Here is a 142,952-nt window from a genome sequence, read left to right on the forward strand (position 1 = left end):
GCTCATCTGAAAATATCAGTTTCCCTGTTGTTGAAGCGTCGCCCTCATCTCCCTACTCTGGCCCATTAGCAATGGCATTTTACTATAAACACTTGGGTTTATCAAGGAGCTTTCTATTCAGCGCAAGTGTTGCGTGATATTCTTTTATTGGACGAGAAGAGAGAAGGATCCTGTTTCAAACTAGCATGCAAGCCTCCACCACCCACAACCTCCCCATGTCGCCCTGCGCAGGCTTCACATTGTGTACGAATGCTTCTGATCAAAACAGCTGTTTTGTCTTCGGTTGCAGCCTTCTGCTGCAGAGGGATGGCTCTGCGTACGGCCACGTGCATGTGTTTGTGTGTGTGTGTCTGTGTGTGTGTGTGTGATTACCTTGTATCCTTGGTGGTGGTGGGAAGAATTTCTCCTCCCCGACTTGTTCTCTTAAGTGATGACAGGAGCCGTATCTCCCCCACATCCTAATTCTCCGCAGCACGGCACTATGTGAGACGTTCAAGCCACAACCGGCACAGTGAGCTGATAATCTTTTGCTTGATGGGCTCTTATCTGTGTATTCACATTTCGCTCTGCTTCATTATTCAGTCTGACGCTGCCATCTTTGGAGTCATGGCAGTGTCAGCGATGAACAAACAGCCGGGAATCATCAGTCACATCTACGCAAGTAGAAAATGATATGGTAAGCCTCGCTGGGGGAAAAGGAGGAGAGAGGGTTTACATGCAGCGCCTTTTAATATGTGAAGAATCACATTTTTGGATTTTTCGTGTCTTTCTAGCGCTGGAACGACTCAATATTCTAGCTGGATTAATGATGCGTGTGCAGCAACAGGCCGCGCAGCCTTGAAATACTGTGTAACATCAAGAATGTGCTCAAAATCTGGGTAATAAAAACCTTATTGCATTCATAGCACCTTCCTAAAGCAAACATGATGCTGAGAAATTTACACATAGTAGCAAACCAAATTGACAAAAATTAAATTACAGTGATTCGAAAGAAGAAATTGACTTAACCAGATGAAGATCTTCCGGCATCTTTAATTCATGAGCAAGTTCTTGGTCCTCTCTGGTCACGGGTCAAGACTCGGGAACAGAAGTTAAGAGATCGCAAATGTAATTGCAAAAGCACTAAACAAACAAGGTTTGTGAATGTTTTCTCTTACTGATGCCAGAGTAAAGCACATTGCAGTAGTTGAGTCTAGAGGTGATGAATGCACGAATGACCTCCGCCGAGTCTGAAAAGCAAAGGGGTCGAAACTTGGAGATTAGCCTAAGCCGAAGGAAGCGAGAGTGCGCAACCTTTGAAAAGCGAGATTCACAAAGAACGCGAAGACATCGGGGAACTGTTTCTAAAACTGGAAGGAGTGATGATTTCCATTTAGAAGTGGTTAAGACGGAGAAAACATTTGCCCGTCCATTATTTAATGTTCGTCCAGGAATAGAAGCAAAAGACATGCCCAGTGCGAAAGCAAAGGGTGCAACTGACTAGGATGTAATGCAATGAGTTCATGTTCATGCTGCAGAAGCGCTCTGTTTTCATAGTGGATAGCTTTTTGTGTAGTTGCTGACTGACAGCAGTGAATGACAGTCGCCTCGTCTACTTCTCTCTCCATCTCCTGAACTCTTTCGGAGCTTCTGTTTACAGAATAAACAGACGAGCAGCTCTACTGTGTGTGTGTGAGACTAAGAAGTTACACTAAGACCCTCACTGGATGTTCGCGAAGGCAACAGCCCACACCCTTTGGTTCTGCAACTCTGGGCTTGAACTTGTCCAATGCAAACCGATGCGTGATGTCACAACTGTATGTGCAGTCTGTGGTTTTAAGGGTACAACTCAACAAGCTACCAAAAACTCTCAGGTGTCATTTATGGTAAAATCGTTTTATTTTTTTTCCCCTTGTACCAGAATTCAGTATAGAATATTTCAGTGGATGTATACTGGAATAGATTGTGCACATTCTTAAATGGTGCTTAAATAAATCATAGAGTGGTTGAACAGGTCCTAGATTGGCTCCGAGATTTCATGTCAGACTGCAAAAATCCAATTAGCACATGCTTGTGTTCAGTTTTCTGAATTCATGTCGAGGAGTAAATCTAAACAGCTTACATCGGTCGTATAGGCTAACCACGTGTTATTTTCTTGGCCAAATATATGCAACAAAATGCTGCTCTACTCCCACACTACTCACTTTCTCCTTTACTCTCCGGTCTCTCCTCTTGGCTTCGCTCCTCCCTTCAAATCAAAGCTGGAGAGAGCGCAGCAGCCAAAGGGATTACAACAACAGCTCCTTCATCCAGCAGCACCCCCAAGGAGCGTGAGATCACGACCCGCATGTGTCTGCGTGTATCCCAGTGAGTTGGCCGAAGAGCCTGCGATCGCACCCCATCCATTCAGCTGCTGGCGAAGATGGGAAAAAAAAGTGGCTGTTGTGGCATAATCCTGGATCACTCTGTAATTCATGCCGAGTGGCCCAGTCATGATTCAGCTTAATGTATATAGAGAGAGAAGCAACAAAAGAGCCATAAATATGTAGAGAAGGAGACTTAGGGAGAATCGTAGAGGACTCGAGTCCTTCGGGCGCTCACATTCCTAAGTACCTTTGGTGTGTGTGTGTGAAACCATCCTTCCACAGGTGCTTGCTGTAAGGGGCTTTGACCGCAGGCTTGAGTTTCCAAAACACAGACTTACAGCAATACACAGGGGAGTATGTGCATGTGTTCTTGCGGGACCTTGATCAGCTTGTAAGGGTCTTTAGCACCAGAAAAGATGTGTGTGCATGTTTGTGTGTGTGCACTTCCCTTATGGGGGGATCAAACTGGGAGATGTTCTTGAATGTTTTTCATCCAAGTAGCTTCTTCAGTTCTAAACTGGTGGGGATTTGGGGGTTACATGGGAACCACTCTCAGTGCAATGCATCAGAAACTAGCGTCTCCTGAATTCTGCAAGTTTCCCTCATGTCCTCTCAGAGTTTCTTGAAGATGTTTCGTACCACTCATCCAAATAGTTTCTTCAGTTCTTATAGGAACGGTGTGCCATAAGTCATGCAAGCTTCTGATGGCTAACACCCAACTCCTCATCTGTCCTACATGGACGAGTGGCGGAACTTCTCCAAGACACTCTCCAGTTGCCTTTCTTTAACGTTTTCGGACACTAATGACCAGACGACTGAGAACCTCCAGGTCAAGGTCTTGGTTAGAACTAAGCAGGTTGTGATTACAGTGAATTACAGAGAATGTGTTCGCATGATTATACTCCATGTGCGTTACAGCCCAAATAAAGACAGACAAGACGTTCTCGGAACAGCAACAAAAGTCAGTGTTCCAGGTTTGTTTAGGGCCAGCACTCATGCACACACATGCATAATACACACACCCACAGGGTAAACACCTCCAAAGACTGAGAGATAACAGACAGAGTGACAGGTGTAACATTATCGGCTCTTCTACGTTTGTGTATCTTTTTAAAACGCTTAATTGTTAGAGTAATTTGTTTTGTTTAGAGTGCGTTGCTGCTGTAATAAGATCTTGTTATAGTCATGCCAGGCAATATTATCACCGTAACTACTTCCTCCAGGGTTGGAGTGGCAAATGTTTGATGCTTTGTCTTTCCAAGTCAGGTTCTACAACTTTTTTTGTTCTTGCTTCTCGGCACAACAAATGTTAGGATGCTGGGGTGTTTCAATTATTTCTCTGCAGTAACCACCTTTTGTGCTGAAAGGAGATTCACACGCTCTTGGCATTCTTTTACCAGCTTCATGAGGTCACCTCGTGGAGGTTTTTCCTCTTGAAGGAGTTCACACATACAGTGTGCTGAACATTTGTTCTTCCGTCTTCCTTCGTTCGTTCGCTCGCTCTGGGATCGAATAAATCCCAAACCATCTCAGTTGGGTTTAAGTCAGACGGTTGTGGATGTCTGGATGAGGTTTCCATCACTGTGCTTCAAAGGGAATCTCACGTCTCGTCTCTTTTCCCGTTAAAAAACAGGTGATGGTCCATCTAAACACAAGTCACAGGTTGGTGCTTAACGTTGTGATAGGTACGCTTGTTGAGGGCCGTGAATTTGGAATAAGTTCCACCGTCACCACCACAGTCCCTCCTTGGTGCTTCAGGGAGGAAATCAATGGCAGTTAGAATCAGAAACTTAAAATGTGGACGAATCAGACAGATAACCACTGGTCTAATATCCACACCGCATTTCTTGGTCCAAGCATTAATCGGTCGTTTCTTGAATTTGAAGGATGATTCACGGTCTCCTTCAAACAGATGATTACTACGTCTACATGAACTATCTGAACCCGTGGGGAAGCATTTAGGGCTCCAACAGATGTACTGTTAATGCCAGGTTTCTGAATCGAACTGCAATGAATTGGACCTGTTCTGCAAAGAAAACTCTTAGTACTGCTTTGCTTTGTTGGTCCTCAGAAAAGGCTGTTTCATGGCAGCGTTTAGTGGCTTTTACACGTACATTTAAAGAAACGTCGAACTTTCTCGACTCACTGATTCCTAATCTTTGTGTCACAAGATGGTTGAGATTTGTCTAATGTTGTGCGATTCTGTCATCGAGGCAAACGGTGAATACGATGAGGAATCGAAAACATTTAGCATAAATGTGGAATCCTGAAGAAAATGTATGGTCTGCTGAGAGAGTGTATTTGGTGGCTGTCTTCCAATAAAATGTAGCAGCCAACTCTCATAACATCAGTGTTCTGGACGAGGCACACTTGAATGGAAAGCAGACAGGTTAATCTTTTATATGATCTGCGCTGGGACACATTTCTGTCTGGGTGAAGGAGAAGACAGAACTTTTTTTTACAATCAAGGTCTTTTACTCATTTAACATTTTTAACACGGACACACATCGGGTTCACCAGCGAGGAAGAGGCGAGGAGCCTCCAACGCAGAGCGGGACATTTTATCAGAGAGGACATGCAGCAGAGAAAGCAAATATAACAAACTACCGACTGCGACTTAATATCGCATTATAAAAGCTCTCACAGCCCCTCTCTTTCCTTATCTCCAGTGAAGTGCACACTCCCTCTCCCTTACACAAACAGAGCGAGAAAGAAAGGGGCAAAATGAGCAGACTAAATAGTTGACTCCTTTTAGGCTGCTCAAGATCTGAAGCAGACAGAGCCACGGAGGGCAGAGCGGAAACAAAACATGACACAGGCATGTCACATCCCCTCATTGCGTTGTACTTCACTGTCGAGAGGGTTTCTGCTCGCGTAAAGCCTACGACTCAGTCTCTCACAAGTGTCTTTACCAGAAACACGCTGCTCTTCTTTTTCTGGCTGAGCAAAAAGAGCAGCAGAAGCTACGGCAGACCACACATACTGTACACATGCATGCAGACGTAGTGGGGGAGAGAGTTAGAGAGAGAGAGAGCGACAGAGACAGTTCATTAACACTCCCTGTTTGAACAGGTGTCTGCCTGACATGCATGGGTGTGAGTGTGTGTATGTAGAGGCTGGGGCGGGGGAGCTGTCACTCCTCACCATGACCTGTAAAAACTTTCTACTTCACTAAAACTCATGAATCCACATTCTGTTTTTTTTCCCTTCTTTTTTTATATCAAGGGTTTTTGGTGCATGTGTCGGAACATGTTTCCTATTTGTCTTCTTTTTATTTTGGGGGAAAAAAATAAAGTCATTGTCCATGCAGGAGAAAGAAAAAAAATAATGGGATCAGTTAATTGGCTCGCAGCCTCTCACATCACACACGGTTGATTTAGATTTACAGACTTCGGTGCCGGACACTTAAAGATAAGTCTTCAGTCTTTGCTGCAAACGTCACATCAGTAAACCCATTTTGTAAGTATTTTGTGGTCTACAGGTGATTGCATACGGATATGATAGAAACGCATTAGTATGCAACATACAGCATCACATTTTAAGTTAAAAAGACGTTAGTTTGTAATTCTACACCTATCACTGTGTCTAGTCCTGCTATGGCTTGTTCAGATTCTCTGTAGAGAAGATACTGCAGATAATATACTGTATAGAATCTATAATATTAACATCATTTTTAGCCTAGTGTAGCCAGCCGTGAGTCTCATCAGAAAACATGCAATTTTCCGGTGCTAAAGTTTTATGTGCAGGGGAAGTCGGGCTGCCTTCCAAGCTAATATATTTCAAACAGTGTGTAAATTGATTTTGTGATATAGCTGCATCATTTCACGCACTAATATTGGTTTTAAAGGTGCAGTCCGCCTTTTGGTTCTGCCCCATCTCCCTGCTCTCCTTTATGGGTAGTCAAAGTTGACTTTACCATGCATCATTTACCGAATACCTTCCCTCTACTAGGTGTTTGTATGCAGGCTGTGTGTCCACAAGTTCAAGTTGCGTTTTCACATCACGAGGGGCAAAGTTGAAATCCGCACCTGTGCGCGAGACTAAACAACTGTACCTGCCTCAAACTGAAAAATAAATACCTGAAAGCAAGCGCAAGCTCCCAGCGCGTCTCTGGCGGTACAGATGTGGCTCCGGGCATCCCCTCCCGTTTTTCATCCGCTCCATTCTTTCATTTCTATTGTGCTGGAAAACAAAAGACTTTAAATCACCACTACACACCCAGGTTGAGCGTCTTTTGATCCGCGAATATGCAGCGTCATCTCCGAGTAGCTGGCAAAACATTCTCAGAAACAGCTGAAGACAAAGTGGGGCTTACGTGTTTTATGAGCGGCGAGCAGGGCCACCGCCGCTGAAGTCTTTATTCAACGAGTGCAATTCAGTGTCAGAAACAATCAGACATCAATCAATAAGAACGACAGCTTCCATTTAAGTACTCACTGTGGGTACAGACATACAGATTGGGGGGAGATATATATATATATATATATATATATATAACCCCTTGATAGTTTAAGTCATCCTTTGGGCACAGTGTTTTGAATCTTTGCTGTTGAGCACAAATATTGAAACTCAGTAGTTCACTGGAAGCTACAGCTGATGCACAGAAATGGACATTGTCTGCTCTGTCAAACAGGTAAATGAAGTATAGGGGAGAAAAAAAAAAACAATGGACTGAAAAATAAATTAAACATACACCCGATACCTCAAACCTACTTAAAATTGGTAGATTTCTGTCCAATTAAATCCTCTTGAACTTTGACCTGACATTCAATTAAGATAAAAAAAAAAATGGTTAGTCGCATCTGACGGCAAAACCAATAGGCAACCCTGATCCAGAGCCGAGTTAAGTTATTTACTTCTCCTCTCAACAACTTCCAGTTCGGCCGGGTGTGATAAATTCAATGTGCTGACATTCCCTTCATTTTCTTTGGGTACAAAATGGCTGAATTATTTTGTGTGGATAAAAAATAACTGATACATTCTGGATAAAGGACTTATCAAAGTCTTCTCTCCGTCTTGAGGGGTCTGGATCAGTTACGAGTCGTCTTTGTCTGCAGACTCAAAGCTCAGGTCGTTGAACAGCAAAGTTTATGGAACGAGAGTTAACAAAGTAACACTACCGCCCTCTGCTGACTACCCTAACTTGTGACTTGTTCACATTTCTCCTCAGACATGATGATTACTCGAACAGCTTAAAAGTCTCAGGTGAACTAGGTATATAATACTGTGTAGATGATTTCTCCTAAGAGAGGCGAGTACTCTAGGAATAGTGGTACAGAAATATAATTGCTCGAACTGCCTTTGAAGATGTCTTTCTTATCAGCTATGCCTGACAGAGATGGGACGACTGAGGTGGATTTTTAGTCAGATACTATGTGCGCATTAACATCTCCACGCAGAGAATATTAGAGGAGATTAAATCGAGGCAGCTTCTACATCTCAGCCTCCATGTGCTGCGCTCTCCTCTTGTCGTGCTGGTGTTTGGTGAGTCCGTACTTAAAGAACTCGTAGACCGACCAGCTGATGGCTGTTGAGGGCATCTGGTAGATGACCCTCGCTTGGACTCCCTTGAAGAAGCCCTGCAGGCCGCCCAGCCTGTAAACCGTCCGGAAGGCGTGGGCCAGGCCTGAGATATGTCTGTGGGCTCCTTGGCCTTTGGCGAGGCCTTGGCTCGGGGCCGGGGAGCCGAGGGTCAGGGACTCCTGGGTGTTGAGCAGGGTCTTGCAGACGTCCAGAGGCGTCGTGGCGGCGGCCGCGATCGCTCCGGCCAGCGCCCCGGACAACATGTGGGACGAGGGATTGTACTGTCTGTGGGGGTTGAGCAGCTCCTGGAGGTACTCGTAGGTCATGAAGTGGAGGGCCTGGAAGGGCACGTTCATGGTGAGCTGGGTGGTGTAGCTGCGGTAGAACGCAGCCGGGCCCTCTTTCTGCCAAGTGGCGCGTACACAGTCCAACACGCCACGGTAGGGCGAATTATACATCTGCATGCGCTGCTTCACAACTGGAGGCGTTTCAGAAAGAAGAGGTCCAAATATGTCCAGGGTCGGTGTACGAAGGCGAAGGACATGGAAAAAAAAAAAAACAACAACATAAATTATCAAGCTAATACCTGCAAAACAAATGTCATCTAAAGGATATGAAGTCTTAATAAACACGCAGAAACATTTTAATAGCTCAGGCAGCTGCGCCGCATCCAACAGCTGCAGACGAGAACTCAGGCCAGTGTCCTTCTACTGACATGTTTGGGCAGGTGGGCCAGAGACAGCTGTGAAAGACAGTGCGTGAGACTGCAGAGTCGAGGCCAAAATGTGAAGAGGGTTGGCTCAGGCGCGACACCTGTACGATTCTCCACGGAAACCTAAAACGTTTGTTTTGAAGGAGAAAATCTCGTTTCATCTTAATTACGCGACGCTGTACCATAAAACGTCGGCCTCACCTTCGGATGGGTTCATGGCTGCGTCGTGAAGCAGCGTGGCCACGCACCCAGCTGCCCCTGCAACAAACACACTCACAAATTACAACACATTGGGAGAATTGCGGAGAACAAGGAGAAAGGCAGAGGCCGCGGAGGAGAAAGCTGCAGCAGAGCCCGTTTCGTCGTGTCTCAGCCTCGAATGTTAAGTATTAAAGGCCGAAAACGTCGCGCTCAAAACAATAACAGCAGATTTATTGCATATTCTGCACAGGTGGAAACCAAAACATCCAAACCTGAGCAAAGAGAGACATCTAGTGGGCGAGCAGGTTTACTGCTCCTTTGAAAAGATTTTAACCCGAACCCATTTAAAAGTAAAACTGCGGAAAGAGCGGATGAGATGGGAGAAATAGGACTTACCCCGCCTCCCACTAAACTGGAAAAGAGGGAAAAGAGAGAGCAGGAGAACAGGGAATGAGGAAAAGGTTGATATTCAGAACGAGGCTTCCAAAATGAACTGAGCTTGAATCTCAGAGGAGTTTGCTGAAGTCGATCATATAAAACTAACCTTCACTAAAAGCTAGTGAGAGGTTGACTTCTGTCACTTCTTTGCAGTATACAACTGTAAAAGTCAAGTCACTGGACTTGAAAACCTGCCATTTTTTTTGTTTGTTTTTTTTGGACTGGTCATATAATCATATAATACACATTAGGCTTGGAGTTGGACCAGTCCTACATATCAACCTATCTTACAGTATGCATGATCTGTACATTCACAGTATGACTTATGTATGTTTTATGGTACCATTAGCCAAATGACTGTTAGCCCCTGGATGAATGACATCACTTAGAGTCTTTTTGAGTTTCTCATAGCTGGCAAAATAGAGGGCGTGGGCGGGCCCCGCCCCAATAGCCGTGGCGTTCAGGCCTCTCATTGGTCGCCACACTCCCTCCGTGGCTACGATTCGGCGCAGGGCATCCATCACGTTCCTGTAACGGGCTGCGGGGTCGGGCTGGAGGCTCTGCATCCGTGTCTGGAGACCAAAAACAAACGACAGAAAGTAGAAACGTTCAACTTCAGCCACGTGTGCCAAAGATAGTAGAAGGCAAAACAGTAGAAAGTTGTGTTGTTACAGCAAAGAATAGCACGGTAAAAAGATTCTTGAACAAAATATACTGTGAACAAGGGGTCTAATGGGGGAAACGAGACGTTCGACATTGTGTGTGGCGTATGTTGGTGTACATACATAATTGAATAGAAGGAAGTATGGCGTTACAAGCTCCAAGGTCACAAGGGGACATAAGCAGACTTCCTCTAAGCCTCTTGTCCCACTGACCCTGAAGTACACCTTTTTGTCTTCCTCCTAAAGACTGATTTACGAAACTTTGTTTGTGTCCGTTTTCCTGGCTCTCCGTCTGCATAGTGGCGGATCTGCCAGATTCAAGCGAAGCAGAAGCCACAGTCACAGGGGACATGCGTGCAGCGCTCCGACAGGCCAACAGCCCCGGGAGGGTACGCTTAGTTAAAATGCTAATTGATTGGATTGAACCAGAAAGGGAACAACCAGAGCAGAGTCAGACAGACAAGACACACATTAACTCTTGTCCAGTCTTTTCTGTTGAAGGGGCAAAGACAAAGCACGAACATGAGCGACAGTAGCCAACATTTGTGGCTGCTCAGCATATTTTTCGTCATCAACACCAAAGCCCTCCGTAGCGCCGTCGTACCGCCGTGCACGGTGAGGTAAACGAAAGATTAGAAACACGCCAGATCAATGTTTCAGTCACGCGCTACTTGACATTTAGAGTGGGAGTCCCCGCCATGGACTGGGCGTCCCGCCTACAAGGAACACCACGTCATAACCCCTCAAATACCGAACTTCCAGACGAATGGACAACCTCACCCCCCACCCCACCCCCCACTGTGAGTCAATGCACTGCAGTAGGAGAGCACAAACATGGCCTCATGACACTCTTTATTACAGCTGTGGAATGCAGGGCCCAGAGAGCTAGATAACGGCAGTATCAGCCCTGCACACTCTCTACCCTCCTCATTCATTCGCAGTTGTACGATACATGAATATTCGCAGAGGCCTTGGCTTTTGGGGAGGTTTTCATGTATATAGCCTGTGTTTGAATATATTGAAAATATATATATAGGTGCACAGTGCAGACACAAACAGAGTACAACAGACTACAAATGGAGCACGCGTCTTCAAATCCAGTTAATTACTGGGATTTAAGATAAACGAATGAATGACAGCCTATTCTAAACTGTAATTACATAACAATCTTTTAAGTGAGAAGATTATCTCAGCGGAGGAAAAAGCCTTTCTTTGGTATAGGGGAGTTGCTCAAAATGGAGAGGCGGCTACTGTACGCACACAATCAGTTCGCTGCTAGTTTATTTTAGCCGTAACTCTAGGTTTCCTTCATCACAAGTCAGGCGGAGCAGAATTAATTTTGTTGTTTGCATTAACTACGCAGTCGCTTTGCGAGCCGGGAGGCTCTGTAAACACCGGCCTCGTCCTCGTTCAGGGCTGTGACGGAGCTTCACTGCAGGTGGAGGAGACATCGATGAAGCACGGGCGTATGAGCGGCTCGTCAACCTGACATGGACAGCTGACTATAGGGACTTCTTTGTCACCGTAATACAAAAACAATCGATCGAAAGGGCAGGGCCGCAGGCCTGGAGGGGGGGCAATGGGCCCGAGCCTCCTTACGTATGTTGACAGTAAACTCAAAATGGAGCTTGCTCATACATAACAGAGCACATGATAAGAGCTCGCCCGGTGAGGCAACATGTGATCGAAAAAGACCTTTGCAAACAATCATCCCTTGGTGTGTGTGTGTGTGTGTGGGGGGGAGGCAGTAGGCCTCAGAGCAAGACATGCTCCATCCAAAAATAATAAAATAAAAAAAGGAACTGGACTTATTGCATTTGGAGAAGATGTTTCACCACGCGTCATCAAACTAGCTTCGTCGGGTTTAGGGGACTGGTGGGGAGTTTGAGGTTTAAATAGGGAACTCAGTGAGTCTATGCAACTAATTTCCGTTAATGGCTAGATATACTTACCCATCGTTGGGGGGTGGGGGGACTGTAAGCAAGTTTCTGATGGGTTTTTACCCACAGACTTCCCTACTTGAACCTCAAACTTCCCACCATTTCCTTATTATTGAAGAAGTTCCTCGGATGAGTTGAGAAATGTCTTCTCTAAACTCAACAAGTCCAGTTGCTTTATTTATTTTAATGCTTTCCTGATATACCATCATCTGGATGACTGAGAACCTTCACAGACAAACAGATGGTCCACTTTAGCCCCAATCTGAGGGGCCAAACTGCCCCCAAACTGCGGTGTAATTCATTCTAGTGTGTCTTGCAATAATAGTAGCAGGAAGGGCGTTAAGTTGGGTGAGTCAACATTAACCCAGACGTGTTTTTGTAAGCAGAGTGTGCGGCTTTGGTTTCCCCGTAGCTGTTGATGTAGTTTGAATAACTAAGTGGTTTGCGTCGTGAGTTTGACACCACTTTGCCCGACTTGTAAACAGTTACATAACAATACACCAAGCTCGGTGTGACAGTGCGGTGTTAGCCGCGCACTGAGCCGGCCAATATTTCACTAGGTGCTTAAATGCTGCTAATGCAGCTAATGTTATTCAAAGTGACTCTCTAGCAGCATGCTAACGTGTTAGCTCACAGGGATGTGGAGCCATAACTGACCTTGTCCTCACAGCCGAGCTAAGCTAACATGCATGCTCGCTACAAGAATAATAATAATAATTATACGAGGAACACACAACATGGACTTCGTTGTGAGGGCGTTCAACATTAGTTTAAAGCGGAGGCTCAGGTGGTGACCTGGCGGGCCATGCTACCTTAACACAGTCGATGGGGAACATGAGGCAGTGCTCCATGATCCCGGCCACGGCTCCAGCCAACATGTGGGTGCTAGTGGAGGCTCCCTGTGGCAAACCCTCATAGTCTGGTTCACAGTCCTCTGTCTGTGCATCCTGTGCACTGCGGCTAAACTCGACAGTCTGCAGCTCCGCTTCGCCTCCGATCCGGGGTGTCAGGCTTCCCACGATGCTTTCTGAAACACCCCAGAATCTGCCCCCCAGCCATCTAACTTCTGCCCCGGCAGAGGCTCCAGCAACCCCGGGATCGTTGCCTGCAGTCTCCGCTGTCATCCGACGCCTCCTCACGAATCCATCTGCTTCCATGAGAAACGATGTGATTAATGCAGGTCTGTCCGTCTTGCGTCTCGCGGGAGATTTCAGCCTTCAAAACTTTTACATTCCCTTGGGGTGGTTTCACGTCTTCTACCTTGCTACACCCTACCGTCCCCGCCTCTCTACCCTTCCCAGCAAGACAGGCCGAGGCGGACAAATGCACACCGAGCCCCGCCACCACCAGGCCGCGATGCGGAAGTGGTCTCTGATTGGTTGCAATAGCCAAGTCCTACTCGCCCTATTGGTTAATAAGCATGTCACTCTTGATTAGGTTTTGGTGAAGACTTCAAATTTGGCACTGGACAGATTGTGTTGGCACCTTCTGTGAAAGCTTTCTATAGAATCGCTTTGGAGTTGTTTTTAGATTTCTGTGCAGCAAACAACATGCTTTCTGCTCAGGCTTTACTGGAATTTTCACTTATCAGAGCTTTATTTCTCGTGTCATTTGTGGTGTTTACTGTCCATGTAATCCAAACTGACACCAGTGTGTCCTCACACGAGATTATAAATTTACTGTGTTTACGACGATGTGATTATTTAGATTATGTGAGAGGACACATAGGACAGTTTGATATGTACTATTTCATTCTGCTCTCAGTGTGTATGTAATCAACTATGGTCAAAATCGTGCTATAAATACAAAAAACTGAATAACAACAACTGTGTTGCAAATTTATGAAAACTTCCACCTGTAACTCAGTTCAGTGATTTTCACACAGATAATAACTGGAGAGTAGTTGTGTATGAAATGCTTTATTTAGAGTATATTTCCACAATATATATATGTATTTATTTCAGGCTTTTATGGCCTATTTACTCTGTATTCATGCTTCATTGCATCTTAACCCAAATTATAACATTGGCAACAAAAAAACATCATTATGTAAAGGTATTAATCAGACAAAAGAGCTTTAGTAATTGTTTATAGACAATTTTCCAATAGTTTTTTTAAAAGAAGAAACATATACTTTTACATATATTCTTTTCAGATCTAAAATGTGTAATTCATGATGTAACAACATTTGTAAGTGATTAGTTTATTTATCTTCATGAATGACTTAATAAATCATTTAAACATAGTGCTTTTTCTTGTCACTCATGGCTCCAAGTATATTATACCTCAAGCAATTTTACATCAACCATGTTATTACAATTTGAATCAGTTGTCCTTTTTTTGTCACATGATAAAACTGATGCAAAGCTAACTTGTTTTGTTTTTGTTTGTTTTTTCACCATCCAAATGCGACCATATCTTGACCTGGCAAAGGCTGACTTCATTGTTTTTAAGGAAATAACCTAATAAGACACTGAAATGTTCATTCTACTCCCTAACCTAACCTAACACCTTTTATGGACTGCTGTGAGATGGTATGAGATGAATAAATTCATGATTTTTTCATTATGAATGCTGAGAGGCCTCACATCTTTTTCAGTGAACCTGTCTGTCTGGAGGCATAAAGGATCACATTTTTTCCAGAAAATGGGGTAATTGTGTTTTGGTGCGGAGCTGTTATAACGTAATTGAATTTTCCCCTTTATTGCCTGGGAGAGCCTCGAAGGGCTGTAGTGTTGAATTTCTGCCGACAAAGGGGAATGAAGTGTTAATTTCTGCTTACAAGAACAAAATCTCCTGCCTAGATCTTCTGATCTTGTTATGGTTGATTGGCTGTTGTCCGCAGACGTTCCTTAAAGGAAAACCAAGCAGACAGTGTATCAGGATCATTTCTCTTCCCTGAAACTAATGCTACTCTAATACACCAGGGGAGAGGCATGTTAGGTCTAGCGGGAAACTCTAGATCACCATAACACCACATTTAATTCCCTCTAACAAGAGAGTGCACAGTCTATACAAACCTCAGGAATTGTTTTACACTGTCTAAGCAAAACATAGTCCAAAATCCACATTATATAGACAAGATGAGACGCTAACTTGCTTATGTTCTGCTGTGTTTGGTTGTTTTTGCGTCAATTAACACCATCCCTTCCATAAATCCCTGCAGACAATTTCCTTCTCTGGCTCTGTCTATTCCCTGGGCAGCTGCTTATAGGCCCACGGTAAAATCTATGGCCTCTTATCTCATTAACACGTGGTAAATGAACCACTAGGCCAACATGACATCTTCAACAGCAGCACTAGGAAACAATTCTGTGTTAAGAGCTCATCTTTAAACTCTTAAGATGGGCCCTTACCGTGAGATGGCCGGAGCTCAGCTCCAAACCAGCAAAGAAAAGATGCCTTAAAAGGCATTTCTGTTAGTAAACGTTCCTTCCGTGTCACTCACACTTTTAAAAAGAAGCATTGTGGAGCAAATACTGTTATTCACATGCACATTTAGTAATTTGCAGATTCCAATAAGCGGTTAATCAATAAGATATAAATTCGTCGTTGCTCTTAAGCTGTTGAAAATATTTAGTCAAAAACAATATGCCAATATGATGTAGAATAAACGAGCTTTCACTAACTACTGATAAGTAAGTGATCCTAGTGGACATGGTATACACAGGGAATATTATGGAGCAACTGCGCCACCTAATGGATAGCATCAGAATGACAGCATGATTACTTAAACTTTTTCCTTATTCCTTTTATTTGGTGTTATCGTTAGCTGTAAGTAACTAATCTTATCAAGTCCGCTGCATTTGTCGTTTTTATTCAGGGGACGTAACCCACAGGTCACTAGTATTATGACAGGGACATCATAGTCGCAACAAAGTATAACTCTACAGACGTGACTACAAAACTTGACTATCGTGCAAATAATCAAGTCGATCTGTGCGTAATGGATACGTAATTTTGCCGCGGCTGCAGTAATGGATCGACACATTAAAACTTTCACATCAATTTGCAAATATGTAACTGCTTCGAATGAAAATCAAAAGTCCCTCGAATACCGTTGTATCGGTTTCCCGCCCCTAAACTCAAAGTAGTTTACTAAAAAGGTGGAGCACAGTCACAGGAAACGGATCTACTGGAGGCAGCTCTATAGGGAGAAAAAGGGGGGCGGGGAATAAAAAAAAAAAAATTAAAATCATGGCTGCGGCGGTGTGGACTGATCGAGGGCGACGGGCTGCAACGCTTGTGGGGACTGTGACTGGATCCAGGTCGAGTCACACATACTTAAAATCCCACTATGACGCGCTGGTCATCGGTGGAGGTGAGAACCGTGCACGGTCTTTAAAAAGCGCAGAAAGTCTTTAAAAAAAAGTGCAGGCCGTACCTCATCTTGCAAAAGTAATCTAATGCTGCAGCTCAGTTATTAGTAGAAATTAAAAAATACATCCCTCTTATTAAAGTAGAACGGGCGCTGTGATTGGTTGTGCTTGTGCAACTACTGTTTAATCATAAATGTTGGAGTCGTTGAACTTTCTGTAAAAATTAACAGAGCGGATTGCATTAGGTGCCAAAAGAGGAATCAGGATTTCATGCAAAGATCTTTGTAATGTCTATCAGTTCTATGAGAAATAAATATTGTACTGACGTGGTTTCTACTTTATTCCAGGACACAATGGACTGGTGGCAGTGAGTGCATGCATGTTTCCCAATACGTTATTGCACAGTATGTTGCAATACATCATGTGCATGTTATAGCAAAAGGGTAAAGGTGATGCCTCTGTGCGTTTAGGCAGCCTATCTTCAGAAGGGAGGACTGAAGACAGCAGTGTTGGAGCGGAGGCACGTGCTGGGAGGGGCAGCTGTTTCAGAGGAGATCTTCCCTGGTAGGAAGGCCTCTGAATGCAAATAAATATCAAATAAATATTATGCAATGTAACTGTAATGTGCAGAACGCAAAAACACATGATTTATTTCTATCTAGCAGAATTATCAAAAAAATAAATAAATCAGATTTTATCTAAATCCTTTAATTGAGAAGTATTTTTATATTTATATACATTTTAGGCGAATTTTAGGTTTATAAGGGACTACACTATCAAACTCTATCAATCTGTGGTTTGGGGAAAAGTCTGTTTCTTTAATTGTAATTTTATATCTTTGAGAGAAATAACTCTCTTTTACACAGGTTTCCGCTTCTCCAGGTGCTCCTATTTGCTCAGTTTGTTGCGACCCCACATATACACTGAACTGGAGCTAAAGGTACACACAGACGTGATAGAGACAAACAAGTTCTGGCCAACCTGAATAGACAGGGATTGCAACTCTTTGTTTTACTTGTGTACTTTCAATCTTTGTTTCCCTCAGAAACACGGGCTGAAGGTGTATGGCAGAAACCCCCACGCTTACACTCCCATGCTGGAGGAAGGGGTGGGAGGTGCCCCACCAAGGTCTCTCACCCTGGGCTCAGATCTCTCCATGAACCTGAAAGAGATCGGCAAGTTCTCACAGAAGGATGCTAAGGTAATTATGTTGACTTTTACTTCTCCTTGTGTTTTTTCTTCATGCATAATGCTCACTGACGTCTTGGCCCTTTCTTTGACATGTGCCCTTAGGCTTATCCAGAATTTGTTGCGCACCTTGAAAAGCTATCGGGAGCTATCACCCCTCTCCTGGACGCTGTACCTGCTGATATTCCAGGTGTCACCACTGGATCACTAAGGCAGAGGCTGGCTGCAGCTAAAACACTGATGCCTATCGTCAAATGTGGTGCGTTAATGTATGCATGCCCTAAAAAAAATTACTTTTTATCACGGTTTTAAATGTCAGAGTTGAGTGACTCGGGATGTTTTCAATTTATAGGTCTAAAACTGGGCAAAAACATTCCAGACTTTTATGAGATTATAACGGCGCCAATAATGAAGGTTTGTGGTGGCGAGCACAAAGTTTTGGCATTGCTTTCCGTTTTTATGGGTGCATCACCTCTACTTTCGTGTCATAGATTCTCACTCAGTGGTTCGAGTCGGAGCCTCTGAGAGCAACGCTGGCGACTGACGGCGTGATAGGAGCCATGACCAGTCCTAGTAATCCCGGTAGCGGGTGAGACACATTTTGCTGCTCCCTGCGGTGTGCAAACACTCACAATTACGGGTGTGACTCAGCAAAATCAAACTCTGACCTCACAAAAGAACTGATTTCATTGTCTTGCCTCGAAGGTATGTACTCTTGCACCATGTGATGGGAGAGCTGGAGGAGGAGAAGGGAGCTTGGGGCTATGTGGAGGGAGGCATGGGAGGCGTGTCTCAGGCTATCGCTAATGCCGCTCGATCTTACGGTGTAGACATTTTCACTGAGAAGGTACTAAATATGGTTAATGATATAAATTCGATGAGGTTTTCTTTGTGGGTATTAATGCACGTACGTAAAAACATGACGTATCCTTGGCAGGATGTAGGACAAATCCTTGTTGGTTCAGATGGTGTTACCAAGGGAGTGGCGCTGAAGGATGGAACAGAGATCCACAGTAAAGTAGTTTTATCCAATGCCACTCCGTATGTTACCTTCAAGAACCTCACCCCGCAGGTAATAAAAACAAAAGTAAACACCAGCTGTAATCACAGCAACAGGCAATGTTTATTCTGGCGTCTGTTTTCATTGTAGGATGCCCTTTCTCCAGAGTTCATTAAAGCTGTAGATCAGATAGATTACACCTCTCCTGTCACCAAGATCAACGGTAAGTACTTTATGTTTTTGTAATTGCGAATCTACTGCAAAAGTCCTGCCTGCCTCCTACAATAGAAAACATTACCATTAAAACTGCCTTGGAGTTGCAGTAAGCCTCAAAAGAAACAAAGTCTGAAAAAAAAAAAAAAAAAACTTAAGTCATACTTAAAGGATTGGGTCTTGTGTGTATATGTAACCACTAGTTGCACACTTGTAATGGGAGTGGGTATCAGGCACCAGAGTTCTGTATATATTATTAAAGTGTAAGATTTGATTACTCCCTAAGCTTTTTAAACAGAAAGCACGCGAGTGAAAGTTTGGGGTATTATAAAACTGTGCAAAGAGTGTTTGGAGTTCCCTTCAGTTGCCTCTGTGGTGCCCTTTATAAATCCTGCTTTTTAATGACAGCATTATGAAATAAAGCTTCGTCACACAGCAAGTCTGTCCTAGTAACTGATCCTTTATGGTGCATTTCTTCTTTGACTCATCTTCCTTGTAAATTTTAATTTAACAGTCAGTTAAACAGTTTTAATTACACCGTATTCCATGCACTGCGAGTTGCCTTAATTGTATTTCAAATATTTATAGAGCTTAGCACACAAATTGCTGCACCACAAACAGAAATTTAAAGAAAAGTGCAAGAGCAAACATCGTGTGTGACCTGTTGTTACAGTGGCAGTAGACAAGCTACCGAACTTCCTAGCGTCTCCCACGCCGGATGACAAACCCGGACCCCACCATCAGTGCTCAATTCATCTGAACTGTGAAAGTGTAGACGTTCTGGAGGCGGCGTACAAAGAGGCCGCAAATGGGCGCCCTTCGGGAAGGTAAATACCGTATGTCTTCACACTTCACCGTAAATGAACACTTCAACACATAAAACTTGCTCTACGCAAGAAAGAACGATTTACATCCAGGAACTAGGTCATCTTGGAGCTTAGCTAAGCGTGCATGAGGTAAACATTTGTTAGGGGCGCATAAGTTCAGTTTATCTATTCTCAGATTTTCCTTTACTTTGAACATAAGAGCTTGTCATACAGTATGTACTTTACGTGATGTGGAAACATAAGCCATAACTTGGAGATTAAAGGTGCATTCGACATCTTAAAACCGTCTTAGATCTATTCTATTAATAAATAAATCTTTTTTTTTTCTCCTCTGTCTTCCTGTCCTAGATACATATGACACTTACCCTTGAATCAATGGGCTCTGGCTTGCTGGATGCTTTTTCGTGAAGTGTATTTATATCAGAAAGTCAAGTTGTTTGCATTTAGACGGCTGACTGAAAGCAACCTCTTAACCAGAAATAGTCACAAACCAGTAAATATGTTCTTTAACTCTCAAATGTATCTTTAAAAAAAAAAAAAAAAAAAAAAACTTTGCCCACCATCTCGTCTCTCATTGCCTTCTTGTTTTCCTGTAGGCCTATGATAGAGATGACCATTCCTTCCGTGTTGGATCCTACTCTGGCTCCCCCTGGCTCCCATGTCGTGTCGCTGTTCACTCAGTTCACCCCCTACCACATAGAAGGAAGAGAGTGGACTGACCAGGACAAGGAGGCCTTTGCGGACACTGGTTAGAAATGCCAAATAATCCTCTTATCGCTCCAAGCCTGCCAAAAGGGTGCATTGCTCCCAGATTTAGTTCTAACATACTGTGCTTAAAGATAAGTTTAAAAAGATACTTATAAACATGCAAGTGTTAAATGTTACAAATTAAGATTTTTTTATATAGAAAAATGTATGATTAACCTGTTTCATGTTTCTGCCCGTGTAGTGTTTGACTGGGTGGAGCAGTATGCCCCGGGGTTTAAGAAGTCAGTGGTGGGCAGGGACGTCCTGACTCCACCCGACCTGGAGAGGATCTTTGGGCTTACCGGAGGGGTATGTATGACACTGACGACACGAGCAGCAATTTGAATGTTGACACAGCTTATTTGCTTGACACAATCAGCTTCTCAGTGGATGAGGAAGTAATTTGCATCCTCTGCAGCTCTCCGTCATTCCCTGTCAGCCTGTTGTGTAACCAGTTAATGGTTACAGACAGTTTTACCACAAACCATGTGCGACAATCAAAGTTCATATCAAGTAATAACTGCGTAGTTATAAATCATTCACTAAACACACGAAAAGCTACTTTTCCTAAGAAAGTACAATTGGCAAACGAGAACGAAAAAACAACTTTGTGGTCTTGTTTCGACAGAATATCTTCCACGGATCAATGTCACTGGACCAACTCTTCATAGCACGACCTTTACCCTCCTTCTCCGACTACCGGTCACCAGTTAAAGGACTCTATCTGTGTGGCAGTGGATGTCATCCAGGTGCTTGTTTTTGTTTGAATTTTTCTGTTTTCTGTTCATAGTGTAGTAATGGGGCCAGTGATTTGAACCTTGGAGCTTTGAATCAAACCTTATCTTCCCCGCTGATGATAAAGAAATGAGGATGATGTCAGGGGATGAGCAAACTGTGTGTGATTTCCCTACACAGAGTGCCGGTGACTAATACTTTTTCCATGTCTCATGATTTCTAGGCGGGGGTGTGATGGGTTCGCCTGGCTGGAATGCAGCTCTCACTGTCATGGCTGACCTGAAACGTCACTAAGGCATCTCACAGCACCGGTGTGGTGTCCTCTGATCAGTGTTTAATCTCCCTTTCATGTGAATGTGATTGTTTTGAGACATAAATTTGAGCACTCTGTTTGTTTAGCTTGTATCGTATTATGGTGCACAGGCTGGTTGTGACGATACGGACCAAATGGTTGATGCAATAATATAAATGACTTGGGATTTAAGAGACGAGGAAGAAGCTCGATGAAACACGATGCTTGTAGTTCGTCCATGTGTTAACCTCCCCAGCAGAAAAACACACAGTACTGGAGTGACATGTCTCATGAAGTAATCTAAATGAGTCAGCAGAAATTACTACTAGTAACACCTTTACGTTGAATGCAAATGTATTTTTAGACTAACTGTGATTTCTCAATGAAATGAAAACTTTTTTAATGATATAAATGATGGACACTCCAACATTGTACGAGCTACTTTGAATAAATTTAAATGAGTTCAGACAAATGTGATTTATTTCCCTCTTCCTCCATATAGCTTTTGTCGGTGTCTTTTACTGTAAGTTGTGCTTATTCGGCAGGCTCACATTTGAATTTTAACATAGTCTGTTCAAGCCAAATACTACGACTGCTGTGACGTGATAAAGGCCTATTTATCTTTAGGACACTGGTCAGTGTTTCCTTGTGAACATGACGCCTAAAAAACTGAATTAACGCCCGATAACAGTTTAATTTAATGTAGCTTATCTTCTGGTACATACTTTGACATTTAAGATTTACTTTATCTTCAATTGTATATATTACAGTGATAATTACACATACTGGACATTACTGTATAGGTGTTATTGCACATTGGAAATCAAACAGATTTTCAGCTATTTAGATTCTTAAAAATGGCTTGATACGTCATTGTTGACCTTGCATATTGTGTAATTCCACGCCAGGAAAAACTGAAAAAAACAACAACAAATGCATTCAAATATATCAGTTCTGCACATGTGACAGTGGTTCAGTTTATGCCAAAAGTGGCTAAGAAAGGCAATAATTAAATTGCATGATCATCATGGGGATGCTGTTTAACTGTATTGAATTGGCCAAAGTGTTGCTCTGTTTCTTTTTGCCCTCTGACTAAAATGGGGTCATCAAAACGGGGTCATCAAAATAAGCAATAATAAAAAATGTGCCAGTGCAGCACTAACCACGCCCGCCACATTGAAAACGCACTTGGATGCCATAAACCTTGTGAAGTTGAAATTTAGTGCAGGATTAAGATTAGACTGCGTTTGTTTTCACTGGTGTACCTAATGACCTGACAGGTGAGTGTACAAATATATATTAATGTGACTTTTGTTTGTTGTTAGACCTGCCTTTTTGACTTTAATAATACATAATTAATCATATTCCATTATTATATATTATGTTGGGATGATGAAATATTTCTATCAGTCTGTAATTTTATTGACGCATTATTTTTTAATACATGATAACAGAGATATACTGTACAAACACCTTTTGTTGTTCCTCGTGATAATAAGAGTTGTTCAATCATCGATAATAATAACGGTGCACTGTGCCTTTAAGACGTCGCTCAGGGTGGTACGACGTCGCTCTTTGACGCTCAGGAAGTGGATGAAACCACCAAAGATTCCCGCAGATTCGATACAGATTGTCCTGATGTTACAAACGTGTCCACGCTGACTTTAAACACGTAGTTTAGATATCCCCCGCGGTATATTTGCGACGATAATGCTGGATGGTTGCGCTCATGAAATTGACCAGAGATTTATACAGGCTGCTGGGACTCGGGAGCGGTAAGAAAACGCGTTCAAAACTTTCTTACAACTAACCACAAGTTAGACGGAACCCGAAAGCGATAATGGGGAAGCGTCAGCGAAGCCTTATCTAATAGTTTGATTTATCTAGCAACATTATGTCACAATCTCGTGGCTGTCTTTGTCGCGAAGACCATCAAATTGACTTCGTGCTCAAACAATGAAGTTCCCCTCTCGCCAGTTACACCCTGGCTTGCACTACTTCCAAGTTTGCGCAGTAGGCACCATAAAGTTGTCGTAATGTCTGAAACTCTGCCACGCAGAGTTTTACATTCACAAAGCGATTTTTTTAAAATCAAACTTATATAAAGGCCACATACTACAGGAGGTGGACCCTTTAAAGGCCACGACTATTATAATTACGTTCCCTGTAATGCTGCGTATAGGTATGGTCGCACTGGCTCAAAAGCGAACGCCCAGTCGTCCTGTTCCAAGTGGGCATAAAGTTACGTGTCTTAAACTTTATCATGTGCTCGCGTGTTGTTCCTCTTCTTTGTTTCCCGTGCGTGTGTTTAATATCCCTGTGTTACAAGCTGGAGATCAGGTTATGGACTCTGTGAAAATTAAATTAGAAACATCCTGGAACACCCCTTTAAGCCCTCCCACGGAAAACTGATGTTAATGACACCATATAATCTAAGTCTATTGACTATTTAAACACCACAGACAGCACACTGCAAAGGTTTCTCCGTTCTCACGTTTCTTTGCTGTCACGGGCTGTCATTTTGCAGTTTTTCCATGCCAGCTTTTCCAACAGGTTTCCTTGTAAAACAGTTTTGCTTCTGAGCCGTTCACTGTGATTCATTTAGCATTTTGACGTTTTAATGGCGTGTAAACACCTGTGCCTCTAGTGAGTTTACAAAACCACTTAAAGACCACTGACACGATTATGCCATCTTTCTCTTTAATGCCATGTTGAGAAAAAAAAAACAGTAAAAAAATAAAATAAATCAAAAGAGAAGTTGTGAGAAGTTTGAGTCTGTGATGATACACTGGTAATTTCCTGTGGAAAGAGCTCACCTTTCAACTCCACGCTAATTTAGGAAGTTTCCCTGAAGGGGAGAAACAGGGACTCTTTTGTTGCTTTTTGCCCAGTGACCTTGGATTTGTTAGCGGGACATTCTGTTACAGTACAGATTCAACAAAAAGCCTGATTCAGCTAAAAGGATGGAGCAGTGGTTGTCACTTGACATTTGAGCAGTGAGCCAGACGGGAACAGCTGAAACTCCTTGTGCTGTATGTTTGGATACATACTGCACTGGGAGACTCTTTATCAGAGCCAGCAAGAGGACAGTTCGTTTGCGCCAAAAAAAAAAGAAAAAAAAAAGGAAGGAACATGGAGGAATGGTTTTGGCAGCAGGATTATAGGAATATGAGCACATTCATCAGCACCGTCTGAAACGCTGACCAGAGCCTGAGAAAGAATGAGGAAGTCCATTATAAGCGTAGTATGCCTCAACTCAAAAATGCACCAAACTCTCTTGTCAGTGCTTCACGAGTCACAACATGAGTCACTTACCAAGTATGGATTTGTCACTCTCTATAAATCTTTGCTGAGCAAATAGAAACCTGACACTAACCTAGATTCCTGCGTGGTTTGTGTTGTCATGTATCTGCTGCCATCCTGTTCTAAAATCCACCATAGATTTTATTTGCGCACGTATGCGCAGAGAGCCCACGGTTTTCTGAGACGTTCTCATGCAGCAGTGCCTCGGGCAACTGTGCGTGCGTGCGTGTGTTTGTTACGTGTTGGCCTTGTGGCATGGGTAAAATTAGAGTAAATGTTTCTGTCTGTTAAAACTAAGAACACACATCTTGAATCAGTTTTGCTGAGCATTTCTCTGCTCCCCGTGCATATTTGTCTCATGCTGAGCATTTCCTGGCGTAATAAGTAATAAGAAAGCATTACATAATTTTTCCTGTCTCCACCCAGTGGTTTTTAAAAAATGTAGCGCTTTGTTATCAAAGTGGTTAGACCTGAATGTGAATGAGGAATATGTTTGTCTTCCATATGAGCAACCAACTGTGTCGTTTGGTTCAGCATTTAGGAAAAGATCCAACTGACTGGCATGCCTGTAGACGTGCAGACATGTATGGCCCCTCATCTTTGCATTACTGCAAAGTTTTTAGTCAAAGTGTTTCTGTTCTTGAACGAGACTCTTTCTTCACTTTATGAGATTTACTTTCTGCTCGCGTTTAATCTGGGTAGTTGATAGAAGGTGAAAGAAGAAGCAAAGAGGGGAATGCCATCACGCAGCCCATCTCAGGTTTCATAGCAACCAAACATTATGCACTTTCACTGTTGAAGAGCTATTCCCTTTCCACGGAGAGCGTAAGGAAATGTAATTAACCAAGTGTTGGGCATTTGAGGAACTAGGATGTTCCTGGTTCCCAAAAATTGAAAAAAAAAAAATAAAAAATCGAATAGCAGAGAGTAATCCAAACTGATGACGAGCTGTGTTTTTCTTGAAAGGCCCCGCTGTCCAGCAGCAGGAGGAGCAGATGGACTGTAGCGCCGCAGCAACTGACCCAAGCAACGATGCCGTTTTGTCACAGGTAAACAAATCAGACTGACAGGACATTCAGGGCTATATTTGTCAAGTGCAGCGTTCAACTTGTGTATGTCTCTGTTCGCTCAGGAAGCATTAAATGGAGACGAAGATTTGAGTGAGGAGGAGAAGGCCAGAAGGAAGGCAGAGCGACGCAAAGCCAAGAGGAAGGTGAGCAATCAAATCCTTCCGCCTCGTGCTTGCTATGCTATGCTTTAACTATGTGAATTCTCCTGTGCCATTTGCAAAGGGGTAAAGTCGTACATTTCTAATGTTTAAAACCCCGGGTCTGTTTCAGCGCCGCAGAAAACGTAAGAAGCAGGGACAGATTAAGCAAAATGACAGCACTGAACAGGTAACAGTCGTATTCTATCCACATAGGATAAAGGTATGCACTGCACGTTGACCTAAATAGCTAAACATTGATGTGGTCTGACACATTAGGATGATGATGAAGATGATGGAGGCCCAGAGTCTGAAATGGATGAGAGTGAGTCAGAAGCAGAGGCTGGCGCTGAAGAGGAGAAACAAAGGCCAGAAAAAGAGGAGAAGAAAGAGGAGAAGTCGGCAGCCTCGCACAAGTGTGTTACTCCTCCGGTCATGACTCCACCAGGAATCAAAGGACAACAAAAGACCCAAGCCAGATCCACTGAAGAGGTAGTGGTACTATACTAGTGTATTACGTTTGAATGAAACCTCTGTTCATTAAAGAGTAACGATTAGTCGGTGTAGTATTTCCACTGAAAGCCTGTTGGCTTGTTGACCTGAATGTTGATGTATGTGTTTGGCTTTTTCTCTGTCCCACAGGAGCCTGAGTGGGATGTGAGCAGTGCCTTCTTTGCTAATGCTGCTAGCCATATCAAACCCAAAGGATCAAGTCGCAAGTCCAAAGAAAACAAGGAGAATGAGGCCAGGAGAGAGGTGAATGAATGCTAATGGATATTTTAGGATGTGGATAGCGTGAAAGCTAGCGTCATCGCCTGTCTTGATATTTTTCTCCGTTCCAAAGTCTGATGCATGGGAAAAGTGGACTCTGGACCACAAACACTATTAATACAGTTGCTGTGTGTGCGTTCTCATGAATAGAAATAATCTGTCACTTGCAGACAAATGGAACTGACACCACGACCAAGAAAAGTGCATCACTGACGGGTAAGGAGTGATTTCTGCAAAACCAGCCGCTTGATAGTGTTTGATGAGACAAAAACACAAAGGCCTCAAGGACGTTATTAATTACACCATCCCTTGTTCAAGCATGTCAGCGCTGCGGTCAGTCGAGGACATGGGATACGGTCTCACCACAGAATTGTTTACAAGTGTTCTTTATGTCCTGCAGAAAAAGGGATTAAGCTGGTTCAAGAGGGACAGTACGCACAGGCAGTCAGTATGTTTACAGAAGCCATCAAATGTGACCCAAAGGATTACAGGTACATCTCCTGTGGTCAGTGTATTACTCAAGGAGTATCTGCATCTCAGACACGTGACACAGTCCTCTTTTTTTTTTTTTTTTTTAGGTTCTTTGGGAATCGTTCTTATTGCTATTACTGCTTGGAGCAGTATCCCCAGGCCCTGGAGGATGCTGAACGCTCCATTCAGCTCTCCCCAGACTGGCCCAAGGGACACTTTCGTAAAGGCAGTGCTCTCATGGGCATGAAGGTGGGTACGGGCCGCTGTGTCCTCCGCATGTAATTGGAAAAATATCTAGTGAATAGCTTCATTCTAAAGTCCGTGCGATACAGTTAAATTTGCTCACTAATCCATGTATGTGGTTACGTTGTAGCGGTACAGTGAGGCAGAGAAGGCTATGGAGCAGGTTCTGAAATTGGATGAAAACTGTGAGGAGGCCGTCATGGACCTTTTTAACTGCAAAGTGCTGCAGTTGATGGTAAACACATTTACATCCAAAGAGCAACATTTTTTTCCTAAAGTTGAGGGGAAACATAAAGTCATCTAAACTTTCATTCTGCAGATACTAATCATCTTGCTTATCCATTTTCCTCTATTTTGTCCTCAGGAGCTCGGTTTTGACGAAATGCAAAGTGTCGCGCTGCTGGAGAAGTTTTCGACTGTGCAGGCTGTCCTGGTGTCTGATGCTGTCAGAGGTGAGAAGGCCCAGCATTTTCTCTTTGATGAGGACCAATAAACTGTTTATTATAAGATATGTCAAAATCCCACTGCTGATTTTCTATGTATTCTATTGACTATTCTCTTTTTATGTTGCAGCATCTGCGGGCCAAGATTCATCAGGGGTGCAACCAGGGTGGGTGATGGTTTGTCTTACATATACATATATATATTTGTTTGCATCTGAATTTGCCATTTTACCTCTTTCATTCATGGTCTTGCCCCTCTCTTTCTTTTCTAGCAGCCCTTGCCCGTCTCTGTGGGTGGGAAATGTGACAACAGAGTTAACTGAAAAACACCTACGGGACCTTTTTAAGATGTATGATCCCGCTGTGGTTCAGTATTTGATAATCAGCAAATCAACTTCTTGTTATACAAGCCATACATTTGTCGTTTGATTGTGTTGCATTGTAGGCATGGTGAGATAGAGAGTATCCGTGTGCTGCATGAGAGGTTTTGTGCCTTCGTCAACTTTAAGAACGCCGCCATGGCAGCCCGTGCCATGGAGAAACTAAATGTAAGTACTTGTTCGGTTTACTTCTCTCAAATTGTGTGCTCGTGTTCAAAAAGCATTGCTAGGAGTTGCAAGTATGCTTCTTTTCACAGGGTCATTTAATTGAGAACACGCGTTTAGTAGTGCGCTATCCGGACCGTCGCGCTCCGAGGGTCCCCACCTTCCCACTTAAGACTTGTCTCCCTGTCACACAGCAGGCAGGGGTAGCTGCTGGGTAAGAACAACTTGAGCCGCATGTGACTTCAGTCTAAGTTACTGAAATCACATAATAGAAAGCAGATTGAGTTGCTTTTACAGTCGATTGTGCGTTCTCTGTGTCTCTGCCCAGACCTCGAAGACGCGGCCCCGTGAATGGAGATGAGTGTTACTTCTGGAGAACCACTGGCTGCCATTTTGGGGACAAATGTCATTACAAACACATTCCCGATCAGAAAGGCAAGGACAGGAAACCCTGGCAGCCTTGAACTTCGTTTACTCGCTGCCTCTCTGTGGTGTACTGGAATCTGGGATGCACCGGCTGTGCCAATGGAACTGGTACTCACTGGATACGGTTCTTGGGGCTAATAATATTTACTGGGGCAGAATGGACCAGAAAAGGGTCAGGGCCAGTACTCGGGCTCTAGGTGAGAGATAGTCCCTCATGTGCTATAAGGACTGGGAGTGTGAAGGTTTTTATTCAAACTAACGACTAGACTCGGTGATATTACTCAAGAGGAGCATCAAAATCACCCGGTGTAGCTTTTCAAATAAAAATCTTCATATCCGCAGGGCTTTATGGCACATGGTGATCTAGTCTTTCGTTACACATAAGGAGGAAGTGAAATTTCCTTGTAATGGCTCTGCCATATACAGCGGTTTGAACGGAATCATCTCGGGCACCTTCCTACGTTAGAAATGCCTTCACAAAACAGTGTTCCTCTCCACTTCTAAAATACAGTTAATTGACCTTACAGTTTATGAACTGAGTTTAACATTTGAGGTGTACCCATTAATCACAACTGCTCAGTCTGCAGTTAAAGCTGGGCTCCAGTGCTGCTTTTTGATAACTGTGCCAGACTTGACCACCAGACCAAAGACTAACCAAGGGGTGTACTCGGCTTTTCAGTACCTCCCCCTATGCAGATAAGGTTTTGTTTTTTAGCAAATAAGCTAGAGACCCTGATAGATGCCTTAATTCTGTGCTATGTAGCCTTAGTTTACTCTTATATAGGCAAACTGATTTAAGAGCCGCGGTCGGACTTAAAGAATTGGAAATTTAAATCCAGTGTGTATTTTACTTTACTTAAACTGGCTGTCCATTTGTTGAAAGACTGAATACAGTCACTGCACGTCTGCTGAGCTGTGACAAACTATGGAGGACCCTCTGCCCTTCATAAACTTAGTGGCCACACCTGACAATATTGTGCAATCCAGAAGAATGAATAGAGCTCTTATGAAGGCTGTAGTGTTCAGTATTCAGTACGTGGGGTTTTGAGAAGTTTTGTTTGAACTTTAATTGCGGTTTTGAGGCTGACGTTTTGGTTTTATTGTTCTTGATTGCATAACATGTCAGACGTGAGGCACTTCAGCACTGCAAGTCTTTTTTTTTTTTTCCTCATCCTTAGATTATTGAGTGCACATTTTAAAAGTTCAGAGGTCTTTATGTCTATGCAAAAGGAAGGTGACGAATTGACAGTGCGCACACATTCCCAGGAGCATCTTTAAAATAAACATTTAAACTTTGAAAAGCAGTGTTTATGACCTTAGGGCCTCCACTTCAGTATTTCAGTGACCTCAAGAATCTGATGGCTCTGCATTAAAAACAGCCTCGTTCTTTCATAACTTCCAACACTAGACAGTGCTTTAAAACCCATTGACATATTTGTATCAACCACTAGACAATATTTGCAGATGTTTTAAGTCCACACTACGTTAACTAGTAAACTATGCACAGCATATAGTAAGTATTTATTTACCTATTTATACATGTTTTGTTTTCTATTTCTTCTCTTCTTCTTTTGTATAACACAACTTGGGAACTCTTTTAACATACTGGTCTTTTGTCTTGCTGTAGAACTTTATTCTTTATAAGTCAGGATCCAGCTTCAGCTTACTTTCAGCTTTAAGAGGTAAATGTTATTCAGAACCATTTGGTGCAAACACTGTCACATGCTGCACTTCTGCTTTTCATGTAATAGTTTCTGTATTGTGGCTACAACATGTTAACAAGTAATTAGATGCGAAAACTGAAGATGGCACTCGTGTCAAATTCACAGTTCTGTTTAATTGGTGCTCTTAACTTGGCTCCACAGTGCATTTAATTTTGTAGACTTTTGTACCTGTTTTTGTTTTAACCTTCATTTTAAAATTTCATTGTATAAAAGATTTAAATTGGACGAGTTTTCCCCTTCAATGTTTGATGTGCTTTTAAGTTTCTTGACCCCATTTCAAACTATTTCAGGAAAATGTTTCTAATTGTGATACACACATTTATAGCAATAGCACTGCAATCATTTTAATCTCCCAAATATTTTGTATTATCATTATTGCACTGCAAAAAAAAGAGTTTTATATTTAATAAACATATTTGAACCATGAACGTGAGTGTCTACGTGTGTTTTTACATGAGTTTTGTGGCAGTGGTATGTGGTTCTCCTGGCTTCCACAAGGTGGCAGAGTTGCACATGAATGCCACCAACTTAACCATCCTATGTATTACATGTACACGCCTTTTTTTTTTTTTTTTAAATCACCAGGAAGCTGTAAGTCATTTCTGGTGCTCTAAGCCCTGACATTGTAAATCAGGCTGGAGTGGAGAGGAACATGGTTACCCTCTCATCACTCGTAGGAGACACTTGTGTGGCTAGCATGAAAGACGCATAGGGATTCGGTAACCGCAGAGACTAATGGGAGATGGAATCGGTACAGAGAATGTGTGGGAAAAGCAACCACCGGTGAGGGCTCGCACTGAGAGGAACTGGGGCCTGATGCCACCTGCAAGTGCACGTGTGATGTTTAAGTGTGACCTTTCAGCGATTGGCTAAAGGAGAAACCTATATAACAAACTATAGATGTGGGAATGGTTGGTATTTGGGAGCTTCTGTATGCTAGCGGCTGAAATAAGGATATATTAAGATGTTTAAAATGATTCAGATTAAGCAGGAAAGATGCAATACTACATTGGTGGAGTACCCTTTAAAATGAACCCAGTGTTGTTTTAGTCTTTCAATGTAAAACTAACCTAGACGCCAGCATGAAATTGAGAAGTCTGAGCAGTGCTGTTATATACTGACAGGGGAAATAGATTTAAGGATGAATAGTTAACAGTAATTAAGGGGATTTTTGCTCTGATTTGTTGTAAGAACATCCAACTATATGAAAAGATTTATTTTTATCTGCGTCAGTGAAAAATGACGTATGACAAGACTCAGATTCCAAGACGAACTGAGCGGGCTATACCAGGCTAAAGTATAGCACTTTCGGCTGCATGTTTGGAGCTATAAAGTCATGTGGATATCTGATATCTGAGGATTTCAATTATATATCAGATTTAAGCAGAATACATGCATGCAGTTTTACCTGACGGTCAATTTTGTCCCACCTTAAGACAAAAGCCTTTGACGCTAGATCTAATGAGGTTAACCTCCACTCAGCGCTCTGCGTTCTCAAGCCCTTGACCTGCCGTCCAGTTTGAGGGACCAAGCTCCTATGGCCGGTTTTAAAGAAAACGTGTTACGAAAGCCTGCAGAGACGGCAGTGGGGGGTGAGCACGAGGAGGTGCTGTCGTTTGAAAAGGCGCTTGTTTATTGTTGGAGAGCATGTATTTATTTCATTCCTCTACAGATTGTGGGAAAGGGCAGAGTCGACTCGGTCTGCGTAATTAGAGAGGTGGGGAGAGAGAGTGTGCTCCGCCACAGAGAGTCTCTGAGAGTCCTGTAACACACTCTCACTAGCACACAGCCCCTCTGAGCTGTGAAGTGTTGGCACGCAGGCCGGGACACCTGTCTGGTCTAGTTTAATTAGTCTGATACACAACAGCGCATCATGAATTGTAATGCCAATATATCACCCATAGTACTGTGTTTTTTCTTACCCCTAGCTGTTTTTTTTTTTTGTCTTCTCATGTCCCTTTCCTACTCCTGTCGGCCTTGGAGATCCCTCTGATTTGGACCCGCTAATAGGGGGTCTACTCTTCCTGTTCGGGTTTACCAGTCAGGGAGGGACCACCGTCTTGCCACCCAGTCTCACCATCACTGGCACACACAAACACGTCAATTACAGCTTCAAAGGTTACACAAGCACACGTGAACACACACATATGTAACACGTGACTCCTCCCTCGCCTCTGTGGAAATCTGCATACTGCTAAGTGTTTTCACAGTGGCACAGTGGTGGATGTTTGGCTTCCTACCTCCCCTGTCGTAGCTGCAATTTTTCATGTCTATGAATACACCTCGCTGCCTTAGAAAGGTGCCCGCTGAGGTTTTCTTGAAAACAGAAATACAGTTTATCAACAAAACATCCCGAGCCCAAACATTTCCACGTGGCTAAATTTGTCCCAGGTGCTCCTAAAAATGACTCCAAAGATAAATAAACACGTTTAAAACGTGTAGAAAGGCTTTGGTAGCATCTGAGAGAAACCCAAAATTGGATCAGGACCAAGCGCTGACAGCTATAAAGATGACATTTTCCTTGTTTCCTTTTTTTATGTGCATCTATGAGTTAAATCGTTATACTTTCTCCACCACGATGATAGGTTAGGCTATAGTAATATACTCCTGGGCAGGGTTGGTATGGTATATTCTCATCAGTCACGTTCACCATAGCTACGGTGAGGCCGGGCCTTTTTTAGATCTAGTGGTTTGCGGCCATCTCAACAAGGAAATATCTACCCTGTGGTATAGGGAGCTTCTTTAAGACACTTGGAACTTGATGTTTGAAACTATTCTGGAACCGTGGCCTTTCCTGTTGGTTACATTTACACACATTCATATGACAGTTGTGTAATGCTCCGAGGATGCAGTTAGGTAAGGCACCTTCAGCCAATCAGAGAAGAGCAAATAATGAGAGAAACGTGAGACTTAGAAATAGAAATTAGTTTACAGAGAATATTAATTACATTTCTGATAAAGGATTTAATGTCCCACCCTTATAAATTAATGCGTTATGTGGATGTGATCGGTCAGAAATAACTTCTCCATGTTTCAGAATCCATTCATGCAAATATCCAAATTAAAAAAAAGAAGAAAAAGGAAACAAAGAATATATCAGAATGCAAAATCACACGAAAGAACTGACTTCTTTGACATTTTTGGATTTTCATAGGGACAATGTTTGAGTCTTGTTCATCCAGGTTACTATCTAATAAACCAGCTTTAAGTAGTTAAAGTCAATATGAAAGAAAGAAAGAGAGCAAGAGAGAAAGTCAGTATAGGAGGAGGGAGGCAGGGAGGGAGGCAGGGAGGGATATATGTGGAAGGAGGGAAGAAAGGAGGTTTGACTGAGGAGAGCTTCTAGTAGACACACTCCTTCACTCAGTCACTCTGCCCTTGGCTCCTACAAGCATCCACCACTGCAACATTTGCTGCCTTGCAGGTGAGTGAACTTTCACCTTAACTTCTCCTTTTCTATTTTTCTTTTTTATCTTGGTACAGAATATTATTTTGTTTCGACTTGATCTCCTTGTTTTTATTTATTTTTAAATGCAGGTATATCTAAGAGTAGTGTAACAGGTGTTTAGGTCATAAATGTAGGCACAGGTTACTATAGGCTTTCTCAAAGTTGAGGATCTTTACAAATTAATTAGCCGTAGAATTAGATGGATATATGGTAGTAACGTTCAGACTTTTGCAGAAAATATTAAATAGACAGTTACTGTTCCATACATTACAATTAAATGAGGTTTCCTCTGTTTACTTGTTGCTGGTTTGTTCTTTTATAATTCCATCATCTGAGTAGACAAACATATTTTATGCAGTTTGTGCACAGTGTTGTCCTGTGGCCTGCAATGATTTCAGCCACTGTCTCCACCACTGAGTGCTTGTTTGCCTATGACAGATGTTAACCTCCAGTTAAAACCTGCCTCGTGTTTCTGTCTGCTCAGTTAGCCTTGGGGGTTGTTTTATTCGCATAAAAAAGTGCGCCTTAATTATATGCCTATATTAGACATGAGTGGAGGCATGAGTACGCACAGTATTCTGGCTTCCACTGCACCAGTGCAAGATTGCAGCAAATGTGGGACTGCTCAACAAGCCAAGCTGTATCTCTCTGATTGTCAGCTGATAAGTTTCCACAGCAGTGGTAACTGTCTCAGCGCATCGTTTCCTGATAACAGAGACGAACACACTGCTGGCTATTTAGGAGACTATCTAAACTGTTTAGTGTATCTGTCCAGAGGATGTCACCGTTGGTCTATTTCATAACCAGAACTCTCATTGTGTCTATTGGTTGTCTGTTTCACCTGTGTTGAAAGGAATTATTCACGTGTTCATGCTGTTATTTAAAGTTTGATGATGAACTTCAGTGGGGTTTTTTTTTTTTTTTTAAATCACATTTGAAACAAAGGAAAGTGTACAATGTAGCTCCAAACTGGCTGTTCATAGGCTACTCATTGAAATATTTGGAAAATCTAAATTTCAACCCTACAGTGTTATTGTAGGGCCCAAGAAGACCTTTTAACTTTTGTTAATTTTAATTTTTTGTTTTTTTAATTTTCATGTAGAAAATCAAAATTAATTAATTTATGGCTCATTGTCCTGTATGTATTTAGAACATTAGAACATAAGTGCTGATTGAGGAACTTGTCAAATACACATTAGACAACATTAGGGCACTTCTGCTAATAAAGCAGTTATGCCCAGTGTTCATACAGAAGTGGACCTAGCAGACCACATTAGACCCCGATTTGACCTGAGAATGTTGCCTTGAATTTGGCTGATTGGCTGAGTGAAAACCACATGCTTCCTTACGTCATTGGGTGACACAGGGACGCCAAAGTTAAGTGTAAAAGTTACCATATATGGTTCCTCGCGTCATAAAGGGTTAATGGACTGAAATTCATTCGCTGGAGATTTTAATATATATATAATATATATATATATATATATATATATATATTATATATATATATATATATATATATATATATCAAAATAAGTGTAACAAACTGAAAGATGTTAACGTTTTTACCTGCAGGCCCTCCTCCTCTCGCTCACGATGACCCGCATCCTCAGCTTGAGCGTCCTCCTCCTCCTCGTGCTGCTGTCCCTCTCCTGCCCGGCTCGCGCCGAACCTCGACAGGCCACGTCCTCTCACCGCAGAGCGGCTCGCGCGCCGACCGCCAAGGTGCGTTTGGCAGGCAGCTACACGCGCGAGCCGCACGAAGGGCGCGTGGAGGTGCTGCACAACAACACCTGGGGGACCGTCTGCGACGACGAGGTGGACATCAAGCTGGCAAACGTGGTGTGCAGAGAGCTGGGTTTCCAGAACGGCATAACGTGGGCTCACAGCGCTAAGTATGGAGAAGGAACAGGTGAGAACACTTCCTGTTTTGCAGTGGGAAGGTCAAATGTCATACCTTTTTTTTTTTTTTTTTTTTATCAGATTACATACTGTTTGCGTGATGGAACAGGTTCAGACTTGCCTCCGCAGTTTATTATGTCTACTAGGAACAAAACCACAGATGGACTCAAGTTAAATGTCCATTTAGTGTTGCCATTGTGCATGCTATCTAAATTAAGGCCTACTGATATTCTTAACTGAAATTGCACCTCTGCTTTTTCTTGCAAGTCATGCAAAGGTTCATCAGATTAACACAGTCCTTAAGATTTAAGATATCTAAGAATCATCAACAAGCAGGAATATTTGCTTCGACTAAGCCCAATAGGCTTTACTCTATCCTCTAAAACGCCAATGTTGCTGCGTGGTCTGCAACTAAAGTGTATGGCTTCATGAATAAACCACCAATTAAGACATCCAAAATAACTAGCATCATAAAGTGACAAAGATAACTTGTCGCGGGATTGGAGACTCCATCTCGTTAAGGCCGCCTGGCAGGCCGGCACAGCAGCTCCATGGTCTGAAAAGGGGCATTTGTTTTAGAATAATGACAGCATTCGCTTGCCAGAGTTGTGCAACACTTGCCGTGGTTTATGGACATTCTTTACAGCTGCTTTTAAATCCAAATTAAAGAGAAGGTTGAGTGGATTCAGGGAGCACGATCTACAGCACCCAGCCTTGTAAAAAGCTGTGTATCTACTGCTTAACACGCCGCTAAGGTGCAACCCTAAATCACCGCGCTTGTAAAAGTCAAGGGTTAGGTGTTTAGGAACTGATTTGGGCTGTTGTGTTTATCCATTGCGCGGACTGACTATTGGATAATCAATGAACATCACAATGAGTGAAGTTATGAATTGTTTATCCTTTCGCAAGGCCCAATATGGATGGATAACGTACGCTGTGACGGCTCAGAGAGGTCCCTGAAGGACTGCAAACACAACGGCTGGGGGGTGAACGACTGTAAGCACTCTGAAGACTTGGGGGTCGTGTGCGCTGCTGAGCGTAGAACCAGTCAGCCAGCCAGCAGAAGCCACACCACTGCCGCCAGGCCGCACGGCAACACCGCTCCTCAGTGGCAGGCCCCTGTGGTCACCCGCCGGCAGACGGCATATGGATATTATGGAAACGGACATCCATATGAGTTCACCAGATTACAAAGACCCCAACACTACCAGGTATACCACGTTACCTCTGATAAAAACGTCTGTGCTCCTTTCAGAGAGATATCTAATAGTGGATGTGATGTGTGTCTTCTGCAAGGGTCAGGGCAAGGTGCGAATTGAGGAGGTCCGCCTGCGTCCCATCCTCATGGCTACCAAGAGGAAGAGCCTCGTCACGGAGGGCGTGGTGGAGGTGAAGCATGCCGGGAGATGGAGACAAGTTTGTGACCTGGGATGGAGCCTCAACAGCAGCCGGGTTGTGTGCGGGATGCTTGGTTTTCCAGAGGCCACTCAGCACAGCGCACACACATACAAGTGAGTATGACCCTTTCCCCACCAGCTGCGATAAGAGCAACACAATTCACCTTTATGACCTCGAGTTATGATATTACAAAACACTGGGTTGTTGACCGTGGTTTAAATGGGCAACATGCTGTGCCATTCATCGCATCCTTGAATGAATAAAAACACATCCTTAAGAATAAAAAAAAAAAAAGGGCATCATTTACAGCCTCTGTGAGTAAAAGGCTTGCATCGGGCTTATCTTGCTCCCCCAGCCTTTTCTCTCTCGTGTCCCCCTTTACCCCCACCCCTCCATTCCTCAGGCTCAGGATGATGATAAAGGGATCCCTGTCCCCTCTCTACTGGCCTTTCTCTGCGCTTCACTCTAAGCAAATCACCTCTGCACACCTCATTGCCTCTCTCTCACTCTTTTCTGCCTCTGATGCTATCTGCAGCCTGCAGCTCGCAGACAAACCCTCACAAAGACAAAGCCTCACTCTAACTTTTAGATTACCATGCCAAGGTGTAATGTCAGTGCTGATTGTGCTTTAACTATCCCATCGATACCCCATGTAGGACAGAGGTAGCTGTTGGAGAGCGGGATGAGGGTCTTTGTGGAGGGACTTTTTTTTTTTTTTTTTTTTGGCAGGGCAGACTCTGTAGCCTTGGGTCACCCGTGGATTTCTTCACATTTACATCCCACCCCAGAAATACCATGTGGGACATGCTGCCAATACAGTGACTATACAAATGTTCATGGCTGCTATCACCTATAATACTTTCTTGTACTGAAACACCTTTCAGTACATTCCTTCCAATGTATTCAGTGTGCATTAAGCAAACATGTTTATTTCATCTAAGTAAATATACTTATTGTTCAAGATGGACAAACTCCCCATTACCCATAATGTATTCTGAAGAGTGGTTTTGAAGTTCACTGGGTCGGCTACGGCTGCCACCGTCCTGTACCCCTCAAAGAGGTTACATCTTTAATAATGCAACATATACAGTACACTCTACAGATTAACCCCTGTATGATTGTTAAGATTTGGGACATTACTATATTATTGCATCAAGTATAAAGTTGGGCATATGTACTTGGAGATCTGTTGGGGTTGACAAGCTTTTTGAGAAAACTCCAATTGTCCATTTAAGGAATTCCAGTTTCCGGCGGTTGCGGTTTGTGTCCACTGAGACATGGGCTCACTCCATTGTATTTAGTTGTTGTCTTTTGCCCGTTTGGCTCAGATTTACATTTCCTCTGTGACCGTTGGGGGAAAAAAAAACAGTAGTGGTTTTGGGAAGGTTCTGCTCTTAAATCACTGCAGGACCACACATTTGAAGGGAATAACTCTGTGGCTATTATAAGAATGAACAGTGTCTGGCCATCACTGGATGGGGGGACCCAGCTGGACCCAGTGGCTCCTGGAGACTTGCCGACAATAGGTGATTCACAGTTTAGCCATTCCTTCCCTCTCTTGGCAAAGGGTGCCTCTGAGTCAACTGCCGACAGACCGCAACATCTGCTCTGTACTGTAGGTGCTAGATTCTTGCTGCTACTGGAAGGCTGTGACTGCGGAGGGGGGGGAAACCTATTTGTTTTATAGACTTTTCTAACTCATTAGTAACTTTGCAAACACTCACTGAAGCCGTTGCCCTTTAATTAAGCTATCTTCATTGTTATTGGGAACACAGTGAGGCTGTAACCGAATCGTCAGACATCATATCTTCGGTAATAAAAGGTCCCGAGAATGAGCTGTGGTTGAACATCCCGGCCCAACTCCGTACCCGGGCTATACAGGATCATTTATTAGAGCACAGTTTCCCCGCATTGCAGGTGTGATGCCTTTCATGCATCTGCTCAGTTTCGATTGCAGCATAGATTCGGCAGTACTGGAGCAAAGAACTGCATAAGAGAAGTGCCACTTGAGGGAGGAATTAGATAGATTTGTATGACTGCAACAGAGGAGATTTGGCTGCTTACCAAGAAGAAGGGCATGCCAGAGAAGGACAGGGCTGCTGTAGCTTGAAGGACTTGGGTAGACGCCTTCAGGGAATCTGCTCACTGACTGTTTTAAGATGTTGTTTTAAATTCTTCCTCTAAGGTCAAGAAGTAGAAAGTGAAATAAAAGCTCCCTTGCTGCTCTTTTAGTCTCTGGATAATGCTGTTACTCTAAATGTACAGCGAGGAGCTTGGTGAACACATGCTGCTATGTTGAATAGTTTTTATTGCGTGTTTAAATTATAAGGCTCTAACACAGAACTGGACGTGACTTGATGCGTTTTGGTGTGCCTGTCCTGGTTATGACCTGGTGTTTCGCTGAAGCCTCGGGCTCTTTACTGGTCCGAATCACGATGGCATGTTTGTTTCCAAATTTGTACCGGTTTTCAATCTCCACAGATCCACATTTGTTTCATCTTAATATGTATTTTTCCACACATAAGCCCCTCTTGTTTCAGCTGCTTGTGATGTTATTTTAGAGTATGTGATTTCTAAAATGCATTGGAAAGGCGGAAAAATACCTCAGTCTGGACTCGGTAAATGTATGACTGAACTTTGAACAAGACTGAAATTGCTACTTGTTATAATTACAACGACCGGGTTCGACTCAATATGCCGAGTATTCATGTAACAACTTTACCAGTTGCCAAAGAAACTCAGCATTGTATTGCATGGCTTGAGCAAATATAGCCAGCGAAATCCCCCCCCTGTTTCTCCTCCTTGCCCTAGACTTTCATTCAGTCCATTCTTAGAAATCCCAGAGCCTGCCATGTCTCTCAGCTCCATGTGTCTCTTGGATTAAACTCTGAAGATGCTGTAATTACAAGTTGGTCAGGACCAAAGCTCTCCAGGGTTTCTGCTGAGAGTGAAAAAACACCCCCAATTATAGCCCTGTGTGTGTGTGAGAGAGAGTAAGACAGAGCCGGTGAAGAGTGAGGAAGAGACTAACTGGAGAAAGAGGAGATGGAGGGAAGGAGCGGGAGCAGCAGGCAGACGAGCCAGATTTTCGCTTGCTCGTATGAAATATGGCCAATTACAGCTGCAGTTTGCAGCACTGCCGCTGTGTCAGCAGCTGTCTGTCTTCCTCTGTCACCATAGTGATTTGAGGACTTAACCCGCATTTTGCGTTTAATTATATTTCGGCAGAAAATTTTCTTATGACGAGGGTATCATTTTCAGGCCCTTGGGTGACATTTTGTGTGACCAAATCTGGTTTTCCTGTCTGATCTCTGTGTGATCTTCCTCAGCGACCTCCTCTCTAATTTATTTTCCCATCTTTTAATTTCTGTGTGCATCCCAGTGGCATTTTTTTGGGTTTGGAACGCACTGTGGAAGTTGGCTTTCAAAACTGAGCCGAAGCGTAGTGGTCTTTGTGGGTAGATCTTACAACCGTTTAATGAAGTGTGTTAATATATGTACATATGTATGTGTATATGCATGTATAGGCCTTCTTTTCCACATGTTTCCACATTTCTACAGCTAGCTGTCAAGATAGCTCCTTAAAACCCAATAATATGAAAATAGGGATATTGTAATGCAAACTTACTTTGCTTTTATGAACATTTTTAAATTCAAATAAAAATCACATTAAGATCAGAAATAAAGTGAGTGAGCGTGTGGTGGTGGTAAAATCCTAACAGTGGTGTAATGCTTGTCTTTTAACAGGCAGGTGGGATTCCCTATCATTAGCTTCTGTTCTCAAGTGCTGGATAAACTGTTTGGTTAAACACAGCTGACGAATGCTGTGGAGGTGAAAAACAATCTAATCCCGGGTCTGTCTGTTCAGTCAGCGCAAACCTCGCAGAGAAGCGTTTTCAATCGTCTCCCGTGTCCTGTTACAGTTACATTCATTAAACATTTGATTTTATGTATTTAACAAAGACATTTATTGCACGTAAGAACCAGCGCTGTAATCCAGTCAAATGAAAGACCTGAAGGCATCATTTATAGCGTGTGTAGTAGTCCTGTTGGTTTCGGGGGTTTGCTGGTTTGTCTGTGGTGAGGTCACAAACAAGTCACAGACATGTTTGCCTCATGGGAAAGTGTGTGTGTGCCTGCTCCTTGCTGTCTATCCCATGGTGCTGCAACGCCACATGGCAGACACATTTAAGATCTTTTACAAGTGTTCTTCAAGACACTGTAAAATCAGAGTTAAATTCTATACAGCGTGCCAGTCACAGTTTACAGCAGGTCTCCTGACTTCACACACAACTTTATTTAGAGTTATGTACATGATGTAAAATGATGCCTTGATGGGGTTTTAGTTGCTCATCAAGTCACGTGTTTGATATAATCTTGAATGGGGCATGAATCTGGCAATGCTCTTCCAGTAGCTAAATCTTCATTTACAGGTGTTTGTAATTTAAGCAGCAAACATAACTCCTTAGAGGTGCAGTTGTGCTTCAAATGGACCAGAGAAATGACTTTCTTCAAGAGTTTTATTCAGAAATAACCATTCTTTCAAAACAGTTTCAAAACACCCCTATTTCCTGAATAATTGCGGAAATTAAAGTACGCTAATTTAGAAGTGTATTTTGAAGCCCTTTTCCTTTCTGACTACTTAAAATATGTTTTGCTGATGGATTGTTTGTATTTTCAGCTTGAGCGCAGTGAAGTCTCATTGCCTGCTGACTACTTACAGCGTCAGGAAACAAGTTATTATGTGATTCTGGAAAGTGTACAGTCAGCAGCCCATGACTTCACGCAACCATCAGTATCACATCATGTCACCAACAACGATGCTATTGATTCCAGCATCCTCAGTTTGTTTTTTAAGGTTCGTGCTTTAAACTTTAGGGAAAGTCTGGAGTATTGGCATGACAGAAATACTAATATAGACCTGAATTTGCTGCCGTACAAATATCCTTTGACATATTTGTTTATTTAAAAGGGAATGCCCTCAAATAAGACATGGAGTGTTGTGTATTTATTTATCTGTCGTACATCAGCCAGTAACAGATGCCTTAAAATGTCCCTCTGGTCGTAGCGTGCGTATCTGAGGGTGTTTCGGTGTAATTCATGTGAATGTCGATGATGGGGCATGCACTTTGCAGTGGTTTGATGTTCTGGTATGGTCTGTGTGGCATGTCTGCTCTGCGTGTCTGCCAAGAGAACAGAAGGCTTTCTTTCCTCTCCCCCGCTGTACCAAGTCAGTCATCCCAGTTGGCACATAAATCTGTTTGGTTCTGGCATCTCGTGGACATTGGTTGCAGTGTAGCGCTGGAGTTTTTGTTTGCGTATCGTGCTTGGTCAAACCCTGTTTTCCCAGAAATGTTGTACATCACTGCGTGTGGCTTTGGAAGCTAGCAGCACAGTTCAAAATATCTTGTTATGTTTATTCTTTTAATCCTTTTATAGTACTTACTTCCTGTAAGAACTATAAATCTATAGCGTGCTACATGGTAGCAAGTGTATGCTAAAGTATTTTATGGAAATGGCTCATTTTAGTTTATTTAATCTGAAAGGGGGCTGGTAGGATAAAATTACCCAGCACATTCCCTGTGAAGACTTCTTTGTGGTGGTGGGTGCAGGAAATACTGTTTCCTTATAGCTCAGGAAGATACACCGACCGCTTAACCTAAACACAACAGCCCACATTCCAGATGGACATATATGCTACTGAACCTATAAAGAGAGAAAGGAAAAGCTTCTGAAAGAGAAGCGTGCATTCTTCCTTAAACTATACCACGCAATTCCATTCGTGTATCGGACTTCACACTCGCCACAAAACCACGTGCACAGCTTATTCTAGTTGTATCTAAAGTTTTACATATAGAGAGACGGATACAGAGACTACTTTTCTCAGTAATAAGCCAAGTCAGTGTGTTAGAGTTACTGCTGCTCAATGTAGAAGAAATAAAAGAAACAGCACACGCTACAGAATATCTTATAGTCACTACACCTTCCTGTGTAAAATGTTTAGCTTAATCCCTGAGGTCACGTTTACATGTGTATGTTTGCAACCTCAGAAAATACACAGACCCGATAAAGCTAACGTCCAATTCTTGTTTTTTTTACAGGAAAATCTGGGACACCAAGGTTGCAGATCCCTCAACAAGGTAATAAAAAGAAGCCCATGTTTCTTTTACAGAACTTTTCCATTTTATGTCTGAATGGTCATTTAAACACAAAGAGTCCTAATGAGCCAGATGAGCTTCATTAGTTAAGGGCGGTTTAAGAATATACTGTTTTAACAAACGCTTACTCTCTCTTCTTTCCAGACTGAGTGCCATGGCGAAAAAGAAGGGATTCTGGGTAGAAAAAGTTAACTGTATGGGCACTGAGAACAGCCTGTCCGAGTGCCATGCTCAGCTGTCCATCCCTCGTAGTCCTTCACCCTGTAAGAGCGGAAGACATGCGGTAGTCAAGTGTGTGCCAGGACCTCAGTTTGCTCGCATGTCCTCAGGAAGACCCCAGGCCCCTCATCCAGTTGTGGTAAGATCAGGATAGTCACATGTGACATATTTGAATTAAAAAACTGTGTGTGTGGAGCTGAGTTACATTCCTTCTCTGCCTTGCACAGCCTGTGCGTCTGAAGGCAGGCCCCAGACTGGGCGAGGGTCGTGTGGAGGTGCTCCGAGATGGAAAATGGGGAACCGTCGTGGACCACATGTGGGACAGGACTGCGGCCACTGTGGTGTGCAGAGAACTGGGCTTCGGCACCGCCAAGGACGCCCTGCACGGAGCCTTTATGGGTCAAGGTGAGACACAGAGAGTGGATTGTCGTTGCTCATTCACCTGAAAATCTAGCTGGTTCGAGACTGCAATTTGGATGTCTGAATGTGATCATCATGCGTCATGGTATTCCAGAGAAGACGGGGAGACTTTTCCAGTCTTTTGCTTATCTTTCGCTTATCTTAGACGCCGCACCCGTCTGCCCTGACTGATCAGATAATGTGCGGGCATGTGTGTTTGTCTGACTGTCTGTGTATGTTACCTTGTGAGGCTGCGAATGTGTTGATTGTAGTATCTCCAGCTGTGATTACACGAGCGCTGTGCCCGGGGTATCAGCTTCCCAGACACCATAGACACGTGCACACAGACGCACACACACACTACAATAGTACAAACCCCGATGGTTTACATTGGCGGTACGCAACTAGAGCCACAGTCTCAATCTTGCTAGATTCATGCAAGCTTTTCATTCACTTACTGGGTCCTGTGGGCTTTTTCTCTCAATTTCAAATGTCCAGCTTTGATGATTCTGTCAGTATCCAGCTGTGCCAGCGGTGACCCCACCCTTACAAAACGTGAGAACGGCTTCCCCATGCCTCAGTCAAGGGAGTAGTCTCTAATCATGCTGATGGAGATGCACTGTGGCATGATTCGCTGCTGGTTTAGCTGTTCATTTGATCACACAAAACGTATTTTTATGTGTTGGATTAGCCCCTTTTACCTTTTAACCTCTAACGTTGGGATTTCTGCGGATGATGACATAGCGTCGCGTTTCTTTTTGATGTGTCTGACCGAGCTAAAATCGGCTTCTTTTGGCTCTTTTAAGGGGACGGCTGCACCAGCCTTCAAACCCCTTGTCATCTGGTTTTCATCAGGGTCCAGGTTCATCATAATAGCAGCAGTCTGACAAAGAGGTGTTAGGGTGTAAGGATTTAAATTTTCAGTTTTTCTCTGATCTGACCGCAAACTTAGCTAGCGTCCTGCCAGTGTGCTAATTGTTCATAGTTGCGTGGGAAATAAGAGCGACCTTTTAATATTATATTTACACACAAGGGAAAAATGTTTATACAATGTTTATACATGCGACATTGATAGAGAAAGCTGAGTTGTCATGTTTGCACAATTGTAACTGTAAAAAGTCCATAAAGTAAAAAGGCTTCTGTAATCAAGTTACTTTGCTGTTAAACTACAATACAATGGCATGACCTAGATAATAGAGGAAGAATGTAAATAGTGCAAATATTTGAGAAAACCACTTTTCAACATTGCCATTTAGCATTATTCTTGCCTGTGACTATTAACTTGTTGGCCAAACATATCATCAGGCGAGAAAAATAAAAATACTTACTCAATAGACACGTGCTGAAGATGGAAGGTCTCCACCTGTAGCCTCAGTCTGTCCCAACTCAACTGATTCCTCTTCTCTTAACTGCAAAAAAAAAAAAAGTCACAGTCAGCCAATACACCGTTGAATAACACTGTGTGCCCTCACCGTTGGAAATGTAGTTAGTTTGTAAAACAAGCAAACAGTGGATGTTGGGTGGTGTCTCAAAATAAGAGCTGGAGACTATAAATCCAAACTGAAGCATCTTGTAGTTCAGGGCCCAGTGACATCACCGGTTCTCAGAAACAAACACATTTTTACTACGAGCTCCAGAGACACAGAGAACACTGTTGTTGACATGATGTACCCAGTTTAAAAAGAGAGATGAGATTGATAATCAGTGTGTGCTTAGCATCGGTCTGCAGCTGTAGTTTAGTTTGGCAAATGCTTCAGTGAAGGAACTGCAGGTCTCTTATACCTTGTTTCTTCAGTTGCGATTGGCCTACCCACCCACTTACAGCCCTGTTTGCAAATAATGCAGACAGTCTAAGTGCACAGTATTAATTAAACACTCATGTGGTTGCACATGCCTTTGAATGGGCATAAAAAAAGTTTCATGTGGACAAAGCAGGAGCATTGACAAATCTGTCTGGATTTATCTCTAAATAAATATGAGTGACTCTTATAGTTTCTGTTCGTGGCAGCTTTAAACTGTAGCATCAGCTTCTCGTTCGGTTCATTAAATTCCTGTAGGCATCTGAAGGCAGCAGAAGAGACATGTTAATGAATCTGAAGCATCTGATTTGCAGCTGTCCACTGTGTTTAGGTGAAATAAATTGCACCAGAAAGGCACCAGTCTGCTACAGAATAAGCCCATACATAACATACTGTATCTGACTGATCAGCTGTGAGTCAATGTAAGTGGCTCCACTGTTTCAGAGTGGTCCGATGACCAGCTGAAAAGGTATTTACTTTTCACCAGTCACATCCAACTACATTCAGCTCATTAGCACTTTGCACAGCTGCACATAATGTACATGAACAAAAATGGAAGGTATGCTTAGAAACACCCACACGGTCCAGATGTATCTCTTTACTTTTCTTGTTATTCTTGAGCATTTAAAATAGGGCCAATAAACATACACACATAAACACACAGTACAGTATTCTCCCCTTTTCTCTTACACTTACATATCTAATGCCATTGCAGGTTGCCTTAACTTCAAAGCTCTCTTACAGCTTCCTTTCTATAACATGCCGTCTGTCAGACATTTTACTGTGACATGTAATTTTCCATGTGCTCGAAGGCCACATAAACACAGGCCCGTACAGCATGTCGTTTGAAAAAGGCATAATTAGACTCTTTGATGGAACAAACCCGCACGGAGAAAGACATCTTGAAAGAGCCAATTGTTTGAAATGTAGTTTGGTGCGAAAGGCCTTATGCACTCATGCATCGGTGGCAAATAACAGGTACACTCCTTTCAACACGTGAGCCAAAAAAATAAATAAAAATCCACACGGTTTTCGTCAAATCTCTCAGTTCTTTAGCAACAAGACCACACAGGCGAGCGTTGAATTATTTATGATGACCGAATGTGATAATGTGATAAAGGCTGCGGTCGACTGGGTGGTTTACTGCGGCGTGTGGTTGATAGTCTGCCAGTCAGAAGTGGCTTCACGCATCAGATCTGTTGAAGCACATGCTTGCGCATGCGTTCTTGTGAGCCCTGCACGGTAGGAGGAAAGTTTACAACAGCATTGTGTGATATTGCAGTGACAATATGACTTGTGATAATTAAACAAACATTCAAGTGGACCCACATTTCTCCTCACTCTTGTCTCCGTCCTTATTACTCTGGCTAACGTCGCCACCAAATTGACACCAATTAATCTGAGGGTAGCTGAGGTCTAGTTGTGGCTTTGTCGGATGAGCCAAATGGTGTCAATGCATGGCTCACCTATAAATAAAAGGACTGATGCACTTTCTTAAGAAACGGATCTGATGACAGAAAGACTTTATAGAAGCAAAGCAAGAGACATTCCACAAATAGAAAAAAAACTACACAAGTCTTAATGTGCCAAAAAAACAGAGTATAATTTCAGAGAGGAGAAGAACAGGGTTTCCCTCATAACCGCTAACCAACTATTTGCGTTTTTCTCAACAAGAATGTGACCGTTGTTACTCTCTTTTCCATCCGCCAAAATCCATTTTCTAATCTGTCCAAGTAATCTGAGGCATTTGGCAGTTTTAATTACACGGAAACCAAGCTCACTCTGTTCCTTGTAAATACTGCATTTAAAGTTTTGACATTTATATTGTGTTCGGACGTTGCCCTCGTAGATGTACCTCCTGTCACCGTCAGAGATTTGATGTCAGGGAGAATGAAAGTGAAGAAAGTATTTGGTTCTGTTCAGGCTCCATCTGCCTACGCCCATCATCATTAAGTCTATCATCACCAGCGCTGACTTAAACTACACAGACAATGTTTCTATTTACTTTCTTGACCAACATCATTATTTTACTATCATGTTGCACGTGAAGCATGAATAGGCTATTTGGGAGTAAGACACCCTGACTGATGCTGTTATTTATGTGCATGTAAAGTGTGTGTGGCCGGTTCCTTACTTATTTTGGGTTTTTGCGGATTTCCCAAACTAAGATTTAAGTAAAGCCTGCCAGTGCTCGTTTTGAGGATGCCCGGACAGGGCCCCGTGTTTGTCTTGATAAGCCAAACAGTGGGATCAAATTTGTGGCCTTTACCATGCAGATAGAAGCGGAAGTGGTTTAGAAGTGTCCTTTTCATACATGTGAACCCACGCATGGTGACCAGTATGGAGGCAGGCCTGCAATCTACCAAAACCAACACAGAGACAGATGGGGTTAGGCTGCAATCTGGTCCTGACTATCATCTTTTACGCCCATTTTTCATGGTTTTTCTCTTTCCCACAGTTTTTGTGGCATTTGTCGTGTTTATTTCAATGCTACCTCACTTCCAAGTTTGCAGTTGGTGCCTTTTGTTCAAAGAAAACACAGAAGCCATAGTTTGTTGTGTGTTTCCATATCTATCATTATGGCACCAGCTGCTTGCTTTTATAAAATCTTTCTGGCTTTTATGTTTTTTTTTGTTTGGAAATAATCTGTGTTTTATGTGAAATGTATTTTATTTTGCCAAAGATTTGGCCTCGTTTGCTCACTCAGGGTGGTGGACTACACACAATGTTATTGTTGTTGGGACTATTTGTGTTAAGGCAACAGAATAGAGGTAATGAGGTGTGACAGATGCCCAAAGTAGATGTTGGTGGTTCTCCTGCTTGGCTTGCTGGAGCATTTTGTCATCACAGATAGGATTGTTGATTTGATGCTGAAGTAGAGAAAGCTCATTCAAATGAAAGGCATAGAGAATCTCGGTTGTACGTGTGTGCACTGCCTCGTGTGATAAAGCATCTTAATGCCATTGTGTCTATGTTGGGTGGCCCCAGACAGTCCAAAGAAATATTGCACTTCAGTTATGTTCTTGCTTCTGGTTTGTGTTTTTTTTTTATTTTATTTTTGTCCTCCAAGTCTTTATAACCACAAAATCTCCTCTCTCCATCTCTACAGGTACAGGACCTATCCATATGAACAGTGTTCAGTGTATGGGGTCAGAGCGCTCAATTCTGGACTGCTACTTCCAAGAAGTTCAACCGTGGACATTCAAACACAGCCAGGATGCGTCAGTACGCTGCAACGTCCCAAAGACTGGCATAGAGAACACGGTATAAAACCTACACCATCGCTAGTCAGGACCTAATCAGCTTTCGCTGACGCTTCCGTCCCATTTAATCTTTTAATCTAACTGATTTTCAGGTGCGGCTCGCTGGTGGTAGAGTCCCATCAGAGGGCCGTGTGGAGGTTTTGATGGAGGTTGGGGGTCGTAAGCGCTGGGGCTCCGTTTGTAGTGAGAACTGGGGCATCAACGAGGCCATGGTGGTATGCAGGCAGCTTGGCCTGGGCTTCGCGGCCAGTGCTCATCAGGTAACCACTCCTCTGACCAACACAATGTAATATGTAACTCTGATCTCCAGTTGTACTGTCACCAACTTTTTTTTCAATGATGCTCTGGATGAACAAATAATGTGGCACACCCACTTCAAAACCAATTAGTGTCATTTTAAAAGCATCAGAAAAGAAGGGTCAGACACATAATTTCTCCACGATTTGTCAAAATCTCATCAGCGGTGTCGGACTTATTGATGAGAAAATTAAATGAACACATGGAGAACGATCCATCGTCACGGCCCCTGTAGTCACTTTTGTGGACAATGAGCTATGATGCCGCTCGCTGATTTAAAACTTTTTTTTTGTCCTTTTCATATGCCTTCGCTCTGACAGGAGACCTGGTACTGGTCTGGTGACCCAAATGCGGGTGATGTGATCCTCACTGGAGCTCACTGCGTGGGCACGGAGCTCTCAATTCAACAGTGTCGTCGCAACAACCATATCCACTGTCCTCGTGGAGGTGGAACCAAGGCTGCTGGAGTCAGCTGTTCAGACAGTAAGTTGAACCATCTTCCAGTCATCTTCCCCTGTTTGAACCGTAACAAAATCTCTAAGCGGGCACCTTTCACGCCTTTCAGCTGCACCTGATCTTGTTCTGGATGCCCAGCTGGTCCAGGAGACGGCCTACCTGGAAGACCGACCCCTCCACCTGCTGACTTGTGCCAATGAGGAGAACTGTCTGTCGTCATCAGCCGCCAGGATGAACTGGCCCTACGGCCACCGCCGCCTGCTGCGCTTCTCCTCTCGCATCATGAACCTGGGTCGGTCCGATTTCAGACCCAAGGCAACAAAAGAGAGCTGGACATGGCACCAGTGTCACAGGTAGAGCAGTTACTGAAGGTGTTAAATTGCTGAAGGTGTGTGGGTTGTTAGAAATAACTGTTTAAATACTTACTATATGTGGGATGTTGTGGTTGGCCTTGTGGTCATTTTAAGTGTTTGTATGGGGGTTAAGTACGGTGTGAAGTGTAAAGCCTGTCAAAAATACTTTCACAAACACCTGTTCCTCATATAAAATTGCTTGTACGTGCATTAATCACATAGCTCCTTTCACATTGACTAATTTTAGCCATATTTAATTTAATTGCTTTCAATTGCTACGTTGGAAAGAAAACAGGCTGAACTCATGCCAGTGGACACATGGTGTGATGAGGGCGCTGCACATAGCATGCAACACAGACATTAAACATAAGAGACTTTGTCCGCTTCTGGGCCTCAACAGTATGTTGTGTGTTAGGTATGAATAGATGAAATATTGTTCAGGGATTTATTCATTTTTTTTAACCTCTAAGTTGAAGAGGTTAGTTAGATTTTCAGATGACAGGTCACTTTCAAACCTGTCGTCATTTGAAGCCCAGAGTTTATGGGTGGCCTGAAACGGTGCTGCCGTCTCCCCAGATTCATTAGGCGCCCTGCAGCATGGGTTTGTGGAAATGACGGTTGATCCAGCCGTCTTACAGCAGGTCACGTTTAATACAAAGGCCCATGCACAGTCAAGTCGGTTTATTACAACATATCGGGGCGATGGATGTGAGTTTCAAAGCGCTCCATTCACTTAGAATGAGTAAACATCTCGACGAAGCTGACGCTAAAGCAAGCTTCTGTGAGAAGTGTGACAGTGACACCCACGCTCGCGTTCAGGCAGTGAGGTCATTAGGAGACAAGCCATAGGGAGCCAGTGTTCACTTAGTGTAAAAGCTCACACTCATAGACACATGTGCACGCTCTCACCTGGACTTTCCCCTCTGTCGTCCCCAGGCACTACCACAGCATTGAGGTGTTCACGCATTACGACCTGCTGACTCTGAACGGCACAAGGGTTGCGGAGGGACACAAGGCCAGTTTCTGTCTGGAGGACACATATTGCCCTGATGGTAATGTTCAAGACTATTCATGAGTCCCAGTAAAAACTCATTCCCATTAGTGACAGGAAATTAATGCCAGTATTTCAGCTACAGCTATTCAGATTTTTACTTTGTGGTTAATGTGTTAGATCGCTGCTGTTGTTGTTTGTTCACTCTCCATTTACTTGTTACATCATGGATGAAATGGCTCGTATGAAAAAGGCAGCCTTCACATAGTATGAGGTCTAACGCAATTCAGGAAACTAAAGGCTCTTAAAAGTAACAGGGAGTGCCGAGCATTAAATGAGCTTTGATGCCCTGATTGATAATGCCGCTGTGTGCGTGTATGTGTGTTAGGACTCCAGAAGCGGTTCTCCTGCTACAATATGGGCGACCAGGGCATTTCCGTGGGCTGCTGGGACACATACCGCCATGATATCGACTGTCAGTGGGTGGACGTGACGGACGTGCGGCCAGGAGACTACATCTTTCAGGTCAGAAGACATTTTTATATCACAAGAATGAATCTCCAGTAACTTTGCATTCAGAGGAACAGTTGGGGAATATGGTTATTATATTTATTTTGTTTTTCTGCCAAGAATTAGAGGAGAACATTTAAACTACAGTGAGTCAAACAATAATTTGGCAAAAACAAAACCTTGGGTTAAACAAACAAGACGTAATTTGTTAACAAGAGAGTTTTAGTCTAGTTGCTTGCCCCTGTGTCTAGCTTCATATATAGCATGCAGCTGTGAGTGATGTATTAATGTCCTCATCTAACTATAAGCACAAAATCACAAATGTCACAAAATGCTGAACTGTCCCTTTAAGACCAGAGGCAATAAGAGATAAGTGCTCTCAGGTTTGGGTTTTTTTTTTTAGTAAAACCCCTCATCCTAGTCATCACCTCTAACGTTCTGGCGGTCACTTCTCTGTTGAGTCGAGTCATTGCGGCGACTGGTCTAAAACACATCAAAAACTCCATCGCCCATTATCCTCCATTTCCAGGCCGGACCTCTGATCCCACCGCGTTATGCAGCAGTCTTTAGATGTTAGCATGCTAACAATTACCACCTAGCTGCGGGAGGCTGGTCCCAGTGTTACTCACTGTTCCATAATTATTACTGTTACACGGTTCGTCTGAGAGGTCGCGCTCAGTCTTTGTAATTAACACTCTTTGTTGAAGATGGATTTATTTAATTTACTCATAATAGATGCGTAGCACACACACACACACACACACACAAATACACACACACATATATATACAAAAGGCACGCACCGACTGAGTGTTTTTTAAGCATGCTGAGTGCCGTATAATTATAAAGTGGTGCATTGCCGTAGCCCAGTGTGTAGGCGAAAAGAAGGAATGAATGATAGAGAAGGACAGAAAGGGATTTAAGATAAATGAGGGAAAGAAATTGGACAAACTACTGAGGGTGAAAAGGTCAGTGTCGTTTCAGGTCAGCGCTTTAAGTGAAATCCTTAAGATCTCACTAAATTACACTGAGAAGAACAAGCGATAAATATAAAAAATATATAGAAAAAACACAGTAGCCTAGCAGTGAACTAGTTGTTCACCAAGGCTTCAGAGCTGGAACAACTTTTACAGCAGCCCCCTTTTCTGTGTTCTTTCATTTATCTAGTAAAGTGTAGATGATGCCTGTCTTCTCTGATCCTGGAGGCCTGCCCTTGAACCACCCACTGCTAATGAAACACACCAATTGCCCAAATTAACTGCTGGCTCCCTTTAGTCAAACGGCACCTAGTGGACCCCCTTCCATTAGGAACGGCTAATTTGCCACCAAGGAATTCCTCCTGCCCTGTTTTTATTTTTATAGTCACTTTCTCAGCAAGCGACACGTTCTGCCACTGAAGTAGCCCCCCCACCACCCCGCAAAAAGCCCCTCGAGTGCTTTGCCCCAACACTGTAATTTACACAAAAAAAAAAAAAATTAAGAGACAGTTCATGTGCATTCGCTGTGTTTTTTTAACCCCCCCTTTTTTAAGCGTAGTTCGCCTTCTTTCCCCCTGAAGCTGTTTGTAACCTGTACTTAAAGTGGGTGTTGCAGTTTACAGAGCAGCTATTAGAGTAAATGGCTTCTCAGTATTATCACCGTGCCAGATTAAGAGAATGGTTGTATCAGCATTTACAGAGCTGCTCGGCAAATGACAGACTATTAGTACAGTGTATGGCAGCACTCAGAATGGGACCTAATTCAGACGCACAAACATTCTCATGCATAACTATGCGGTTGCGACAGACTTCAAATTCAGGCTATTCCAGGATGAAGTGTGAGGAGCAGAGTTCTGCGAGCCCATTATATGGCGCTCATTCCACAAACCTCCACTTTAAAGCTGAAGAGCCTCTCCTGCAACGCTGCCATGTTTATGTGGGCAGAAGTGTCTTTGTTGCGTGTTTTTGTTCAAGCTCTAAAAAAAGACGACAATGGGCTTCCCTCCTCCCAGCGTTTCATGCCCCGCATTACGGTGGTCAAAGCACGTGTTTTATCGCCCCGTGCTATTCAGACTGTAAGCTCAGCTGTTGACTGCGAAGCGACGTCGTCCCAGCATCAGATCCACCAGAGAGAGTACAGTGTGATGTACAAACAGGAAAACTGTATGGAAAAGTCATCCGGCTTTTTATAGATGAGAAACAGATTGACTATAAAAACAATACCAGCCACGAGTGCTGTTTAATAACAGGCCCTCTAACAATTTTACATCCAACTGCTCTTTATGTAAAATGGCTTTCCCAGCGTGTAGAGGACGTTTTCATTGCTGCTCCTTGAACCGTGTCCCATCTCCCCGTTTGCTAATAAATGAGGTCATGCGTGTCTCTGTTATATTGCAGGTGGAAGTCAACCCCTCGATGGACATGGCTGAGTCTGACTTTATGAACAACGTCATGAGGTGTCGGTGCAAATACGACGGCCACCGAGCGTACATGTATGGGTGTCACGCAGGTGAGGACGCAAACCTGCCTCTTCTCTTTCCCCGCTCCGTGTCGTCCTCGCGTCCGATGGTAATGTTTGTTGTTTTCTCTCTCTTCCAGGCGACGCCTACAGTGCAGAGACTGAAGACCTGTTCGAGCACCAGCGGCAAATCACCAACAACTTTGTGTAGCCCTTCCCGGGGTCCAGCATGAAGGCCTTCCACTGGGGCCCAGAGACTACTCAGGGTGGGCTGAGGTCTAAGGCCCCGGGACCTTTGGACCTTTGGACTCACAGTAACAGAGAAAATGGCGCCTGCTCATCTCCTTGGCAGATGTGGATAAAATATTCAAAAAGCACATCATATCACTGCAGCGACCTTTTCAGAGACTCCATTCTCAACTCAAACAGCCATTGACAACAAGAGTGGAACAGGTGCCATATGGTTCAACAAGTTGTTGTTTTTCTAACTCTAATTAATACGATTTTTGATATGACTATAGATATACTGATCTTTGTGAATGTGGACTACTAGTAACTTATAATAGTTAAAACATATAGCCTTAAAAGACCGTAATGTCAGGGAAACCGGTGCTGTTTGGAAATCGTAGAACCAATCTGAGAAAAATGTCCCCAAATTATCGATAGAAACTGATGAGAGGATCATTTGTGATAGTTGTGCTTAAATATTGGTGCTCTTTAACAATACTGTATGTCGATTATATTAACCTCACCTCATGTTTCAAGTGTTTAACCGAGTTTAACGCGGTGTAGCTTCGGGTAGTTTTCTCTTGCAGCCAACGATAATTTTATGAAAGTGTAGCTGTGCTTCTCATCTACCACAGATAAGAAGAGGTCAAATTGCTTTTATGGAACGAAGCACTTTATCTTTTGAACATCAGTATTCTTGATTTTCCCACCGTTTCTTTTTTAATTAGCCTCCAAATTGACAATTCAGGGTGTTTATCAAAAAATTACCTTATTGTGTTTTACCTTTCCGATTTCTGTAATCTGTGTTTAGTTTTCATATTCATTGTGCTATTTATGCTGTACTTTATTACTTTATTTATTCAAGGAATTCACACTTACAAGGCAGTAGAGAGTTTAACTATTTTTTTTTTTTTTCCTGAGATAACTAACCAGGGAGAAAATATGCAGAAGCTACAGGACGTAGAGTTAGAACAACCCCATGATGCAGATGAATAATTGTTGATTTTATTTTAGTTATTAAAACAACTGTAACTGTACGGTTTTCTCTGCCAGCGTCTCTGATGGGAGGCAACTGACTGGTCTGACAGAAAACCACAGTATTGTGGTAGGCAGGCAGGGTTTTGAGAGCATATAAAAAGCCTTTTAATTACGTCTGTTTGGTTAGACTTAAGGTTACGGTTAAGATTCGGGCCATAGCATGTGCTTTATAAAGAAACGATGGAATTGTTACTAATCAGGGAAAGGGCAAGAATCTGGATTTCAGCCTCTACAAACACTATAAGGGAGATCTTCAGAAGGAGGCCAGCCAGGACGACAGTGATTGGAAGAAAGAATGAGGAAGTAAAAGAAGGACCGAAGGGACGGATAAAGTTTGGATGAAAACGTACGCAGACGCACAGTTTTTACTACCAAAGCTGTCTGTTTGGAGGGAGCCTCGCAGAGACCACAAGTTGGCATTTTCAGCTCCCCAACGAGAACAACATGTTTGTCTGGGAGAAAAATAAACTCTACTATTCACACTTTAACACAGTAAACAGTGGCCTTATTTTGGCTTAAGCTAGGTCTGCTAACATATACTCTATCCCTCTACGCTCTGCTGAATAAGCAGCACCTAGCACGCCAAACAACGAAACAACGTTGTGTTCTTTATGGCACGGGGACACGTGTTAACGATGTTTCTTTACACATGAACGTGTTTGATGTGCCTGCCTTACTGTCTGGCGGTTAAACATGTTAAGACGGTTTTCTAATGGACAGTTTCCAGGACATGTTGTGGAAGGGAGACGTCACTCGTAAAGGACAACTGTAAACTAATTTAATTTGTTTAGCAGACGCTCTAAATCCTCACCACAGAGCAAACAAAGAAGGCATTGAAACATTCCCTCGCTTCATTGAATAACCTTTTATAACCATGCACACCTGGCCAATCTCAGTCAGCCTTATTACTAGTAACTGTATCAGGTAGGATTAGTGCTAAAATGTGTGCTTTTCTGTTGTTTTGTGCTTGTGTACAGTTGGCGTTTGACATATTCCTATGGTCTGTTATGTGTGTTATTTAAAAATGATATGCCATTCCATAGCTTAAGTGGGTTCATATTCATCATTTTACTGTATTAGTGTTCATGCTCTAAGCACAGAGCATACAGCACAGGGATAACATTTGCTATGGCCAGTTGTGCTTTAATTTTGCTGAGAGTGTGATCCATGTGGAGCTGATCTACAGTCATGTTCACAGAAAGCTGTGCTCTCAGGGACTTTGACCTCATCTAAAGAGTAAAAATAAACATTTCATATGATGTGATTTAGTTTCCTTTTAGCTGTGATATATTCGTGATGACAACAAATGTACTGGAGCGGTCTGTCAGTGCCCATACGAGAAAGAAAAAAAAGAAAAAAAATCTGTACCCACATGTTTATTTTGCAGGTAAAAAATGTAAGGTATGAAGGCGATAAGCTTTGTTACGTTTGTCTTTTTTTTTTTTTTTTCCTTGGGGAAAGTTAGGATAGCTGCAGAAAGACACTGGCTGAGTCAGAGGCAAGTTTCAGTTAAGCAACAAATCACTATCCATTCATTCATCATTACTGTGAATCAATAAAACTTCATCACACACTAAGCTGTCCTCTGCTTCCTGCCTCCTTCTTTCCGTTAATGCATTACACTGCAGAATATTTGTGGATGAGAAAGTGGCTCAGATTTTATGTTTTCTCTGCAAGAAAAAAAAAAAAAACAGTATAGCCTTTTCCTTTCCTCTGCTCTGATACATGTTTGTCTTATTCAGAGGGAAACTGAATCTGATTACTCAGTCACCCTGTGTTCCTGCGCTTTTACGGTAAAAACTGGTGTAGTACTGGAACTTTATTGGACAATTTCCCCTAAAATGTCAAACCTACCCTTTTAAGCTGTTAGATTTGTCGCGACTTGATCCTTTGCAAATACTACCTCTCACGGGAACGGAGGAATAACGAAACTAGCCCAGAAATAAAAATACACAAAAGTGTCCGGGGATTAATGACTGCATTCAAACACATCAAATCTGGTAGAAGTGGGTGGGGCGATCGGCTATGTCTGGAAAGAATATTTACTCTTAACAAAAGTTGGATTTGATCGCAGCCGACAAATCCACCCAGAAAGAAAACAGCTGAGCTGTGAAGTGGTCGCTGGCTGAGATGAAACAGCTGCTGGGTAAACAGGAAAGGAATACTTGAAAGCAAAGCACCTGGGTTCATGGACTGTTCTCAAAAAACATTCAGAGTCCTTCCATGCGCCTTTAAAATGCTGCATTCCTACAAATACTAAGGCAAGTGGACCCGTGCTGTAAGCAAGTATAATAAACTTGCCCTGTTTTTATTAGAGAAAATGAAACTCTCCTCATGCAGGTTCACTTGTTGCCGGGAAACACGACTTCCATGGAAGAGGCCATAACTGTGTCGACATGCCAACATGCTGGCAGACGCTACAAACTAGTATCTAGAACTTGCTTTAAGAACTTGATTACATTTCCAGAAGATCTCATTCTTGTAAGTGTGAACCCACATCCAAAGTAAACCCAAGCAAACTGAATCACCGTATCAAGATCAATCACGGCCGGAGAGAAAGAAATCAATTTCTGGGGAGATAAACAAAATAAAAATAAAAGAAGAGAAATGTAAGCACACTCCATTCATGCGGAGCCTCAGCCGGCCGAGCAGATCTCATTTTATCCTCACAGGGCCACTTCCTGTTTGCAGCACGTGTTTTTATTCGGGAGGCCCCCCTGCCGCCCCACCCTGACCCGACGGGGACCAAAGACGGCTCCACAACGGAGACTGTGTGCGCTCTCTGAATGACAGACCTGTCCATACAAGCTACGAGGAACCCTCCCTACACCCCAACAAGCACACACACACACACACACACACAAACAACTGGACTGCAGAACAAGTTTCGCCGTCATCTCTTTCGGAGGCAGTGTTCCATGGTTTATAACGCAGACAGGCATAGCGAAAGGATTTTTGTGATGGAGCTTTCAGATTATTGGGCAGGAATGTCTACGCTGAGAGCCACGTGGCAGCTTATTGACTTCACGACGACTCGCTTTTTTTTATCATGTCTCGGAGAGATGAGATGATGCTGCTCCTCTTGCTGTTAGTTTTCTTTTATAATTGGTCCGGCTGCTTTCATTACTTACAGTGCGCAAGGCCCCAACTCATCACCTGGGATTGTTAATATTTACTGATAAGGAGATGCTTTCCTGAATCATGAATGAATTTGCATAATTACCCCATCCTATTGAGATAAAACATTATGAGATGCACTTAATTTCGTTGTCAGACCCACTGAGACAGTAAATGTCAGGGATGTAGAAGCAGACCTCATCCAGGTGACTGTCACCTGCATCCTCACGTGCTTCTAGCATTGCGCTGAACCTTATGTATAAGCAAAGTTGTCTTTATGTGGGTGCATGTTCCTGTGCACGTACATAACCCCGAACCCCTCCCCACCCCGGTCCTCTCCTCTCCCCTAAGAGATTTACGGCAAAACAGCCCTGTGAGAGAGTACACATGCTCTGCCCAGTCTCTGTACTGCACCCTGACAATTACTGCTATATATACCACTCCAAATGAGAGCCGTGGACCCGAGTGATTATAGGGTGGAGCAGGAGCAAAGAGGGAGGAGGGGGTGGTGGGGGACGAAAAAAAGTGAGGCGACTCGAGAGAGAAGGAGAGGAGCGAAGACAGCGCGGAGGAGGAGGGCGACAGGCAGCGCGACTGGAAGTGACTGAAGTCTGCTGCAAATTGCATTGTGCATTTTTCATAAATCAGCGGCACATGACAAGCGACGGTTTAGTCTGAAACATGTTTTAAAAACAGGGAAGAGGGCGCGGTCAGATTAAAGGGACGACAGGCATGCGGGGAACGAGCAGCATCCTCTGGACCGTTTGGACCCGAGATTATGACCTCTGTCTGCGCGCTCTTCCCAAATAAATTGCAAGGCAGGGCCTTAAATACCAGAACAGAGAGTATGTAAGACGCTACATTGGGTAAAGAAGTGCTGCCCTCTACTGGGAAGCCAAATAAATGGAACGTAAAAGAAACTGAGGAAGGTTTTTAGAAACCTGACACAGGACTGAGGAAAGCAGACGCAAAATATAAGAGAATATTGTCTGAAGAAGCTTCCACAGATCAGTCTCCATAGCACTTGGGCGTCCAACTCTGAAGCCTGTCATATCAGCTGACTGACAACCCAGCTGTCAATGACAGAGCTGCGCCGACAGGTGACCTGAGCTCGGCTATCTGGCGACGTCATGCCAAAGAGAAGCACCTAAAGAAAGATTGATGGGCTACGATTTGATGTCACAGCAGAAATCCCCACGTGCGATGATGCATCGAACTGACGGACGTAATGGACGCAGCTTTGTTACACGGCTCCAGCCCCATGATGATGATGAGCCATTTGCTAAATAGATCCGTCTACCTCACAGGGGTCACGAGGCTGTGGGGAAAGGTGGTGAACTGGGAAGTGTCGAGCGGGGAAGCGCTTGTTCTTTTAATCCGTCCTACGTGAGCCGTAACCATCCCCCTGCGGGGGAGAAGGCAGCAGGATCGCATTAACCGTAGACCGGTTTTCATCGTACAGAAACCCACGCTCTGCCTCACTCCAGCGACTCGCATAATTGGAAGCATCTTGGCATGAAGATAGAGTCAAGGTGGCGTATCAATGGGCGCGTACTCCAAGGGCATGCAGATAAGAAAAAGGCGGCTCCTCTTGACACGTCGTGTCCATGATAGGGTCACTGGCCCTCCCTAAAAAGACAGCAGCCTCCGTGTTGACTCCCATATAAATAGCTATAGCTGATCAGTGGTGTGGAGACGTGTAGTGCGATTCACTGCCAGTGGTGCTCATCCCGAGCCCAGCACTAAGGAGAAACTGTTTTGTTACCAAGTCTTGTTTCATTATGTATGCGTGTTAAGCAGCAGATAATCCCTGGGGCTCTGGATACAGGATTTCATCATATAACTTTACGATTTATAGCCACTCTTTTAAGGTGTCCTGATACACTTATAAAGGGACAGTCCTGTGACTTACAGTTGGATTCTGTCAAATTTCAACATGTATAATAAATGGACTTTAAAAAAGTGGGGCTAGAGCTACCTAAACTTTTATCTCGGGATTTCTCACAAAGCTTTGACATAACCTTTCATTAGATCCTTACTTTCAGGTAAATACTCTCAACTTTCTTATTCAAACCTACTGTTTAATGATGTGAACATTTTGAGGAACCTTAAGTTTTTGTTCCTGTGTGCTTGTTCTGCCCTACATTCCCACTTCTGTAGCATTTTACAGAAACTAAAAAAAATATATCTGCAACTGTTTGGTTAATAGTTTATTTTACAGATATGTGGTGATTTTGAAGAGTATTCAGACTGGTGTTTCATGGAGTGAGTTGTGTTCTGCAGTTGATTACATTTTTTTTCTACTACCTCTACCTCTAGAAACTAACTCTTTTTAAAACGGTGCCTCTCCAGTGATGACATAATACGGACCTCGTGGAGCACATCGATTCGGTCTAGTGAAAAACGCTCCGTTTCTCGTCGTCACGCCTACTTGTTCCATCTCGCTAAAGCATCCTCCACCGTCCCCGCTGCCGCTCCTCATCCCGCAGCAGCGTCCGCGACCACTCCGGGCCTCTCCGGAGGCGGGAAAAAGAGCTGGACTTCTCCACCTCCGCACAAATAAAACTGTGTGCCAAGCCGCATTAACTCTGCATCCTTATCGCCTTTCTGACTTGAGACATTTTATGAGCGCGAGCTGTCAGCCCCCTCAGACTCCCAACAACGAGAAGTGCATGCTTTATGCACTGCTGCGTCACCGGCACCGCTGGTTCCTAAACACCATTATCATCTCACTGCACACACACACAACAACAAAAGGTCACATTTCTGACTTCAGCTTCATCGCATCTCTCTGTGCTACACCTACACTTTTGGACGGGCTGCATTTAAAATTAAGCTGCACGCAAACACGGCCATGTGTACACACCTGGTTGAGCCAGAGGACCCGCTGCGGCCTCTGCTGCCAGCTTAAACCAGCTCTCTCGACTCTCTTAAAGTTCCCTGCCCACACAAACGCTGACCGCACCGGCCCCTTGCTGTCTCTGAAATAGGCGTTTATGCTTGCTGAGGAGAAAATGACTCATCAGCATGGCGGGAATGTGTGCATATTTCCAGATACATCTATATAAAACGTGTAAAATAACGTGGAGGCGCCTAATTTTAAATCAAATATGCAGTGGCGTGTTGTGCGAGGGTCAAAAATGCTCCACCGGAACAAATACATTTCACGCTGGCTGGGTTCTAAATGTTCGGTCGGATATTTTTTCGCTTTTCAGGTGTATCCTGATAATTTTGCGGATGCGTTTCACTCGGTGAAAGATTCCCTTAAAATAATATAAAACATGCTTCCCAGTGTGCACCCGCTGCTGCCTGAATCTGCTTGCATTTATTTCGGCTGCGTCGCGCCGGCTTGCACTCAACTGCAGCATTGGTGTATGCAAAAACCTCATAATCACGCTGTGGCCACAGCCCCTTGTGGCTTCTTTAGCCTTAACTTAATTCTGCTCCACTAATCATAATAATTATAGATATTACCGTAGCCTCGGTAATTACTGTAGAGCACTAACTCTTCTCCTTTAATGGATCCTTAAACAAACAGATTTCAGACAAGTTTGGGAAGAAAACTAATTTATGGCTCTCTGAGGGGAGATCAATCAGGTGACGGGGTTGGGTCTGGGAGGGTGTAATAGGGTGGAGTTCAGAAATTAATACAGAGCGCAGTAAGAGATGGAACTCGGCTCTTCCTTCCTTTTTTTTTCTTTTCGTTTTCACTTCTGCTTCCCTTTCATCCCGACGTCCCCCCTTCTCCCCGCGCCTTTGCCACATTATTTATCTGCGCTGTCACACCATTGTTGTGATTATGGATGTCATGCAGTCGTAAAGCGCTCCACGATCAATAGGCCTGAAATTAAACCAAAAAATGAATTTCCGCAGTGTCGGCCGCATGCACTCCTGAGCAGGAATTACCTTGCAGGAGAATGGCTGATTACCCCACTGAGGAGACGGGGACAGGGACGCAGGAGGAGGGATAGTTTGTTGACTGAGGCTGGCAGCAGAGGCGGTCGGTGCAAGGACGCTTGTTTCAGCAAGACCTCAAACTTAGTTTTTTTTTTTAGATTTAAAAGAAAAAAACATGACATAATAGAATTTATTAAGGTTTAAAGGATGAGTTTAAGTTTCATTTTGTATGCGTGCAATGTAAAACAGGGTGTAGAGTATGAAAGGGTCTAACTGAAGGAATGATTAAGTAATTTCTCCTAAGCTGGGATCAATACATTATTAGGTGGTGAGATGAAAACATCGCTTATTACCTTTATCATCAGGTCGTTTAGAAATATAGAGACTTCGGTCATGTGGCGCTCAAGAATGAAGAAATAAGTGGTAATATAGAGAGGTGGTTTGTTGGAAAGATTATGTGTACAACATGCTCGGTGTATTTCAGAATTATGCCTCTTTAACTCTGGTATCTGTCGTTTGACGCTCATTTCCCTGACTGCTGTTTACCCTTCTACCTGCTGCAGCCTCATCAAACTAGCCTGCCTTTTAGCATCTTCCTCTCTACACATCCCTCCACCATCCTTTGTATCACTGCCTTGTTTCCCCTTGTCCCTCATTTAGAATCGATTTGCTATTAATGACAGAGGGAGGGCGACAGGGGCTGAGGTGGCTGCAGCTGCGTGACAGGCTTCTTCATCTCCAAACAGGAAGTTTGGTTTACATCAGCCACAGGGCGGGAACTGTCACCAGGAGACCCGAGGGCTAATGGGCTCGATTTATGCTCTCGTCTCCTCCTCTCGCAAGTTGGAAGAAGACCGAAGTCACCGATCTGAGCTCTTTTTGGCGCTTTTTTACTCCACGGAATTTGGATTTGGTTTTAAGTTTGGAGGCTGGGGGACAATTCAAGGCAAAATTAAAAGTTCGCTCCTCAGATAAGATGAGAAATCTGAAATTAAATAAAGCGCAGTCACGCTTTTTTTATGCAATTTCTTGCCTTTCCCCTAATGCGACATGTCAAGACGAATTCAATTCATCACTCCGCCAAAGAGCCGCCTGGTCCTGGGCAATAACCGCAGTTTGCTTTTCAAATCAATTTGACAAATCTTTTGAGAATCGTAAAACAGTCTTAGAGCAAATAATGGCCTGACACTGCGCATTAGCAAGAAAGACACGACTCGAAGCCGACATCTGAACACGTGGCTCCTGGGCATGCAGAGAAACATCATGTTCTGTCACTCATGAAGCTGTGGCGGCATGTCAATAAACATTAGCTTTACGGAGGATATCTGGGAGCAAAATGTGTTATAGCTCTGGACTGACTCAACCTTCAGCTCTGACCCAGCTTCAGTCAGCCTGGTTAGACTCAAATGACAGGAAATCTAAAAGTTAATTCTAGTAATTAGTCCGCTCTGTTTATGAGCCGAAATGACTGATATTTCCTCGTCTCGTTTTGTGATGACTCGGCCGTTTGATTCGTCACGCGCTGCTTTCTATTCCCGCTCCGTCCTCCGTCCGTACTCCATCTCCCTCCCGTCCACGTGAGCATCGTGGTGACTGAACTCGTTCTCAACTATTTATTTGCTTTATTTCCTGAGATCAGCTATAAAGAACAAACACTATTAAGCCAGCCAATCAATAAGGGAACATCAGCGCTCTTATCCCCCCCTACTCCTGCAAAATAGATTTATATCTTCTGCCTGGGCAACATAAATCACATATTCATACATTAAATTAAAAATGTGATTGATAGCAGAGAGAGTGAGTATAAAACCTCATGATGTAAAAAAAAAAAAAAAAAGTGGAAAAAAAACTAATATTATTTGGGGACTGCAGAGTGTGATTTCAGCGTAATTCTTCACAGTTTGGAGGACATCCTCATTAGGGGGGAGCATTGTCTTTTAGAAACGCACAACTTTGTAAAACTGTAGCTAAAGGAGCAAATCGTGTAAACAACGAGCAGCATCTGAGCTCGGTGTTACAGGACAGATCTGAACACTAACTAAAGCCTAAACTCCGAGGGAAATTCATCTTGACTGTAAAGGGGGCCGGTCAATTTCCATCCCCCCCCCCCGGCCCGTGCACGCCATCCGGCGAGATGAACTGAGTGTGGAGAAACAGGTTCGTTCACAAAGTGACACTTAATGGGATATATACAGATTGTGCCTTGCATTACAGGGCCCAGTGGTTATGGGAGCATTCCAGAGGAGAGCGGCTTAGAAATATGGCAGCATCTATCAGGGGCTCGGCAAAAGAGGAAAAGGTGCAGGAACAGAGAGCGGCCGAGGGCCGGGGGGTTGGGGGGCTGCCAAGGACATTTAAGAAAGCTGTCAGGGGAAGGCTGATCTATGGAGGACCCTGGCGAAACCTATATCCCGACGCGAGAGTGTGCGTGTGCGCGAGGGAAAAGGGGAGCCGGGGAAAGACACAAGTGCAGTCGCATCAGTGCATGCTGCGACGCATGCAGCCGCACCCTCGAGGCTACAGCGCGGTGCAGACTCAGTGCACGGGTTCAAAGAGCAAAGCCGGAGCTCATCCATACAGAAAATCAAATGTTTTCATTCCGAGCATGAGATGAGCCAGAGAATAAAAGAGAGACAGCAGGGGGGGTAAACTGCTCATCCGCAGAAAATATGTGTGTTTTCTGGAATAAAAAGTTGAATAAAAAGTTGCAGTTTAGTTTTAAGCTGTAGTTATAACAATATAAAATAAAATGAAGTGAGCGTACGCTTTTAGTGATGATGGGATTATTTCAAACCGATGCAGGGGCATAAAAATCAAAGCAGGCATGACCTTTCAAGTTTTGTCCCTGATGCCGGAGAGGTGTGTGTGCGCATGCATGACTCATGTTATGGAGCCATAAATCTGCTCACACACTGAGGCTGAGGGCCCTCATCGTACCCATAACATCAATCATTACATTTTAGGGCAAAGACTTAGGGGATTGAGTTCAATTTCGAAGGTTTCCGTCCGAATACGTCTGTTCTGGTGGCAACTGCACATGTGATGTGACATTGGAACTCAAAGAATTAGAATGTTTTTTGTAATGTTTTAATAAAGGTGTCAGGCAGTCATCTGACTTCATCCTGCACACACTGCGAGTCTGTGTGGAGCAGGGCATATTGAAAAGTGGCGGCTACTTTGCTGAGAAGTTGGATGCACGGCCTGCAGCTCTTCACCTAGCAGCTCACTGCGGCTGCTCCCTCTTGTTCCATTAATCCCTGGAATATTTTTAAACCAGAAAACGCCACAAACGACCATTATCTTGTTTTAGTAGACGCATTTTTGAGGGAGTGCCCCTCAATGAACATTTGTTTTTTTTTTGTTTTTTGGTGAATGATGCTACAGACACCCTGTACATAATCCTAAAAATACATAAATATTGCAATACTTCACATCAGTGGGCCATAGGCTTAGTCACCATTGTGAAAGAGGTAGTGATTTACTGACATTTATTTCATTGAAAATATTAAAGATGTACAGTGTCTGTAGCTGCATTAAATCTACGGAAAAAAATAAGAAATAAAAATGATCAGACGGATGAGGCTGGTTAAAAAAAATATATCTAAGTTGAAAGTTGAAACCTACGGGCCTCAATCAATCAGAAAACACAAACTAAATGTGGCACAAAGGAAGGAAACACAGGATTTAAATGTATTTAAATACATTTTCTCTAATGTGAGCATCTGTCCAAACGCTGTTACCATCATTTTAAATATGATACATAGGTTATATCGTGGATGTTGCGGGTTCACTAAACAGATGCCAAATCTCTGTCAGCCGTATCGGAGGAAGCTCAGCAGCAGCTGTGAAGCGGTAAGAATGCGTTGGTATCGAGCACGTCTGTTAGCCAGAGGAGTAAATGTCAGGTAACCCTGCCAGGAGGGATATGGCATTGGGACCATTACTAAAGCTTAATGATATGAGGAGAGTTCTCTTATCCACCGCTGAGAGGATTCATCATGAGGCTGTAGCACTATACATCTTTCAGAGGCCCTTAAAGGGAAGAGGGGACACTTCTTCATATCGTAGTAAAGCCCCTCCCTTCCCTGTGTCTTCCCTCGAGCTTTCCACAGTCCTCATCCTCGGGGTTTATTTTCAGCTCTATTTTAAGATCATTACTTCGAGGGGTGGGGTAGTGGGGGGCATGACCTTGGTGATGCGCAAGAGTGAGGTAAGCTGGCGAAGAGCGCTGCACGAGTGTCTGATGGACGGAACCACAAACCACAACACGGTGTTTGGGATTTGTCCCAGTGTGTCCCAGGGGAAGGAATACAATTCACTTTCCGCCTCAATGTCACACTATACTGTGTCACTGGCTTCAGCTGAGTGCTGATAGATGCCTCTTTGTCCCTTCATAAATAAAAAACACTCGGGTCTCCAGTGTGAGAGCCTGTAGATCAGGGAGTAAATAGCTGAAGGTATCATGCGCGGGGAGGCTCTCTCTTTTTCTAACCCCTCACATTTTGCGACCGTGTCAGATAACTCTGCGACCTGGAAACCAAATGGGGCAGATAAGCGGCAACAAAAGAGCAATAAAACATCACATGTAAAAGCAATGTTGCCTTTGGGTCTTTAATTTCACTTTATAGCCTGGGGCCAATGAGCAGTAATCACAACATGGAGAAGCGTAACGTTTCTGTCTTTTCGTATTTGCATTGTTTGAGTCACAGCCACCTGGGTGGAGATTTACACCTGCAGATCACAGACAATAACAGTAAAGACAGACGTGCACTGGTTTACGACTTCAGCACTTTCAGTTTGAAGTCTTCCAGCACCAGTGAGTTTAAATTATGGTGGGAGACGTCCTTGGGATGTGAACATCTCATTTCACCAAGCTCCACGCAACCGCACGCACGCGTATGCACGCACACGCGCACGCGCACACAGACACACACACACAACACATTTCAATGGGGGTCTCTGGGAGGCTGGACTCAGCAGAGCATGACATAAGAATTATACATCTGGCAGCAGTAAACCTGCAAACTCTCTCTCTTTCTCTCATACACACACACACGCACGTGACTGTGACATTAACTTTTTGCTCATCACTCTCAGAGAGAATCATTCTTTTTTTTTTTCTCTCCAAGGATCATTGTTATTATGTTTGATGAAAATGCTCCATGCAAATGAGATCCTGGTGTTTCGGATTTCCTTTTGTTTTTTTTCATCACATAATCGCATCTCTTTGGACAATACTCACTCTTTTATTTTTGGGTTTAGTTAGTTTGCCTTTACTCATAATATATTCATTTATTACATATGTGTAGATTCGAACATATTTTTTTTAAGGATTAACATTTTTGTATGTATGCTGCTATAATTAGTTTAAGACTGCAGTGTAGTAGTTTTATCACTGATAAAAAAAACAAAAAAACATCTAGGTTTAATTGAGTTGTGAGTATCATTAAGGGAATTACTGCTGACATTATTAAGACCACACACTCAACCCGGTCTAAACAATGACAATAGACAACTTTTAAAAAGGGGGTAAGTTAGATAACCGGTTAGAAATTTGTGTCGTCTTTTCATCCGTAATCACACGTGGATGTGTCAGGAGCTGAACTGAACCGCGTTAAACTCGTCGCCTCCTCCGTCCCATCTGCTCCCCGCTCCCTGACCGTAACCGGCACCTGAGGGACACGCCCACTCCCCCGTTTCCCGGCTCCGCCATTGGCCGCCGGCTCAGATAGCCAGCAAGCCGCCCGGCGATTGGCTCAAACCTCACGCGAGCGATTTCATAAAGCAAATCTTTTGGAAGTTGTGTAAAGGGAATAAGTGGGAGAAAAACCCCTGAGATAACGGCGCGATCCGCGGCACAATTACCTGCGTGCGCGTCTCTTCCTGTCAATCTGGCTGGAGGATTTGTTGGACTCTCCGGAGCGTCTCTGCATCTGTGAGTACTACCTGCCGCTGACACCACCACCACCACCACCACCGCCGCCGCTGCTGATGCTGCTGATGCTGCTGCTGCTGACTCCCTCTGGGATCAGGATGGTTGTAGAGCTCCGCTGGGATCTGCTGCAGAAAGAAAAGTTGATAACACGAGTCCAGATAAAGACGCTCGGTTACAGAGTTTAATCCCCCGGTAACTGCCACGGATTAAGTGCTGCCTCACAGAAAGTGGATTTCCTAGAAATATTCCCATTAAACTTTATTTTGTGGGCAGACTAATTATTGCGGCTGTGCTGGCGTATGCTTGTCACAGCTGGTCATTGTTTCACTTTCTTTCCTGTTTTAAATTAGGTGCTTTCTGCCTTTTTTATTATTATTTTTGATTTTTATTTTGTATGTTTGGGAATTATGTGGATTTTATGCACTTTTCAAAATAGATGGGAAATAGACAGGAGGATGTTTTCAACTACTGAAAACATGATTAGTGTTATGTGCAGCAGAAGAGGTGTGGTATACGATGGGCTCATTAGAGCTTAATGTTAATTGTTGATTGGTGGAAAGCTAAGTGTAGTTCTTTGGCCCTGGGACGGGGTTGTGTGTGTGCTCTTTGTGTGTGTAGTGTGTGTGTGTGTGTGTGTGTGTGTGTGTTCTGCAGTGAGGGTGTCCTTCACAGGGAAGAGCTTCTGGAAGTGTGTGTGTGCGTGTTTGAAAGTGAAGATGTTGCTGGCTCTTTGTCGCAGTGTTATCAGGATCTGAGCTGGGCAGGAACACTCCAGAAAGTACATGCTGATGTTGCAGGCAGTGCTAACGGCCAATTAATGCCAAACACAACAACCAAAAACATTTATCTGCTCTTAAACAACTATCTTTTTTTCCCTCTCTCTCCATGTGGCTAATTCATGGCCTTTGACTGGTTTACTACATACGGCTGAGTTTGATGCTATAATGTTATTGTTGGTGACCCCAGGTGCTGCATCATAAAAGCCCCAGTCAGGGCGTCAGATGTTTTTTTTTTTTTTTTGTGAATCCAAGCTGGCAGAAAAGTTATAAGTTTGCTCGACGACTCAAGCGGGACGCCTCGGTCTTTGCTGCAGTGGATGTGGGGCGAGGTGTCCTTGACTGGATGATGTGGAGTGGGTACCTCACGATTTTATTAAACCGAAAAAATCCCCAAAGATTCCAGGAGCTCATCTTTCATCTTTCTGACTGGTTATTGCAGTAGCACTGGGGACGTTTGTCTTTACTCTTTTTTTCAGCCATTGGAATCGAGCCTGTCTTATGGACACAGACGCTCAGGTGTGAAGCTTTATTAGAAACTGTATCATCTATTTGTCTATCTCTGCACGTTCCTTTTCCTCCTCTTGTTTTGAATTTATAGCTCGCTGTTCCTATCTAGGATGAAGTATATAAGCGAGCCTTTAGAATTGTCTTCCGTAGTGTGGGACTGGTCAGCTCATTTGTCACCACCACCTGCTCTAATGGGGAGTAACGGCCTCATCTTTAGCTCCCAGTGTTGTTAATTAACCCCTACTTGCTAACAGCCGTGCTCCTCATTGCCGCCAGCTCTCCATTGAGCCTTATCTTTTGCGCTGCCTGCCTGGAGAGCCACCACTGGCCCCAGCCATGTTTCTGCAGGTGTCAGCGGAGGTGCTTCCTCTCCCCTGCCGCTGTGCTTTTTGAGAGTATTACTCAAACAGCTCTGTGGGTTTTTATCTTAAATTGAATTGTTGAGGGGGGACGTTAAAGAGCCATACATCACCTGGACACTCGGAGCAGAAAAGGGAGAATCTGCAGCCACATGGAAGCGGAGATGAGAACATTTTCGACGGCGTTATGGATGGAATGACGAAGGCTGCCCCTATAAATCCAAAGGCAGAGGGAATCAAGTTGTCAGCTTGTAAACACCATTCGGCGTGTGTGTCTGTGTGTGTAAAAGTTTTGCGGTTGTGTTGACGACGAGCGTTTTATACCGGCCTTAAGAAGGTGACCCTTCTCCTTCCCTTTCTCCCTCCTTTCTCAGCCACTTTCCCTTTTTCATTCAGAGCATCAGAAATCCCACCAGCCCGCGCTTCACGAGTCGAATTAGATCAATTCTTCTATGTCCGCCTTTTATCTGTTTACCACTAAAGGGACGCCTATACATCACGTAAAAAAAAAGCCTTTCCAATTTAGAGTTGGTCACTGTCTCTGAGGAAGCAGCACCTCGTGTCTGTTTATATCGGGTCATATTGGTTTCCTCTGTGCTCACTTGGCCTCTGGCTAATACCCTGCTCCATGTATGGATTTTCTGTCCTGTAATTCCTCAGCCTGTCTGCATGTGATGGGTTGTTCAGATCTAAACCTGCAGAATGCTGCTGATTGCAGTGGTATATCTTCATCTTAATGTCTAGGTACAGCAGAAAGCTCTGCCAGCGATGTTCGCCTCGATGGATTTTGAAAATTAGCAACACGGGCATATGTTGCAGCTTGCAGACGTATGACTCACAGTTTTTATTTGATTCTCATTAAACTCGACCGACTGGACAAATGTGTGCCTCTTTAGCTGAAGAGCACTGAGCGTGTGGTTAATGGATGGAAATAGTGCTGTTTAGAGTTTTTTTTTTGTCTTTTTATAGACAGACTTGAGCACTGATCTGGTTTTTAGTCCATGAACTCCGGTGTGTTTCGCCCTTCAGGTGAGGAGGATGTTGTTGTGGCTGGTTTTGGTCCTGCCTGCCCTCTCTTCGGCTCAGCGATCAGAGCCCATGTTCTCAGCTATAACCAAGACCGTCCTTCCTCCGGACTACGAGAACAATCCCACCCAGCTCAACTATGGCATGGCCATCACTGACGTGGATGGGGACGGAGATCTGGAGATATTTGTAGCTGGGTGAGGAGTGCGCAAACATGCCTGATTTTCATCCATATTTGACTTCCGTACATGTCCGAACATCCAAAATACAACATTTACATCACAATTCATTTAGATCTTAATGCATGTTGTGTAGTGGAAAGTCAAACAATAATTCCACACAACTCTAGCAGCAAGTTCATTAGTCTCATGATGATGTATATTAGTCAAAAAATACTGTAAATAGTGGCGTTCAGTAAATGCATATCAAATTATAAAATCTATATTTCAAACTGTCTCCCAAGATGAGTTTTTTTTTTCAAAGTTTGAACCATAAATTTCCACTTCAATAGGATTTCTATGCACCAGCTTAACAGTTTAACTCCAATCAACATTTTTTTTTTTTATGGAAATGAGCTTGATTTACTTTTATCTTTATTTTGGATGTTGACAGTATTTTCTGATTAATGCTGATTAATTAGCTGACACGTAACCAGATAACACCTCATTTCCATAAAGATGGCATTTTAGAAAATACAAAAAAAAAAAAAAAAATCCTAATGTAATGTCCTTAAAATGAGATTTTTTTTTTTTTCCATCTTCATGACCACCTTAAACCCCTGGACCTTGCTCTAACCACAGCATTACAAGTGTAATTCTAAAGATTAAAATGAAAATAAAAGTCATTTTCCGAAGCCAAAGGTTGAACATGAAGGCACAAAAAGCTGAAAGACAAGAATTGGTAACGGCGCCCTGAGGTTCACTCGGCTGATGAAAATGGATGTGATTGAATGGAGCGCCAGTGAAGGGAACAGTTTTGCAAGCCTGCCTCCATCCAGCGGAGCAGCAATGAATATCTCAGTGCTTAACAGAATATAAATGAACCTTAATGACCCTGCTTAATAAATGCCACTTAGCAAAAACATCCTATTCAGCAGGTATCCAGGACAGGAGAATATCCAAAAAACTCAGAGATGACGTGATTTCACTTGCCATTAGAAAAATCTTAGGATCGTGTGCTCTTATATTACAGAGATGTTGCTGAACTCCAGTGCTTTTTTGTTGTATGATAAGAAGAAGCTGAAATAAGACATTTTTCAGTTTAGTTTTGACTTCATGCTGTTTATCATCCTCCACTGGCTGAATAAATTGGTACCCACCCCAAAAAACAGTTTCGGGTTATATGAAAACATACACAACCATATATAATATAATATAATATAATATAATATAATATAATATAATATAATATAATATAATATTTAAACTGATAATTTTTGTCTGTGCTCTTTCGTTTCAACCAAAATATTTGAAGTCAGCCGGTGGGTTTTCCGCTTATATTGCTAGACTAGATGATTATCAGTTAACTACATCTCCCAAGGTGCATTTCAACATTAAAAACATCCAGTCACACATCTTGAAATTATGTCACATGAGTAATGGTGATCATACAACATGTCTTTTACGGATCCCAAGGTGCAGCTAATTGGGATCCATCCAATAATCAATAAACAATACACTAAGGATTGAACACACAAATCAAATTGCAGACCATTTGCCATACACCATAGGTCTTCAACAGGGGTCCGCGGCGGCACTGCGGGGGGGCCGCAAAGTCTTTGGTTGATTAGACATTTTTTACATATATATATATTTTTTTAATTTTCCCCCACAAATTTAAATTTCTTTAAATACACATTAGCATGAATCCAACATATTTTAGTAAATGATAAGGGATACCTTGATATTGAATGCAAAATGATAATAATAATGATGTATTTTTACAAATAGCACTAGGCAGTGTTTAATAATAGAACACATATAGTAGGTAGGGAGTCCCTACTTAACCTCTCCATCAGTTTGTTGGTCCTTGGACTGAAAAATGTTGAAGAGGTTCACAGCTGGATGCACATAAATACTGTTACACACAACTGTTGTGTGGATCAGAGTTCATTTAAAAAAAGGCAAACAAAGGTGGAACAAAATAATCTGATGGAACAATTCCCCTTCCTTGATAAAACCTGATAACAGTAATCACAGCTCACGCAGGGTCAGGACCTGTTGGGACGTGTAAAATTGTTCCCCATTAAACCTTTCACGCCCTTCCGAATCCCAGTTGTACAAAATTTCTCATGTTGAACTTTGAAGCAAATAGCGGCAACACAAACATCTGCAGTTAGGAAGCACGCACAGTGGCAAACCAACGAATGTCTGAATTCCTGCTCAAACGCTTGTGATTTCTGCCCGCAGCTACAATGGCCCAAACCTGGTGCTGAAGTACGACAAGCACAGGAAAAGTCTTGTTAACATAGCCGTCGACAACCGCAGCTCCCCGTTCTACGCCCTCAGAGACCGCCAAGGCAACGCCATCGGGGTGACGGCGTGTGACATCGACGGGGACGGACGGGAGGAGATTTACGTCCTCAACACCAACAACGCTTTCTCCGGTACAGTGGGGATCTGATACACTTGTAAAAGTACACATATATCTTATACGGAGACAAAGCAGGAGAATCTGTATGCAGATATTAAAGCTTATCTCATCTGAGTCCACATCAGATAACAGATAAGCTTCGTGCTGCTATTAATCAATCTGAGAGCTACAGGGCTGCACGCTGCCAAAACAGCCACACCTCACCTCTATCACCTGTGTAAAAACTCCTGTATCCCATTTCTCACTTTCAGCCACCGCAACCCTCTCTCCTGTTCCCAATCATCCACGGCTCTCGTGTTGCATAATGCCTCTTTTTATGCAGAGCGATCTTTTGCCTCTCCTGAACTCCGTATCTCTCCGCATCAAGGTCGGGCGACGTATTCAGACAAGCTGTTTAAGTTTCGTAATGGGCGCTTTGAAGATCTGCTGAGCGATGATATTAACGAGCACAGAGATGTGGCCAACCCTATGGCGGGGCGCTCAGTGGCCTGTGTGGACAGAAAGGTACAAAACACACACACACACACATAAAGAGCAGAGTGTATGTAGATCTGTGGCGCGCGCACACACACACAAACTCCCCAGAGTGTCTTGTGCGTACATGCACGGGTGCTCCTGTTTGTTTACCAGTGATAACTCATGCCCTGCCTACGCCGCCCTTCTCAGCATGTGCTATGACAGTTCATTTGGGGGGAATGGTGTGCCATTTTCTCTCTTCTGTCCATCGCACCAGTGTAATTACAGAAGCCAGGGCTCGTTTGTTTTATAGAACATCGTACGAGGGGAGGAGTGATGACTGCACACTACTGCTTTCTGCCCGTAGCATTTTCCTTCTTTCTCTTTGTCTCTTTTCCCATTGTTTTCTCCCTCTTCTCCACCTTCTTCACTCTTCCCCTTTCCCCCCCCTCCTTATGACTGACGCGCTCGCACCCTTTCTTCGCCTCTTATCTCGCACGCACGCACACGGTGCTCACTTCCAATAGGATAAAGAAGGTAATAATGGAGGGAAGAGGACAGTAGGGACAATAGATTTTTGTTTTAGCCACAGTCCCATCCCGCTGCGCTGATACGTCGCGCTGCTGCCAATCCGATTGGAAAGATATCTGCTTTTAATGGCATGATTCTTTTAGACGGAGCCAAAGCCCCGGTGTGTGTTCCTGCGCGCAAGCTCCAGCAGACCGGCAGAGAGCGGACACATTTTCCAGTCGCTGAGCAGGTTTTATTAAAACGTATTTGGAGCAGTGGCAGAAGGTTGAGCAGGCCAAGACCAAAGCTTGCTTTACAGTCCGCTAGGTAGCTAATGTTTTTGTTCTTGTTTACTCATAAATAAAGTGTTATCATTCAGAAAAAAAAGACGGATTTGTCACCCAGCCGTTTTGTCTCCCCGAGTCTCCTTGAAAGTGACGTCCCGTCATTATTCTTGGACAAACTGATGAAAGAGACACATTGAGGGGTCTCGCATTAAACTGATGGATCGGTTCACTTTCAACAGGCGGGGAGGGGAAAACAAGTGCATTTAAAAAGCCTGAATAATTGAAATATGTGTAAATGGAGCACAATATGCATGAGAAAAGAAGGAAAATGCTACATTAGAGGCCGTACAGATTAATGTAAAGGGTATGCAGTCCTCCTCCACGACAGCACGTACTTTCCAAGAGTGCAGGTTTTCACGATGCCCAATCCCAGTGACAGAAATTAGCCTTGGGTGCAGACTTATTGAAAAATCGTTGACTTTTAAGTTTGTTAAGTAACTGCTGTTGGCCTTCAGGTCTTTCACTGTAGTTCATTTTCGTTGTCGCCAAGTGTTGTGGGTGCGTGTGCGTGAAGCCCACTCCTCCCACAGCGCGCCATAATGTTGCACTTAATGACATTTACGTCAGACAGACTCATTTACCTTCCTCGTCTTGCAAAAAAAAAAAAAAAAATGCAGTGCGGCTAAGGCAAATGGTGACTTGGCGCGCATGTGTGCACGTCTGCACAAGTGCATGCGTTTGCATTGATTGAAATATGTTCGGCCTGGTGGGAGAGCTCATTGGAATCGAGTGTGTAGTCTATTAGTGTGGTTCCGTCTGTGAGTTTGTGTCTGCAGGGACTCTGACTGATAATGGAGTGTGAAATTAATCTCCGAAGGGAGGCAGGGGAAGGAGCAGGGAGAGAGGCTGAGACAAAGGGGTAAGGGGTAAGAAACGGGGTGAGGGGAGATAAACAGAGAGCGAGAAGGTTTGATCGGGAAAAAGGGGCATAATATTCGCACCGATACCGAGATTGTTACAGGGCAGGTTGTAAAAAAATGAGGTGGCCCCTCTATACACTGATCCCTCAGCACCAACCGTAAAAAAAGAAAAAGTAGACAAGATGTAAATGCAATAATATAATGCAATATGATACTTTACAGTAGAAATTTGTTCATTTCATTTAACCCATGAATTTGTACACACAAGGAGTAGAAAGAACCCTCAGAGCAGTTTCCATGAAGTGGCCAGAAACACAACTCCATATGAATGACTATGTCGTGACTGCATCAACTCAACCCTCAGGCAACCCTACGGACATTTTTAAAAATTTGGCCAATGTTTTTTCCACGTCATTTGGCTGCCATTTTGGCTGTGTTATTAAGTTTTTGTAACAAAGTTAATCTCTACACATTTTTTTTTTGAATGTTGACTGTGATATTTTGCAGATTGATATTTTTTTCTGAATAAAACTCTTGAACCACGTCAGCATTTTACAAAACTACCAAAACTACCAAAAAAAAACTATTTTGAGGATTTTAACCCTTTAAATGCCAGTTTGATTACTTACTTACTAAATTCACTTACTTACTAAATTTATGAAAAGAAATGAAAAATTAGCTGTTTTCCATAAAACTAATGTTGGGTGGCTGAGACATATTTTCAAACCAGTCTTGGATATGACCAAGATTATCTAAAATGCTGACTTAATTGAATTATTAGTTTTTGTGCAATATCAGATTTAAAATTTACTACTAGAAATGTCACATTGACTTCCATTACAACTACATTTTTTAAATCTCTCGGTCATGGCACAATAAAAAATATTAATTCTGTAATATTAGTATTTCATTTATGAAAACAATGGTCAAATTTGTCATTTTGAGTGTTCAACACTAAAACGATCCATTTCCCCATTATAGGGTCTATGAATAAAATGTTTGTTATTTCATTCATTGAAACTTTAAGTAATGAAACTGGCATTCAAAATGATAGATTTTTTTGGTAGTTTTGTAGAGGCCTGAAGTGAAGAGATCTATGCAAAAAAAAAAGCTGAGTTCTTATAGCGGTTTTTGGACATGGGCGTTTTTGTCTGCTAAGGTCACAAGAGGGCGGTAAATTAAACAGATTCCTGAGGATTAAATGATGATTTGTCAGTGCTGCGCTCAGAGCTGTCTCTGCTGCTGACACGTGGCCGGAGACTCTAAAATAATGTACTAGATGGAATACACATTGACGCAATCAGTTCCAGTTTAATCGTGAGCTTTCTGCATCGATTCCAACGACTCGGAAGTGAATTAAACTGTGTTGGTGCTGCAGACAGCAATAGGAACAATCTCTTTGTAACAGTTGTGGTAAATGCGCATCCATTAAAATGCTGTTAGTACTCTGGTGTCATTAACTAACGTGCCATTCGCTCCTGGCGGAGAGACTTTCTGGCAGTGGTAAACCGGACCAAACTGCGTCAGAATAATAATTATTCAATTAAGTCTTAGAATAAGTCAACATTGACTTTCGAATCGCATACCAAACAGGAGTCCAAGTGTTTGACCCAATCTTGCACCTCAACCTCCTGCATACGTGAGCATAGTTGCTCTTTATACGATCTCATCTGACTTCTTAAAGGCAAATTAAAATAGTTCTGTCTTCTGTATAAAAGTACACATATTAATAAAGATAAACCCTATTTGTTTTTGTGCAGGGCACCGGCCGTTATGCTATCTACATAGCTAACTATGCCAGTGGCAACGTGGGTCCTCACGCTCTCATCGAAATGGACGAGGCAGCGAGCGACCTTTCACAGGGCGTCGTCGCCCTCTCCAACGTGGCGGAGCAGGCCGGAGTTAACAAGTTGATCGGTAAGTGTGCGACGTAGACCGTCGCTTCAAGATCACCAATCACCACTGGGCCCTTGTTGTGATTAATACAGACGTCCGCAGAGCCATGTGTTTGTACCCACGGAGTCATGAAATATAGGACTTCAGGACACAGAGGGAGCTGGACCGGGGGCAGGAAAAAAAAAGAGAGTTGGAGAAGGGCCAGGCAAGAAAAAAGGAGAGGAAGAAAGAGAACATGTAGGGTCTTTTGGCCCTGTCAGCTGTTTACTCCAGGCAAAGTCACGGGGAAGCGAAAGGGAAGGGCGACACGCGCATATATCAGAGAAGCTCAACCGCCCAGAGATGGCATCTGTCACAGCCTCACACGCAGTTTATGAGAAACTTAGTCCGTCAGAGTCCAAAGTACTAATATCCAAAGAGGATAAAGAAACGGCTTCATGTCTTGTTGTGGTGACGTGTTTTTAATGTCAACTGTGATATTTTGGAAATGTGTCCCGCAGCCGGTAATCCGAATGTGAAAACAGAAACCACGTGGGCGTCACTGCGAACTCACTAATGAACAACGTTTGTTGACAAGTTAACACCGTCGCCCACTTAATGAAACGCAGATATATTCCTCGAAGTGAAAATGCAATCCTAACCGTCCTCAAGTCTTCAGCTCTGGTCACAGATGCGTGTAGCCTTGTAAAATTAGGTGTTACAAGCTGAATTTATTCAGTTTAACACATGTAATTTAAATATGTCTCTCTGCACAGATTATTATATTTATTTATGTCCTTGTTTCTATTTGCTTTATTGTACAAACTAGTTTCAGAGATTTTTTTTAAGTTGTCATCAAAATGATTCTGAATTGAATGAATACCCTTGAAATAGTTTTTTTTTTTAACGTTTGTTTTAGAAAATAACCCTTCCATCGAACAGCTTAACAATATAAAAGAGTGGGACAGTAAATGCCAAATTGCACAGTTTCACCATGATTTGTGATTTCCTTAACAGAGACCATTACGAGTGAAAATAAAAAGATGCTCCTGTCATACTTTTATTACGACCATTGGAAAGTCCTTGACGCTGATGTTCTAGTAAGTTTTGGAAGCGGGACATGACTTTGTATTCGAGCGCAGTGGAATGAATCTTCATCATCCACGGGGTCTTTTTTACGTGCAGGATGTGATCCGATCCACCAGGGGGGCAGACCTGGCTGGCTCAGAATAGCCGTGAATGATGTACGGCGGACGGCTTTGTCATCAAACTGCCGTTAATCAGAGCAGAAGGACAGCCAGTGAAGTTGTATATCTAATGGTTACATATCTCCGGAGAGACATTAGTGGTTTATGGCCGCAGGGGGCGAGTGATATTTGTCTGGGTTGATGGAGCGGGCCAGTAAATCAGGAGCGAGTCCTAACTCACAGCACTGACTCTGCATACTCTAAGGACAATCAAAGCCCTTTCGACTCCATAATTAAACGCTGTTGGTCTGAGATGAAACACGTTAGCGAGATACTTCTCTTTACAGCATGTGACGGGTAAACCTGCGACTCACACTGAGCACGTGGTGAGGAGCCACGAAGATCTCAGCATCAGGAAAATTACGGTTAGCTTTTGGTTGGAGGAAAATACTCTCCCCGTGTGTTGCATTTTTCTTCGTGCTTGTGCCTAGGTGTTGTTTACCTGTGTTTGTGTGCGTACGCAGCTCATCAGAGTCAGTGTCTGTGTCAGCAGAAAGACCTGCTCTACCCGGAGCAAATGGCCTGGAAAGGCAGTAATGATCTCTTACCATTCACTTTGTTATGGAGATGATCTCTCTCTCCCTCTGTACTGCTTCATTTTTTTGTAACCGTGCCAGCGACAGCTGTTGCTGGAGGTATTCTGTTTTTTGGATCGCGCTCCCATTAAGTTCAGCCTGTTTCTCAAGAACGCCCGGAAGGAATTCAGCCCGAGCGCTGGACGTAAGAATGAATGGATACGGTTTTGTTGGGCAAAGGTCACGTGTTTTTGGCTGTAACGCCGCAAATCAAACTACTGACAGCGTTTCACACGAATTTCTTGACAAGATAAAATAATAAAGTGGTGATTTTAAACAGTCAGAAGGTCCAAGGTTGACATCACAGCAAAAAATGTTCTGCAAAAACACTTCCTTCAAAGTCTTCGCTACCTACTGCATATTATTAGTTTGAACAGGCCCACTATTTAGTTACTTACTTGACTTTCTTTTTCCATCTCTGCAGGAGGGAGAGGTGTCGTAGTGGGACCCATAGTCAGTCAAACTCTGTCTGATGTGTTTTGCGACAACGAGTACGGGTCTAACTTTTTGTTCAGGAACAACGGTGATGGCACATTTACTGACGTGGCACAGCAGGCTGGTGAGAAGAACATGAATAGTTCAGAACAGATTGGTTCATTCTTCACGGATCATGTCAATCCAGCGCAAAAACGATACACTAATTAGGTGTTACTGGATAACAGAGCATATTTTCCAATCGCTTTAGGTGTGGAGGACCCCATGCAGCATGGAAGAGGGGTGGCACTGGCAGATTTCAACCGCGATGGCAAGACGGACATTGTCTACGGGAACTGGAATGGGCCTCATCGTCTCTACATGCAGCTGAACAACCGCAAGCAGAAATTCAAGGTAAAGAACGCGCTGTCGCTTGTTCTGATCATTCATCATTAATTCTTTTTTTTTTTTTTTTTTTTTTTTTTTTAATAAACATCAATATACACTGCCTGGTCAAAAAACAAACAAAAAAAAACACCACCTGGATTTAACTAAGCAAATAGGTTTGAGCTTCCTATTGGATAATTACTGTGTGGGTGAAGGGAGCCATGTCTAGTGTCTGTACCAGCCTGTGGGGGCAGTGTTATGATCTGGAGTTGCTGCAGATGTAATGAAATAAATCTTTGGACATTGCAGAAGCTTCTTATGGAAACAAAGCCATGGCCAGTGTGTGCTGACATCAAAGCTAAAGGATGTCCAACAAAATATTAGAGTGTGTGTGACCTTTTTTTTGGTGGCGACACGCACACATATTCCTTCTAATATAATTACCTTTGACCATATAAACACTGGGAAATGTTGAAGAGTGAAGATATTTGTGCATAAAACCAACCCGTTCATTCTCCAAGTCTTTTCATAACATTCTGGTTTTAATCAGAGATGCAGGCTTTTCTTGTTCGGGACGATTTCTGAATATGCACACAAAGTGAATATGTATCAATCTGGGAATACTGTCATATTCTGAATTATGGAACATTAGCGTGCATGTAAACGTACTGGCTGATAAGCTGTAGACTGCTGTGTCTAATGATTCGCCCCATCAAACAATCACTTGCTGATGTAGGAGCGTTCGAGAGAGCGGCAGTTTCCATTTCTTCTTCCTCCTTGATTAAAATCAATGTCTAATGAGCAGGCTGCACAAAAACAACAAATCTGACCTATTATCACGGTGAATCACAGCGTTATCAATCCCGCCGGTCGGCCGGTGAATGAAGACGACTCCACGCTGGCCCCCTTTGGGCTTGAGTGGTATTTAAAGACGCGCGGCAGGGGTGATTTACTCGACTCCGCAGACAACTCCCGGGAGACGGCGAGCAGCGTGCATCTGTTGGCGTTCCTACGTTTAAGAGCAGCGGAGGCAGAGATGAGCCGTGCCACGTGTAAATCTGCGGACGTTTCATGCTCAGTGATCTATCCGTCACAGCCCGCACCTGCATCTTTTACCGAAGAGATAAACGTCACGGGAGACATCTTTATAGGGGTCAAATAAGGGGTTAATGTGCAATGCTTAGCCCAGAGACGATTCCATCAGTACGCCACGCACACACTGTGCTCCTGTGCGCAAACAAACACACATCAGACAAATTGAATTACCTGGACGATGTTTTTTTAAACCGAGATTGTTAAATCACAGGCCCACAACATATTTAAGACCCCCTTCGCCCACATGAGCTGACACACTCCTACTTGCCGTGTTGACCTTTGGCACGCATAATGAAGCTGTTGTATCACTTCAGTAAACCGCCAATTAAATTGGGCTGAACCAGCAGCTTGCCCGGCCAGTGGAAAATGCAGATTAGGCCTGTTTGTGCTTTAATTAAAATCTATTGCGGAGGTTTACCTTGCAGTGGGTTTTAACACACACACACACACACACAAAAAAAACACACACACAGCACAGACATTTAAAAGAGGTTTTCTTGGTTGCTGCGTGACCAAATCAGGGCTGGAGTCGTTTTCTAATACATAAAAATAAAGTTATTAGGATTTTATTTTAATAATTCTGACTTCAGCCATAAAATACACCATTTTAAGTAAAATTTTAAGTAAATGTTTATCTGTTATTAAATGAAAGCTACCATGTACTTGGAATAAATCTAATAATATTGTACAATGACACACATTTTTTTTTTTTTTTTCAATCTTAAATTTCTGTGCTCTGTAATAGTTTTGGTGAGAACTCCTTCAAGGCACATCTAATCGTGCCCTTACGTCTGTAATAGAGAGCTGCCCCTGTCTTCCTCCGCCGTGGCCTCACTCGGCCATCCCCTCTCCTTCACCTGAGAAGCAGAAGGTCACCGTGGGCGGCCCCCACCCCTGCAGCTTTATGAGCCTTATAATTAAAACAGGGAGTAAATACTGGGGGGAGTGAAGGGCCGCTCTATAACTCTTTCTCGACTTATCACCGTGTCACTGAAGCGGGGAGATATCCGTTACTTTCTCATGCAAAAACTCCTCCGCTGCAGAGACTTTTTTTTTTTTTTTTTTTTTTTTTGCCTTACTTGACTCACTTTTCTGCTGCCAGAAAATGTAGAAAAAGGCGTCTTTGTTCTTATCTTTGGACTTAGCCGGAGCAGTGAAAGAAGTCAAGAAGTGATTATTGATGGCTGAACTTGTGACCTTCGGTGGCGGTGGCTCAACACGCACATGGACTTAACACACGTACTAGGACGACAGGTGACAGGTGTAGTTGCACCAGATTACAGATCTAGCACAAATGGTCAAATGTACCTGCTCAGTCAAACTGTGACGGTGTTGCACTTTAGACAAAAAAAAAAAAACTTCCAACTGATTTTATTCTTTTAATGGACTTTAGAAAGTTTTTCATAAGCAGAGAGAGAATCAAATAAGACAGAGCTTATAAAAATGCTGGGTTATTACTTAATAAACCTTAAATTGTGGAAAAAAACGAAAAACACTTTTGAATAAGCGATTTAGGACAATTGAACTTGACTGGACAAGCCTGAATCAATCTACCAGTTTAATGAAAGCCAAACGTTTCGCTGCAAAGCATAGTCCAACATGTGTGGACGCCAATAAGAAAAACACTGTGTTGACACAACTGTGATCACATCTGATTTTAACGGATTAAACTGCGTTCCAAGTTGTTCGAGCTAGCAGAAAAAATCTCTGCGTGTTTTTGCGTGTGTAAATATGCTCTGATGTACCTTTTGCTCCTCAGGACATAGCGTCCCAGAAGTTTTCCATGCCGTCCCCGGTTCGAACCGTTATTGCCGCAGACTTCGACAATGACAACGAGCTGGAGGTCTTCTTCAATAACATCGCCTACAGGGGCTCGTCCGCCAACAGGCTGTTCAGGTACAAGACGTAAACCCTGTAACTCAAGACACTGACACACAGATTTTTACACAACTACGATAGTAAGTTTTAATGGTACTTTGATCATGAGCTTAATGGACTACTCTCGTGTCTTGATTTAATATTCTAAAGCTGCGCTTGGAAGCTGAGAAGAATTTCAAATTCCCAGCCAAGGATACTTATCTAGTCTGGCATCCCGCCTCCTCCTCCACACATGAATGAATCTTTCATTAAGACAGTTTTAGGTCTCTTTTTGGCTCACGGTTTGGCTTCCTCTCGAGATAATATTAATGAACTCAGCTCTCAAAATGTAAAATATGATACATATCAACTGTGAGGACTTAATAGCAGAATGAGGCCCATCCTGTTTGAATAAAAAATCTGATCTGGCGCGTTCGTTTGAACAGGATGCACAACTCATGATGAACGCTGCCACGAGCCGGTGGGTCAGTTCAGGCTGAATATCAATAATCAGTTTTAAGGCCCAGAGATTTCCTGGAGCAGAATATTCCCGCAGAACAGGTCGGCGGAGGAAGATTTGTCTTCCTGGACACGTTGATGTCGAGACAGGGGTCACCGCTCCACAGCCCGTGGCTCTGCCATTCCCTGCTATGCAGATGAATAAGCCAATTCAGCTCTGCTCTCTGGCACTGAAAAACACTCAAACTATTGTGCTCGAGCTAATTAATTCGATGCGACTGATCAATATTTAGCTGAGCTGGGGAGTTTAACAGCCAGGATCAGCACATTATTGCACTGTAATATTAGATTATTAAAAGTTTATGGAAGGCTGAATAGAGAGATTTACATATTAAAGATACACGCCAGGTAAGGAGCGTGTTTTTTTTTCTGAACAGTGCCTTTCTGCAGATGTTCAAGTCAATAGATTTATTTAACGAAATGCTTGATAGAAAAAAATGAAAACTAATTAAATAGAAGCAGAAAAACACAATATTTTGCCGTCATCTTCTGGCTGCAGTGATTTCTGTGCTGTTGCTTTGGTAGGGTGAGCAGGAGGGAACATGGGGACCCCCAGATAGAAGAGCTGAACGTCGGTGATGCAGCGGAGCCTGAAGGACGAGGAACCGGTGAGTGTTTTGAGAAGGGACCTGAATTATGAGCGATAAGCTGCACAACGGCGCGTCCCATGTCTGCTATTCACACATCAAGCCATTAGATGGCATCAGAGCTCCACTCAGGATCTGAGCGTCCGCGCGTCCTCTTGTAAAGACACAGCGTGTGACATGTTACACGCTGTTAGTTATGTGACTGTCAAATTGTATCCATGTCTCTCCGCACGAGAACGGTAAATATTATGAAGGCCATTTCCTCGAGTGTTTAGCTGCATCATTAGTGTGATGGATTCTCCAGGAGCTGTAGCCACGGACTTCGATGGCGACGGCCGTTTAGAGCTGCTGGTGTCTCACGGGGAAAGTGCGGCGCAGCCTATCTCCGTCTACAAAGTCAACCAGGTGAGTGTTTGTGGGGCATCACCTGAGATGACATGTGGTGGTCAGCTGGTTAGTGTCATTTCAGCTCAACCCTTCCTTGCGCCTCCCCGTCTTAGGGCACGGCTAACTCATGGCTGCGGGTGATTCCCCGGACCAAGTTCGGAGCTTTTGCCAGAGGAGCTAAAGTGATGGTGTACACAAAAAAGAGCGGCCAGCACACGCGGATCATTGACGGGGGGTCAGGGTACCTGTGTGAGATGGAGCCTGTCGCACACTTCGGCCTGGGTAAGACTGCATTTAAAGGGCTACTGTCACTAGGTTGTGACATTTTGTTGGTTTATATTATTAGTATTTTGTTAAGAAATGCACATTTGTTTCGATAAAGAACTTACTTACACGGTGTCTGTGAACTGAACGATGGAGAAGAAGACAGAATCAGCATTGCAGCGGGAGAGTAGCAGGGAAGGACAGCATGTGGAAATCATTATTTCAATACCTCCAGCCTGATTAGGTACCCATGGGAGAGAAACCTGTCTGTGCGGGGGAGTTGGGTGGACAAATAGAGGAGAGAGCGGGAGACAGGTGCTGCTGTTGGACACCGGCCTAGATCGTGAGGAACCAGCTCCCTGTCTCCATCCACCCCTCAGGATAGTCAGCTGGTGTCCATCCAGGCCGAGGAGCCCACCCACTGCAGCTCCCTGGCTCTCGTCACCGAGCCTGCTCTGTATCTGGGACTGTTCAAGTGCAGATCAACTCTGGTGGCCCTCATAACGCTCTCGAACAGAAAACTTTCCACATTATTGTGGCTTAAGAAAAAAAAAATAAAAAAATAAAAGAGACCAGACTCCAACGAGTAAAAACCCACCACTGCCAGTGGAGATACACTCCCCACCGCAGCATGAGAGAGGGCCACATGAGGCGCGGAGCAGGTGAAATATTCTTTGGCTCTCGGGCAGCACACCTGCTGAGTGGATTGCCGTTTGGCAAGATAACACGAGATCTGTTTACATTGAAAATGCCACTTTAATTAAGGGCTACAGAGAGCCCCTGGAGAGGAGCTTCTTCTATGCCTGATTAAAATAGTTAATGGAGGGAGGAGAGTGCCACTCAGTCTGTGCAGAGTGTGAGTCAGTGCAAAAGAGTGGGTAGAGGGAGATGCATGAGTTCCATGCCAAGCTACTGTATGTTGTGTAATGTGTGAAACGTCAGTGATCTGGAAATGCCGCTGTGTGCGATGTGTTTCTCCTGAAATACCTGGACAGGGAAGGATGTGGCCACCAGTGTGGAGGTGTACTGGCCGGACGGCCACTCGGTGGCCCGACCCCTGGAGCCTTCAGAGATCAACTCAGTGCTGGAGATCCACTACCCAAGAGACGAGGACGAAGTCACTCCCACTGTGGAAATACAGGTACAGAAGCAATGTTACAGTACGTAGACAGATGGAAACACGCAGCCTGAAGTGTCAATATCTAAAATGTTACTTTGGTGCAGGCTAAAAGCAGCACAGAGGATGTGTCGTATTTTCAAATGAAACAATCCCCATTTCATCAGTTTCTATTTATTAGATTATTCTGTGTTGTGTTGATGCTGTCTGTGTCTCACAGTGCGGTCACGGGTTTGCCCTGAATGAAAATGGCCGCTGCACAGGTGAGATGAAACGTTTTGTCCACCCGCTGTCATTTCTCGTTTTTGAAAAAAATTCCCGAGTCATTTGTCTCTGCCTTCCTCGCCTCCCTCGTCCTCAGATAAAAATGAGTGTACCCAGTTCCCCTCTGTGTGCCCCTCCGATCGCCCTATCTGCACCAACACCTATGGCAGCTATAAGTGCCGCGCCAAGAGGAGATGCAACCAGGGCTTTGAGCCTAACGATGATGGGTCAGCCTGTGTGGGTGAGTGGCGCTGGCAGAGGCAGGGTAGACTTAGCTGGATTACCAAGATCAGGAGAACAAAGGAAGCACTGCCAGAGAATGAGATGCACTAAGCCGCCTTAATTACACTGGTTTTGAGTAAAGGCTTAGAGGTGCTAACATTCCTCTTGCCGTGTCCCTTCTCTGCACCCCGCTGTCTTGCATGACTAACTCCTGCATGTGAATTAGCTGCCTTTTAGCCGTAAAGGCCTGTGTTTGCTAACATTTCCCTGCCCTGTTTGTCCTCCCTTTCTCTGCAGCCCAAGTGGCTTATTTTGGGGGCACGAGGTCGTCCGGGGAATGCAAGTGGTCGGCCCTTTCCTTCTGGCTGCTCTCCATCTCTGTACTACCGCTCATCTCTCCCCATCTCCAGACTGGACTGTTGTAGCTGCTGCTAACTCTCTCCACTGCTGGACGGGGATGTACAGAAACTCTCAGAGCAAGCTTTTCACGGAAAAAAAAAGACAAAAAAAAAAAGATTCATCATGGATCACCGCTATCTTTATCCATCAGTTATTTACAGTCTCGTCACTGCTGTGTCACCTCTTGGCTCCCGGCCCCCTCTGGACTGTAAAGAAACACACAGGGAGCATGCTCGCTGGGAGCTACAGGGTTCAGAACTAACTGTGTCACACCCGCAGAGCCCTCACGTCATCACCTGGCACTTATCGTAGTGGGACCTGAACCGAGGCCAAGTCAATAAGCGGAGCGGCATAAACCGCTGCACACACAGCAGACAGATCTACTGGCTCCGCAGACCACGTTCATTAGAGACACGCTGAGGCCCCATCTGTATCTCCACAACGCTGCTTTGCTAATCCCCGCAGTGTCGCTCTTCTTCTTAATACGGGCTTGCTGGGATGCTGAGGAACACCAGGTCTCCAGGCTTTAGGTTTTGTGTGCGTATTAATATGTTTGCATGTGTGTATGTGCGAAAGAATGAGTGTGCCCCGTTCAAAGTGGCAGTTGGAGCATATGCCGGACCATCTGGCTCCAATGGTAGGTGGCATTTTGTCACCTATGAATAATAACAGCACAGAGAAGAAGATAAACACTTGTCTTTGCTTGTGTGTGTGTGTTAGACAGAGCACAAGAGTAGGAAGGAGCGAATTTCAATCAACTTCTAATTGAATCCATGACCCAAATAAAGACATATTGTTAATGGCATAATTGCCTAGGTCATAGGTCTTCAACAGGGCGTTCGTGACTCCAAGGGGTTTCGCAGAGGTACTGCAGGGGGGTCGCAAAATCGTTGGTTGACATTTTCTACATATATATATATAATTTCACCCCACAAATTCAGAGAGACCCTATTCAGTCCCCAGGTAAATTCCCATGTATGTATGTATATGTCAGGTATACATACCGTTGCACGTTTGAAATAAAAAAATAAAATAAAATTGGACCTGTTTATTATTTGAATAGCTTAATATTGAATGCAAAATGATAATAACAATATATATTAATAAATAGCACTAGGGTGAGTTTAATAATTGATACATATAGTAGGTCGGGGGTCCCTACTTAATCTCTCCATGACTTTGTGGGTCCATGGCCTGAAAAACGTTGAAGTCCCCTGTCCTAGGTCATTTTGTTGTTTGAAAAAAACACAATTCTTAGCAAGCACATTGGTATTGTATTGTAACAGGAAGTCAAAAATGACTTAGGAAATTATGCTATTAGGCTAAAGATATTACAAAAATACAGCTTTTTTTTTTCAAATTGAGATAGATGATTTCCTCAAACCACATGACCCTGTAGATTATTATTAATTACTGCACTCAATCCCAATTAAACCCTGTTTCTATACTATTTTCAGTCTCAGATTTGGGACTGACTCAAAATAATAATGATAATAAAAAATCTGTCTCGTGTGCTGTCGATTGTAATGAATGAACATGTAAGAGCACAAATGTCCAGCTCACTCATGTGTTTTTTTTAATTATGTTTTAACAATGATTTCACAGAGTGATACACATGATGCCTGGATTAACCCATTGATATTTTTAGGACTAAAAAAAAATACACTATATGGCAGAAAGTAAGAATGTGTGGGTATTTGTTAAATGTAAAAAGAAAAACCTATATGTGAGGTGGTTTCACATGGCGTTCACAGTCAAGCCTTCGGCCCAGTGTAGCCGACTAAAATCCACAAAACGCGCCGAGCCCTTCGCTTTTTTTTTTACCAAAGTGCGAGCTACGGACATGGACATTTTTGTGTCACTGCCAACTTTTAGGACATACTTTGGCAAAGAAAAGATGACCAAAAAAGTGAAAACATTTTTTTTTTTTTTTTCCCGACAGCGGGTTTGTTTCCACACTATTCTGCAGGGGAGCATCAGTTCTCGTCTCAGCAGACCCACAGCAGAGACTACGCAACGCAACTCCCACCTCATTCAGAGCTAGACCAGAGTCAGTGACATAGCAGGGGATAATGCTCATCAAATGTTGGCCGGTACAGTCCTCCAGAGTAGTGATTACGTGTGTGTGTGTGTGTGTGTGTGTGTGTGTGAAAGAGAGAGAGATTCATGGATGTATCCCTCTTCACTCGCTGAGGCATGTGTTAAAAATATATTTTGGAAATTTTTAGCTTCCAGCCTCACACATTCTGTTTGAGATACATCCTCACGCTCGGCCCCGCTGACATAATCCGCTGATAAGTTGAACCCGGGCCACAGATGCCACCTGTAAATATCAGCTGAGATTTAGAGACTGGACTAATTTCTCTCCGAGACATATTTAATGACACGTAGAGGCATCGTCTCATGAAGAACTAATAAACAAACGATGACGGATGTGTTAAAGGCAATTAAAATGATTCACCGCGGATCCTCGGTGACAGTGCTGTCATGCTCCCCGTGCAAGCCAAAGAATCTGAAGAGCGAAAGTCACCCAGACCGTGTCCACTCGTGTCAGACATTTTAATATGGGTTCAGCTGGGGTCGCTCTTAATATGATGGTGTATTTTTTTTGTAGATTGAATCACACTCTTGGGTCACACTTGAACTGGCCGAGGTCTGATGTGTTCGCTCACAGTCTGCATGAATAACAAGATCTACAAGTGTTTATCAAAAGTGCACGCTCTAAAAGGACACAGCTGTGGGTGTTTTTAACCCGTCGTGCTAACATTCTCCTTCTTGACCTCCACAATAATAATAACGGTGTCGTTCATTTGTTGTCAGACGTGGTTGTGTGAATGTAGTTTGTACATTTTCCTATATTGTGGAATTTCAGCTGATACTGAAGTTTGTAACTTGAGAGAGAGGATGCTAGTAAAAATGGTTTAACATGCGTATGTGCAACTAATTTACTGTGTGCAGTACGTGCTGTGTATGCTCACTCAAACATCCACGTGGTCTCTGAAATCACAGGTTTATGAGCTGAAAAAAACAACAATATTCTTTAACGATGAATTTAGACAGAACTGGAAGAACATCTTCAGTGTAGAAAGGCGGAGAAGTGACAAGAGAAAACTACCATGACAGAAAGGGACTCCATTGAGAGCAAGGTAATGTGTGTAATGTACCTGAACCGACGAACGGAGTCCAACGACCTCCGGAGAGGATGCTCTTTGAGGTGTGTGCCTGCATTGTTTGTGCCCCAGCTGTGGTTCTCCCCCGTGGCCTCCCCGTGCAAAATAAAACCCGGAAACACGAGGCTCAATGTGTGCGTTTCAGCCGAGTCCAGCGTGTGTGTTTGCATGCGCGTGCGCAGGCATTATGGGTTATTATTATTGTTTGCTCCAGGCCACCAAACACAAACTGTCCCACAGACAGAAAATGCACAATGTATACACACATGACGAAGCATTTGCCGCGAGTGACCGAGGAGCAGAGATGTTAACAAAACATTTGTGCTGAAAAAACAAAAAAAAACAAAAAAAAGAAAAAGAAAAAGTTGTGTAAAAGTATTTTCGTCTTAGCTGTAACTAGAGAATATGTTTATTTTCTGTTTTTGTCCCTGATGCGAACAACCGAGTCGTCTTTTCTGAGCTTCGTGAGTTTAGCGAGCCAAGTCTCCTCGGGGGCCGTGCAGGTCTGATTTCAGCGAGGGTGCACTGGGGTTCACCGCAGCCCGAGACACAATTAATGCTTTATGGTCCCTCCTTGTAATTGCCGGAGGGCATCTCAGCTGTAATTTGATGTAAACCTATCTGACTAATTTAGCTGCATCTGAACACTAAAATGAGTCAGAGACATCACAGATTAAGCTCCTTCAACAACCACTTGAGCATGAAAGGCATCACACACAACAGTTGGCTGTGAAGTAGGTCGTGGTTTATTGTAATCGCTGCCGAGTCATTTATTCAGCATAGAAAAGAAGACAGCAAAATGAGAGATGGCACATTACGTAATGACATCCACTTCTTTAAATATGACAGGGTTGCGAGAGGCTGGAACACTTCCCAGTATAAAATAGTTTCAATTTTCAATTCTCCCTTTCAATATAGCGTCTTTGTATTAGAGGGGTAAGAGTAAATTATAAAGGTTTGGTCAGATCTAAGCCATCCACGCAGATAACATTATTAATGTGGCAAGCACAGCAGGTCAAGGCCGAACCAGTCAGTTTGATTATTAACTTCTCAGTTTCAAACGAAGTGCTAAGTTAAGGGGCAGTTTTAAATCTGTGTGGTTGTCTAATGCCTCATAATTCCTTCCCTGTTGGAGTCTGAGACACGCTAATGTTTAATTCCAGATCAGAGCGGTGACCTGGTCGAGTGTGAACAACAATCAAGAGTAAAAATGTTCAATAGGAAAATATTAGCACCAGATAACCTTGGCGTGATCCAGTCGTTTCTGTCTGGTTGACATACATAAACATGGGCCTGTGTTAACACTCTTGTACTGAAAGAATTCAGTGTCATCAATAAAGCTGTGTGTGTGGGGGGGGGTTGTTCGTCTAATTCTAGTATTTGTTTTGGGTGGAGTTGATGCTTCCCAGTGGCAGAACCTCTTGTCTGAAAAGCTATAAAAGTCAGGCTATTGTGGAGGGTGTTAACACACATATCTCATCACATCATTTTATTTAGTGTTTGTGTAAGCTTTGTAGTTGGAACCTCTAATCAGACTGATTTCAATCAGTTTGGAGAAGTTTTCCGTGTAAACGAAAGTGGCTGTGAACTCGGTTCCGCTGCAGTTTACACATCTGTTCCCATGGATTCCCGTGTAAATATTTTTCTTTTATCTAATGACCACTGGTTGTGCTTTCTACCAAGTATACATCTTTAATTTGTGCACTTTCTTTTATCACCGCCTTTGCCCTTGTGTTTGGATTCCGGCATCGAGAACAGACACAAAAGCTCTTCCTCTGTCTGCCTCTATCCCCGTTTCACCCCTGCACTCTGCAGGATCTCCTCCCCGAGTCATTTAAAAGCCGTTAGAGGGGCAGTGACACCATTTATTTTCCTTTTAGCGCCAGATCTAAGAAGAATGACACACAATGAGCTCGATCTCACGATTAACCGGCGCGATCTGGAGCGACGTTTTAACTGGAACCATACATGTCCGGCCTCGGATGCTCAACATTGTGTTTTCTGTGGAGCATTCTGGGCCACGCTTGGGGGAGGTCCAGCAGCAAACACAACACAAGGGTTGTCAATCACATTGAGGTTAAATAAACTGAGCGGATATTCATGCCAAAGCCAACAGGCAGGGCAGCAGTTCAGCGGGGGGAAAGAATCTACTTAAAAGCGTCTCCAAAACCAGCCTAACCACAATAAATCAAACGCTGCCAAATGACGGACAAAATCCTGTCGTTTCCACCGTGTTTTAGCTCTGAATATTCTTCAAAGTGCGTCTCGGAATTTCAAAAACAAATGCTCCAAAATCAGACACAACAACCGATGCGTGTTCAAATAAGCCAAGGGGGCTCTGTGTGTGGGACAGAAGGTCTGCGTTTCGAAGGCAGCAGTAGCACTGAATCTGTCTGTTTGTTGCATCACTGCAGTTAAGTGCACAAACGTTAGCTCGCGGAGATCATAAATTCGTGCAGATGTGGGTAAATGTTTGGAGGGGTTGAGTGAGCACAGCCAGAGTTTTGATGCCTCATAAGACGCTGCGGTGTTCTGCCAAAGTTAACAGATTTCAACCAGTCCTTCTCGTTTTGTTTTGCTGAGGGAACTCGAATGAACGTGCACTCGCGTGTGATTTCAGTCACAGACGAGCGTCGAGGGCAGAACTCGGGAGCGAACATCCTCACTCACCGTGTCACCGCGGGCATGACTCTGCTCTAATTCTTCTCCCGAGGACCTCCACGTTGAACGCATTAAATGCAAGCGCACAATCATAAACTCGACTCTGAAGAGTGCTCTCCGTTTTCCACGCAGCCCTGCCAGCTAAAATATTTCTGGAGCACAGAGGGAGCAGCGGGACACTCATTTTTCTGCAATTTGTAGGAATAAACATTTTAACCTATCAATACCAGAAGGTGACTTGTTTCCGTTCTGTGAGTCAGACGGAGGAGACATAGTGGAAAAGGCTCGGCAGGCGATTTCTTTTTATATCTGCTGTGAGAACAAGACATAAAAAAAAAAAGCAGGAAGGGTGTGGAGGAACACAAAGAAACTGTGTTGTGCGAGCAAAGAGCAACAAAATCCAAGACTCGGAAACTCAAAACAATACCAAATAAACCTAACAGTGAGTTAGTTTTAAAGGAAGAAAGGAAGTCTGTGTGGAAGTACCTTGTTAGTGTGAGAGTGACCTTTGCCTGCAGGTGTTGATGTGTTTCTTCGGTCTTCTGCTGTCGTTGAAAATATCAGCTCCCTCTCTCTGCTCCTCCTCTGGCTCCACTCCTGTGATTTTAACTAAGCCTCATTGTCTGCCAGAATATTATCACTAATGTTTTGGCTTAATGAGCAGGCTATGATAGATCTACCTCTTATACACATGTGCACACACACTCACACTCACACATCTATGCTACAAGCAGACTGTCATATCTGCAAAAAAAAAACAAAAAAAATTAAATGAAACAAGCTGGTTATGTATAATGTTGATATTAACAGTTAGCAATTACTAATCTGAGATCAGATCAGGTCAATCAGGAATTTAAATATAGTCCAACGTTAACCTTCAGCATTTCCTTTATATCTGTTTTGCCCTTGGATTCCTCCTGGGGGAGCCACTAACCACGTCTGCTTGCTGTCAGAGTGGGGCAGGTAACACCAGTGGTAATTACAACTGTGATATACATCCATTTATACATTACAAACAGGGAATGCAAAGAGTTTGTTTGGCTTAATGGGGCAAGTTTGCCCTAAGTAAACACAATTGCTCTGATTTTGATGGATTCTAGTTTACAAAGTGTAAATTCATTTGGAAGATCTTCCTTTGGTGGATGTTACGTCGGAGGCCTAACACCAAAAAATTGAAATTTCGTTTTGTCTTTATTGAACTGCGAACTGAATGTGATTAGTTACCTGCAAAATCCTTTAGTTGGTGGAAGACTACAGTGTTTATAGAAATGTATCAATATGTGGCACATACATGTGAGCCTAAAGCTGTAACAGGGTGCGGGCTGGTGCAGGTTTCTTTTATTATAATCATTTAATGAACAAGTCACATAACCAAATAATAAGAAAAAAGCCCTTGCATTAATGTTTTTGTGATCAGCAGATGAAATTATGAGCATATAGTCCAGAGGAGAAGTGGAGAAGTATGGTGCACAGACCCAAACAAGGCTAAAAGGACAGTAGGTGGTGTACTGTATATGTACATTTATATCTATTAACACATGTTAGTGTTTCCTGCCCCAAGTGACCAGAAAACAGACAGGAGCTGATTACCTGGCTGAGAAGTTGGAGGTGTGCGGCCTGTTGTCGGCAGCTCTTCATCTAGCAGCTCGATGTCACTGCTCCTTCTCACGCTGTTACTTTCTGCAATATTTCAAACTGCTATGAGTTAAAAACATGTCAAAGATCACCGCTGTCTCCCTTTGGAGAAACATTTTCATTGAAAGGTACTGGTACATGCTAAGCTAATTGCACCTTCTCTACATCATAATAAAAATCAGTTTACCACTGAAATGCATTAAATGTGAAGCTGCAGGAGGATAAAATGGTGATTTGCATTAGAAACACTCTTGGAACCAATTATGTCAATTTAGCATTCTGTATTCATAGCCCAGACCATTTTCCTTCAAATTTTGCTACAGACACAGTCTTAAATAATGAAAAAATATATAAATACTGTAGTACCTTCATGAGTAGGATATTTATTTAAACTAACATCTTTAAAGCAAAATAACTAGATCAAATTAGAGCAAAATTACTTTCTCTTCCAGCATAGACTGTTGTAATATTCAAGGTGATGTACGTATGTATGTAAAGTCACATATATTCAAAGACAACTGACAACCTGACGATAAAACCGTAGTTTGTGATACGAGTTTTGTTCTGTGGAGATTCTCAGAAGTTAATGAAAGAGAGAGACAGAAATCCCAAAGTCCCATAAAGTCAGAGCCGAGACACAACCTGGGATTTGGTTTCTAAACATTAATCATACCTTGTTAGATACAAGCGGCCGCCCGCAGTCACAAACACTTCCTTTGAATCGACTTCATCAGATACTTTATTCATCTCATCGAACTCTCCTCCTCGGGCTCTGAATGATAATCAGCTTCAGAAAACGTACACAAATCCATTTCGAATAATGTAAACACATGAATAAGCATCGAGATAAAATATAAATTCATCTTTCTCCGCAGCATAACTGGGGACATTTTTTGATCAGGGATTTCAGTTCTGGTCTTCTGGTACTTGCTTCGTTTATAGACACATCATGCAGCATTAAACATCAATGCGGTTTGAGTCTCCCTGAAGAAAAACAACTCAGCACTCAAACAAATTTAAAACAGCTGCTACCAAGACTTCACACATCATACTTTATACTTTTAGGAAGACATCATATTGCACTACTAATTAAGTTGTCATTTATAAAATATATAAAGTGTCTGCTCATTCCGTGTGAATGGGCTCGCCGCACCCTCAAACACAGGACAAGATAAACACATGGCATGAAAACACTGAAATGAACTATACATCAATGTTCACCCCACGTTTTATATCTCTTCTTAAAGACATGTTTTGGCAGAGAGGTTATCTTGATAAAACAAAAAAACATGATAAAGGCAAACGTCTACAGATCCGTTCACATCTTTTTACAAGAACACGTGTTTATATCTTATCATAAGCTCCACTCCCTTGGCTGTCTTCATTAGTCAAAGACGTTTGTGAAATAACAAGCTACATGAAGCATAATGTGACACACAACGCTTGTTTTTCACCTCAGTTTTAAAGGATAAGTTCAAATTGTTGAGTCAATTTTAACATCCCAATATAGTATTTCTAAAACAGGAGTCTATACCCATGCTAGGAGCTTTGTGAAGCTGTAATGTGATATGACATTACGTTACTTTGAGGTAATATCTTACCATATTTTACCATGTTCATGTAAACATTAAGTAATTGATGACGCTGTCTCACAAGGGCGCATCTTCTCATGAAAGTTAATTTGGCAAAGTGAAAATTCTGACCCAGTTAGGGCACTGGATGAGAAGTTTAGGTTATTTCCAACTCATCCCGAGAGGAGCATAAATATCTGAATCAAAATACATGGAAATCCATCCAATACTTCATGAGAAGTTTAATTGAAAAACATTGATGTCAAGCTTCTAGTAGCACTGGAAATGATAATAAATCAGAACACTCATCACAATACAGTGACTGGGAATATGAATTTTGTGCCAATCCATCATGTAGCTGTAGCGATACATAACACAAAAAAGGAAGTGGATTCATTCTTTCTGCCCATTGAACATCTGTACTGAACTTCCCATAGTTGTTGAAATATTTCCATCTGTAATATGAAGGACCAATCTCCATAAAGCTGCTAGCACGGCTACAAATGTGAACATATCCTTTAAGAAATTTGGCACATTTTACATCTGTTTCACTTTCCCCTGAGAATTATCATCATCACCTGCTCTGTCTCTGTAACAGCCACTCTCATAAGCTACATTATCAACGTGTCATCGCATCATATTACAATTGTTTCAGAAAATACCTTTGAAGCTGCAATTCCACTTGATGCTCAAATCAGACGGGACAACATTTATTCCAGGACTATACTGGACAACTGAGACGTTTTTGTAGTTAAATAAGATTCATGGCATTTCCATCCTTTACAAATGACAAACTCACCGTGGATAAACATTGACAAGCTGTACAGTTCATTTACAATCTGTTTTTGTTTTTTTTTTCTTTATACATTGTCCAATGAGCTCCATTTTTCGCTTATTGGCAGTGCTGAGTCATTTTTTTTAATCGGTCAGTCCTTCAGCGCCAGGTTGGATATCCATTCCACCGGGATGAAACATGAAGGCATCAAAAAGCACAGGAGGATGAACACAAGCACAACTGAACTCAACTGCTGTGGTGAAAAATATCTGTGTAGGTTCATCTCATTCTTCCAGGTAATAAAACGTCCCGTTGAAAGTAAAACATCCACTGGATATGGAAGTCTACAACGACCTTCCAGTGGATAGTAGTTTAAATTTAAACTCGACGCTGGTCTGTAAAAGCTGCACAAGGAAAGTTGAAAGGCAGTGGCTCTGCTGAGGGCTCTGCTCGTAGCTAACTATCCCCTTAGTTAATTAACAGATGAGAGCGACTTCAATGAAAACACAACTGAGAAATGTAAAAGACAGAAGAAGAAGAAGATCAAAAGTGTGGCAAAATCAAGAAAATATGCAGACAGTGGAACAGGGTTTGAGCTTTTTCCGGCGGTCCTTTCTAATGTTAGACGTTGTGTGGGCACGCTTTCTGGAGGCATCAACATTCTAGCTACATAATGATCGTCTTTCATCTCATCATCCTCCACAGACACGCACGCACATTAGTCAGATGCGATGCTCTATTTCCCAAAAGAGAGGACAAAATTTGGGCTCCTCGGGCTGCACTTTCTTGTACGTACTGATGATTAAATAATGTAGCTGCAGAGGCAGTTGTCTGTGAATAGGTTTCAATGTGTAACCTGAAATGGTTCAAATAAGTTAATTACTCCTTCACGAGGTCTGAACTCAGTCTAACCCTAGAGGGAGCTGCAACTGTTTTCCACTGACACTCATTCATTTATTGTGTGTAACTGCTTGTCCTCTGGAGGGTTGTGGGGAGAGGGGGGGGGGAGCATATCCCAGCTGTACAGTGGGGTGCGCATTGGACAGGTCACCAGTTGATGGCAGGGCTAACTCAGAGAGACAGACAACCACTCACACCCACGGCCGATTTACAATCACAGCTTGTCAAACCTAACAAGTTTGTCTTGGTGGACAGTGGGAGGAAGCCGGAGTATCTGGAGAGAACCCACATGCAAACCACACACAGAAAGTCCCCGAATCCTTCTTGCTGCGAGGCATCCGCGCTAACCGCCGCACCACTGTGCCACCCTCCACTGAGAATACAAGTTAATATTATTTTTAAATGTGCATCTGCACCTCTTAATTTGTTAATGTGTGCATGTCAGATGCAACAGATTCCAAATCGCTATGTTTTATTACTAATTATTATTATTTGCGTAAATAATTTGCATCTATATGACAGCAGACTGAAAAAGATTTAGGCATTAGACTGTGTGGGCTGATTCTCTTGCACAGACCTATACTCACACATGAAAACCCACTTGTCATTGAAGCCCCGAACTGCTTCATACGTGAAACAGCTGTAGAGATAAGCTCCCCCACTCTTTCAGATTCCTTTAAACTAACTATGTGTATTCCGGTCTAATGTATGACACTGATCCTGGAACTTTGACAGCTTCTTATTGATCTGCCAGCTTTTGTCTCACAATAGACCGGGATTGACGGCAAATACACCCACAACACGTTCAAAACGTCCGGAGGAAACTGGCATGGCCTTACATGAGCTTAGACCACCGAGAATAAAGTCTGGCTAGGACAACTCCAGCACATCTGCATGGGTGCAGGAAAGCATGACCACTCGCTACAGGTGTGCGTCTGTAGTACCGTGTCTCTGGTTGTATGCATTTGTATGAATGGTGTGTATGTGTGACCTACAGCTGCGCTGTGGATCATCAGCATCCACTGCTGTGAATGACAAGGATAAAGAGATCAAGGGGCTTTCTGTCATCTGTTTGAAACTGAAGCCAAATGCATGCGAGCAGAGCATAGAACCAAGCAAACCCAGCAGAAGGCCCAATTTGCAAGCATTCAAAGCAGCCTGACCTCAACCACCTTACTCAAATGCAGTCATTCAGTGGGAACGGAGAACACCGGGTCTCCAAGAGGCTGGTAGTTTTCCTCCTTTCAGATTTCAGAGCTGCTGCACAGACGTACGGCTGCGCTGCCAGCGGATCATCAGATAGATGGAGTGACCCTCCAGAAAACAATCAGCCATTGGCATCCAGTCCAATCAAAGTTTCGCCTGATGAATCTGCTGCAGCACGGAGATGGTCTGACTCATGGAAACAGGTGTGATGGAATGAGAGAAAATCCAAACCGAAAAAACAAAAGAAATGATGGTTATTTTGTTTTAGAGAGTGAAAGATATTCTCCCACAGACACTCTGATAAGACCTAGTGTATGTGTGGGTTCTGTTGTGTTACTTATTATGTTACGTGTCCAGTTTGCTTGTAAAAAACCAGCACCTCTCCTCGAGGTGGTACACTATAGGCCCCAGCAGGGAGAGTGTGAATGCTGTGGATCACCTCCTCGCCTTTTTTTCTTGTCCTAAAACCTGGTGCTCTCATGTTTCAGCATGCGGATGTTGGTGAGTGTTCCGCTGCCCCTGTGGTGGTATCCGTATGCCTGGTGCTGCTCCTCCAGTCACCGAGCGCTGCTGGCCGATGACATGCTGCTGCTGGGACTGGAGCCGTCCGAGCCTCGGTCTTCAAACACACTGATCTCTAGCTGAGGGGAAGACAAATGTCAAGGATCACAATGTCTCTGCTTACATATGAAGTGCTTTCACATGATCAGTAACTAGAGTGATCAATTATGTCAATTATAATTCTTCGAATTGGACACTGTTGGCTGTAATCTAATGGGAAACATTTCATTCACTCAAATCTCTCATTAATAAGAAATCAGACAAACAAGACACATGCTAATTTTGCTCATGTTGAAGAATTAGCTCTCTAACTAGCAGTGACCATAGTGCATATGGAAGTATGGACCATTAAGTGTTGGTAATAGTTGGCTCTGTGAAGTAGAGTCTGTTCTTTCGGTCGGTGTGGGCCAGGAGTGTTTGATGGTCCACTGGACACATTTATTCTCTCCTTCTGCTTGCTGGATCATCCCAACTGCCAAAAACTGGCATGGTGCTGGTAACCTCTGAAAACGTGGCAACCCATCTATAAAGATCAATGAGCCACCTGCAAAGCTATAAATATAAGGAAAGACATCATTTATTTTGTTATGAGAAACGGCTTGGGTGGCTTAAGAGATGCGAACACAGCATCACAAGTTTGTATACATTTCAGGCTCCTGATTGACCGCACCATGTTGGGAAACAACAGTTTGCTACTGAACAGCTGAAGCAGATGGAGTTCAAGTGCTTCGTTCAAGGGCATCGTGGTGATAATGCATGAGGAGCAGGGGGAGGTCATGCTTATTCATTTATCCAGATGCTGCCGCTGCTGCTTTCTTTGCACTTGCCACCTTCCATCCTTGTTATATATGTGGGACCATCTTTCATGTTCGCAAAAAAGTGAAGGATACGACCCTCATTCCTCTCTCTATGGGGTCTGTGAGCAGCAGACCTCTAGGAGCGTATATCTTCTCATTCTGCTCCTGGATGTAGCTTGATATCTTCTTCAGGACCTGGCATAAAACAGGGAGTGAAAGGGGATTAGGACAGGTCCGAGGTACATTTAGAGATAATCCAGATTTGATTAGAACTATTGGAGGAATGATGAAAACACATGCAGCACATGCAGTCCCATAAATAAATAAATAAATAAATAATCACCCATTCCAGCTGGGGATACATTACCTGGTTTACATTACTTGTGCCATCTGTGTTACATGTAATGACCATGTACTTAAAATAAGTTAAACGTGGGCAGAGCTACAGCAGTGGAAAATATGAAAAATGGAAGAAATGAGTTTGCAGCCACTCTGCGCATAGTTAGCATATGACAAATGATACCAACTCTCTTGAGTCATTGCCTCGTCTTTATTTTTTCCTGAGCATTATAATCCAAACTCAAAGTAATTCCATTATGCTCTAAGTACTACAGTTATTTTTTTATACATACTTCCAAGCCACTCGTGTCAAGCGAGGCTGTATGAATTGAATTACGAAAATTGATGAGTATGAGCTTTTCTCTTTTTGAGGTTTTTCCATTTGGAAGCTTCGGTTTCTAATTTGAAAGATGGCTCTTTCAGGCTAAATGTCATGCCTTGGTTAACTGCCAGGGCAATTTGGAAACACTTTAACATATGAAGTGAACAGTTTATTTAGACTGTATTGGCAGTGAAACCATTTCTCAGTTTTGCAAGTGAGCATTGCATCAACTGCACAAAAACCACAGAGCAGCAGTGGAGTGAATCTGTGCAGTTCAGACCATGCCTTGGCGTACGAATTCAAACAAGCATATCTGTATACATTCTTCCAACGCATTACAAACACACATACTGTTTGTCCTGGAGACAGAAATAAGGTCCAAGGAACCTAAGAACCATGACGAAGTCCAAGGTTGTTGCTGATAACAAAGCAGCTGCGGACTGATGGATCTGCCATGCTATACGGACGGCTATTAGCAAAAGTGGCTTCATTAGAAAAGCTTATTCATCCTCAGCTATGCCTCTATGGATACTGACAAAGTTTATGTGCCGTAACACTCCCAAACTCTGTCTAATCATGTCAGTCAGCTAAACCACACTCGACTGGGCCTCACATACACAGTGAGGGTGGCCGCTGCTCATAAAAAGAAGGCGCAATCTTTAGAACAGCGAACCCCGGCCCGCAGAAGCCAAAGGTCTGGTGAGTTGCCATTATACGTGAAATAAAAATGCATGATAAAATGTTGATGCTGCTGCTGAGCTACTTCAGAAGGATTCCCTCAACCCATCGCTGTCACTTCTCACTGACTCATGAGTGAAAGTCAGTTTATTTTGGACCATTTGTAAGTCTCACTATGGTATAATGACAATTACAACTCACAATGATACTTCAAATGCCACAGAGCTTAATTTAAAAGAATGGGGTATATAAAAGAAAGGTATATAATCTCATATTTTAAAAACTCTTTCTATCTGTCTCTGTCTTTGCTGTCACTTGTCTCTGTAAGACTTGAATGTGGTTGTAGAGATGGTGCTGACGGATGTCTCTGTGGAACAGCGGTCTCTTAGGACATCTTGCTGATGGGTACACTGTTTAATAATTAGCCTTTCTTGTTGTTAATGATAGCGATGCAGAGGTATGCCATTTGTTTTTGCCTCAGGGTTCTCCTTTCCTGCTGCGTGCCACTTAACGCAGGGTTGTAACTGGTCCAAAACTTGGTCCACACATTGGCTTTACATTTAAAACTCAAACCGGCAAAAGCATTTTTTGCCGGTTTGATACTCAGGCTTTGTGAAACCCAGGCCAAAATTATTATTATTATTATTATTATTATTACTACCAATAATAATTACTATATAGCACTACTACTACTAATCGTAGTAGCAGCAAAAACAGCATCTTCACAGTTATTGGTGCAATGAGGGAAAACAAAAAACCTGGGATGTTTTAGCCGTTGGGTAAAAATGATTGAGGGTAAAAATGATTGAGGGAACATCTCTGTGTCTATTCTAAAGCAGTTTATCCATCTTATCTACAGCTTACAGTTACATAAAACAGATTGTACCTGGAAGTTTGACAAACCATCAGGTTCCTTTTAAACAGTGTCAATCCGGGTGTCACAGGACGCTTCATTGCGGTGTGACATATTCATGTATGTCCCCTAATTGATTTATTGAAGATGACAGATTCACATCCTCTTTTGCAAGTTAACTAAAGGTCACTGCAGCACTCAGCCTTGAGAGATTAAAACAACAGAGACTGAGCAACACACTGAGCCGCGTTCCTCTGCGATGTCAAAGGCTTGTTACAGCTGCAGACACAGCTGCTCATATAGTGACCCTTGCTAGTGGAGACTAAACATCAGAAGAATACGTTCTGTCTCCCATTGGAAAAGGAAACTTTTGCAATGCGATGTCTGGAAAACATTAAGAAACATTAAGACATTTCTCAGTGAAAAGCAACTCAACTGAAACCATCAAAAGGCAGCGGTTTGCTTCTTTGAATCAGATCTGTGCGAAATAACATCAAGCATAAAGTAATCAATATTTGATTTGGAACAATGGCATTATATCCACACATTTCTTAACGCAATACGTTAAAGAAGTCGATCAAAGGGAGTTTAACATCCCAGTGAGCGGGCAGAGGAACACAGAGCAAGAACCCTGACTAATCGGTTTACTGTGGTCCAGGGAAAAGGCCAATCCCTTCGCTCGCTAGCGAGCTCTCGGGGCAGCTCAATCCTCTTCAGCGTAACAATGTGACAGTCAAGTATCCAAGCTGAGCCTCTATCGCACTGGCATGTAAGTGACAGCTCTTGTGTGAAAATCTTTGTGAAGGTGACGATATACACACAACGCCTATGTAATCAAGCACAATATAAAGACTTTACATGTGTGTCCATGGGAATCCTATACTCTACATACGGTGAGATACGGAGGGCACGGGAGAAAAATGATATGAATACTTGTGTACACATGTTGTGTTCTGACTTGCGGGGCAGCAATCAATGCCCTTTGATGGTGTGAAATGTAAGCATCGAGGGGCTCCCGGTGCTCCACTGAATCGGCACGCTGCGCCACAGTCATTGTGGTCTGTCACACACAGCATCGACTTGGGTGGGAGCATTTTATCGTCGTCAATCATAACGTTATTCAGCCAAAATGATTAAGTTAAACAAGTAAATAAACAACACTCCCGCGGAGCCGATAGCATCTCAGCATGTCAATGGAGCGGCACCCAGCTGAGAGGGAGATGAAAGGAGCCTCAGACCGGGCCATTTCTGCATGGGTTCAACACGACAATGAGTTATGTTGTGCTTCGTGGTCATGCTCCCAGGACTCCTGCGCGGCTTCGATAAAGAAATGTTTAGAAGACGCAACAAGAGAGATGAATGTGACGGATGACGAAGATCAGAAGGGAGAAGCTTGCCGGGACTTCCCCCCCCACTCCAGTTTCACAAAATCACAAGAGGATTAATCAAGATGGGCCGGTGTATGTGATTGTGTTATGTATGCGTGTGTTCCTGTTCCATCTCAGTGACAAAACAACGCAGCCACGCACTGGTTTTAACCACCTGCCCCAAGATGGACATCTTGGCTGCGCTGGAAGGTAAATGCTGTATTATAGTTGGCGTGCCATGCCTTACCCACCGGCACACAGGTGTGCGCTTCAGAGCAGGTTTTTAAAATGTAGAGGACGGACAGCTGAGGAGAACATTGTGCTGGAGAGAATCAGATCATATCTCCTGTTTTTCTGGCGCTGCTTCCTACTGTCGGTGAGTCTAAATAATGGGCTGTTCTGATCTTAAGAGACCCACGGCGCATTGTACCAGAGCAGGCTTCCATAAGAATGGACAAATAAGGCAGCGAATGAGCCGCATTCGCTGCCTTATTTGATCCGCATCCATTCAATAGTGTTCAAATATACAAATTTTAATATTATAGCTCTATAATATTTTAATATTCATTATGTCAAGCTCGGCGACTACGTGTTTAGCGCGGTCACCTCCTGTTTCGGTGGTCCTGGTTCAGAGCTTGCTCTCTGATTACTGTTTCGGGGATTGTATGTTCTCCCTGGTGTCTTTGTGGGTTTCTTCCAGGTGCCTCGGTCTCCCACACAGTCCAAAGGAAAGATCGGCGAACTGCCTGTGGCTGCGAATGCTTGTTTTTCCACATACATATGCATTAAACGTGTGAAAGACTAGCAGGGTTATTTCTACCGCTCCACCAGGTGCAGCAGGATACACTATATTTCCCGCTGCATCCTAGGATACGGTGTTGAGAGGACTGTGAATGAATATTTATTTAATTATTTGTTGAATTTACAGCAAATGTCTTAGCAGAGAGGTGGGTGCAGAGACATGAAAATTGTGAAATGACAAAGTTGAAAATACATTTTATTCGGTTTAATGGGCACTTGAAGCTTCATCAGGTTTCCTCTGTAATCTACAATAAGTCAAAGTGTAAAAAGTTATAAAAGACTTTATTATTAAACTATGAGACTGTGACCTCTACAATACTGAGGTACAAGTAAAACGTAAAGCTTAACCTGCTCTATGGAACTGTAAGTTACAAAGGATTCAGACACTTAGAAAAATACTTCACCATCTATTCATGGTTTTTAGTTTTCATTTTCAACTCAATTTTATTTGTATAGCGCCAATAACAATACAAATTGTCTCCAGACCTTTTACAAAACCCCGAAACCCACAGAGCACACATGAAAGTGACGGTGGGAAGGAAAAAGTCCCATTTAAAAGGAAGAAACCTTGAGCACAACCCAGCTCATATGGAGGGACCCATTTGCCAAAGGCCGGGTAGAGACAGAGAAAGTCCCGGCCTATGTCCAGGTTTAAAATGCCCATTTTCTAACATCCTGCAACTCACTAAATAATTAATATTTAGTACTATCAGAGCTGGAGATGCTGTTCCCTAAGCTGGACACTAACTGACTTTCTCATTTAACTCTCAAAATGTTCAGCTCAGTGAATAGTGATTTTTGTGTACTAGACTTTAGGTGACTGCAGATTTATTACCTTCTCATAGCGTGTCTCCATGCAGAGGAAGATGATGTAAGCTGTTGCACAAGCCAGACATCCTTCCAGGTATGACTGACCTCCGATTTTTTCCGCCTCCACATAATAAGAGTTCAGTGTCTTCACCGTCTCCTCGAGCAAAGTTCGCTCAATCTACTTAGAAAAACAAACAAACATCCAGGTAGAGATATGGAGGCATGCGCTCACAGGACCGCACACGTTAAAAAAATGCTTCGGCATAACTGCGGGGACAAACCGCGGAGCTGTGAAACGACCTGCCAAACATACCAACTGCTTTCTGCGACGTTCAAAATGCTCCTGTTTTGTCTAGCAGTTTTGAAATTCACCTCACTTGCAGAATATGGAAAATAAAGTGGAGGCTGAGATGAAAAATGACTTGACAGTAGTGGGTAGTGGTTGGACCGGGAACGGTAACAGTGACCTTATGCAGATTAAAAAAGTTTTTCTAACGGCCCCTTTACAATGACTCCCGCTGTTTCTCTCTGTGCATGTTTTCCTTTTTGTTGTCAGTCTGCTTTAGATGGTAATTACAAGACAAACCATTAGCAGGTGCTAAAACTGCAAAGTAAATGAGCACATTTACACAACACTGACACAGTGCTCAGCGTGAAAATAAAGGCACTAAGCCTCATTCTTCTTGTGCTTTACATTTCCTCTGAGCACACAGTGACAATATACAACTCCAACACTTACAGGCAGAGTTAAAAATGTAGAACATCGTTTTTCCACATGCGTTTGGTCATCTAGGAAACACCCTTGTAGTGACCTCATTAAGCTTTATTCAGCCATCAGTCTTTCTTAGTGGCGAGAGTTGTTTCAGGTGTAACGTTTTGCCAACATATTACATTTGCCTGGATGTGCACTGTGTATGCGAGCGTGGGTTTGTGCTCACCCTGTTGTCAAGCTCCGAAGGGAACTTGTTCTGGAATCGGCACACGGTTCCGTCGCTGTAGTCTCTCTGTACGAACACCTTCGTCACCAGCGACGCACTGTGCCGCAGCTCCTGAAGGTTGTGGAACTAAGAAGGTAGGCAAAACAAAACTCGGTCAATTTGTGGTGCCAAATACTGAGCATTTTTATCCATGTGGGTACAAGAGCTGTGAGCTGTGGCTGCGCATCAGACACAGGAAATACATTTCTTTTTTAACATTTCTAACTTAACGTCAGACTTGCCCCATTATCAAAACCATGTAAACATAAATTGACACAGAAAATCTCAAAACTTTGTGACTGCGGGAATGTTGCAAGAACCCTATCACCATCAGAGGAAACATATCTTTTTGTTTGTCTGCACCGTACGATGAACAGTCGAACAGTCAGAGCGTTATAAGCACAGAGTATAGTGATAGTTTCCAGAATAAATCAATGTTGACTGGCTCAACACATGATTGCAACCCTGGAAACTGCTATTTAATAAAAAGTGTAGCCAATTGTAAAACATCAGCTGTGCAAACAACAGCTCATACTGAATAAAAATCAGAAAATAGACAAACTGAAGAACAGGGAAGTCCATATGAACTGAGGCTAAAGTCGCAGTAGTAAGTGCCACCCAACAACTACATCACTTCAGCCTGGAGCCACTGTAATAATGTAGCTCTCATGGTTGCTTCGCAGCGAGTAGTTAAACGCAGGAACTCTTTGATCTGAAAGCGCCTAATATCAAGGCCCATCAAACAGTATGTTTTATTTAGCTTTTCCTCACAGGTTAAGGTTGTATTTTTTTTTTTCTGATAACACAAGTGCAACTTGGTTACGCTGCGAGAGAATGGCTAAGATGTTCGTACAGCAGTGGAGGCTCACAGCAGTGAGCGCGCTCACTGCATTCCCTCAGCATCCACTTGCTGTAATAACAGTCTGAAAGACTCCTCCTTTTTTCAGCACTTTAGTGGTGAGCGGTATGTTTTACACCCAAACAGTCATTCCCCTTAGAAGCACACGGCAGCGAGCAAGTGGGCCAGTGTAAACCTGTCCCCCGCTGATCTAAATTGCTCCTCTCAGGAGGATGGCAATTAGAGACGGAGTAAGAGTGTGGAAGGAGGGAGGGAGGAAGAAAAAAAGGGGTTAGAAAACAAAGAGGGAAATATGAGGCTGTGTTCATTTTGGGGCTTAAATCATGTAATAAAAACATAATATTGTAAAAGTTATGTTGTTCCCCATTGTGTGTCATAGCCAACGATTAACTAAGGAGAGTAGTGTTTTTACTATTGAAAGGTAGGTTATTTAAATACGTGATCCTGAGAGAGTCATTTCCATGTAGTACAGTGCCAGCCTTTCATCTCTAAATAGGGTGTATCGCTCACAACCAGGAATAGCAACCAAGCTGCTATTTTTGTCTACTAACAGCCACAATCATCTCGCAGCCAGAGCTTTTAATATCTTTCATATTGCTTGCTCTGTGTCTCTAAGACAACACCCCACCCCCCCACTCCTCCCCATGCCATTTTCAGGCCATCGCGACGAACAACAAGTCATTCTATTCATAGAAGCAGATATCAACACGAGTTCGAGCATCATTTATCCAAGTTAGGATCAGCTGAGAGTGAGGTTTGCTGAGATCACACAGGTTCATTGTGTGAGACCGTCACAATGTGTGCATGTGAAAACTATATGTAGCACGGGGGGAATCGCTCTTATTAAAAGTGCGAGTCGTGCATTTGCATTTTTAGTAGAGTGGCTTCAACATGTTTTCTTTCAGGAGATAAAAAGTCCCAGTGTGATTCAAAGTAAGTTTTATTTTTATATGAAAACCTACAACTTACAGTGAATCCATTCACGAGTTCACAAAAGGTAAAGGCAAGTTAAAACAAACGGAGAATAGAGAGCACTGGAAGGAAGAAAATATGATACATCGATGTAACCCAGGAAAGAGAAAGGGAAATTAATAATATTTGACAGAGGAAAGGAAAATCAGAAATATGTAAATGAAGAAAGGGGAAAGGAAACAGAGGAAGGAATGTGACGTAAAAAATAATAAAGAAGTCTTACACTCTGCTTTCCTCTGAATGACAGACACCGCCTGAGACCTAAACACTGGCTGAAAATACCGAAGCTGATGCCAGTGTTTGAGCTGACAGGGGTTCTGGGAGTAGTCCAGTCCAGAGTCATCTGATTGAACCTTGCCAGATCGCCTCGCGCTGTCACATGCACTCTGCTCAGGCCGGTGGGACGTCACATGTGTTTTGGCCAGTTGTTGACCAACTGACCTCTGTCTTACATTTCTGTACTCCTGCAGTTTGCAGCTGAGCTAAGTGGACAGGAATCGGCGCTCTCTCATTTATCCAGTCAATCTCAAGATAGCTCACTCGCTACACCCCTTATTTCCATGAACTTGCAAAAATGCTTTTCCAGAGTTTAAAGCTGTTCGGCGTGACAGGGATGTCACCTGGTAAATTGAAAAACTTTGAATGTAACAACAGGTTTTTTTTTTTTTTTTCAAACCAGTAATCACTGGAAAGCAAGAGTGAGCCGACATTACGCTCATTCTTAGCATACAGATGGATTATCTATGTGTCTCTGGATAAACTCTGCACCCCATTCTCTTTTTAAAACGTGTATTTGCTTTAATACTAGTGTACCATTTTTTTTGCAATCCAACTAAATGACTCGGCTGTAGCTGTGTCTGCAGCATTGACCAGTCCCTCCATTACACACTTGTTCTCTACTTTGGGGCACCACTGTGTTAGAGTCCATCATCCATTAAGGAAAATATAACAACAAATACCATATTCTACTTTCTACAAATAGATTCCTGTAAATCCCACACACTGATCCTTTAAGGCTCCTTTGGTCTGTGTGACAACAATCGTCATGAACAGTGTGACTGTCTGTCTTTTCATACAGTCGCGCTGTACAAGATGAGACGACAACAATTATTCATTCAGAGGAGGTGCAGTTAAAGGTCGTGTCTCCGGGTTTCCACAATGCCCAAACTTGCACAGTGCAAAGAGGCACTTACATTAAGGAAATCACACTTACAAACACACACTCTGACACAATCGTAAACTCTCAAACACAGAGCTTGTAAATGTTACATTCCTAGGGCTGGTTTCATTTGGCTGATAACTCTTCAGCATCTCCTTCCTGAAACCTTATCCTATATACAATTACCTACTGAAGTCCTGGCGTTACTGTTGCTGCCAGAGTTTGCTCTGTCCATTTATGTCTTGGAGATAAATGTTTACTCTCCTGTGTGGGAGATCAGGGTTCAGATGTGGTCTATTCCTGCGTCTAAATATAGTACACAGGCAGACAGCAACGTTATGGTGACATAGTGATCACACAGGACTCTTTTAAGAAGCTCTGCGTCGTGCTGCACTGCCTGACTCCTCCCTCTGCCTTCACCCACACATTTATTACTTTCAGCTTACTGGATATTTGTTTGCGTACTGATTAAACAGACAAACAAAGGGAAAGTAAATTAAAAGAGGAAGAATTATCACAAGGTAACAGGCTCATACAATCATCCTGCAGCAAGGAAGCAAAACACATTGTGCATTTGTCACCCAAGAAGAAGATTGTTGCCACATTCTCTTTGTCATTTCTTTCTTATTCCAGCGCACTGTTATCGTGCCGCTCTTCATTTCCTCTGATCTGTGAGTCTGTGTGAGTCTCATTACCGTGACATGTTTCCCAGTTAAGTCACTCCAACTCCAGGAACACACAGCGACAACATGGGCGAGCGCTGCCAGTGGGCAGGAAATCGCAAATGCCACACAGACACAACTGCCGCACGCACGGTTAACGCGCTCAAGAGTTTTATCCTCGGCTCTCAGGGCTCTTTCAGCATTTCTCTTACTCCCCACCCTCTCATTTCATCCCTCCATAATATAACTGGTCGCCGGCCAATTGTTCGTGTTTACTGCCGAGCCGGGTTAGCCAAAGGTCAATAAATCAATTCTGTTTATACAGTGCTGACAAAACAGTCACATACTCATGACATCAAGGTGGAAGATCAACGAAAGTGGGACCAACGCTGGAGGAGGCATTGTTTCGGTGTTGAGTTGAACCCGTGCCAGCCGCTGAAATGATAACTATGCTTTGACACATTATTCCTCAACAGTGGAATACTCAAGCCCACAGACTGAGAAGGAGAAGAACTGGCAGTGGTGGAGTTAATGGATGCAGAGAGTGCCCATGCAGCACAAACCGGCTGATTATTGCTCGGTCACGTCAGCAAATGAATTTGCCTGCTGACCACGCATACAGTGAAGATCACGGAATCAGTTATGATACAATATGAGAAAGGGAAACAGAGGAAGGTAACGCTAAAAGAATTAATAGGAGGCAAACTGCGGCGCTCCGCTCAAGCTCCAATCACTGATAGTTACAAACTGCAGCAGCCTGTTCACATTAAGTATGCCATGGATAATTGATGGGCCTTGGACATAAAATCTGTCCCGGATCCACACACTATGAGCCTGTGTGCACGCAGTGTTTGTGCACATGCTCGTGTGTGTGTGTGTGTGCGTGCATATGTGTGTAATTGATGGGGCTTGGACAGGGATACTGGCAGACCACCAGAGGAATTCAGGGGCGTCCTGCCAGCGTCTCAGGAGAAGAAAGAAAACCGTGAATCCTTTCGCAGCCTCCTGCCTCCTGCACCTTTACCTGCAGCATCATTATCTCCCCCACAAATTGGAAGCTCTCAGGTGTATCTGCCACCTAAACGCGCTCGCGTAAACTCACATGCCGGCAAACAACTGCATGCAAGAGCTGTTCCAAAACAAAGAAATATTGCCTGGTAATCATCATTAAGATATACATATCTATATATGTCTTCAGCAGTATGGTGACATCGCCAAGGACGCATGAGGGGGAGAGAGGAAGACGTGCTGCTGCCCTGAGAGCTACCAGGCATTACTGAAGATAAAAATAGAGCAGAAAGCGCTGCTGAAGCCGTTCGAAGTAACTAGTTGCACCACGGTATGTTTCATGGGTTCACTGCATCTTCTTCTCCGTGCTGCTAACGACATTTACATGAGATGATTATACGACAAAAGAGAGCTGGGAATGAGTTGGCTCAACGATAATGTGAATATAAAAAAAAATAACTGTCAGGTTAATTTAAATACATAACAGAAGTAAAGACAGAGACAGACTGTCCCTGTCCATGGTGCTGACTGGTCCATCATCATCATCATCATCATCACTCTCATCATCAGTCTCCTCAGCTTTGAGCCTGTTGGATATTATCTACCTTAATCACACCGCTCTCTGACTGAGAAAACCACACGTGAGGTAAAAAGAGAGAAAAAATATATATAAATAAAGTTATTCACGACAGGATATGTGTTTGGAATTGAAATTGGAGCTTCTGAAAGAAAAAAAAAATGTTGTTGCGTCAAGATAACATCGGCACACGACTTCAAACATCCTCAACATCCAGTCTGTTGAAAAACCGATCCTCGATAAGAGACACACATAGGAGCAACGAGAAGAAGCAACACATTCAGTTCACAACACCGCCTTTATTTTTTTTTCTTCCCATCTTTGAATAATAGCGAAGGCAGGTGATGTTCTTCGGGTTTTGTTCATAACACACCGAAAGAAAAGGCGGCGGGTTTCTTACCTCTGTCGCCATGTTGCAGCAGGACGGTGCAGGACGTGTCCCGGGTTGAAAACGACGACCGTTTGCTCGCGCTCCGTGGGACCACGCGACCACAGAGCCTGGCACGCACGCAGGCAGGCAAATTGGGCGCGGGAGCGCAGGTGCACGCGTGAGTGCGTGACCGCGCGCGCGCGCCTCGGGACGTTACCGCGGCATGAGGTTGCCGGTGGTGGAGGTTATACAGTACATTAGTGCACACACCGAGAATAATCTGCTCTCAGTCCTCAAGGTCAGCCTTCACTTAGGTTTTTTAGGTTTAGTGCTTCTTGCTCTGCCGTCATTAATAATTTAATTGGTAATCAATAATTCAGATAAAGTGCCTGGGTTTACGTTTCCATTTGTGACCACTCCACTCCAAACACAACAAACATGACCATTCGGGAAAGCTAAGTGAAAGCCTAAAACTGAAATAAAATACTAACTTTGAAAATCCTGCACTTACTACTGTGTCTATGATATTGAGATTCCAAATTAAAACTTAACATAACTGAAGACCTGCTATTATCATACTGGTTATACTGAGTCCCTGGGGAGATATTAAGGTGGATTTTATTTTAAAGCCGAATACCATGTCAGGAAGCCTGTCTTCCTATTTATGCATCGCTGCATACTGAGTTTTTTTTTTTTCCACTGTGGATAACACTGCTTTCCTTTCTGGCACTTCCTAGTGCAAAATGGTAATGCTCCCCTCTACTCACGCCATACCCCATATGCTTAATGAACCATTAGAATATCCTCATATGAAACATTTGTCAGAGCCCACTTGGACGTACTAGTCGGACACATTTTCCTTTCAAGAAAAGCAACTTTTTCATCTTAAGGTTTTACTTGGTTTGAATTTTTTAGGGAATTAACTTAAAATTCAAAAGGTGGCTAAATTGTGGCAGCCACATGAAAGCTCACGTTCTCCTGCTCCCAAGACTCCCAAGGAGATGAAAATGTCGGTAGAAAAAAAAAAAGTGAAATCACTGCGATTGATGCTATTTTTGGAGTAAGATTCCTGTTTTCCTATGCTTGTTTGAGACCGTGAGTCACTTTTTCTACAATGCATATTCCCCGAAGTGAGCTTACATCGCGTTCCTGGCAAAGTCTCAGATCACACACAGGCATGAAAAAACACACATAAATATATTTACAAAGACACAAAGGCTTCCAACTCTTCTGAATGGTAACAGAATCCAAAAATAAGACCGACGAGCTCTAACAAAATGAGAATTATGCAGAGCCGACAGTATTTGCCAGGATCCTGCAGCTTGCTCCAGATTGTTTGAAAAGATGTGTATCTAATCACACACTGGCACAGATTCCTCTGGGTCGCGTGTATTTATATTCGCATGTTTTTGTATGCATGTACATTTGTGTCCGTCTTCCTCGTTCTCCAGTGTGTGTCTCCTGCTCCATGTGTCCTGCCACCCATGTACACGCATAAACACACTCTCCACATCATAATTCTAAAATGACACAACCTATTATTCAGTTGACGCTTAATCTAAATGTTTTTATAAGTGCACGGAAAGTGAAGAGCCTGCAGCAGGCAGTGTAATTGATGGATGTTTAACGGTCACTTGGCTTTGCGTTCCCAAGATTTGTTACCACAGCAGTGCAAAAACTCAACAGAAAACAACCAAATCTGTTTTTCTTTTCATTCCAACTCATACAAGGATTTTTTTTTTTTTTCATCTGATGTTCTTAGCAGAACAAGATTTCAGTCAGTATCTTCGAAATACATGACGAATGAATGTCATAATATTTAGCCTGATTACATGAGCATCAATGTAGGGTTACATTCAGGCACAAAAATGACTTGCCGCTTGTTGTCGTAGTTAAAAGAACATGTTCTTAGCTTGGCAAAGAAGCCACTATTGACTTTTGCCTAAAAACTTGTAATAAACAGTTGTTTGTTTCATTGACATCCCAAGATTTACCAACCCATCCGTTCAGTCATTACGCTGCTTACACCTTTGCTGAGGACGTACACATTCGCCAGTTATACCTGGAGTTAAGATTAGGACATTAACATACTGTGATCATCATATGCAAATGAACGTGTTCGAGTCATACAGCTGCTGCTGTTTTTTGTGATTCAAAATGACTGGTTCTGTCAATGGAGTCTGGTAACTTTGAAGAAAGTTCAGAAAGCAGCAGAGACCTGAAGCAGCTGAGGCCAGAGGAAGATAAGAAAGCAATCATTAAATTTAACGGGATACAGTCATCAACAGATAAAAAGTCATCCAGGTCATTAGGATTTTTGCTCAGAGGATCGTAAATTCACCCAATCAATGCGTTTGCATTGAAGCAAAACAAAAGAGTTGAACGTCACCATGCCCAATGCTGCACTGCAACCATGGATAAGAAGGAAGCAGGGTTCTGTTATGACAAAGGATCAGACGGAGTCAGTGATGGGGTTGCCTCACACATCTGCGCTGGCGTTTGTGTATTTAGATTTAGTTTGGACATAGGCACACAATTATCCCTGGTTATATGTTGACAGAGATGGGAAAGGTCCTGGATCTTGGGTTTGCAGCGAATGTAAGCAGACTGACGAAAATTGCTGGGTTGTTACATTCAAACTTCCTTCATGGCTGAACATATGCATTCCTATTCATATTGAGAAAGTAATGAAAGAAGATGCCTTCATATTACATCTCATTCTGGTTCTTCCAGCGTGTCTGAATCTGCACTTCAGCAGAAAATAATAACTTTGCCGCAGCCTTAAATTATCATAATGACCCATAGCGCTGCGCATAGACATACACACGCCACCACACTAAAACTGCCTTTTTCACATTTCATAGTTCATGAAATATTTATTTCAGCAAAGCATTTCGGTTTCTGGTTCAATCCAAACCTGCCAGTTTCTATTTGAAGCTTGTGCTGTGAAACGTTAAGGACGGTGATATTAACCCTGGGATGAAAAGGAGAAAAAAGGACTAAAGAAAACAGGGAGTATTACCGCGGTTTCTTTGCTCACATGTCCTTAAACTTGCAATGTTACGGTAACACTTTGTCATGGTTTCTTGGTTAATGCGGTTTTGATTTTCCATATAATTAAACCGTCACCTGTTATTGTGGAGGAGAAATTCCCTGACCAGTTCTTACGTTTCCTTAAACATTTTGTTCAGATTTCTTCTCACAGAACATGGACGTGAACCTATATTAGAGGGAATGTGGTACGGGTGGTACTTATTTGCACTTTCTTAGCATGAGACAGAGAAAGATGGAAATAAATGAGCAAATAACCAACAATAAAATACTTTATGGATTATTTTTTTTTTTTGTTTGTTTTAAGAAAACCTTTAGAAACCTCAATGACTCATGCTATGAATGTTCAGATATGTGTTTCTTCAGGTGTGCAAAAGGCTTTGCATTAGACCGCGATGTCCAATAGTCTGTGTAATGGCACAGATTTCATAAAAGTCTTCATTTTATGGCTGCGCGTGTGCGTCTGCGTGTGCCGTCCTGGAATGCTGACCTGTCTCCTTTCCTGGCAATCAAATCAGAGCCGAAAACTTCGAGAGCAGATTGTATTTCCTGGGAGGCTTGCATTCCTAAAGCAGGCGCTCCAAATGATCCTCTGCTGGTGAGATCGGAACACGAGGGCACATTTGATTCACGCGGTGCATCACTTTCTACCCCATCTTTATAGACGCTACCTGTGTGAGAGAGTAAAGCGCTGGACTCGCGCTCAAGTGTGTCGTGTTCTCTATCTCCAAGACATCTGGGCTTGGCGCCACAGCAAACACCCTTCTACTATTGACTTAACCACAAGTTGAGAATCTCTCACACACACACACACACACACACACACACACACACACACACACGGATCTTGTCAGAGGAACAGTGAAAGAGATCTTTTTCCCTTCCAACTTAACAGGAAATGAGAAGATTCGAAACCAAAAGAAATGCATTAACTTGTACTCTTTAAAAGCAAATAAATATATCCTCAAATCTTTTCCAACGATTTGGATATCAGAATCCAGCAAAACAAAACTCAGCAAGTCATTTATTTCAGCGAGTGTGTGTTCGAGACTTCCTGCCACATATCTTTCATCTAAGAACAGACTGGATTATCTGGTGTCTGTGTAGCCTTAGCTCTGGTCCTGCAGAAATATTAATCTGTCCCCCAAGCTGTGTTGCAATCAAATCTGACTGAGATGCATGTTTAATGCCAGATCTGAACACATGTGCCTGAAGTTGGCCGCTTGCGATCGGATCTTAATGCAAGGTCTGAAGGCCCTGAGGCTTTTTATGTTAGAGCCAGGGGACATAACTGCTGGCTAGGTAGATGTTGCATGGGGGATATTGGTTAGTACGTACGAGGCTGCATCGTCTGGATTCACGCGTCATTACGGGGGAGAACAAAAAAAACTGAGAAGAAACAAGAGGAAGACATTTGGAACAAAATGTTCATACTGAGTGAAGAGCCATATTAAGAGCTGTAATGAGAGTAGCTGATGAAAAGGACAAATAAATGGGGAGAGAGAGGCTAATTCCCAGACATCTGAAAGAAAGAAAACGGTTACAGGACGCGCAGAACTGAAACTGAGCGTTTGGTTTGCTCGTTCCTTCTAGAGTTGGATGCAGCTTTGGCAGATTGATAAACCACAAAGGCCAACAGCTTTTGAATGTTCCCCATTATGCGCGGCTGCGGCCAAAACACAATCAGAAGATATTAAAAACTTCCTCTTTGCAAAATTGTGAAATAATACTCTTTGCAAATTGATTTCACGACTGTTCTCCGGAAAGAAAGGGCCCAGTTGAACGGTATATTAATACATCTGTACTGACATATTTATTCATTTCGAGCCAAGCTAAAAATATTACGATGCCACAGAAAAGGACAGCTGGGTTGTCAGAATGATGCACCAGAGGCCCTTCCTTTTTAATACATTTCAGATGAAGGGGGAAACACATCAGCAGGGTTTCTCAGAGCTATCAGAAGCGCGCGGGGATCAAGAGGGAAGAAATGAGGGAGATGGAGGGGAGGACGTGGTTTGTAATCCCATGTGAGCGGCAATACGGTTAATTTAGCGGCGAGGAAGATAATAACACGCAACAAATGAAATTCCCAAGTCAAGGTAGCGCCTGGCTACGGGGAAGGGACGACACTATGCGAATGCTGTGGGAATAAATAAGGAGTGGAACTGGAGCAGAAATGGTCATGAATTCAGCTCAGCTATGAGCGCGGGATTTCAAACGCAATGCTTGTTGCTCGGCGTACTGTGAAGGCATGATTTATAAGCATCTCACTTCAACGATGAACGACGAGCGGTGATTATGAGTCTATATTTTGACGCGAACGCTCCGTCTTGTTAAAGTGCCACCCTGTGTGTCCTCGGATCCCCACTCAAAAGATGCATCGCGGGCCCTTCCGTGTCTTGTTGAATGGCAATATCCTCGCTGAGCGCTGCGGTGACAACTGCGGTCTCTCAGCGCGCCCACTGCCAGAGGGGTTTGGGGGGGGGGATGGCAGAAATGAGATGAGCCAACAGATTCGTATGCACGCTGCAGCGCTGCCATATAAAGACACCGTTTAAAGGGACTCACAGAGGAAGCGGCTAGTCCCTCTCTGCAGAAACACACAATGCCGAAGAGTCTTATCTAGAGCTCCGTAAAATCATGAAGGCACATTTGGAAACAGGACAGAGAATCACAAACTCGCTTAATGTTTCACGTGAATGATGACTTTACAATAGCTTGCTTTCCTGTGACTGCAAAACGGTCAACATCATGTCTTCAGGCAGGTTTTGAGACGGACACATGTGGAAAAGGCTTTTGCAGCAGTGAAAACATCCCAGCCTGCTGGGACACCGAGACACACATAGCTTCCCACTGAGCTAGTGGAACTCACATACGTATACGTCTGCTTTGTTGCCATGGTTTCGCTCACCTTAGCGCCTGCTACTGTGTCTTGTAAAAGTCCTCAAAATAAAGCTTGCTGCTGAGGCATGAGGGGATTTTTTCCTTTTTCAAAAATAGTTCCCATTGCAGTGGAAACATATATTTATGAATAATCAATGAGGTAACTTTTCAGGAAAAATGTTGCTCACACAGTGTTTCTCGTCCTGTCGTCTATTATTCGCCTCTATTTTCGGCGCTGCTGTGAGAACTACTCGAGTAAATGCTCCGTCTCTGCTGCTGTCTTTGCTCGCCGTTTGATCAAATGCAACATCAACTCCCCTCGGGGGCCGAGCGCCGGCAGAGCAGTCGTGCATGATTATTAAACAGCAGGCGAAAACTTACAAAGAGCCTTATTAATGGCAAAAACGCAACAAACTGATTTCATGCTTTGGTTAGGGGAGTTCGTATGCCTGTAAAAGCTAATTCAGACTACAGTTGAACTTTCTTCTCTACTCAGTTGCTCAATCTGCTTCTCATTTGCGAAGCTGTGAAATCTGAAGAAGCTGTTTGTATTTAAATGAGCCAGGTTGTTTTGAACTTTGCGCGGCATTTGTCCAGAATCAGGGAAATGGATGAGTTCAAGAAACAGAAAGAAATATACCAATCAGGCATAACGTTATGACCGATAACATGTGTTGGCCTCCCTTATGCTGCCAAGACAGAGGCACGACTACACCTGACACGACATGAACCATGGCGTTAGGGCAGGGGTCTTCAACATTTTTCAGAATTTTTCAAGGATCCCCCAAACTTATGGAGAGATAAAGTAGGGACCTCCTACCTACTATATGTGTTCTATATTAAACTCGGCTAGTGCTATTTATAAATATACGATACGGTTTCTCAGTAGGACATTAGCCAAAGCATCACACTGTCTCCATCACTGCCTTCCTCCCATAGTGCATCCTGGTGCCATGTGTTCCCCAGGTAAGCGACGCACCCAGCCATCAACACAATGTAAAAGAAAATGTGATTCATCCTTACGCTCGTCTGGGTTTCCTACATCCAACGCATCTACTAAAATGTTCACTTACTGTCGATTTTATCCCGCCCACTAACAGGTACCGTTATTCGACAGAAATTCACTTCACCTGGTCATAACGTTACGCCTGATTGGCGTATTTCAGCTAAGAGCGACTTGCCAAAAACGATACGTTTCCTTTCTGTCTCAGCGCGTTCGACTTCTCACTTGAGCAGCAAAAGTGAGTCTCCGTGACTGCCGATTTTTTCTCCTGCTCTTATTAAAGCAGACCGCGCTCAGCGGTATTGATTATAACGAGAGGAAGTCAGTAAATTATGCACACACAGGAAAACACAGGCAGCTCCGCTCAAAGCGAAGTGAAAACACGACAGGAAAAAGGTCCTTTCTGCAGCAATGAAGAGCGAGCGCCCTGCCAGGAGGTGGATGGCGCTGTATTAGTCTTCCTTGTCTGGAAGGAGAGACGGGGGATGGAGTCTGTTCAGCTTATATAATAGGAGATTTTAAGAGAATTGAGATTCTTGTGTCCACTGCATCCTGAATGAACGCCGGGGTGAGCGGAGGACACGGGTGAAATAAAAGTGAGTCGATGACAGTCGCGGCGTTTATGCATTTAGCCTACATAGAGCTCCTGTCCCGGTGTGCTGCTCTGGAAACGCTGGCAGCTCACAGCGAGACGCCACACACAAAAGGGTGACTTGTTAAACATATGAAATTTATGAGCTTTCAGGACCCTGCACGCTGAAGCCCTGTCACCGATACTGACAGCAACGAGCATGAAAGCTATTGGACTGAGCCCCATGATAGAGTGCTCTGTAATGTGGCAGTGTAATGACACCACTACCAGCAGCCGTCCCACCGAGAGAAGAAAAATGAGCATGTCAGGAGAAAGAAAAGGAAAGGAAAGAAAAGAAAAGAAAAAGACAGGAGAAGAAACAAAAAAAAAAAAAATAAAAAAATCCCCCCTCAAAGTTCTGATGGGATGTTTTGGCTGCGGATCTGCGTTTCGCAGCCAAGTCTCTGCTCAGATTAAAATGCACTTATTCCATCAACATCCAGCAAAGCAACCTGCCAGTTATCCAGCTGCTGTTTGTTTACAGGAAGGAAGGATCCAACTGTTTCCAAATGAGGACCGAGAGCAGTGGACTGGGAGCTGTGGCACGCACCAAACAAGAAACACCCGGCGCACAACCGATAAACCCGAAGACATTCTTCATGACTGTCACAGTAATGTTACTTAACTTCCATAAAATTAGCCACTCAACGGCGCAGGGAAACAGACGAATGCATGTTTCCTAAATTAAATCAGGTAGTAACACCGCTTTTACTCCGACCATATGTGAATGGCTGTAATCATAAATGAAAGCGAGGCTTCGGGCCGCACGCCAAGTGTGCCTTGTTGTAGCCTAGAGTGAGAGCAGAATTTCAGGCTGCTGGGAAGCTTATTTCGTGCTGTGGCTGAAGTACAGAAAGGACTGGTGGAGTCTGCAGCAGAAGGTAAAACGAAGCCAGCCAGTTTCCTGCCTTCAGATGGCAGAGCAGATGGCAGATTCCTGTGAGGGCCGACGCCACAGCCTCTCTTCCAACTCTCCATCAGCAGCACCGGCTTCCTCAGAACTGAACGGCAGCAGACGCGACTTAGCATTGCTCGTAAATAGAAGGATGATTAAAAATACGCAAAAGCTGTCTGCATACGAGAAAAACCAAAATAAAAAAAAAACACACACACACAGTACCTGCCACGGTCTGTTCGGTTTTCTGGCAATTTAAGTAAATTCCTTCAAGGGAATTTTCCATTGTAAGGAGGAGTCAACCATAAAAAAAAAAAAATAAATAAAAGGTTTTTTATTTATCATTTATCACAACTAAGGTATTTGACACTTGGTTGACTTGACTTGACGGGCGGCCAGTCCGAGATCTTTCATGCCACAGAACAGGAGGAGGAATCTATTAAATTGTATTGTGCCGTAAGGGTTCATGCATCTCTTAATGTAGGTACATCACTTTGATTTGGTCCAGCAGGTCAGCCAGGGGCCAAAGATCAACTGTCTACTCTGCTCCCTCTAGTGGACAAGCGGAGACACAGTGATAAAAGAAAAACTGAACGGCAACACGTGCAAGTTTATCCCTTCACCCTCAGAGCAACGCTGATATTTAGGGCTGCGTTTTGAGCGTTTGTTACAAAATACAGACAAAAGAGAAACTAAATCAGTCATTGATTATCTGATACGTAATATGTGCGGCTCTTTTCCACGTATCAGCATTTGGGAAATGAACAACATGAAAAGAGCAGAGCAGAACCTGAGACGTGCAACGGAAAGAAACCGACAGGCTCGTATTATTCTATTATCTCTGTTGAATGAACTCAAGACGTCCAACGGGGCCGCGTTCGCCTGTTTTTAATAAACTGCGCTCTTCTGTTTCGGCACCACAAATAATGTTTTAATGTTTTAATCAAAACACACGTTTTGAACAATTAAAGGGAAACGGTCAGTAGTGAGGAAAGACATGTGAGGCAATACTTTGCTTGACAAGCCGGCGCATTTTGTTGTCAAGATTATTCTGAAATCTAGTCTAATCTTCTGAAAAGTCTAGGATGGCACAAAAAATAATGGAAAAAGTCAATAGATAAAGACTGCGTGAAGCGAAGATGACAGGGGTGACACCAGCGGGCTTTTAAAAAATGAAATCATCCCGGCTGCGCTCTCCGTTGCAAGGTGAACGTCCCGCCTCATTACACACGCACACGTGAACACGAGCTTGAACGCCAGCGACGGTGCGAATAAGTGCGAGCTCCGGCAAACACACGAGGGGGTTCGTATTATCACACTTGGAAGCTGCGGCACGGACCAGACCCCTGCCCACCGGCTGCTTCATTCGAGTTTAATTAGAGGAGCTGAGGAGAGTGTGTGAGCGAGACAAAGAGGGAGCCCCGCAGGAGGCCAGATGCACGCATTTCCTGTAATTTCAGTCAATCTCAACAATAAAAAAAACATTAAAAAAAACTTAAAACATTCATGAGTAAGCTCCTGCTAATTGCGCAAACAGGATAAAAAAAAAAAGGAGAGAAATTATATAACACAGAGCGGGATCAAAAAAAAAAGAAAAAAAAAGAATGAAAGAAGCCATTAACTTCATGCTGTTCGATTTCTGCTCCCTCCTTTCATTTCCTCTCCTGTCTCTCCTTATTTCTCTCTCGGAGTACAGTTTAGAGAGAGATATTCTCGTGTGCGCTGCCTCTCCCTCTCTATCTCCCCGGTCATCTCGCCGTCTTTGCCAGCCTGTCTTCTGGTGCTTTGAAGTGCTTCGTGCTTTCCACACTCAGACGGCTTTCCTGTCCTGCGCCGAGCCCCTGGCCCGGGCCGAACTCTGATGTGCCGCTAATTGCGACCGAGTGTGTACGTGTGCCCGTGTGTGTAGCGGCACATGTGTGCGGCCGTCGATTCCCCCCGGCCTCGCTACGTCTAATTACACCATGTAATGAGCTCTTCTGTCACTTCTTCTGATTCTTGGACCGTCCTAGGAAGGCATTTAATACCATTCCTCGGTGATGTTTATTTCTATTCAGGAGTAGCTCTGTTATTATGATCCATGAGCTGGCTGTCTTAGCGCCACGCGTTACCCACCAAGCCACAGAGAGAGGCCCCAGACCAGATCACTGAATTTCTTGGCTCAGGTGCCTCTAATCAACCAGTCATTTTTCCAAACTATAACAGTGGGCCCAGATTATTTTTAGAGCCCACCAGGGTCTCAGGAAATTACACCTTCTCCAGTTGTCTGACTCAAAGGAACATGAGCTCTAAACTGTCCTCCAAATGTCCCATGGCCTCCTAACCGTGATGGAGACAAACTAGCTGACGTGTCATCCATCAGACGAAATGCATTCGCAAGGAGAGAAGGAAGGAGGAAGAGTGTGAGACAACTGTGAGAGACTAGCGAGAGCAGAAAGGAACGGGGGATAGACGGCGCTCTGGCAGCTTAGCGTCAGCGTCCACATGCTTGCATTTCCTGGACCAGAGCGGCCGGATTATGCGTGTGATCTCGCGCGCGCACGCACACACGCCTAAATAAATGTGTCTGGGATCTCGCACAAATATGAAAAGGGGCCGTTGAATGTGGATGTGTAGCCGTGCAGGGGTTCGCGCCGAGCCAAGATTCCGCTCTAAAAAGTCTGCAGTGAAAGAGCTTTTATGGAGGTGAACGCCCGCCTTTCCAGCAGCGATGATCAATCTGATTGATGAAGCTTTTCGGACAAGCCACGGAGTCAAATTGCAAAAGCAACTATGAGGAAAAAAAAGAAAAGAAAAATATTTTCGCTCTAATTTATAATGGGCACATGAAATGTACGGCCGGGACAAAGTGCTTAGTGTACGTTCTGCCATGGCGGAAACAATTTGCGCTACAGAGGAGTTATGCACACGAGATCAGCAGTCGCTTACAGGAAGGGAGGAGACAGCTGTCAGATGGCACAAAGTGTAACCAGACAATAATAATCGGAATGGCCTCCCAGGAAACGAATGTGGAGACGTAGACAATCACAGAAGCAAAGGGGTCAGTCATGAGGGTGAATAGAACGACCAAAAAAACTCTTCATCCCCTGCCAAAACAAAATGATGCAGGGAGGAATATAGAGAGAATCTGTCAGCACCCAGAATGGACTTAACTCACTGGAGGGAGGAGGGCGGTTGCTTCGTGATTGTGATTCAGAGCCTGTCCTCAAATCCACTGCCATGAGGAGGACAATGTCCTGTCACCAAAATGAAAAAAAAAAAAAAAAAAAACTGAAAAAGAGGACTCGGTGTCTAGAAGCTTTTCCGTGTTCTAGATAAAAATGAAACCATTTCCCATCTGGACGGGTTTAGATTAATTACGGCGAGCGCAGAGTTTTTAGCCCGCTAACCTAAAATGACACATCACAGACAGGCAAAGAGAAAGAGAAATTCTTAAACTTTTGTCTGGGAAATGCCAGCAGAGCCGTAACAGAGGCTGTATTGAAATTCCAAATTCCAAAGCGGCTCATGTTGTATGATCTTTGGCGTTTCGCAAAGTCTGAACCACAGCCACTTAGGTCGGTTTCTCACCTTGCTCTGACGGCTCCTTTTACAACCTGCAGCCCGCAGCTCTTTCTCTGCATCTACGCACAGTGGCGACTTCAGACTGTGGGCGAAAGGATAGAAAATCATTGTGCGTGCACATGCCCATTTTCATACATGCAAATATGCACACTTTCTTGCCAAGCTACACTGTTTTCATAATTTCTAGGCGGTTGTTCTTTGTATTCATAACTTATTCAAGTCACCCATGATGCAGACCAATGTGAGAAGGGGAAGGAAAATGTTAGCACGTCTCTCTGCATTAGCGTCTATGTGTGCCTAGAAAAAAAAAAAATGGGAATCATACCACGACAGAGGGGAATATGACTCACAGCAGGACGCAGTTCTATAGATTATTGCTACAATCATAATAAAGGTAATAACTCCTAATCTGAAAACAAAGACACCATTGTCAGTCCCCTGTAGGACATCAAAGTGCAGTTTAAGCTGTTCCATTAAAACTATTTTTGTACAGTAGTCCAAGTAAAAGCCATGGTACACCAGGGCGACGATCATGTTGGACCATTGCCTTGGCGTATCACTGCCACTCCAAGTTCTCCCACTATCCTCTTCTGAAATTACAGACTACTGCCACCTGCAGACGCACATCATACAATCAATGATTCCTTTGATTATGTCACCACCTGGATTTAACTAAGCAAATAGCCTCCTATTGGATAATGACTGCATCTTAAACAACCATGTCTAAAGACACATCCCGTGGTCTTGGAAAAGATGTTATTCTATCTGAGAAGGGTCAAATTATTGGCATCTAAGGAGACTGTGGAAATGACTATAATTTGGTTAAGAACTGTCCAGTGCATTATTAAAAACTGGATGGAGAGTGGGGAACCATCTTCTCTGAGGAAGAAATGTGGTCGGGAAAAAAAAAATAAAAAATTCTAACTGATTTTTAAACGTTTGGTGAAATCAAATTGAAGAAAAACAACAGCAGAACTCATGTTTAATAGTGAAAGTTAAAGCATTTCCACATGTACAATGTGAAGGGAAGTGAAGGGACTGGGACTGAACAGCTGTGCAGCCTTAATAAAAACCACTAATCAGTGAGGCTAACCGTAAAAAAAAAAAAAAAAGGTTTCAATTTACAAGGGAGCATAAAGTTTGGACTTTGGAGCAATGGGAGAAGGTCACGTGGTCTGGTGAGTCAAGATTTACCCTGTTCCAGAGGGATGGCACATGAGGGTGAGAAGAGAGGTGGATGAAGTGATGCACCCATCATTTATCAAATCTTGGTTCGGCAACATTATGCTCAAAGAATGAGGTCAGCTCACCACCTTAATATACTGAATGACCAAGTTATTCCATCAATTTTTCTAGCTGACGACACCAGGATTCATCAGGCTCAAATTATGAAAGAGTGGTTCAGGGAGCATGAGACGTTTAACACATGGATTGGTCACCAAGGAGTCCACTGAGAATCTTTGGGATGTGCAGGAAAAGACTTTTCTCAGTGGTCAGACTCTCACCATCATGCAGAACTTTCTTATCGAAACAATGCAACAGCGAATCAAAGCTAAAGGCGTTCCAACCAAATATCAGAGTGTGCGACTTTTGTATGGGCCAAGCAATACAATGTTCTGCTGGGAAAGGTTTGGACCTGGCATTCGTGTGGATGTTACTAACATATGTACCACGCACCTAGACCAGACCAGACACCTAATAAATGTTTCTCCATAACTGTTGGATGCATGGATGAGTAACGGGAGCGAACAAGTTCACCATATAAACCTGGTGCATATACACCGATCAGGCATAACATTATGATAACCTCCCTAATATTGTCTTCCTTGTGCCTCCAAAACAGCTGTGACTCATCAGAGAATCATCAGAGAATGGACATGGGCCTTCTGAAGGTGTCCTGTGGTGTCTGGTAACAGAATGCTGTTAGTGGGGGGCCTTTGGGCCCTATTACTTGAGGGGAGGGGCCTCTGTGGATCAGCCTTTTCCCAGTGCATCCCACAGACACTTTGGTGCTCTAGCGAATTTGAAGCCCAGGGCAACACTGTTTTTCATGTTTTTTTTAGTTGTGTGGTCACCCGGCGTAACCCCAATATTAGTTTGAGCTCAGGTTTTGGTCTCAGGTAGTGGGAAGTGCAGCTTTCTCACTGGTTTCCTCAATGTAATCTGGTACTGTGTTAATTTACAGAAGGGCTATTTAAAGGTGATTCTTGGATTACATGTTCTTTCAAATAAAAACGTAATAAAAACAGTGAACACAGCCCAGTGAAACTATCCTGTATACTAAACATATTTTAATGTTTTTCTTTTGCTAAATACTGCCAATACACCAAAAGACAAAAATGTGCTTTAAAATGTCATGAAATTAAAGTTGTTTAATTTATATTTATCTTCTCTGGTAAAATGCTGAGACTGAAGAATCTCTTTGACACAACAGCTCCTGGGCTTGTAAAGTAGACCTTTCCAGGCTGCTAAATTCACCAAAGGATCATCTGAACAGTGCAATAATGTTTCGAGGTCTCCTTGTTACACATTTTTGCACCTGCAAAATTGGTTGGGTTGGTGTAGATTACCCTGAATGGGACTTCAGTGAGTGGAACAGCAGGCTCTGCCCTGGAACCAGCCCAACACATGCCTGTCTAATGGCTGTGATATGTGAGTGGGACAGAGCGCGCTCTGCACACTGCACCTCATTGATGAAGACGAGAAGATTTTCCTCTGACCAGGCATGGAATAGCCAGGTGGTCTGCCCTTGACATTTTTCATCTGCGAAAACTGGTATGTGTGGGGTAGCATGCAGGAGAGAGAGAGGCCGAGAGACACAGAGACGCAGTGAGTCAGCGAGAGAGAGAGGAGAGAATTATGCTTTTCTTATTCCAAAGTTTGTGTTGTCCAAAACTAGCATAGGTGTATGGTAACCAGACTGAAAGAGGACAGATGAAGTGGTTTGGAACAGTGGCCCCGCTGCCAATGTGAGACTGCTGTTCTTCCATTAACACGGTACAGTAGCATGTCTGCCCACTGGATTAGTGAAAAGCTCCATTGTATCCAACAATTAACTAGTTTATTCTTACCTTCATGTATCTGGGCTAGGCTTGTTCAGGACACATGGTCTTATGCAATATGTCACATTCTTTCACTTATGCACAGCTAACTTGTGTTTCCCGGGCGTCTCCTGCTACTTACGGCTCCAATTATATGCTTCGCCTGAGGACAGCTAAAACATTTAGTTGTGTCCATGGAGGAACATTGCCAATGGATTAATTTCACTGTAAATTGTTAAAGTAATTTTCGCTATCAAGACATTTTTTTGTGACATCAAAACACTATTGCAAATAATAACTACTTGCTCTTTAAAAAAAAAAAAAAATCAGTGTTTCTATTGCATTTTGAAATATTGAAGACAAATGACGTATTTAATCTCAATAAATACTTGACGCACATTGTTTGTGACAGTTGCACTTCTACCTCTTATTTCTTTTGAGTTGAATCATCGACTGTAGATGAAGATGACGTCACCCGTAGGTTTTCTAAGGAGCAATTTTGGAGCTCAGTGTACCCAGTGTAATGGTTCTGGTTCGCTGGATTTACTCGGATTTACGACTGACACAAAAATGTAAACAGAGGTGGAGCGCGAGTGGAGCTCAGGCAGATGGGCGACACCTAGACAGTAACGTGTCAGGACCATCACGTCACTCAGTGCAACTTTGCCCTTAATGCTCATTAAACAGTTGAGAAAATTATCCAAAACCAAAACTTTTTTTCTTCACTTCACTTTCACCTTGTTTTTACATGGAGGTCTACAGTGATTGATGTTTTTTTTCTCAATAGAGCCTCAAGTGGCAAGTCAAGGAACTGCAGCTTTCGGCATCAACACGTTTTATTTAGTTTTCAATAAAGAAGTGTACTTTCTGTATTGAATGCCTGTTTTGAAAGAAAATACAGCTGAAATTACTTATTTTATTCTGATCTAATAGCACTTTAAAATTAATTCATTTTATTCAAAGAGCTGTCACTGTGTCCATAAAACCGGCCACTGGAGAACATCCAAAATTTTTACTGCGATGGCACCATCAAGAGTCCCTACTCTCTTGCTTTTGACTTTGTGTCAGAATTGTTCAAGTTGATGAATGTGGAAGGTTGCGACAATAACCTCTGAGAAGCGAGGGCTCCAGCAAGGGCTGAGAGCGAACTTCAAATTTCAATAACAAAGTAGTCATAAAACAGTGCAGACGGAAAGTAGAAACATGCAGTTGCACAACGTCATTGGCCTGGATAATGTATCAGACGAATTCCAAGGTGATACCTCCAGGAGGCACAAGTTTTAGTCGAACTTTATCAAACCTCCTGAAACTGATCCGAAAAGGCGCTTTTATGATATGGCGGTGTCCAGCTCATTTAAGAAAGAGACCCCGCTGAATTTGCGGTGATCCTGGTGCAAAGATGATACTGTAAATCTCACGCTAACCAGCAAATCTGTTTCAGGAAACTCTGTCAGGGTATTTTGGCTTTTAACTGGACTGTGAGTGGGAAACATTTTAAAATAATCGCTGCTGAAGGCTGAGGTAAATGCCAAGACCTTTTCTCTCATGAGCCAAAAATGTTATCATGCGATCTTTGACAGAGATATGGGAAGATCCTCCACTGTTTGTTGAAACTACTATCTGTCTATTTCACAACAGAGGTGAGGTCTGATCCTTAACTGATGACCCCAGCCATTACGGAGATGAGCAACGAGGGCATGTGAACACACACACACGCACACATACACATAAACAAAAAGATGAAGAGATAGCGTGGAAAGGGATAAATGGGTTCTGACTGTCCTCAGTGACATGCTCGGGATTGTGCGTTGAAAGACAGTTCGGAGACGGATCGATAAACACACACACGCACAGCAAAACAGATTAAGTGACAGGAAAGTGTTTAGTAAAGTCTACAGCTCATCAATCAAAGTAGATCTTGCGTTAATGGCCTAAACACACAACTCACACATGAGTTCACATCATGAACAGTATCACCTGGAATGCTTGCGCTAAAATACTCGGCTCTACAGTAGCTGACGTCCAAGTTATGAGTCAAACGTAAGGGGTCGGTTGTAATGCACTCCTTTATTTCAATGAGATGGATTTTTAAAAAGCCTCCCGTTTATTTATTCTCTAACCAGTGAATGTTGGAGCTGTGGCTGCTATGAGAATTTGTCTTTAGCTTAACTCCCCTTCCCAGAAAGAAACTCCAATGGTAAAAAAAAAAAAAGCCAATTGGGAAAGGTCACTAGCTGTGTTTCCATTTCATTTTTTTCCCCGCAAAATAAAAGCGGTAAAGTACAATTGGGCTTTGTACGCGTTTCCATTGAAGGGTGTTTTGCGTATGAGCTGTAACGTATTCTCGTCACGCGAGACTTCGCTTTGTGGAAATGGACTTCAAACGAACTGGTCGCATGAAACCTGTGTCGTGGGATTTTTGGGAAAAGTGTTTCCATTGCACTTTTGTGATAAACTGTTATATCAATACATCTGAAAAACCACCTCGTTAAAGCGTGGCAGTTTTTGAGAGGTTTTTCAAAATGTAAGTGTTTCCATTACCAGTTTTTTTTTATTCCTATTGATATTTGGGCTTTGCACATGTCCAGGGGTAATGGAAACGCAGCAACTTTTAACTTTGTCCAGCTCATAAAGAAGTTAGCTACATTCCGTTACTTTGTGTCTAAACTGGCTCTCATTTTCTCAGGAGGATGTACTCTTGAGGCCATTGTTCCTGTCACCTTTTCACCTCCTCCCTTGTTTTTCCTCTTTCTTGTTATGCTAGCTGACTACACAGTTAAGTGGTGCATACATGTGGACAGAATGGAGATCGCGGGATCAAACATACGCAGAAACGAGCTGACTGACGAGACCGAAGCTGACACTTGCATACCTCGGCCGGAGGAAACACATATTTTCCGCGCAGAAATGCAAACTGGATATGGAAGCATGCTCACGCTTACACACATATACCAATTGTGTGAATTCTAGCACGGCGGTACCAAGTTTAACCCGAAATGCTGACGACAGCCATGGTCCCTGGCCCCGTTACAACAACAACCTGACGGAGGTATGCTGCTGCTTGTGTTTAGCAGTGCATGCGTATGTGTGTGTGACACGACTGGGAGGAAGTCTCCCATCACTCAAAGGCTTTACTGGAAGCTGACAAGATTTCGGCCACACACGCATACATGCACGGACACACGGACAACACACCAAAAGAAGCCCTCCGCCCCCAGTTGGGGTATCCCTTTCTCTTCTCTGTCTCTTCACATTGGGTTCCATGACGGTGAGCTGGTCAAAGCCCCTTTACAAAGAGTCCGACTCGTCGAAGCTGAAGCCAGTTGTTAAGGGTTTAAGTTGACAGCGAAGGGAGGTGTCTGTGTGTGTGTGTGTGCTCTCGAGTGTGTGTATGTGTGGCAAAGGGAGGAGAAATTGTCTGATTGTCCGTCTGATTGTGCGACTGAACGTACCTTCTGACCCCGCGTGTCAGCCTTGACGTCTAAACGACAAACCTCCAGAGCTGTAACCAGTGCAGAAGGCACAGCAACAAGGTCGAAGATGGAAACAGGCAAACAGACCAAAGAACAAAAAGCAAACATCAAGTAGGAAAAAAGAATAAATAAATACACGGTGCGACTGCGAATTTGTGTGCGCAAGAGGGCTGAAGACAGGGCAGAGCAAACACTTAGACACTGCATATCTCTCCACCACTGTCAGGTGTGACAGGCATCTACGGGTTTAGCACTATGTGACTGTGTGGTGCTAAAGTCTTCCAACATAATTTCATCACATTTCAGCAACTACGTGCAATAGTCTTCCCCTGACGAAGTCGTTCCTGGCCTAAGGATCGGGTTAACAAGCTGAATTGAGGAAGGATTCACTCATGAGTCTGATACTTCCTAGCGGTACTCAGTTTGAATTTATATAAATTTGTGACACTGATGGAGAAATAAATATGAATCTGGTCTATGGACTGACTGACCCTGCTATTTTACACACAAGCAACATAAAGACACAGATTACCCAATGAGCCCTAATCGCTCTGGGATCACCTGCTTATTCCAGATCAGATTATACAGATCATTTCAAACTCTAATAATGAAACCGAATTGTTTTCACAATAACTTCAATCGCTTAAATAACGGCCGTCATTTTATTTAGTCTGAAGTGATGATGTAATAGAATACAAATAACGTGAAAAGTAAGTAAGTGAACTGAGAAAGCAGGTAGAAGGCTTCCTTGTTGCATTTCGCTTTTCCTTTTGTGCCTCGGAAAATGACCAGGCGCACTGTTGAATTAAGCAGTGGAAGAATTCTTCTTCGGCCCACCACAGTTTATGGTTCTAGAGAGAGCGAGGCAGATAAAGGGAAAAGAAAGACAAACTATTTGTGGGAGACACCGCTCTGTGTTCCACGCATATTTTGACAGTTCTGCAAACTAATCCCTATTGTTGCACTGCGAGACTTGAATGTATGTGTGTGCGTGTGTGTGTGTGTGGCTGAGGTGGGGGTTTACTGAAAACCTGTAACTGGAGAGATAAAGCCTTTGCACAGCTTCCTCTGCCACTGACACATTTACTTGTTGCTCACTGTCGTTGCATATCTGTTGTGAGTTTCTGCTCACAGCAACAAATACAATACTATTCATGAAGTGTTAAAAGGTTTCTTTACAATATATCGTAGTGTCGTCTGCGTATCACTTTATCCAAAGAAAGACAACGTGCTGTTGCGTCTGTTGTCTTTCAACGTCATCTCCTCCGACTTCTTGTGTGGTTTGGAATTCAAACTCTGCTCGGAGGGCATAGCTGGGCGGCTGGCCACCTCACCCACACCCTCCAGCCTTTTTCTTTTCTCCCTGACACACACCCAACCACCCAAACCCACTGCCACCATCTACACAGACACACACTCATACAATTGCTGAGACACTCTTTTCAAACCATGCTAAACCTTTAGGCCCAACAATACAGGCTGGACCTAATCTTATAACCCCCATCCAATCAGGGGGCTGGAAACTGAAGAGTTGAAATTGATTGGCCGGTGGTCGCAGGGGCCAGTTAGGGAAAAGAGAACAAGAGGAGACAACCATTGTTGATTGATTACCATGAAAGACACTTTTGTTACTGACTTGAAGGCAGGACACTGTGCTCGTATCAAGAGGAAACGCCAGCAGTCTTAAAATAGGTCACAACTGCACCAACGCAAAGGCAAAATACTTCACGGAGATAGTGAGGTGCGAAAGACTAAGGTCCACAGATTATTAGCTCTAAGTAATATTGATTTCCTGCAGTGCAAAGGTTAGCGGAGCCGTTTCCATCTATGAGTAACACTTTGAACAGTGAAAGCAGGAGCGGAGTGATGGAAGAGAAGAAGTGAGGAAATACAGACAATAAGCCTTGGCTTTAAAGTTATCAAAACCCAAACAGTGCTTTATATCCACTCAACAGCGCTTTCAGTCGCGATGACGACATTTTTGGGGTGAGTTCAGCGACCCGCCATCTCATCTTTCCACGTTGTAGGTTATGAAAACTGCTCCAAGAGAAGGCTGTTCTCTGCTCTGCTGGCAGCTTTTCGATTCCAAGAAAAATCACTCTGCAGTGTCCGCAGACACACACACACACACACACACACACACACACACACACACACACACACACACACACACACACACACACACATACACACACACACACACACAGACACAGACACACAGAGACACATGCAACAATAACTCAACAGGGATTTCAAGTGTAGCTCGAGAAGATAAGGCTGAAACATGTTCAACTTCATTCTCAAGTAAAAAATGATTATATGGTGTCGTAATCTTATTCACTGTGGAAACAAGCGAGAGCGTGGTCAAGGCTCTATAAAACTATATGGATGCTTGGATAAGACGGACTCGGGGCTTTTATTGATGTGCCTGGTTTCCTGGTATCAGACTCCTTTCTTTCTTTCTTTTTTTTTTTTTTTTTACTATCTATTTGATTTCATCTTATTGAATTAAATTTTATGGACTGACTGCTGTTTCTGGAATTTTATCTTCCACTCTACAGGCAAAGAACAATACTGTTCCTGATTCCCATCCAAGCACACCACCAACTGTTCGGAAAACACGCGCACTTTCCCTGGTCTCCTTGTTTGTACTGCCACATACAGATAATAAAAATAATAAAACAAAATCACATGTCTGTTTACTTCATCTTAGTGTTATCCAGCTGCAAGATGATCCTCACTGTGTCCTGACAGTCCTCGTATATCACCATAAAATATCGCCTTCCACCAGCAAATAACTACTTGAAACTCAATTGTATGAGCCCGCATTTACAGTCCATTCACATGAGGAGAAGCATTAATGCGTGACGCAGATCAAATGCAGGATGCAAGAACACCCTCCGTGTGAGCCACCGATCCCACATCCTGTTCACAATGCTACAGGCTTTTGAATCTGAATGTGACCCTGCCAGCGAATTTGCTGCAAAGATGAAGGCCCTCAGTGTGTCAGTGGCACTGATAGAAAGAGACAGAGAGGCAGCGTGGCTCTATTCACAGCCAACACACACATTAGCATAACTCCCATAGTTGGGGTAAACCACCTAACCACCTGTAGCTGCGCAACCCACACTCAGTAACCTCGCCTCTCCCACGCCGCGGCTCTTTCCCACTTCATTCATTCCCCCCCCTCCTCAGTTCCTTGCGTTCGCTGTTTGTGCGTGTGAACGTGTGCGTAGGTTTTCTCACTGCCTGTGCCAACACAAGCCTGCTGCCAGGCCAATTTGGAGCTAATGAAGTGAGCAGGCTTGAATGGCAAGCAGACGTCATTTGCTACGTGTGGAGCGATCTGCAGGGGCTTTGCTGGGTCTCGGATGAGTAAATAAGAAGGGCAGAAAGATGAGGAATCAAAAAAGAAAAACAGCACGGCTGAGGGCATGACGCCGTCTGTTGGGCGTGTTTCTGACTAAACAATCTTAAAGAGATGAATATGAAATGCAGAAAATTGCCATAGGTCTCTCTCTCTCCCTCTCTCCTGTTAACTTGTTCTAGAGGAGGGGTTTTTGTTGAGAATAAGGGGCAGAAGGAGTGTCTTGAAGGCCGGCTGGAGCTTCCCCCTGGAGTTGTGATTGGCTGAGGCTGTTGTGAGTGAGACCAGGGGAGGCCAGTAGGAAGGTGAATGGTCTGGGATCCTGCTAGGGGGCAGGCAGCTGAAGGGAGCAGCCACCACTGCCTCTTAAAGCCTAGGTAGTCCTCATTACGGCTACAGACTGATAGACAAAGAGCAGGGGAAGGGCTGGAGACACTTCTATTAGAGCGAGGGAGGCAGAGTGAGAAACTGTGATCAGGGAAAGTTAGAGAAGTTATTAGTCCTGCTTGTGTGCTAAAACTTCCCTGACTGCTCACTCCACTACCTGAGACACACACACACAAACACAGGGAGGCGTTTCAGGGCGGCTTAGAGGGCTGACTCTCCAGGGAAGAAGGGAATTAAACATTTTTGTTTTCAATCCACTGCGAACATACTCAGGAGAAAAAAAAAAAGGGATTACAGCTTGTACGCCTGCCTCACTTGTTGCTCTCTCCTCTTTGCATTTTGTCTTCACTGACTTACTTTGGAGACTTTGGATACAATTTTCTTGAGTTGCTGGTCTAAACTCAGAGAGGCATGGCACACGGACAAAAGAGCCCCAGGTGGGCATTAACCCAGGGCTCCTTCAGCTTGGCACTGGGCCTGTCGCTCTTCACCCTCCTCCTCCTCCTCCTCACCGTCTCGGCCGCAGACGAGTACGACTACTACAGCTGGCAGTCGGACAACTTCCACAATGGCCGCTTCTACACCAAGCAGCCCCAGTGTGTGGACATACCGGCGGACCTGCGCCTCTGCCACAACGTGGGCTACAAGAAGATGAGGCTGCCCAACCTCCTGGACCACGAGACCATGCCAGAAGTGAAGCAGCAGGCAGGCAGCTGGGTGCCCCTCCTGGCCAAGAGATGCCACGCGGACACGCAGGTGTTCCTGTGCTCGCTGTTCGCGCCCGTGTGCCTGGACAGGCCCATCTACCCCTGCCGCTCGTTGTGCGAGGCGGTGCGAGACAGCTGCGCGCCAGTGATGGAGACCTACGGCTTCCCCTGGCCAGAGATGCTGACCTGCGACAAGTTCCCCATCGACAACGACCTCTGCATCCCCATGCAGTTCACGGGGAACCATGCCACCCAGCCACCAGGTAAGGGCATCCGTGTGCACATTCATTCTTGTTCACGACTTCCAAGTCAATAATGTGAACTTATACGTGTTTATGTGAATGTAAGAACTTACCGGTCAAAATGACGCTCATAAAGCAAAAATAAATAACTAAATGTGTCTGTTGAGTGACAAGCTTATTGTATATTCTATCAAAAACGTGGCCTAACTTGTATAAATTGCAACTTTTAATGATATAATATAACAAATCATATATTAATTTTAAATTCAACATCGGTGAACAAAATAAGATAATGGCACAAAACGATGAGATGACATGCTATTCAGACGGAGTATCTGCACATGCGATGGCAATGTAATTACGGTTCCGGCAGTGACAGCTGAAAGTTTTAAGTGAGAGACTATCCAGAGGAGGTCAGGGAGAGTGACAGGAGCAGGAAGAGGCTACAGGGGAAAGTTTGCGAGTGGACAGTTGAGGACGACTCCCTGCCATCTATATTTGCCTCGGGGAGGGTCAGAGACAGGAGACTGAGAGACTCCAGCAGCCAGATCGCTCACTGAGTTAAGATAGATGGGCTGCGATGCTAAACACAACTTAACTGAAAAGGTAGCACACATGCATACGCACACCTTTATCAGCAGACGTCCATCAACAGCTAATCAGTCAGTCTGCTAAGGGAGGGAAGGGAGTTTTCTTTTTTTCTTTTTTTAATTGAAATGCATGGAGCACACAGGTCGGTCTGCAGAGCGTCAGTAAATGAACAAATCAACCCCAGATGGATGAAATGAGAAAAGAAAAAAAAATATCATGCCGAGATTTTCTGAGGGAGATTTCATTCACACATAAAAGGAAAAAATATCATATACGTATTGTCACGGGCAATGAGTGCGAGGACCGGCAGATGGGCCAATAGTGAGCTGGGAGAGAGTGAGTGGGAATTAAATGGATAGAAAAAGGTGTGTGGACAAGTGCGACTGCTTAACAGCCTCTCCACAAAGGCAGTCAGTGCTGAGAGGGAGAGAGAGGGAGTTGATGAGAGTCTTTTAAAAAAAAAAAAAAAAAAAAAAAAATGAGGGGGACAGTCCCCTCTGTGCCCCGGTCTGCCCGGCCTTTGTTGGGTCTGGCAGCCGGCAGGCCAATTAGCTAGAAGGCCAATTATTGAGCTCCCACTAATTAGCCGACATGACAGGACAAGAGAGGCAGGCGGAGAATGGGAATCGCCGAAGTCCGATTGTCCCCCGAGAGAGGCGAGGGGAGAGGGGTGAAAGGAGAGGGAAGCGGGAGAGCAAAGAGAGGCAGACAGCGCATAAAGGAGGAGAAAAGCTGCTTCCTGCAGCACATGAAGTGTCCGCCTCTCTGCTTTCAATAAGGTCTCCAAGAAAACGGTTTATTATTCACGTTGCTCCACCGCTCGCCTTTAACCGTTTATTGGCATTTCTCATCTGCTTCGGCCGTTCCCGTTCCTACATGGTGACACGTCTGTTAATATAACTTCAAAATGTGCTTTTAGTTACTTGTTCTTCCTTTTAAATTTATTGATTCACTAAGGCACCAATTTAGTCCCGTCAGTCAGTGTCTCCGCTCCCTTTCCACGTTTGCAGCACATCTACACATTTACTCTGATTTTAAAAAAAGATTGTTGGAGGAATCTCGGCTGAATTAATGCACAACTGACTTGTTCCATCAGGGAAAACGGCCTGTTCTGTTTTTGTAGGACCGCTATCAACTATGTGACAATTTGGCTTCGCAGAGTCATAACCGATTCTTTTCACATGCTCCCTGAGAAGCAGGCAGGCTTAAACTTCATCCGTCACCTCCTCAAACAGGCAACTGTTTGTTGATCCTATCTAATCAAATCATGATCACAGACGACTGGATTATAGAAAGTGGAGCAAAATACACAGAGGAAACCATAGCAATTTCAGGGAGACTAAGAAAATCAGGCGAAAATCAGCTGAATTCAGTTTCAATGGAAAAACAAAAAAAAACAAAAATGGATTTAACAGTCAATTTGTGCTTCTGTGCATGTTTGTGTGCGTGCGCGTGAGCCTTCTGAAACTGAGAGTGAACCCATATCGCTTCTAGCCCGAAGGCTCAGTCACTGACATTTTGTTAAGAAACAGAGATTCTCAGATGTGCCGATGAGGCCATCCTGAGGACAAGCTTTTGGTTCTAAAACACACGCATGCACACACACACACACGCACACACAAACGCACACACACAAACGCAGCCAGCAATAATAAAAAGGAATTTCAGCTCAGAACTCTTAGAAGTGCTCTTCACAGGAGTCCTCTGTGGCTCTGGAGGATGTTCATGATTCTTTTCGCAACTGCTGCGTATGAAAAACTTGTTGCCGTAATCCAGGTGAATCAATCACAGGAACAAAGCTCTGTGCTTACCTGCAGCCACCCCCCACCCTTCTCCCTCTCCAGGAGGCCTTCATTTACCTGAGCTATTCTGCAATTACACGATACAGCACGGTTCGAGGGCTCCCGTGGAAACTAACAGTGCAGAGTTAGATTCACTTTCCACCTTTCTGTCACAGAAACTGAGAGGAACTCCATCACCACCTGAGCCCTGGCTGTGTTTGTGGATGTTTTGCTGTGTAGGCGTGTGTGTGTGTGTGTGTGCTGGGAGCCCGTGGGGTGTGACTATGTGAAACATAAGTCCGTATGTTACACCAAAGCAGACAGGCTGACAAATAAAAAGAAGACGCCGGCATCCCGGGAGCAGAAAAGGCCAACTGAGTTCAGCCTGTCAGACGGAGCGCAGCTAAAGCCGCGGCGTCGACTCCACCTGATGGTTTTAATGATGCAACCTTTAGCTACTGTCAGCACCTGTAAATCAACACGCGCCGCAAACAGATTCGGCGAAGTAAACCGCACGACTGTTTAATAACGGCAACGTGGTCGAGATAGTAGCGCGCGTTGTCCCGTGAAAGTCGATAAAATTGCATAGTGTGAAAGATACCGCCTGTCTCTGGCGCGCCCTGTGATGTGACCAGTGTAAGTTACAACCGCGCTAAAGGAGTCAGGCAGGCTGTCAGGTCCCCCGGCAGCACAATGGGCACCACTCATGTGGCCCTGGCTGCTATATGAAAAGGAAAATGTGATCCAATGCTCTGTGCGCGGAAGACCTGCGAGGCCTTTTGAGCGCGTGTTTTCTCTTCTGCGTAGGATTCCTACAGATGCAAGGGCCGCGCTGAGTTTTAGGGCCCCCCCGGGGGGGGAGGGGTTTTCCTACGGGCCAGGTTTTGGTCGTCTTCTGTCTGTCTGCATGCCGCATTTAAACAGATGTCAGGCTCTCCGGCATAAATCACACGCTGCATTTAATCTCCGGCACAGTACCGTTTTATGTCGTTAAGTGTTGCCGCTCATAACTTAAAGGGCCCAAAAGAGGCATAAGACGGTGACCCCTGCGTTCTGGCTCGAGGTACGAGACAAGTCGGGGGAAATCAGACGTTAGATCGAGTCGTCTTTTGTGCGATGATATGCGGGTGGGTGTGTGAGCGAGCGGGGGATGAAGAGACGCAGGCCGCGAACAGCAGCGTGCGCAAACTCATTACAACTTCACCCAACTGCAAAATTGAATCAGAGCAAATATGCGAAATGTTGCAAAACCGAAAGGGTGATTTACAGTGTTTGTGTTTACTACTGCACGTCTGAAGTAAATTAAAGAGATTCTTGCGTGTCAAGTGATGACAAACGGGCATAGGGTCCCTGTGTTCTTATAGACTCAGAGGACCATAATTTATGTTGTTGTTTGTACAAAATTAATTTAACGCAGCAGAGCAATTACTACCGCACCAACTGATTAGAGCAAAATCAGCCCGCGCTCACATTTTTGAGGGTGCAGAGGGCAGATATCACTCCGTGGGCACTAAGGCTCCTTTTAACGGGACGCCTGTTCCAAAGATTTCTAACATCAAAAGCCTTCTCAAAGAAGTTTAATATGTTTTGGTTGGAGGTTCCTGTCTCTCACAGTGATGTGAGAGTGAAATGTGGATAGGAAGCAAGCGAGAGCAAGGAAGAGAAATTCATATTAACCTCAGAGCTATGACTAAGGGAAGTTATGCAGTTAAATTCTTGGACTCTTGCCGTACGCAATTTCCACTCTGGCTCACTGTTTAAAGATTAACAGCAGGGCTTTCCAACAGACCACCTTCCAAGTCACCCTGCTCTCATCATCCTTTTCCTCTTATCCTTAATTATCCACTCCCAGCCTCCTCATCCTCCACAACAATAGCTCCGTGAGACAATACCATTTGTCACGGCGACCGGGAACACTAACGTTTCCGTAATGAAGTTCTACACGCAGCATGCTAATGCCAGAAGTAGAACCGAAGAGGCAGTCGAGTCCAAAGTCAGCCAGAGCGAGAACATGGTTTTCGCAGTTTAATCACATGGCAGGTTAAAAAATGTCCGAGCCGCTCCGAGATGACGGCAAAACTGCATTAACGACCGAATGTCAAAATATTTGCGGACCAGAAATGCGTCCAGGAAAAGAAAAGTGAAATAGCCACGCAGCAGTGATTCCCATCAGAACATGACGGTGATTCCCCCGACGGAGACCGGCGATGAGGGCAGCCGTCGCTTAAGTGATTTTTCAGCGGCATCCAAATGGTGGTTTTCGGTCCAAGCCCAACTAAGTTTCACGGAGGGACTTCTTTTCTCCTGACACATGCTCTGGCACCAGCGCGGCTCGGCCTCCTGCCAGCATACCACCACTGTGAAACCAGAATGAATTACCAGGGTCTGAATAAGAGTGCTTCAAGGGAATCACTCAAAACGGACAAATCCAGAGGAGCTGCGCCGCCTTGATCGATGCGTGTGTGTGTGTTTCTGTGCCCCTGTCTCAGTCTTCATGTCAGCACCAGACAATTACAAGTCTGACACTGAAGCCGCGCAGGTCTCCCGCCTGCGAAAGCACGGGAACTGTCAGTTACCCTGCGAGAACACGGCTCGGCTACCTCCGACGCATACACACATCCACATCCACTCGCCGGTTTTTAGGGGCTTCAACCTCCCTACGACCGAAGCAGCGAAGCATGCTAAACTTTGACCCCTCTCATTATCTGCCCAGACGCTGAGGTGATAACCTCTGAACCCTGACTTCTAACCCAGGGGCTGGACTGGGCTACGAGAGCCCTGTGTGTGTTTGCATATATGTGCGCGGTCACAAGTGAAAGACAGAGAGGAAATGAGAAAGAACGCGGAGTTCTTGGGGGAGAGCATACTTCATATTTTGGATATTGTGGTGAGTGAATGATAAAAAAAAAAAAAAAAAAAGCTCTCCTATAAGCAGTCGTCCTGAAAAAGGCTTCTCACTCAGGAAAAGTAAGTTGTCAGCGCTGGTTTCCTTCAGACAAAATGTCTCTAATCAGATTTTTCTTTCCTGTAGGTGTATGTATAGGTGGTGCGGGGAAGATTTCTATACCACATCCTTCTCTCTCTGACCATTTCTAATATTATACCTTGTTGTCTACTTTGGCCCAAGGCTCCGTTGTGTGGATAAGTGCGCTGATATTAGATGCGTACAGCTCCAACTAGCCTCTTTGGGATTACGTGGAGCTCATGTAGTAATTGCCATAATAAAGTTTTATATTGAGGAGCCTTCCGAAAAATTTGCCAGTGTCTTTGCATTGTGTGTGTGAGAGAGAGAGAGAGGGAGGGAGAGAGATGAAGCTTAAGACTTTAGGAACAAGTTTTACAGATGTTGTGCCTTCTTTCTTGTCAGGATGTGTGTCCATCGTGTGGGTGGACAATAACAACAACAGCAAAACTCCTATATCAAAGATAGCGCGGCCAAACATGCTCTCGAGCAAAGCATGCGTGACCATAAATTCTGAGTTAAAAATAAACCGGACTTGTTGCTTCGGTTTCCTCTCGCTGTTTCACAATGTGTGGCTGCTCTGAGGCCTAAGTGCTGGCTGCCTCTGTGTACTGAATCACTTTTCACCATGTTCAGCAGCTCCCGCCGCAGCGTTTACCTTTCCGCACAGCCAAGACCACGCCTGCACCACCAAAATATACAACGGCCAGAATAAAAACATTTTCTCCAGTGTAATTGCAGGGCAAACATCAGTCAGCCTGCTGGACTGTGTACTCGCTCCGCAGCAAATAGCCTGTGACAAGATGAGGGGGGCTGCAAACAAGTGGCTCAAAAGTACTCAGGGCTGAACGACTTCATACTGACATGGCTCTGGTGCAGCTGACTGCACTTAGCTGACAATGACCCCGGCCGTTGGATATTAGCTAATCGGGAATTGATGGCGCTTAATGAAAAGTGAGTAACTGATGACATTTTATGTTATTTTTTGTCTCCTCAGTGTCGAAGGTGTGCCCGCCGTGTGACAATGAGCTGAAAGCGGACAACATCATGGAGCATTACTGTGCCAGCGACTTTGGTAAGTAACTGAAAACTGAAAAACTGAAAAAAAATACATGTAGCACATATGCGGTAATGCCGCATTGTTAAAAATCTGCAGTCAGCTAAACTTGAATGAGAGAGTCTGTATGGGACTCACGAGCTGTCAGAAGAACATTGTAACATTTATCCAAGTGCAAAAAAAAAAAAAAACATGTCACCAGAGGCTTGAATTTGGATTTACAATCCGTCACGCTGAGTAACAATAAAATGGAAATAAAAGAACAGATGTAGTATTTGTCACGCTTAATATTTTATGACTTATATCGAGGATTTCAATTTGATAGTTGCTCTCCGAGGTCCAAAAACTGATTCAAGGCTACCAACTACAAAAGACGGATGAACACTCAAACCAAACTATTCCCAACGAGTGTTTTTTTGAAGCTCAGCGCGGTCACTCCCGCAGTTGCCATCTTGGAAGCGCTTAACTCCCTGATTCCAGTCTTAGATCTTGGATCTGAACAAAGATCTAGAGACCAGTCATTTTAAGCAGCCATATATATAATTTAATCAAGTGAGTTTTTTGGGTATCGAGGGTTGCCTGTTAGGGTTAGGATATTTAGTTCTACTGGCCCTAGGGTTAGGGGTTAGGGTTAGGGTCACTGTACCCATCCACTGGCATAAATGAACATAAAAAACTTACACATGTCGAAAAGTTATTCAAATACTCAAACATAAATTAAATGTTGCTTATTGCAGTGGATGTATAGAAAATGCACAGTGAACTGCCAGGTAGCGGACACAGTAGCTCAGCCTTCTTCTTGTCACGGACCGATGGATTAACCTCTGGTTCTGTGTGCTCATTCAACACCCTCCTAAACTCTCCTCTTTCCCACATTCCGTTCTCACCACAGTAACGACCCACACGTGAAGCCAGAACATAATTATTCCATTATTTCTGAACATCGAGGCTTTTGGCCCATCGTGCTCAACAGCAGCCGAGTTTCTGCCTGCAAGGTCTATTTCCCCCGTGTTTCGAGTAAATTATGCTCAATATTTTCTCTGTAGATAGGATTCAGAGCATCGGCTTAGAAATGGTGACAAAAAAAGCAAAACTTTTTGGGAGCCCTGTAAGGAACAAGGCTGTAAGATGTTCCCTAAACAGATTAGCAAGAACAGCATAATTTAAAATGAAATGTGGCCTGACCAAGTGTAATATATCTCACCCACACCTACAAAACTGCCTGAATATACAAAGCGGCCCATTATAAATAATAACATAAATTAACACTGGACGCATCGCAGCCAGCAACAATAAGACATTGTCTCCAGGCACCTTGCTCGCGCTCCGAGACGCTGCCAAAACATAAGCCCTTATAATAAATAACCACATTACCAAATCACAGATACGTGTTTGTCTGATTGATTGCATATCTCCAGCTTTTAACATGAGGAAAAGCAAAGCACGGATTCTTTCTGTTCACGAGAATGAAATATTGCACATGAAAATAGCTCACACTCAAAGACATTTTATTGGCTCCGAAT

General features: G+C 43.6%; 7 protein-coding genes across 11 annotated transcripts in view; 5 read left to right on the plus strand and 2 right to left on the minus strand.

The window, feature by feature from the left end:
• Positions 1–6,656: 6,656 nt before the first annotated feature.
• On the minus strand, positions 6,657–13,168 carry slc25a28 (solute carrier family 25 member 28). Its single transcript, XM_047603231.1, has 4 exons — positions 12,634–13,168; positions 9,563–9,791; positions 8,782–8,838; positions 6,657–8,346 (listed from the first exon to the last, which is right to left on the minus strand). The coding sequence occupies exons 1-4, from the start codon at positions 12,976–12,978 to the stop codon at positions 7,778–7,780; spliced, it is 1,200 nt and encodes a 399-aa protein (XP_047459187.1). The 5' UTR covers positions 12,979–13,168; the 3' UTR covers positions 6,657–7,777.
• A 2,811-nt stretch (positions 13,169–15,979) lies between these two features.
• Positions 15,980–21,768, plus strand: pyroxd2 (pyridine nucleotide-disulphide oxidoreductase domain 2). Its single transcript, XM_047602170.1, has 16 exons — positions 15,980–16,142; positions 16,488–16,507; positions 16,611–16,704; positions 17,007–17,080; positions 17,186–17,341; positions 17,434–17,587; positions 17,681–17,742; positions 17,820–17,917; positions 18,034–18,175; positions 18,266–18,400; positions 18,479–18,551; positions 19,215–19,368; positions 19,965–20,116; positions 20,318–20,424; positions 20,744–20,864; positions 21,074–21,768. The coding sequence occupies exons 1-16, from the start codon at positions 16,019–16,021 to the stop codon at positions 21,142–21,144; spliced, it is 1,737 nt and encodes a 578-aa protein (XP_047458126.1). The 5' UTR covers positions 15,980–16,018; the 3' UTR covers positions 21,145–21,768.
• A 954-nt stretch (positions 21,769–22,722) lies between these two features.
• zgc:123010 (uncharacterized protein LOC641500 homolog) lies at positions 22,723–30,703 on the plus strand. 3 transcript variants are annotated; one of them, XM_047603426.1, is made up of 16 exons: positions 22,723–22,917; positions 25,412–25,494; positions 25,578–25,658; positions 25,786–25,842; positions 25,932–26,147; positions 26,295–26,408; positions 26,594–26,639; positions 26,824–26,914; positions 27,002–27,143; positions 27,268–27,372; positions 27,502–27,589; positions 27,711–27,747; positions 27,853–27,930; positions 28,026–28,128; positions 28,218–28,339; positions 28,454–30,703. In XM_047603426.1, the coding sequence occupies exons 1-16, from the start codon at positions 22,860–22,862 to the stop codon at positions 28,587–28,589; spliced, it is 1,557 nt and encodes a 518-aa protein (XP_047459382.1). In that variant the 5' UTR covers positions 22,723–22,859; the 3' UTR covers positions 28,590–30,703. The 3 variants fall into 3 exon arrangements, with proteins under 3 accessions (XP_047459382.1, XP_047459383.1, XP_047459384.1); XM_047603427.1 differs by having other exon boundaries at positions 27,856–27,930; XM_047603428.1 differs by having other exon boundaries at positions 22,724–22,917; positions 25,932–26,144.
• A 2,914-nt stretch (positions 30,704–33,617) lies between these two features.
• Positions 33,618–56,747, plus strand: loxl4 (lysyl oxidase-like 4). The gene is made up of 15 exons (XM_047603855.1): positions 33,618–33,699; positions 35,299–35,635; positions 36,535–36,836; positions 36,922–37,136; positions 43,125–43,163; positions 43,326–43,539; positions 43,628–43,805; positions 48,708–48,862; positions 48,954–49,121; positions 49,479–49,641; positions 49,724–49,967; positions 50,904–51,019; positions 51,347–51,483; positions 53,844–53,955; positions 54,045–56,747. The coding sequence occupies exons 2-15, from the start codon at positions 35,320–35,322 to the stop codon at positions 54,113–54,115; spliced, it is 2,430 nt and encodes an 809-aa protein (XP_047459811.1). The 5' UTR covers positions 33,618–33,699; positions 35,299–35,319; the 3' UTR covers positions 54,116–56,747.
• An 11,255-nt stretch (positions 56,748–68,002) lies between these two features.
• Positions 68,003–89,693, plus strand: crtac1b (cartilage acidic protein 1b). 3 transcript variants are annotated; one of them, XM_047602178.1, is made up of 15 exons: positions 68,003–68,119; positions 70,794–70,987; positions 73,199–73,395; positions 73,750–73,886; positions 77,316–77,472; positions 79,677–79,811; positions 79,938–80,080; positions 82,908–83,044; positions 84,050–84,132; positions 84,416–84,516; positions 84,612–84,780; positions 85,758–85,903; positions 86,100–86,142; positions 86,241–86,384; positions 86,663–89,693. In XM_047602178.1, exons 2-15 carry the CDS (start codon positions 70,803–70,805, stop codon positions 86,788–86,790), a joined length of 1,905 nt encoding a protein of 634 aa, XP_047458134.1. In that variant the 5' UTR covers positions 68,003–68,119; positions 70,794–70,802; the 3' UTR covers positions 86,791–89,693. The 3 variants fall into 3 exon arrangements, with proteins under 3 accessions (XP_047458134.1, XP_047458135.1, XP_047458136.1); XM_047602179.1 differs by having other exon boundaries at positions 84,419–84,516; XM_047602180.1 differs by lacking the exon at positions 86,241–86,384.
• A 5,258-nt stretch (positions 89,694–94,951) lies between these two features.
• Positions 94,952–111,988, minus strand: golga7bb (golgin A7 family, member Bb). Its single transcript, XM_047604001.1, has 5 exons — positions 111,825–111,988; positions 106,149–106,274; positions 105,236–105,388; positions 100,134–100,235; positions 94,952–99,323 (listed from the first exon to the last, which is right to left on the minus strand). Exons 1-5 carry the CDS (start codon positions 111,834–111,836, stop codon positions 99,240–99,242), a joined length of 477 nt encoding a protein of 158 aa, XP_047459957.1. The 5' UTR covers positions 111,837–111,988; the 3' UTR covers positions 94,952–99,239.
• A 22,087-nt stretch (positions 111,989–134,075) lies between these two features.
• sfrp5 (secreted frizzled-related protein 5) overlaps positions 134,076–142,952 on the plus strand; it is a 12,018-nt gene continuing 3,141 nt past the window's right edge. Inside the window, exons 1-2 of the mRNA XM_047603845.1 lie at positions 134,076–135,059; positions 141,370–141,447. Coding sequence (XP_047459801.1) covers positions 134,501–135,059; positions 141,370–141,447 — 637 coding nt within the window. The 5' untranslated portion in view covers positions 134,076–134,500. The remainder of the gene's footprint in view (positions 135,060–141,369; positions 141,448–142,952) is intronic.

Source organism: Mugil cephalus, chromosome 13 (assembly GCF_022458985.1).
Source record: "Mugil cephalus isolate CIBA_MC_2020 chromosome 13, CIBA_Mcephalus_1.1, whole genome shotgun sequence".
Taxonomy (NCBI): domain Eukaryota; kingdom Metazoa; phylum Chordata; class Actinopteri; order Mugiliformes; family Mugilidae; genus Mugil; species Mugil cephalus.

What these genes read in the sequence shown, in the direction of transcription:
- slc25a28 (XM_047603231.1), bottom strand. Translation starts at nt 12,978, where the DNA reads ATGGAAGCAGATGGATTCGTGAGGAGGCGTCGGATGACAGCGGAGACT. An exon ending in TCCCCATCGACTGTGTTAAG is followed by an intron (nt 9,792 to 12,633) that starts GTAGCATGGCCC and finishes TTTGGTCTCCAG; the next exon opens with ACACGGATGCAGAGCCTCCA. An exon ending in TAACAGTCATTTGGCTAATG is followed by an intron (nt 8,839 to 9,562) that starts GTACCATAAAAC and finishes TGTTTGTTGCAG; the next exon opens with GGGCAGCTGGGTGCGTGGCC.
- pyroxd2 (XM_047602170.1), top strand. Translation starts at nt 16,019, where the DNA reads ATGGCTGCGGCGGTGTGGACTGATCGAGGGCGACGGGCTGCAACGCTT. An exon ending in GACACAATGGACTGGTGGCA is followed by an intron (nt 16,508 to 16,610) that starts GTGAGTGCATGC and finishes CTGTGCGTTTAG; the next exon opens with GCAGCCTATCTTCAGAAGGG. An exon ending in TGGCAGTGGATGTCATCCAG is followed by an intron (nt 20,865 to 21,073) that starts GTGCTTGTTTTT and finishes CATGATTTCTAG; the next exon opens with GCGGGGGTGTGATGGGTTCG.
- zgc:123010 (XM_047603426.1), top strand. Translation starts at nt 22,860, where the DNA reads ATGGTTGCGCTCATGAAATTGACCAGAGATTTATACAGGCTGCTGGGA. An exon ending in GCAAAGTGCTGCAGTTGATG is followed by an intron (nt 27,373 to 27,501) that starts GTAAACACATTT and finishes TTTTGTCCTCAG; the next exon opens with GAGCTCGGTTTTGACGAAAT. An exon ending in CAGGCAGGGGTAGCTGCTGG is followed by an intron (nt 28,340 to 28,453) that starts GTAAGAACAACT and finishes GTCTCTGCCCAG; the next exon opens with ACCTCGAAGACGCGGCCCCG.
- loxl4 (XM_047603855.1), top strand. Translation starts at nt 35,320, where the DNA reads ATGACCCGCATCCTCAGCTTGAGCGTCCTCCTCCTCCTCGTGCTGCTG. An exon ending in AAAGACCCCAACACTACCAG is followed by an intron (nt 36,837 to 36,921) that starts GTATACCACGTT and finishes GTCTTCTGCAAG; the next exon opens with GGTCAGGGCAAGGTGCGAAT. An exon ending in TCGCGGCCAGTGCTCATCAG is followed by an intron (nt 49,122 to 49,478) that starts GTAACCACTCCT and finishes TCGCTCTGACAG; the next exon opens with GAGACCTGGTACTGGTCTGG.
- crtac1b (XM_047602178.1), top strand. Translation starts at nt 70,803, where the DNA reads ATGTTGTTGTGGCTGGTTTTGGTCCTGCCTGCCCTCTCTTCGGCTCAG. An exon ending in CGGAGTTAACAAGTTGATCG is followed by an intron (nt 77,473 to 79,676) that starts GTAAGTGTGCGA and finishes CCATCTCTGCAG; the next exon opens with GAGGGAGAGGTGTCGTAGTG. An exon ending in TGATGGGTCAGCCTGTGTGG is followed by an intron (nt 86,385 to 86,662) that starts GTGAGTGGCGCT and finishes CTTTCTCTGCAG; the next exon opens with CCCAAGTGGCTTATTTTGGG.
- golga7bb (XM_047604001.1), bottom strand. An exon ending in CTTCGGAGCTTGACAACAGG is followed by an intron (nt 105,389 to 106,148) that starts GTGAGCACAAAC and finishes TTTTCTAAGTAG; the next exon opens with ATTGAGCGAACTTTGCTCGA. An exon ending in TGGAGACACGCTATGAGAAG is followed by an intron (nt 100,236 to 105,235) that starts GTAATAAATCTG and finishes GTTTTATGCCAG; the next exon opens with GTCCTGAAGAAGATATCAAG.